Source organism: Salvelinus alpinus, chromosome 23 (genome assembly GCF_045679555.1).
Source record: "Salvelinus alpinus chromosome 23, SLU_Salpinus.1, whole genome shotgun sequence".
Taxonomy (NCBI): Eukaryota; Metazoa; Chordata; class Actinopteri; order Salmoniformes; family Salmonidae; genus Salvelinus; species Salvelinus alpinus.
The window spans coordinates 38918468-39062646 of NC_092108.1; the positions used below are offsets into that span (position 1 = coordinate 38918468).

At 42.7% G+C, this 144179-nt stretch overlaps 4 protein-coding genes and 1 long non-coding RNA gene across 6 annotated transcripts; 2 read left to right on the plus strand and 3 right to left on the minus strand.

Moving 5' to 3' along the window:
• Window positions 1–16325: 16325 nt before the first annotated feature.
• On the minus strand, window positions 16326–22026 carry LOC139550938 (alpha-tocopherol transfer protein-like). 2 transcript variants are annotated; one of them, XM_071362232.1, is made up of 5 exons: window positions 21484–22026; window positions 19920–20073; window positions 17763–17956; window positions 17251–17361; window positions 16326–17009 (listed from the first exon to the last, which is right to left on the minus strand). In XM_071362232.1, the coding sequence occupies exons 1-5, from the start codon at window positions 21700–21702 to the stop codon at window positions 16767–16769; spliced, it is 921 nt and encodes a 306-aa protein (XP_071218333.1). In that variant the 5' UTR covers window positions 21703–22026; the 3' UTR covers window positions 16326–16766. The 2 variants fall into 2 exon arrangements, with proteins under 2 accessions (XP_071218333.1, XP_071218334.1); XM_071362233.1 differs by lacking the exon at window positions 17251–17361 and having other exon boundaries at window positions 21484–21910.
• Window positions 22027–23981: 1955 nt separating this feature from the next.
• LOC139550941 (uncharacterized) lies at window positions 23982–26086 on the plus strand. The gene is made up of 2 exons (XR_011670155.1): window positions 23982–24256; window positions 24417–26086. It is a non-coding gene; the product is annotated as an uncharacterized lncRNA (long non-coding RNA).
• LOC139550939 (xenotropic and polytropic retrovirus receptor 1 homolog) lies at window positions 24958–56174 on the minus strand. The gene is made up of 14 exons (XM_071362234.1): window positions 55690–56174; window positions 48241–48292; window positions 36423–36524; window positions 35845–36065; window positions 34452–34601; window positions 34122–34287; window positions 33817–34004; window positions 33251–33430; window positions 32836–32998; window positions 31999–32193; window positions 31502–31668; window positions 29465–29601; window positions 28995–29216; window positions 24958–28839 (listed from the first exon to the last, which is right to left on the minus strand). The coding sequence occupies exons 1-14, from the start codon at window positions 55756–55758 to the stop codon at window positions 28785–28787; spliced, it is 2067 nt and encodes a 688-aa protein (XP_071218335.1). The 5' UTR covers window positions 55759–56174; the 3' UTR covers window positions 24958–28784.
• Window positions 56175–74689: 18515 nt separating this feature from the next.
• Window positions 74690–93137, plus strand: LOC139550942 (dual specificity protein phosphatase CDC14AB-like). Its single transcript, XM_071362236.1, has 13 exons — window positions 74690–75199; window positions 75691–75781; window positions 77587–77662; window positions 77873–77965; window positions 78057–78136; window positions 78812–78878; window positions 79847–79997; window positions 80375–80605; window positions 81493–81631; window positions 83181–83346; window positions 90286–90371; window positions 90542–90685; window positions 92423–93137. Exons 1-13 carry the CDS (start codon window positions 75154–75156, stop codon window positions 92469–92471), a joined length of 1419 nt encoding a protein of 472 aa, XP_071218337.1. The 5' UTR covers window positions 74690–75153; the 3' UTR covers window positions 92472–93137.
• Window positions 93138–98692: 5555 nt separating this feature from the next.
• LOC139550943 (cytochrome P450 7A1-like) lies at window positions 98693–102761 on the minus strand. The gene is made up of 6 exons (XM_071362237.1): window positions 102528–102761; window positions 101525–101765; window positions 100800–101404; window positions 100001–100131; window positions 99696–99874; window positions 98693–99590 (listed from the first exon to the last, which is right to left on the minus strand). Exons 1-6 carry the CDS (start codon window positions 102608–102610, stop codon window positions 99291–99293), a joined length of 1539 nt encoding a protein of 512 aa, XP_071218338.1. The 5' UTR covers window positions 102611–102761; the 3' UTR covers window positions 98693–99290.
• Window positions 102762–144179: the final 41418 nt, after the last annotated feature.

The window sequence follows — 144179 nt, forward strand, 5'->3', positions numbered from 1 at the left end:
TAAAAATCCATACTGTCCAGTTAAATATTCAATTCTGATGTAGCCTACACGTGCTAGCCTAGTACACTGTGTGTCTGTAGGTTGATGTTCCATACATTGTGCCCCTCCCCCATTTATTCAGTTGTCCACATCATCAAAGACAGTACAGATGGGTCCATTCCAGGCAATGTGAAAATCCTAGACACACTTTGCCTGTATAAAACTACACACAAGTATCCACTATTTTTTATTAATCTAAGGACTTTTAGTTGAAGTCGGAAGTTTACATGCACATCAGCCAAATGCATTTAAACTCAGTTTTTCACAATTCCTGACATTTAATCCAAGTACAAATTCCCTGTTTTAGGTCAGTTAGGATCACCACTTTATTTTAAGAATGTGAAATGTCAGAATAATAGTAGAGAGAATGATTTATTTCATATTTTATTTCTTTCATCACATTAACAGTGGGTCAGAAGTTTACATACCCTCAATTAGCATTTGGTAGCATTGCCTTTAAATTGTTTAACTTGGGTAAAACGTTTTGGGTAACCTTCCACAAGCTTCCCACAATAAGTTGGGTGAATTTTGCCCATTCCTCCTGACAGAGCTGGTGTAACTGAGTCAGGTTTGTAGGCCTCCTTGCTCGCACATGCTTTTTCAGTTCTGCCCACAAATTTTCTATAGGATTGAGGTCAGGGCTTTGTGATGGCCACTCCAATACCTTGACTTTGTTGTCCTTAAGCCGTTTTGCCACAACTTTGGAAGTATGCTTGGAGTCATTGTCCATTTGGAAGACCCATTTGCGACCAAGCTTTAACTTCCTGACTGATGTCTTGAGATGTTGCTTCAATATATCCACATAATTTTCCTCCCTCATGATGCCATCTATTTGTGAAGCGCACCAGTCCCTCCTGCAGCAAAGCACCCCCACAACATGATGCTTCCACCCCTGTGCTTCACGGTTGGGATGGTGTTCAATGGCTTGCAAGCCTCCTCCTTTTTCCTCCAAACATAAAGATGGTCATTATGGCCAAACAGTTCTATTTTTGTTTCATCAGACCAGAGGACATTTCTCCAAAAAGTACGATCTTTGTCCACATGTGCAGTTTCAAACCGTAGTCTGGCTTTTTTTATGGCGGTTTTGGAGCAGTGGCTTCTTCCTTGCTGAGCGGCCTTTCAGGTTATGTCGATATAGGACTCATTTTACTGTGGATATAGATACTTTTGTACCTGTTTCCTCCAGCATCTTCACAAGGTCCTTTGCTGTTGTTCTGTGATTGAGTTGAACTTTTCGCACCAAAGTACGTTCATCTCTAGGAGACAGAATGCGTCTCCAGGAGACAGAATGCGTCTCCTTCCTGAGCAGTATGACGGCTGCGAGGTCCCAGGGTGTTTATACTTGCATACTATTGTTTGTACAGATGAACGTGATACCTTCAGGCGTTTGGAAATTGCTCCCAAGGATGAACCAGACTTGTGGAGGTCTACAATCTTGGCTGATTGGCTTTTGGTCTTGGCTGATTTCTTTTGATTTTCCCATGATGTCAAGCATAGAGGCACTGTTTGAAGGTAAGCCTTGAAATACATCCACAGGTACACCTCCAATTGACTCAAATTATGTCAATTAGCCTATCAGAAGCTTCTAAAGCCATGACATAATTTTTTTGAATTTTCCAAGCTGTTTAAAGGCACAGTCAACTTAGTGTATGTAAACTTCTGACCCACTGGAATTGTATTACAGTGAATTATAAGTGAAATAATCTGTCTGTAAACAATTGTTGGAACAATTACTTGTGTCATGCACAAAGTAGATGTCCTAACCGACTTGCCAAAACTATAGTTTGTTAACAAGAAATTTGTGGAGTGGTTGAAAAACAAGTTTTAATGACTCCAACCTAAGTATATGTAAACTTCCGACTTCTACTGTAGTTTGCCCCCGGTGATGCGTTGTGCAAGTGGCAGGTTCATGCATTTGGTGCATTACTGATGTTAGAATGCTTTTCAGTGAATGTTTTCTTTTACTTTTACATTTTAGTCATTTAGCTGACGTTCTTATCCAGAGTGACTTACAGTTAGTGCATTCATCTTCAGATAGCTAGGTGGGACAACCACATATCACAGTCATTGTAAGTACATTTTGCCTCTATCAGCAAAGTCAGTGCTACTAAGGGGGTGTTATGGTTGTGGTGTAGGGTTTGAGCATAGCCTGAAGGTAAGGAGGGGCAGTTCCTCTTGCTGCTCCGTATTTTATTTTTTATTTTATTTAACCTTTATTTAACTAGGCAAGTCAGTTAAGAACATATTCTTATTTACAATGACGGCTTACCCCGGCCAAACCCTAACCCGGACAACTCTGGGCTAATTGTGCGCCACCCTATGGGACTACCAATCACGGCCGGTTGTGATACAGCCTGGAATCGAACCAGGGTCTGTAGTCTGCCTCTAGTACTGAGATGCAGTGCCTTAGACTGCTGCGCCACTCGGGAGCAAGTACCATGTTCTTGTAGTGGATGCGAGCTTTGACTGTAAGCCAGTGGAGTGTCCTGAGGAGCGTGGTGACATGGAAGAACTTGGCAAGGTTTAACACCAGGCGGGCTGCAGCGTTCTGTATAAATTGCAGGGGTTTGATGGCACAAGCGGGGAGGTAGGGTCGTACTCTACGGATGTTGTAGAGCATGAACCTGCATGTGCGAGTTACTGCTTTGATGTTTGCAGAGAACGACAGGATGTTGTCCAGGGTCACGCCAAGGTTCTTTGCACTTAGGGAGGGGGACACCGTGGAGTTGGCAACCGTGATGGAGAGGTCTTGGAGCGGGCAGTGCAGAGAGCCTCCGTCACATAAAGAAGAGCGGTCACGGTTGAGTGACCCGTCTTGAAGCCTGACTGGTTAGGGTCAAGAAGAATGTTCTGAGAGAGGTAGCGAGAGAGTTGGTCAGAGACAGCACAATCAAGTGTTTTGGAAAGAAAAGAAGCAGGGATGCTGGTCTGTAGTTTTTGACGACAGAGGAGTCAAATGGTCAGGAATGAGTTGATGAGGGTAGTGAAGAATCGGAGAAGGTCTCCAGAGATGGTCTGGAGAACAGAGGATGGGATGGGGGTCGAGCTTGCAGGTTGTCGGGCAGCCAGACCTAACTAGTTGCAGGATTTCATCTGGAGAGAGGGGAGAAAGAGGTCAAGGCGTAGGGTAGTTCAGTGTAAGTGGGACCAGATGGACTCAATAGACAGAGTGAATGAGGAGCAGATGTCCTCAACCATCCAACCTTCTTTTCAAAGTGGCTGACAAAGTCGTCCAAAAAGAGGGGGGGTGGAGGATTAAAGAGGGAGGAGAAGGTGGACCGTTGGGGCAAAAGCTTGAAATTTGGAGTGATAGAAAGTGGCTTCAGAAGTGGATACAGGGGAAGAGACGGGGGTAGTGATCAGAGACCTGGAGAGGGTTACAGTGAGATTAGTAGGCGAGCAGCCTCTAGTAAAGATGAGGTCAAGTGTATTGCCTGCCTTGTGAGTGGGATGGGTCTTGGGAAGGGTGAGGTCAAAAGAGGCAAGGAGGGGAAAGAAAGAGTTGCAGTCTTATCACTCATCTTTTCAATCTTCAAATTATAATTTATTTCTCAACTATTGCAGAAGATGGGATCCCCAAGTGTAACCAGTGAGTAAATATCCAGTCAGTTGTGTGTGTCAGGATTTGGGTTCTGTTGTCAATGTAAACCAAGCCCTGGTGTGAATTAAGCTAGTTGAATGTAATGTATTTTGGCACCTCCATGTCAGTTTTCATAAAGACCCCTAACAAACTATCCCAACAGTAGACCCAGTAGTGAGATTCCGTTTGCTTGCCTGCTTATCCAAACAGTCCCCAGATTCACAGATAATGCTGCCCCAGGCAGTGGCCTGGGTGGAGTGGGGTCGGGGTGCGGAGGACAGGGGAGGGGGTCAGGTACGATGTGGGAGATGGGTCTGGATGGGGGTCTGATATGGTAGTGGGTGTGGGTTTCCCACATACTGTATGAATGACTGAGAGACAACAGGAAGGACAAAAGGCTTTGTTATGACCTGATCACCTCACCCACTTTTGTCTTTTGTCGGGGTGTGGACAGGGTGTTGATGAAAGTGAGAGAGGGATGATCCAATCACCTAGATGGAATGTTGGAGTGGGGGATAGTTGACTATAGTGGGGGCCTCTCTGGCTCTCCCTGCCTGAGTTTTGTAGTCCCATTTCCAACACCCATGGCTAAATACTGTACAAATAGGCCAAGTCTATGTCTATTGCTCCCGAGTGGCACAGCGGTCTAAGGCACTGCATCTCAGTGCTAGAGGCGTCACTGCAGACCCTGGTTTGATTCCAGGCTGTATCACAACCGGCCATGATTGGGAGTCCCAAAGGGCGGCACACAATTGGCCCAGCGTCGTCTGGTTAGGGTTTGGCTGTGGTAGGCCGTCATTGTAAATAAGAATTTGGTTAAATAAATAAAAAATCGAATTGTATGTGTCCTAAGGGTTTTGAGCTGTAAATTAGTATATAGTATCAACATGTGGAGGAGATCTATCAATGGTTTACAGTTGCTGATCAGACTGAAAATGCACTTGACAGATTTACATTCTAAGCATTAGAAGCATTCAAGTTCAATGTCCAATTGACTGTATGGACTGGAATCAGTGCCCAACACTGTCTTTACTAGTATTACTGGAACACAATGCACATCATTGTATCAATGGTTTATTTAATTTGAATATACAGAACCAAAGGTCTAATCTTAATGCTTTTTGTTATCTGAACATAGAAACATCTTTAAACAGGTGTATTAATAAAGATATCCCAGGACCTTCAAAAAGGTAACTCCAGGTATTGTGAAATGGGATTATCAACTTTGTGATACCTAAGTAAATATCTAAAATCACATCATGTCATCTGTGCTGCCAATATTGTATGACTTCATGATGGCAGTTCAACATAGAGCACATGCAGTGTTCCCATATGCAGTAGCCTATATGCTGGTAATGACATAGAGGTGGTGTACATTGTGCATATATGAAGGTGTACATCAGGTGAAACATACTATTTCCATTGACAGGACCCTACTGACTACTAGGTAACGTGTCCTTATACGTATGTAAACATATGTGAACCTACCTGTCTCTTCCTGTCCGAATGGTTGTCTGTCTGGGCCTCCATGTCAATAACAAAACATATTCATCTTTATCCCTCAGAGTTTTGAAATAGTCATTGAAATAAATATTTCTGTCGGTAAAATATTACATTCAATGAAGATGATATCTTGATAGTACATTTATGGAGGTCTGTACAACTCATGGGGTCATGTCTAATAGTAGACCTACGAGTCATTTGACAATGATAATTGATAGTCATAAGTATTTTACAGCACAGTAAAGAATGAATGCAGGATATGGATGAGGGACAATGGGATTTATAAAAATACTGACCCATGCATGTTTGGATTCCTATTTTCCCCACTAGATGGCAACACTTGACCGGTTAAGTGTCCAGTAAAAACAATTCTGTAACTTTTGTGCTTTATGCTTTTTACCCGAGTCATTTTATGAAATTTCATGGAAAACATAATTGAACAGTCACACACCCACATGTCTGTGGACACTAGAGTCTATTCCACTGTCAAAGTTATTCCATATCCAGATTCTTCCACCTTGGAACAAAGAGTAATTCCATTGGAGAAAAAAGGGTTACACTCCATAACTAGTTAAATATATGGTTACTCCTGTTGCTTTTTACCCTACTTCTATGGATTTATATTTATTGGAGCATAGGGCATAGACTGAAATTCAGAAAACCTGGAAGTTAAAACATCATTGGTAAGAACAAGAAAAATGGCAAATTAGGGTAATAATATTATTTTGCAGTTTCTTAAAATAAAATATTCACTTGATACAGTCAAATTACAGGCATTTGGTAAACTTTCAAATAAGTGGATAAGTTGTCTAATTACAGTACTAATAATAGTAGGTACAATAAAACTTTGCCATATGAGGAAGGAAGGAAAGGGGGATATCCAGTCAGTTGTACAACTGAATGCATTCAACTGAATGTGTCTTCCGCATTTAACTCAACCGCTCTGAATCAAAGAGTTGCAGAGGGCTGCTTTCATCGACACCCACGTCGTCTTCCCAGATGACTGTATCAGGAACTACAGAATGACACAAAGTTCCTTGGAATTACTGGTATGTTCGCATTTCCTCAATTCAATGTTATTGGTCATAGAGGTGTAGCAAGCAGTGTGTTCCAAACAAGCCTCAACTAAAACGTCAATAGAAAAACACAAGAGGCACTTCATCAAAATCATTTTGCTCTTATCTTGCTCCCAAACTCCAAACAAACAGACTCAAATAAAACAAATTATTAAATGAATCCATGGTCCAAAAGTGATAGAATCTCCTCAAACATTGACATAGGACTTATGCACTACAGGTGAGGCCAAAATGTACATGTCGGCCGTCCAGTGTTTACTGACCAGTTAGAAAAGGGCCGAAGGTTAAGAAGAGGAGAGTACCCAGGCAAACACAACACAACAGACTGGGAAAGAGTCCAGCCGGGCTCAAAACACTGTTGTGAGAGAACCCAACCAAGCTCAACACACTGCACACTGTCCACCTGGACAGCTGTTCGACCTTTGGACCATTTCACATAAAGACAGGGAATGGACTAGAGCTTCTGTAACAACATACACAGTTCTATTTTGTACTTCTTTTCTCATTTGAGATAGAGATGCTACAATGTGAAAGTTTCTGGGAACAAGTTTCGACAAGTTTCGACTCTCTTTCATAACCCTGTATGAGAAAGAGACGAAACAGCAAAGAACTTAATCAATGTCCTCTGAGTTTTTAACACTGGACAAAGGATATTCAGGCAATTCTGCCACTTTTCATCCTCTTATTATCTCCAGCACCAACCCAGTGTTTACATACTGTAAAGTGCCTGCAGAAACCCCTTGACTTTTCCCACATTGTTGTGTTACAGACAACATTTTAAGTTGATTAAAAGTAGATTTCTTTTGTCACTGGCCTACACACAATACCCCATAATGTCAAAGTAGAATTAGGTTTTTGGAAATGTTTACAAAAATGAAAAGCTGAAATGTCTTGAGTCAATAAGTATTCAACCCCTTTGTTATGGCAAGCCTAAATGATTTCAGTAGTAAAAATGTGCTTAACAAGTCACATGATAAGTTGCATCTCTGTACCCCTCACATACAATTATCTGTAAGGTCCCTCAGTCAAGCAGTGGATTTCAAACACAGATTCAACCACAAAGACCAGGGAGGTTTTCCAATGCCTTGCAAAGAAGGGCACCTATTGGTAGACATTGAATATCCCTTTGAGCATGGTGAAGTAATTCATTACACTTTGGATGTGAAGGAATTGTGCATGTGTCCTGCAGGACATGTCCCGAATGCTCCAGCAGGACTCCCGTAGGAGTACGACTTGTCCAGCAGAAATGTTGAAAATCCTGCACAAACATGACAATTCCTGCAGGAATACTGCAGGACCAAACCCTGCAGGATTTTGATATTCCTACAGGATGTGGCAATACCTGCAGGACAAAGTAGATTGCTGCAGGAATCCTGCAGGACCTAAACCTGCAGGATTTTGATATTCCTGCAGGATGTGGCAATTTCAAGTTAACTACAGGATTTGAGATACAGTATGTTGTGACAACAGAGAAAATATACTTTTGAAATATAGTGCAATGTCAGACATTTCAACTCAGCAGATGAGAAATGTAAAAAATGACAATGTCCACATGCAATAAATATAATGAATGTTATTTTTATTTGATAGATGTCAACACATTTGATAATGGTTTCAGTAGGCCCACAGTTCAGTCAATGTAATAATGTATTTATATACAGAGCATCTGGAAAGTACTCAGACCCTGTCAAGCGCTGACCTTAGAGATCCTTTTTATGTCTCTATTTTGGTTTGGTCAGGGCGTGAGTTGGGGTGGGCATTCTATGTTTTGTGTTCTATGTTTTCTATTTCTGTGTGTTTGGCCGGGTGTGGTTCTCAATCAGAGGCAGCTGTCTATCGTTGTCTCTGATTGAGAACCATAGGTAGCCTTTTCCCACCTGTGTTTTGTGGGTAGTTGTTTTCTGTTTTGTGTTTGCACCAGACAGAACTGTTTCGTTTTGTTCCACTTTGTTATTTTGTTTCAGTGTTCAGTTTGAATAAATAATCATGAACACGTACCACGCTGCGCTTTGGTCCACACCTAATTCAATTGGCTACAACTGCTCACAGGTTCTCCTTCCAAGATAAATTGTGTCTGGTAAGGGAAATCAACCTTTTGCTCAGAGAACAGACCTTGGCTGGAGCGTAGTCGGCTATGGAAACCCATGTATCGACGATGGCGACGCTATTGGAGTGAGTCAACGGGTTATCGTTAGACAGGTGATGCCAAGTCTTCAATCTTCTTCCAACCTCACAAATCAAGTACACTATGTTTGTAGAACACGCGTAAGAGAGGTAATCACAGCACTAGACATTATCAAGATGCTTGAATCCGACTTCAACGAGAGAGCTGCAGAAGAGGACCTCATATCTCAAGAGGATATCCGGTTCCTGACAAAAAGGAAAGCGGGCATCAGACGCAAGGACAATAGACATTACGAGATGCCGCTGCCATTTAAGGAAGAAAGACCCAATCTGCCGAACAATAAAACATGTGTAGTTCACCGTCTCAGGTGCCTGGAAAGGAGGCTAAGGAGAGACAAGCAGTACTACAAGGACTACACAGCATTCATGGAACACTCCATAACTAGTTAAATATATGGTTACTCCTGTTGCTTTTTACCCTACTTCTATGGATTTATATTTATTGGAGCATAGGGCATAGACTGAAATTCAGAAAACCTGGAAGTTAAAACATCATTGGTAAGAACAAGAAAAATGGCAAATTAGGGTAATAATATTATTTTGTAGTTTCTTAAAATAAAATATTCACTTGATACAGTCAAATTACAGGCGTTTAGTAAACTTTCAAATGAGTGGATAAGTTGTCTAATTACAGTACTAATAATAGTAGGTACAATAAAACTTTGCCATATGAGGAAGGAAGGAAAGGGGGATATCTAGTCAGTTGTACAACTGAATGCATTCAACTGAATGTGTCTTCCGCATTTAACTCAACCGCTCTGAATCAAAGAGTTGCGGAGGGCTGCTTTCATCGACACCCACGTCGTCTTCCCAGATGACTGTATCAGGAACTACAGAATGACACAAAGTTCCTTGGAATTACTGGTATGTTCGCATTTCCTCAATTCAATGTTATTGGTCATAGAGGTGTAGCAAGCAGTGTGTTCCAAACAAGCCTCAACTAAAACGTCAATAGAAAAACACAAGAGGCACTTCATCAAAATCATTTTGCTCTTATCTTGCTCCCAAACTCCAAACAAACAGACTCAAATAAAACAAATTATTAAATGAATCCATGGTCCAAAAGTGATAGAATCTCCTCAAACATTGACATAGGACTTATGCACTACAGGTGAGGCCAAAATGTACATGTCGGCCGTCCAGTGTTTACTGACCAGATAGAAAATGGCTGGTAGCTGTATGTAATGTTTTCTGTGCTGAGCGCTGCCCTCAGATAATCGCATGGTTTGCTTTCGCCGTAAAGCCTTTTTGAAATCTGACACAGCGGCTGGATTAACAACAAGTTAAGCTTTGTTTTGATGTATTACACTTGTGATTTCATGAAAGTTAAATATTTATAGTAATTTAATTTGAATTTGGCGCTCTGCAATTTCACCAGATGTTGGCCAGGTGGGACGCTACCGTCCCACACCCCCTAGAGAGGTTAATTGGCTACAACTGCTCACAGGCTCTCCTTCCAAGAGAAATTGTGTCTGGTAAGGGAAATCAACCTTTTGCTCAGAGAACAGACCTTGGCTGGAGCGTAGTCGGCTATGGAAACCCATGTATCAACGATGGCGACGCTATTGGACTGAGTCAACGGGTTATCGTTAGACAGGTGATGCCAAGTCTTCAATCTTCTTCCAACCTCACAAATCAAGTACACTATGTTTGTAGAACACGCGTAAGAGATGTAATCACAGCACTAGACATTATCAAGATGCTTGAATCCGACTTCAACAAGAGAGCTGCAGAAGAGGACCTCATATCTCAAGAGGATATCCGGTTCCTGACAAAAATGAAAGCGGGCATCAGACGCAAGGACAATAGACATTACGAGATGCCGCTGCCTTTTAAGGAAGAAAGACCCAACCTGCCGAACATTAAAACATGTGCAGTTCACCGTCTCAGGTGCCTGAAAAGGAGGCTAAGGAGAGACAAGCAGTACTACAAGGACTACACAGCATTCATGGAAGAGACCATAGCTTGTGGAGATGTTGAGAAAGTCTCCAAGGAGGAAATTAACAAGCATCCAGCATGGTACATCCCGCACCATGGGGTTTATCACCCACAAAAGCCTGGGAAGATACGAGTTGACTGCTCAGCTAAGTTTCGAGAAATGTCCTTGAATGACCATCTCCTTACCGGTCCAGAGTTGACAAACACATTGCTGGGTGTCCTTTGTCGTTTTTGTAAGGGTCCAGTTGCAATCATGTGTGACGTAGAGCGCATGTTCCACCAGTTTCATGTGAAAGCAGAAGACCAAGATTATCTGCGGTTCCTTTGGTGGGAGAACGGAGATCTAGAGTCTCAACCCTCAGTGTATCGTATGAAGGTCCACTTGTTCGGCGCAGTTTCATCTCCTGGTTGTGCCAACTATGGTCTCAAACATCTTGCTGCCGAAGGACGAGGAAGCTTCAGCGAGAAGTCTATCCAGTTCATAGAAAGGAGCTTTTATGTTGATGATGGGTTGACGAGCGTATCGTCTGAAGCTGAAGCGGCCCAGCTGCTGAAAGAAGCAAGAGAGCTTTGCAGCATCGGCAAACTTCGTTTGCACAAGTTTATCTCTAACAGCAAGGAAGTTATAGCCACAATTCCCAAGGAAGAACGTGCCGAGGGTGCCAAAGATCTGGATATGGCTCTGGGTGAACCACACATGGAGAGAGCGCTTGGTGTACTGTGGTGTGTCGCATCAGACGAGTTCCAGTTTAGAGTAGTTGTCAAGGAACGCCCACTCACAAGAAGAGGAGTGTTGTCTACAGTAGCCTCTATATGACCCGCTTGGGTTTATGGCACCCTTTGTCCTGGCAGGGAAGCAGATCTTGCAGCAGATGTGTCGTGACAAGATCGGCTGGGATGACCCCCTTCCAGATGACCTACGTTCCCAGTGGGAATTTTGGCTCCAACGTCTACAAAACTTGTCTGAAGTAAGGATCCAACAAGGCTACTTGCCATCAAGTTTCAAGGAAGTGCAGAGTTATGAGCTCCATCACTTCTCCGACGCTAGTACCTCAGGTTATGGAGAGTGCTCATACCTCAGAACAATCAGCACAGCAGGAGAAGTTCATTGCTCCCTAGTTATGGGGAAGACGAGAGTCGCCCCTTCCAAGGTTACGACCATACCACGACTGGAACTTTCAGCAGCGGTGGTAGCTGTTCGAACAAGTGACATGCTCAAAAGGGAGCTAGAGATACAAGGTCTACAGGAATACTTCTGGACAGACTCGAAGGTAGTTCTTGGCTACATCAACAATGAAGCCAGAAGATTCCACGTCTTTGTAGCTAACCGTATTCAACGCATTAAGCAAAGCACAGATCCCGAACAATGGAGATATGTGACCTCTGAAGAGAATCCTGAGGTCTCACAATAGAACAGCTCATGGCTTCCAACTGGTTTACAGGTCCAGACTTTCTTTGGCAAGAAGAACTTCCCAAAGGACTAGTCAAGGGGGGAGAGTTCTCAGACAATGACCCAGAGCTGCAGAAATCCCTGGTCCATGATACCCAGGCAAAGGAAGAAAGATCGTTACTAGATCACCTTCACAAGTTCTCAGACTGGGCAAGAGTGGTGAAAGCTATTGACAGGCTCAAATGAGGTGTCAAGGAAGCCATAGGTTTAAAATTGAGGCCCAGTGAAGCTACAAGCATAGAAGAAAGGAGAGAGGCAGAGCTCACCATTATAAAGATGGTTCAAGAAGCAGCCTTCTCCCATGAGATACACAACCTTAGGCACCAGAAAGACATCAAGACCAAAGATAAAAGCAAGCAAGTTGCATAAATTGAGTCCATTTCTGGATGAGCAAGGTATCCTCAGGGCGGGAGGTCGCTTGGCTCATGCAACTCTTCATTCCCATGTGAAGCATCCTGCAATCCTGCCAAGAGATAGCCACTTGTCAGTGCTGCTAGTCAAGCAGGAAAGAGTGAAAGAGTACGACACCAAGGACGTGGAATGACGATCAATAAGCTGCGATCCAACGGTATATGGATCCTGGGATGCAGCAATGCAGTTTCCTCTCACATCTACAAATGTGTGAAATGCAGGAAATTCAGAAGATGTACAGAAGAGCAAAGGATGGCAGATCTTCCGAAGGAACGCATGGAGACCACGCCTCCCTTCACATACTGTGGGATGGACTGCTTTGGACCTTTCTATGCCAAGGACGGAAGAAGAGAGTTAAGGCATTATGGGCTCCTACTCACTTGCATGGGCTCTCGAGCAGTTCACATAGAAATGCTTGATGACTTAACCACCGATGCATTGATGACTTAACCACCGATGCCTTCATTCATTGCCATATGTGGTAATGTTTGTCAAATCAGATGTGATCAAGGAAGCAACTACATTGGCGCAAGACGCGAGTTTGTGGACGCCCTGACAGAAATGGATGAAGAACGACTGAAGGAACTTGGATGCGAGTTTACTATGAACACCCCATCTTCAAGTCACATGGGTGGTGTTTGGGAAAGGCAAATCCGCACGATACGAAGTGTCTTAACATCCATTCTTGGTCAGTCAGACGGAAGACTCGACAGCGCTTCTCTGCGTACCTTTCTCTATGAAGTCAAGGATCTGCAGAGAAGAATGGGAGAAACACCCCAAATACAGGTGTGCCAAGCTTGTAGCGTCATACCCAAGAAGACTTGAGGCTGTAATCGCTGCCAAAGGTGCTTCAACAAAGTACTGAGTAAAGGGTCTGAATACTTATGTAAATGTAATATTTCAGTTTTTTGTTTTTTATACATTTGCTAAAATTACTAAGAACCTGTTTTTGCTTTGTTATTATGGGGTATTGTGTGTAGATTGAGGGGGACATTTAAAAAATCAATTTTAGAATGAGAAAAAGTCAAGGGGTCTGAATACTTTCCGAATGCACTGTATATTTTGCAGGATTCCTGCTGGATTGTTTTTGTGAAGGGCTACCTGCATAATTCCTACAGGATCCTACATACAGGAATTGTCTTACAGGAAAGTTGTCCCGAAAACCTTGTGGGATATCCTGCAAGACTTCCCTTAAAAAGAAGTCCTACAGGAATCCTGCACAAACAAATCCTGCAGGATTCCTGTAGGACTTCTTTGTAAGGGTGTAACCACGTTTCCAACCAATGTTTGTTCAAGTAAAGTCATACCATTGAAAGAAAATCACAACGACTATGATGGGAACAAGAAATGTGATGGGATCTTTTTATGTCAGTAAAATAAATTGTGATGGAAATTACTTATTGTGCAATTGTTGATAGAATAACCATCATGTTCAGGTAAATGTGCAGTTACGTGATTCTATGTTGTATGGTCCTCCCACTACGACTTTAAAAAAGCATGCACATTTTATTAAGCTACAGATTAAATAAATTATGATTTTCACAGGATGGTAAGTGCATGGTGATGAGCTTGATGCTCCTTTCCAATAAATATTGAGGGTCTTAATTTGTATAATAGTGACATGATGATCGGTGCTTAGCTGCAAATGAGCAAATAAGAATGATCTTGCTCTTTCTCATCTCATCATATAACCTAACCCCATACTCAACTGGGGGACTGCGATCCGGATAAATAAACACACACACACACACACACAGTCAACAGTTTGGACACACCTACTCATTAGCCAGCTAACTTGCGATTAGCATTAGCAGCTAACAAGAGTTGGGCTCAACTCGCTAAGAAAAGACAAACTAGCTGTTTACAGATGTAAGAAACACAAACTAATGGTGTAATTATAGAATGCTAGTGGATTTATATTAACAAGCACGTTGCATGTGCTGCATTGACCATGTAGACTGAAGGCAAGTGTCTCATGGTCGAGGAACAACAAATGTGCTCCTTGAGTGACGTGGGGCTATGTCTGAGAGCGGAGATAGATGACTCCAGTAGCAAAGTAAACTATTAAAACATTTTATGTTACGCTGTGTGTATCACATTTAACAAACCAAACATTGAAAAACCGTTATAGAAGGTAAAGTAAAAACCCAACCCGGTCCGTGCATCAATGTATGTATGCATGCATGTATGCATGTATGCATACAAACTACCGGTCGGAAGTTTTAGAACACCTACTCATCCAAGGGTTTTTCTTTATTTGTACTATTTTCTACATTGTAGAATAATAGTGAAGACATCAAAACTATGAAATAACACATATGGAATCATGTAGTCGCCAAAAAAGTGTTAAACAGAGATTCTTCAAAGTAGCCACCCGTTGCCTTGACAGCTTTGCACACTCTTTGCATTCTCTCAACAAGCTTAATGAGGGATGCTTTTCCAACCGTCTTGAAAGAGTTCCCACATATGCTGAGCACTCATAGGCTGCTTTTCCTTCACTCTGCGGTCCAACTCCTCCCTAACCGTCTCAATTGGGTTGAGGTCGGGTGATTGTGGAGGCCAGGTCATCTGATGCATTACCATCACTCTCCTTCTTGGTCAATTAGCCCTTACACAGCGTGAAGGTGGGTTTTGGGTCATTGTCCTGTTGAAAAACAAATAATTGTTCCACTAAGCGCAAACCAGATGGGATGGCGTATCGCTGCAGAATGCTGTGGTAGCCATGCTGGTTAAGTGTGCCTTGAATTCTAAATTAATCACTAACCGTGTCACCAGCAAAGCACCCCCACACCTCCTCCATGCTTCAGGGTGGGAACCACACATGCAGAGATCATACGTTCACCTACTCTGCGTCTCACAAAGACACGGCGGTTGGAACCAAAAATCTCCAATTTGGATTCATCAGACCAAAGAACAGATTTCCACCGGTCTAAGGTCCATTGCTCGTGATTCTTGGCCCAAGTCTCTTCTTCTTATTGGTGTCCTTTAGTAGTGGTTTCTTTGCAGCAATTTGACCACGAAGGCCTGATTCACGTAGTCTCCTCTGAACAGTTGATGTTGAGATGTGTCTGTTACATGAACTCTGTGAAGCATTTATTTGGGCTGCAATCTGAGGTAGTTAACTCTAATGAGTGTGCAAAGCTGTCATCAAGGCAAAGGGTGGCTACTTTGAAGAATCTCAAATATAAAATATATTTTAATTTGTGTAACACTGTTTTGGTTACTCAGTGATTCCACGTGTATTTCATAGTTTTGATGTATTCACTATTATTCTACAATGTAGAAAATAGTAAAAATAAAGAAAAACCCTGTAATGAGTAGGTGTGTTGACTGGTACTGTATATATACAGTATATATTTTTTCCTCTGTCGGGTTTCAACCCCTTGTAAGTGGTATCATATACACACACAAGACATGGAAGAAATGTGTACAAGTGCAAGAAATTAGCTTTAAAACAGAAACATTTATTTCCGCCAACAAGAGGGGTGTGAACAGTTTAGGGTCGCATGGGTTGGGAGGTGTTTCACATTTTTTTTTTTTTACTATGCTGATAAATTACATCCATCCAGACCTTTGCCACCTAGGAAATGTGTGTGACCGGACCTGCTCAAATAGTACTTGAGTTCCCCTGACACCCATCCACTTTATCAGCAAACTAGAGAGCATGCGCTTAAACCAGATTGGCATTCATAACAAGTTTGTGACAAAACAAAACCATGCATAGAGTGGAAAATGTAATGCAAATACATTGAATTTGTTTTTTTATCTGATACATGAGATCTTTAGCGCAAAAGTGTTTATGTGCACTACGTCATCACGTACAGCTTTTTTTCTGCAACAAATCTGTTTTGATGGGAAAAAACCTTTGGAAAATGTGCATATTTGTTTAATGTAGATTTTATAATATTTGCATGAACATCTCTTGCAAATTGGATGGAAACCTAGCTTGTGACATCACAGGGTAGAGTAAAAAGTAGTTTTCAAAACTTGTAACATATTTCTACCCACAGTTTTTGAAAAATCACTTACATTTCTTTGATGTCATCGGCTAGAACTTTATATTTTCTTTCTACAAAATGTAGAAATGTGCCGTTTTTTCACATGTAGGCATTGTGCTGAAGATAATGTAAATGAGGTTGAAAAGTGGTGGAATTGACCTTTAATCTTCGTAATTAAAACACCAATTATAGTATAATCATACAAGTCTATAATACAGTAGACATTCACAAAATTGAACAAATAGCTAAAACATACATCTTTAACCTTGGTCTTAGTTATAACACATTATGGTAACAGACAGTTGGCTGTATACTGCTAATATACTTTAAAACCCATAAAACAGGAGATAGAGAAAAGTAGTCTAGGTCTAATTCCAAACACAATGTACTCAACTCTTTTGAGCACTTGGTCCTACCATCATCAACTGACAAACGTAATAACCAGGAAACTGGTAGTAAACTTGCATATAATCTTAGACCTCAAGGGCTGAAGTTGTGCACCCCATCCACTTCAGAAGGATGCTACGAGTTGTGTGGTTGTTGGTTGGTCATTGAGATGCACTCTGGGATGTGTAGTTCATTTGGAGTCAGGAGCTGTAGGCAGACTGGCTGTCAGGGTCAGGTTCTGTCTCGGGGTCTGGGGTGACCTCATCTCCTGCAGGGCAGATGGAGAGCTGGGTGAGGTGTTCCTCAGACTGCAGGATGTGGGAGGTCCACTCCTGACACACCTCCTCCATGGAGGGGCCGCTGCCCCCGTACTCCTGGGGGAGAATGTCTTTGGAGAAGAAGCCACTCAGAGTCTCTTCGAAGTTGCTGCCGTGCATGTGGATCTAGGAGTAAGACAGAAGGGAATTGACATGAATTAGTATCACTGTTGTCATGATCAACATTGTCATTGTTGTCATTATTATCATCAGAGGCAGCATTATCATAATGGGTTATAAGCACCTGCTCTAAACAACATCTGAGGTCACTATCATCATCTCCATCACTCCTGTTGACAATGTATGAAAGAGATGTATCCAGGTGAAGCAAAAGTCATAGTGCAAGAATATGTGAATGGTGACTGACCCGCTGTTTGATCTTATCAGTCAGGAATGGACGGATCATGGTGAAGATGTGTTTGAATAATGTGGGCTCATTGATCAGATGGATCCCTCGCACCTTCAGAGGAAACGAGTCCTGACAAGATCACATTTACACAGAGGCTTATTACAGTATTATTATTACAGGCTTATTCATAGTATAGCTATTGTGTATGTAGCTATATTCTGTAAGAGTAACATGAGATGTCTGCAATACAGACAACTCTGGATCCAGACCTAACCCTAACCTTCAAAAGTATTGATCATTCTAAGATTATTTCTGAAAACAGCGGAGGGGCCCTTTAAAAACAGCAGTACTGGGTTCTGTTCATTAGGCACCAAACTAAAGAAAACGGACTGAAACAGGGAGGGACTACCTGTAATGATTCAATAAGAAATTTTTGTTTTCAGTTGCAAAACTTTAAAAAACATTTTTCATTGGGTGTCCTAATGAACACAACCAAGTTCAACTGATACCAAGTTCAACTGATAGCCTACCGTGAGCACAGAGGACATCCTCTTTGCCAGGGAGGAGTTGATCTGTAGGGCATGAGCGAAGCACCATCCCTGCATGTCGAAGATGGCCTTCAGTCCATTCCTCTGGGTCTCTATCTCCTGGACGATCAGCTCAGATGTAATCAGACTGACACGGAACACCTCGTAAGCTGTGAAGTCTTTAGGATTCCACTGGCCTGAGGAGAACACCAACATTGCAAATGACATCTCAAAATGACAACTTCTCAAATGCCGGGTCTTTCAACCCTGTTCTTGGAGAGCTACCGTCCTGTAAGTTTTCACTCCAACCCTAATCTAGCACACTTGATTCTAACAATTAGCTGGTTGATAAACTGAATAAGGTTAGTTACAACTGGGGTTGGAGCAAACACCTACAGGAGGGTAGCTCTCCAGGAACAGGGTTGGAGAGCCCTGCTGTAGAGTACATCAATTCTAATCTTGACATCGAAGCCAGTTCAACTGCTTTTTATAAATTCTTCCCTTCTATTCAGGGACTGATTTAGACCTGAAACACCAGATGGGTGCAATTAATGATCAGGTAGAACAGAAAACTAGCAGTGCTCTGGATCTCGTAGGGTAAGATTTGAATACACCTACTATAGAGTATATTATATTAAGCCAAATACAGTAGGTATGCCACCTCAGATAATATTTTACACAGCCCTGTGCCATGGGCTGATGTATCAAAATGAATAATGTGTCACGTTCCTGACCTTATTTCCTTTGTTTAGTATGTGTTTAGTTGGTCAGGACGTGAGCTGGGTGGGCATTCTATGTTATGTGTTTCTATGTTGGGTTCATTTTCTATTAGCCTGATATGGTTCTCAATCAGGGGCAGGTGTTTTACGTTTCCTTTGATTGAGAACCATATTAAGGTAGGCTGTTCTCACTGTTTGTTTGTGGGTGATTGTTCCTGTGTCAGTGCCACAAGGGACTGTTTCGTTTCGTTCGTTCGTGTGTTCCTTCCTGTTCGTGCGTTCAAGTGTTTTGTTCTCAAGTACAGGTCTGTTCACGTCGTTTGTTATTTTGTAGTTTGTTCAAGTGTTTTTCGTCTTCGTTTAAATAAACGAGATTATGTCTTCACAATACGCTGCATTTTGGTCCGATCCTTGCTCCTCCTCAGACGAGGAGGAAGACGAGCGTTACATAATGTTCAAAGTACATTTCAAGGTTGCTGCGTTGACATTAGGGGAACATAGCAGGAGTGAAACTTCGGTGCAATTCCATACGATTCAAGAGATTATGTTACCCCAGGATACCCATTGTGGCGGTAACTGTAGATGACAAGGTATCTTTATTCACGTCAGGAGAATTTTGTGAATTAAGGTTGCTTTATTCATGTCATGGGAATTTAGTGAAGTGCAGACTGCAACTCCATACAATTCAAGGTTGCTGCATTCACATCAGGAGAACACAGAAGGGGTGAACTTACGTGCAACACTATACGAAATGATATGTGGCTCTGTTCACGCCAGGGGAGATGAGCAGGAGTTAACGACTTTGGTGAAACTCCACATGATTATTGCATTTTCGTGTTTTACACTTGTGTTCAGTAGCATCTGAGTCACATGATTATGAACCAATGACACAGATTGTTCCTGATGTTGTGAAATTCGCTCTTTACAGAACTGGTGCTGTGATATTAGGATATCAGGATTCAAGGATGCTGTGATATTAGGATTTCGACCTGCTTAAACAGAGCAATTGTAACAGTAGTAGAGCAAAGGATTGCAATATGAGAAAATGAATGACTGCAGTATTGCCGTTATGAGTACATGATGCATGGAATGCTAAGGCATACATGTATGAAAGTGTGTATTCTTATTTTAAATGTATGTACAGTGGGGAGAACAAGTATTTGATACACTGATTGATTTTGCCTGCAAAATCAGCAGTGTATCAAATACTTGTTCTCCCCACTGTAGTTCTGTCCTTCAGCTGTAATTGTCTATTAATGTTATTTATTATGTTATGGTTTGAGTGGAACCCAGGATGAGTGGCTGCTGCTTTAGCAGTAGCTAATGGATATCCTAATAAAATACTACAAGTACTAAATACTATTTTAGGTGGTTTTATGCAGTGGTGCCATTTGCCTTGCCTGACACCACACCATATCAGACCATATAGATGAGGACTAACCGATCCTATAGATGAGCACTCTGCTGCCGTTGAGGTCCCGGTCCCTCAGCACTCCATGGTAGTTATTCTGGAGGAGTCCCAGGACAGAGGACGGGTGCAGGTTGGCACTGATCTCTGGGCACTCTCTCCTCCAACGCTGGTAATTAATTAGTAGCTATAAGGATGGAGGGAAAGAGGAAGCGAGAGAAAAAAAGATGGGAAAGAAAACATATTTTAGATTGCAACAGAAAAACAGCCAGCGGTCAGCCTGTCAAATCATGTCAGGCTATTGAACCAAGCATGACAATGAAAATTACATTCTGAAACGGGAGGATGGAGAACGATCTACACCTTTTACTTTTTTTGAGAGATTGAAATCAAAATAAAGAATAAAAAACAAAATGTATCCGTCTCATCTACATTTTTTAAAAGTCACTAACAACGATTCGGAGGTGAGTTAATATAATATTTTGTCATTTAGAAGAGAAAAAAATAATATATACATACATACACACACACAGCGCCTTTGTTAAGTATTCAGACCCCTTGACTTTATCCACATATTGTTACGTTATATACTTATTCTAAAATTTATTAAATAAACATAAAAAAATCCTTAGCAATCTACACACAATACCCCATAAGGTTTTTTAGAAATGTTTGCAAATGTATAAAAATAAAAAAAAAGATACATTATTTACATAAGTATACAGGCCCTTTGCTATGCGACTCAATTGAGCTCAGGTGCATCCTGTTTCCATTGATCATGCTTGAGATGTTTCTACAACTTGAATGAAGTCCACCTGTGGTAAGTTAAATTGATTGGACATGATTTGGAAAGGCACACCTGTCTATACAAGGTCCCACAGTTGACAGTGAATGTCAGAGCAAAAACCAGGCCATGAGGTCAAAGGAATTGTCCGTGAGCTTCCGAGACAGGATTGTGTTGAGAGCCAGATCTGGGGAAGGGTACTAAAACATGTGTGTTGCATTGAAGGTCCCCATCAGCATTGAAGGTCACCATCATTCTTAAATGGAATAAGTTTGGAACCACCACGACTTCCTAGAGCTGTCCGCCTGGCCAAACTGAGCATTTGGGGGAGAAAGGCCTTGGTCAGGGAGGTGACCAAGAACCCGATGGTCACTGACAGAGCTCTAGAGTTCCTCTGTGGAGATGGGAGAACCTTCCAGAAGGACGACCATCTCTGCAGCACTCCACCAATCAGGCCTTTATGGTTGTATGCCAGACAGATGCCACTCCCCAGTAAAAGACACCCCAGTAGTTACCCCAGTACTTGGGAAAAACGCCTCTTTTCTAAACATTTTAATTAAATAACGTTAACTTAAAAAGTGTTAACTGCGGTCACTTATTTCCCTTCAGACAAACAAACTAAGTGTGACCACATACCTCATATTTACCAAACAGTTTTTTTGTGTAAGCAATTGGACATTGTTCTTGGGGGCATCGACCCAACTTTCCTTCACTGACAGTTTTGATTCCAAGTTCTAAACAACTGCTAAATACATTGAAAACATGTCCTAAATAGTTTAATTTTACAATAGTTAACCCACCGCGGATACCAACCTTCAGTGACAGCTCAACATCAAAGTTTCTCGCTCTCAGAAACTTTATTAGAAAACTGTCCGACCAATTCAACGTGTCCTGCGGGTCGATGATGTCTTTCTGCGCCCTCTGTCTCAGCTGTAATAAATAACGTTGGACAACATTGGAGTCGTCGGGTAAACTATTTAGGTCTCCTTCATAATAATTCTCCTTTACAGACATGTCGGAACTGTATGACATTTCCCGCCCACCACACACAAAAGTAGGCTACTCTATTTACGTCAAGGAGAATAGAGAAACTTCCGTTCATGCAGTCAGAATGCAACTGAAATCATTTCTGCTCTTTAACCCGCATGTGGCTCACCTAGGCTAGGCCCTACTCACCGCTGTGCAACTAAGCAAATAACCGAAGCACGTGTCAACAAAGATGATGACATCAATGCAACTGTACAGCCTATTGGTGGTGAGGGGTAAACCTTTGTTTTCAAGTACTTCTCGACCTAAAGTCTACTTCCATGATACGTTGTAGCAAGGCAAGACAGTGGAAAACGTGAGCAGTGACTTGTGTAATAGGCCAACGAGCTGTTATTCTTATAAATAAATTGTTCTGTTATGCTACAATTCAAACACTTAATAACTCGGGCTAATTAAGCAATAAGGACCGAGGGGGTGTGGTATATTGCCAATATATATTGCCATTTATACCACTGTTAAGGGCTGTTTTAAGCCACGATGCAACACAGAGTGCCTGGATACAGCCCTTAGCCGTTATATATTGGCCATATACCACAAACCCAGTCTTATGAACTGGTTACCAACATAAAATAAAATGTTTAGTCATACCCGTGGTATATTGTCTGATCAGCATTCAGGACTCGAACCACCCAATTTATAATACACAATACAAAAGTATGTGGACAACTGCTCGTTGACCATCTCATTCCAAAATCTTGGGCATTAACATGGAGTTGGTCCCCCTTTCCTGCTATATGCCTCCACTCTTCTGGGAAGGCTTTCCACTAGATGTTGGAACATTGCTGTGGGGACTTGCTTCCATTCAGCCACGAGCATTAGTGGGGTCGGGCACTGATGTTGGACGATTAGGCCTGGCTCACAGTCGTCGTTCCAATTCATCTCAAAGGTGTTCAATGGGGTTGAGTCAGGGCTCTGTGCAGGCCAGTCAAGTTCTTCCACACCGATATCAACAAACTATTTCTATATGAACCCCACTTTGTGCACGGGGGGCATTGTCCTGCTGAAACAGGAAAGGGCCTTCCCCAAACTGTTGCCACAAAGTTGGAAGCACAGAATCGTCTAGAATGTCATTGTGCTGTAGCATTAAGATTTCCCTTCACTGGAACTAAGGGGCCTAGCCCGAACCATAAACAACAGCCCCAGAACATTATTCCTCCTCCACCAAATTTCAGTTGGCACTATGCATTGGGGCAGGTAGCATTCTCCTGGCATCTGCCAAACCCAGATGGTGAAGCGTGATTCCTCACTCCAGAGAATGCGTTTCCACTGCTCCAGAGTCCAATGGCGGCAAGCTTTACACCACTCCAGCCAATGCTTGGCATTGCGCATGGTGATCTTAGGCTTGTGTGTGGCTGCTTGGCCATGGAAACCCATTTCGTGAAGCTCTTGACAAAGTTATTGTGTGGATGTTGCTTCGAGGCAGTTTAGAACTCGGTAGTGAGTGTTGCAACCGAGGACAGACGATTTTTACGTGCTACACGAATCAGCACTCGGCGGTCCTGTTCTGTTAGCCTGTGTGGCCTACCACTTTGCAGCTGAGCCGTTGTTGCTCCTAGACGTTTCCACTTCACAATAACAGTACTTGCAGCTCTTGACGAACTGACTTGTTGGAAAGATGGCGTCCTATGACGGTGCCACGTTGAAAGTCACTGAGGGCTTCAGTAAGGTCATTCTACTGCCAATGTTTGTTTATGGAGATTGCATGGCTTTGTGCTCAATTTTATACACCGATCGGCAATGGGTGCGGCTGAAATAGCCGAATCCACAAATTTGAAGGGGTGTCCACATACTTTTGTGTATATATAGTGTATCTATTTGGTTATGGATCATTCCCCAAACTGAATTAAATACTTCCAGAGAATGAAAAGGCAGAGTGTACCGTTACAAAAGTGTCCATAAAACGTTACTTTGTCTCTACAATCTGTCATATAATTGTATCCTTTGGCATTCCACACATGAGGGCTGTGTCGTGTTGATCCACATTTGCTGTAGCGGACATCCCAAATAGGCATGGGCATGTTTTCTGGTGTCAAATCTGTGGCTGACCTTGGCCTATACAATACATTTTCCATTTATAGGAGAAGCATGGGAGGTTTCAGCTACTACTTTGAGTAGCTATAAGAAGACATTTCATTGACACCTCCCTATGCAAAAGAAACCAAAATGTACAGGAAAATATTCACAACAGTCTACATTATAGAATGCCCTCACGAGGTCATAGAAACAGCAGCACCTGCTGGACAAAGAAATTACGGAAGAGAATGAATAGAGGAAATAAAGAAGTACAGAAGGATGGAAATAAAGAACTACGAGTCCAGTCATTTTTTGTTTGATCTTTTTTTGAAACTCAAAAACAGAATAACAGGTTCAGGGAGACGATCCAGGCGCCTAAGTTAGCAGAGAATGCCAACGAGTACTCATGACGAGTACTCCTTTAAGGTTGTAGTTAGTGACCAGAAGTACAGGGTACGATGACAGTACATAGGGCGAGCATGTCCAAAAACTGGAACATAAAACGCTCGCGGGACACATGGGACATGTAAGTGTCGTCCGTTTCATGTAATCCATACAGGGTCTTTATTAAGTCTTTATAACGTTCTAGGCATAAGGGAAACATGGTTTACGTTTCATAAAACATTCTAAAGAGCTTTGTTTTGGTCCAGGCTTTTGCTACAGTAGATTCCACTCTTCTTCCATAGGAGGATCCATTTGAGTGACAGCTCTGAGAGATTCAGTGATCCAATGAGAAGCGACAGGGGAATGGGTCCAGTGCAACTCTACCCTTAGCATTCTTAGATCAGCTGGATTATACTCCAAGCAAGGTGAGTGTATGTACAGGGTATGCTTGTAAGCAGGGTGTGTGTAAGCACTTCAGAGTGTGTGTATATTTACAATATCTTTGTGTGTGGGCCCTCCATATCACTCTCTCAAGGGTGTGACATTACTTTAGGAATGTAACAAAAGGATAAATATTTGCTTATTCCCCCACCTGGTCCATTGGTTGACCTAGAGAGGTGTAGTCTTCAGACCTGTAGAGACCACAATATCTGAAAATGTAACAACAGATGGCCATCGCCATCTTAACAATGGGCGGGGGACCCAAGGTCGCACAGGGTGTTGACTCGTTACTAGTTGTGCCCAATCTTTTGCGTTTGTCAGGAAAAAAAACAAATGAATCGCTCGCTTCTTCGATGTCTATAATGGTTCTTATAGCAGCTAAAGTGCACAAGTAGGTACACATTTATGGAAAATCCTTTATTTTTGTCAGAAATTGAACAATCGGATGAGGTGGAATCTAGTTAAATATTGACTCATTGATCTACAAAGCACTGAGGCCCAATGAAAATCAACAGTTTGCCCTGAGACACTGGGGTCCCCTCCTCCTTCGGGTACAAACATTGCTTGACACTTATTAAGACTTATTACAGGGATTACGCATGGCCGTTATTGCTCACCAGCTCCATTCAAGTCTATGTGGAGAATCCCATCTGAGCTGGGCAAGGCCGACAGGAGAGCTCAACCATAAAAAGACGGGGCATATCTCAAATGACACCCTATTCCCTATATAGTCCAATATAGCATGCTACTTCTTGTGCACTATATCAGCAATAAGGTGTTACTTGGAACGGTGACACTAATAGATCTCCATGTTGTCTTCTCTTGGTTCTCTCCTTCACCACATTATTTAAGACTAGTTCCCCCAGACCACATTTAAGCTCCATCAGGCTTTCCACAATCACCATTACAGTTGACCTATGAACTACGAAATGCAGCTTGAGAAGTATGGGCCAAATCCTAACCTGAGATATACTTGGGTTAACTCAAACCTTTGAACATCGTGCATTGATATCAATGGGAGATGAGTTATCTGGGCATTTCAAGTTAGGATTCCGCCCTATACGATTGCTTATATCTTTACAGTGTTAGTAAATCTACCTGGTTATACAGAGTGGGGTTAAAACCCTCAGGTGGCTTTTAGGAAGGGAGGGATTCTGGGAAATGGTTCTTACTCAGTAAGAGCAGAACGCTTAAAGCTTTTGCCTTCATTAGAACTGTGAAACGCATTAGATGCATTCTAATATTCAAGTCTCCTTAGGTGAGCCAATGCAGACCCTTCTCTTTGGAGTCTTTATGTGAGAGCATACACATTGCATTTCTTGGCTGGAGTTACTAACAGAATGATACATTCAACAAATCCCCCAAAGTGAGAAGTGTCCGAGCTAAGAACACATCCAAGGCTAGGAATAAAACTTAAAAATAAAAAACTGTCTGGATGGAATGACTTAGATTTCTGCTACAGAGAAATATGCTGTTTTACAGCAGAATTCAACAACTACTAATATTAAGGGCAGGTGAAGAGGCCAACCCCTGCAAATCCCCAGATACACGTGACGCCTCACTCCTAACTGGCATTGGGTGTTCAGCCCTGCGATCTAATGGGATGGCAAGGACCAGGAGTTTTCCAAACTGACACCTGAGCAGGAAAAACGCTGGGCCCCAATTATAACAGAGTCAGGGGAAACTGACCCTACTGATGGAAGAGAGCTGGGCTTTCAGAAGAGACCTGGGCTGTGGTGCTTAGTGGACGCAAAGCAGCACAACATCGCATATAGAACTAGGATGTCTAGAACAGACGTAGGTATCACAGGTGGCTGGTGGCACCGTAGGATGTGATTTTTTCTAGAAAAAACTAATGTCACATGGCCAAGAAAAAGTAAGGGCCCTAATAGTGAAATATCTTTTCTATGGATTTAATTTCTATCTGCTGTGCATTATCAGGAAAAGGTGCTGCAGGATCAATCTGACATCTGCATTGGCCGTGCAGCATCCTACGGTGACACGGCCTCTGAAGAAGTCCGGGCGTTCATACTTCTTGCGGAGCAGCGCAGAGCTGTTGTGAAGGAAGTGAGTTTGTGTGTATGTAGCTATACGGAGCCCTCCGCATTGTTACAAAATTTGGGAGGCTCACGGTGACGCGGTATAGAGCTCAATTTGGCCTCTGCGTGTCTCCGGAGGCTCCGCAATTGCATCACACCCTCCCTACGGAGCCTCTGATCACATTTTCGGATCAAACATAAATGGGCTTTTAGTGAAGCGTTACGCTTTGGAAGCACAGTCCAGCTCTCAATGGAATGTTTCAGATATTTAGCTAGCTCTAAGAGCAATAGTCGTAAATTCTGTCATTCTCACACCTACCACGGCTTACTGAAAAAGACTGTGTTAGCTCACACTAGTAAATAAAAAGACATCCAAGATTTGGCATGAAAGTGAACAATGCTACAGTTAAACCATATTGGTATAGGGGTCGTTCCATGTGATTTCAATCACTTTCTGACTGCACCCCTTTTGATTTGAACAAAACCTTTCATTCATGTTTGCCCATGGTGGAAGTGGTCGGAAAGGGAATTTTTGGACCTGAATGTCAAAGTATTCAGGAGATGGAGGTGCTCAAAGCTGACCCATTTTGCATACCCCAACCTTCCATGAGACGTCCACATCACTGGGGAAAAATAAACGGTTGAGTGTGATATCATTTGAAAGCTTACAAACAGGATTGTCAAATGATATGATTTCAGTTAAGAACATTCTTAGACTTTATAGAGTAAATGAAAATGTATCTAAAATTGTATCTAAAACCAGCGTTCCCAAACTAAAGGGGTCGGCGGGGGGGGACTGTCTAGCTTTCAAATGACTCTTGAATGCGCAAGGTGCAATTTTGAAATTGGGTAGTGATTCATCAGTTTTCCTCTTGTTATGTCAGTCATTGCAGACCTTTAGAGAGCTATTTATCAACTAGTCCATGTCAGCTAACATTTCTTAGCTAGGTCTTTTAGCCCATTGATTTTGTTGTAATGTTTGAGTCACTCAGATATCACATGAACACGCAAAATATGTAGAACTGCAGGAAATTAGCTTTAAAATGGCCAAAAACATCTTCACCCCATGGCAGAATGTGTAGAATTACAGGAAATAAGCTTTAAACCTGAAAAATCCTCTCCGCCAACAAGAGTTTTTGTCATGGAATGTGCTTGTGCCCATAGAAATAGACATGGGGGGGATGTTCCACAATGATGGGAGGCCCCCTCCCTATAAAGGTTCTGAAGACCGGGAAGGGGTGGGCTTGTTTTGAGAGAATTGTCCAATCAGAGCCTCCTGAGGGTTTTTGAACATACAATGTCATTTTAAAGGATGAGATGCCCTGAAGCACTGGTCTCTGATCAGCCTTATATTCAGACCGACCCATACTGAACCATTAGAACAAACTCCTCTCCCCCTTACCAACAAGTTCTTGGAACAGTTCTTATGGGCAACATTAGGCAGACACTTTAGCAGCCATTTCAAATCAGAACCTCCCCCATTTCACTACCAAATGTTTTAGGCATCTCTCCCCTCACATAAATAACAATTTAATTAAACAAAATAAAATAAAAACCAAGGTATTCGTGGAAGAACTTATCACACATGGAAAGGACAGCCACGTCAATACAGTAATCTTCATCATCATGTTCATCAAAAAAGGTCATAAGAAAGTCTTGGACCAGACTGATTGCAGAGGAGTGTCTGATCACTGTTCAGAGTCCAACGCTCTCAGTCTTTTTTATATTACATAATTTCTGATTAGCCATCTTGAAATCAACAGTCCGTTCCCCGTTTGTTCTTCCTGATATTTACATCAACATTTACACAGTCTTGGTGTTTCGTCTATGCCCCATGAAATATAAAAAATAACGGGTGACGTCAACTCAGCACTAAATGGTCCATGAATGTAAAAAAACAAAGTGGCTTAAAAGTAGCTGTTCCAAGGTGTGTGTGTGTGTGTGTGTGTGTGTGTGAGATATTTGTCTCCAATTGTTATCCTCTGTATACGCCTATATTCATGTCTTTGTACTCTGTGTGTTGATGCAGATAGGCAGCTCTGTGATGGACTGATGAGGAGGCGGGTCATCAAATGATCGATCGACTGATTGATGGGGGGGGGGGGGGGGGGGTATATGCCCCTAGGAGGGACGTGGTCCTTTAAAGAGGTTCTGAACCCATGCTATGGATGCAATGGGTCTGGCCTGATGTCAGGTGTCATCGTCTGTGTCCTCCATGAGAACTTTGGTGTCCCGGGTCTTGGTCCTGAGGAGAGAGAGAGTTTAGTAGAGGGGAACACAGCCATACGTTATTACCATACTGGGAAGCGAGGCGCGGTTGTCTCAGGGACATGCTGTAGCTTTGTGTGTGTATGCAGGCATGCCAATATATGTGTGTGTGGAGCTATTGTATAACCGTACTGGGAAGCGAGGCGTGGCCGTCTCAGGGACATGCTGTAGGAGCGTTTCCAGTTCTTCTTGCCCAGGCGGTTCCGGACTCCGTCCTCCTGGTCCATCATCTGCTCCAGCAGAGTTTGGTCGTCAGCGTTCAGCGGAGCCACTGAGATGTCCCTCACCGCTCGGAACTCACCACAGTTATTCAGGTGCTCGTTCTCCAGACGGAAGAAGTTCCACACAAAACGTCTGCAGTGGAGAGGGGGAGGAGGAGAATCAAGTGAAATGTTGTTGAGGTGTTTCACCTGAATTTCATGTATGAAATGCCGTTGAGGGAGGTATTTAGTGGTTAAATGGTTGCCTGTTGAAATCTTCAGGAGAAGGGCTCTACCTAGAGGTTACCACAATAGTAGACATAGACTGAAATGTTAATTCAATGAGAAAGGAAGAGAATGCAAAGAAAATATAGGAGAGAGAATAAAATAATGTAATCTCACCTGAAGACCTCCAGAGGGGCTAGGATGGTAGCCACAATGTCTGCAGCTGACGGTGTACTGGCGGTGCTCAGGGAGAGGGGTATTGTCCAGGCAAAGCGCAGCAGCACATCCTCCAGTATGGCACAGTAGTAGTAGGCCTGAACAAACCCACACACACACACACGTGTATTATCATCACATACACATCTTCTGACATTACATAAAAATAGTAGGCCTGAAAATATTTGAACAATGATTTATTACATTAGCAGACATCCTCTTATGGCTGGGCGATATGGCCTAAAAATCACATCTCCATTTTTTTTCTAACTTCTGGACTATTTACGAAATACGTTTCTAAATAAGCTTTGTTGTACAATTAAAGGTCAAATACACTGCATTTCCAACAGTCAACAGTAATCTAATGAATTCAGGGCTTGTGAAATTACACCTAGGCCTTCCACAACCATTAAACCAACTAATAATTTAATTTTATCAAAATAGTTTAACCTGTTTTTTTGCAATAATCACTGATCTGGCTTTCAGGTTTGTCTACGAAAATATTTTGTTACAAATTTAACCAGAACCATGTATAAAGCACATTCACTAATAATGACTAACCTCTTGTAGCAGGCATTATAAAACAGGTCTCATAATCTCTCTAGCACAAGCCCACGAGCTAGTGAGTAGCCAGCTAATCTTTAGATTTCAAGTTTCAAGGATCTATTTGCTAGTTAACAAGGCAGAACAGTTGAATTGTTATGAACACACCCATCTGTCCGTCTACAACTGTTTAACAGCATGCTAGCCTGTCCACTTTGTTCAGATGTTGAAATCAAGTGGCCGACCTTATTTCTCAGAATGAGAAGGAGTTGCCAATTCCTTATATAAATTGAGTTATGTTTTATTGCACATTTATAAAACACAGATTATAAACTGGGTGGTTCGAGCCCTAAATGCTGACTGGCTGACAGCCGTGGTATATCAGACCGTATACCACGGGTATGAAAAAACGTGTATTTTTACTGCTCTAATTACATTGGTAACCAGTTTATAATAGCAAAAAAGGCACCTCTGGGGTTTGTGGTATATGGCCAATATACCACGGCTAAGGGTTGTGTCCAGGCACTCCGCGATGCATCGTGCATAAGAACAGCCCTTAGCCATGGTATATTGGCCATATACCACACCTCCTCATGCCTTATTGCTTAATTAGACAACTAGTATAACAGTCTGTGGCTAAAATGCTGCTAGCGGTACTGCAATGCCGTGCGCGACACTGAGAATTAATTTTCCAGAATCAACGTTCATTGATACTCCTGTTTTAGTACTGTCTGCTCTGTGTGAACTTTGAGCAGTTGAGGGTATGGTTAGAAAAGTTAACTTGTCCTCTGTTACAGTAAAATAATGTCTCAATGTGTTTGTGTCCATATGACCCATTCTGTTGGACCAAACATCAAATGCAAACAGCAAGTTGAAACTGCTTGTCAGAGAGGAAGAAGTGATCTCTCATCTTTGTTGTGTGAGTGTCAGGGGGAGGGGCTTGATGTGTGTGTGTGTGTGTGTGTCTGTGTGTAAACAGAGGAAGAGGCGAAAACGAGAGGTTTCACAAACAAGCCAAATGCTTTTCTATGGGCTTATTTCGGACCTAAGCTTGTTGACTGCCTTCGCGCCTTTGGGACAACTCCAATTGTTAGGGCGGAGACATGAGCATCTTGTCATTATACTCCGATCGCTGGTGTAAATGGAAAGGTGCACACAGCAGAGAAGGAACGAAGGAGACGAGACCAAAAAGACAACATGAGAACAACGGACATAAACGCTCATGAAAACGAAAAAACTTGATTCTTGCGATACAGGCATTTGGAATATTGCGCAGAAACATACATTCAAATGAGTTACATATCGACCAGCCCTACATCCTCTCTGTTCCTCTTTGAGGCATATGTTTTTCCCGAACAGTGTGTGTGTGTGTGTGTATTTCTGTATATAGACGATTACCTCTACCCAACTTATATTCGTCATTTTGGTCATTATGGCTAAGAGGTGTACACTAACTTTCTGGGGGTAGACGATCTCCTCTCTGAGTATGGTGTTATCTCCTGCATTGCGGTCAAACAGGCCCCAGTCCATCTTCAGGTCCCACACCAGGGTGTAACAGGAACTGACTAATGAACAGCCAATCAGCAGGTAGAAGAAGATCTGGGTGTCCTCATGACGCACAGCTAGGAGGGGAGAGATATAGGGGTCAAGGGTCATATTCAATCACCCAAATCACTGATCAATCAACAAAGCAACCGCTCAATCAATGATTCAAGCATTTGGTCAATCAATCAACGTAGTGCATACGTATAAACTACAAACATTATATTGCAAATACCATTACTGTCCTAATCTCTCCTTGTTAGTTGTTCCATTGTTTGTGGATCCTCTCTCCTCTTATGAGAATCATTGGTATATGCATGTCAACCGGCACAGTGGCCCAAAACAGTTCTGTACTAACGATATGTCATTTAGATCCCAGTCTAAGATGACTCTAAACATTCTCTCCATACCTTTGTGGGTGCTGTAGAGGGCAGCGAAGGTGACCACGAAAAAGGTGGTGGAGTATTTCCCGGCGTTGACCAGGTGTGGGAAGGCCCGTTTGGAGTCGCGGTAACGCCGCAGGCACTGCACAAAGCGGAACCAGGCCGGCAGACACTGGATCACTGCCCGCACGCCGTACGAGTACGAGTGACACACGCCTCCACCTATCAGAATACACATCGATTAGGAATTAACCAATAAAATTCAGCACACGTTATACAAGTTAGTGACAAACACCAGCACTTATCACAAAGCACATTATCAGTCAACCAATAAAATCTGCCAAATATGTTCCATTTAAATTCCTGTCTGTTGGATCAGACATTGAATTTATTTATAGGAATTCAATATACTCATGAGTTTAAGATGGAGTTGACTCCAACACTTAACACCCATGCAAATAATAACATCAACGGGATAAAATGTGCTTGAACAAGGCTAGTTGGTGGTATGTATGTTTATTTGGACTGGATAGTGTTTGGAGTGAGCTGTCTGTGGACTAGGTTATGTTTGTTTGGACTCGAGTTCACTTTGTTTGGACAAAAGTCTTGAGGGTATGTTTAGTGTGGGCTTGTTTTGACTGAGATTTGTATGTTAGGGTAAGGCTGCCTGTTGTGATGAGTGAGAGTGCGAAAGAGAGAGATACAGAGAGAGGAGACGGGGATAAAGGAGAGGAAGAGAGAAATGAAAGTAGCCACCAGAAATGAGAAAAGCTCTGATTGTTGAGCTGAGTGATTGAAAGTCAAACTAGCTTATTTTCCATAGAGCTTGGAGTGTGTTATTGTGTGTGTGTGTCTGTTGCTTACTGTCGCGCAGTAGCCCGTCTTGTTGCTTCCAGTCGAGCTCAAAGCTGTAGAAACAGATGAGGTACTCCAGGTCCATCAGAACCACCCCTAGAGAGTTGAGCTGGTCGGCCAGCCAGAAGTCTGCAAACTCTACCCTGTGGAACGGGGCTGTCACCACACGGAACTGGAGGAGAGGGAGGGATAGGGAGAAAGGTAGAGAGGTGGGGAATGGAGAGAGGGAAGAGAGAGATTGTGAGAGGGATATATATATATATATATATTACTGACTAAGGATGCATAGGACAACAAAGACAGAGCATTTGGCAACATAAAATGGTGCCCTTTCCCCCATCATGATGACAGGCACATGTTCAGACATGTTCAGCGGCCATATAACATTTGACAGTGCACTTCTTCGGCATTCTGAGCGTCTCACCAGCAGTTTGAGGAGCCAGAAGCGTGACTTGTAGTAGAGGGTCTTGAAGGGGTTGATGAGGAAGAGGAAGAAGAAGCCGTAGAGGACCAGCGGGTTGGCCTGCATGGGCACCAGGATGGACTTGGAGAACAGACAGGACAGGATGCTCACACACCACAGCACCCCCAGGAAACCAGCAATCTATGTGGAGGAGAGGAGGGAGAGGCAGGTTAACTGGTGTTGTAATTTGATTGAAAACGCAATCTATTAGTGTTCTACTGCTTAGGCAACAGCTGATTTGCTCCTTTCATGCCAATAAGGCTAGATTCAGTAACACTACACTAAATGTGACCATAAAAAGCCACATAGGTAATATGAACGATATGACTAAAACTCAACCAGTATCCAACAACAAACTTCTGGGACCAGACTAATATATGCGCCATTCATAAGACGCTTTTATCCAAAGTGACTTAGTTATGCGCGCATACATTTTACGTACGAGTGGCCCCGGGAATCGAACCCAAAATCCTGACGTTGCAAGCGCCATGCTCTCCCAACTGAGCCACACGGGACCAAACTCTTACCTCAAAGAGGTGCTGGTGGGAGAGGTTGTTGCGGGGGTTGAGCTCGAAGATGAGCACATGGTTGACCCCCGCCTGGCGCCAGCCGTACGTGTTGATGCCCAGCAGGAAGAGGAACTCGATCAGCAGGAAGCCGCCGCGGTAGATCCTCACCAATGGCCACACGTTGGCATTCTCTATCACAACCACAGCTAGAGGGTAGGACGATTAATAACCCATTAATTAACGTCAGCATTCCGTCAACAACTGAGATGTTAAATCCTGAACTAGAGCACTTAGAAATGGGGAGGGAGGGATGACGGACGTACCTGTGATGACGACGGTGACCATGAGGACGAGGAAGACGCCACAGTACAAGCCGACCCTAAAGGTGGTCCACGCCGGAGCAGGCTGTGCAGCACCCAGTGGGGGCACTCGTAGTCTCTTCATGGCTCTCTGTCTGTCTCCTCCCTCCAACTCTTGTGTTACCAGGGCCTGAGAGAACGGTGGAGACACAGCGAGAAAGGAAGAGATTGTCACAGCTAAAAGTTAAGACAAGATGATAAGCGAATAAAACTGAAATGATTATAGTACATTACTACTAGCCAATGCTTTTCATTGATAAGAGGGGGAAACAAAATGGCTGTCCAGTCCAGTACCTCCGTCTCAGAGATGAGCTGGGTGATCTTCTTGCAGGTGTAGAAGGGGGCCACCTCCACGTGGGCCACGCGCCAGTCGGCTCCCCGCGACGTCTCCAGGATCTTATCATGCTTCTTCAAGATCTTACGGAAACCTGTGAAGTTCAGATTCTGGGGAGAGGAGAAACAGTTGAAGGATTATAATAGGAGTCTCCCGGAGAATTTTTAGGACGTAAAACTTGTTGCAATGGATCAGAAGGTGACACAGGACAACAAGGTTAGGGTTAGCGGTAGTGTCTTGGGTTTGGTGATTAGGAGCTGGTACCTAATTTGGTAGTTCTGCAGCAGGATGAGGCTGAGGTAGTATCCAGAAATAGTGTATAGGGGGGTAGTATCTAGGGGTGGTGTCTACTAGGATTGGTTGGTATACCGTATACCGGGGTATTTTAAAAAACCACAGGAATGTTTTTCGATACCGTCAAAACAATTTCTTTGACGTTTTTCAATATGTTGGAATATTTGTAGCTACCTTTTAATACCTGCAGTCAACATGTGCAATACGTTAGGAGATAAAGCAGATTGCGTTCTTCGTTTCACATGATCTTACATTATGAAGCTTACTGTGGTTCCCCAGAACAGTTTGTTTGTAAATAGCACAATGGGAGAAAGCGAGAGCTGGTGAGTCCATAGCAGTCTATCTATCGACGAGTCTCTGTTGTGCAGCGCACATGAGGTGATGAAGTTACAATTCAATTCACTACTAAATGTTTGCCATCAGATATCTTATAATGTCTTTCTGCCAGAAGTCAAAGAGCTCTGGATGAGTTCTGTACAGCTGCCATTTTTTCCCTTTCTCCCAATTTCTCTCGTTCACATTCGCTTGTAAATGTCCACACTCACCGGAAATTACATTTGGTTGCTACTAGCTATGCTTGTATAGCTTTATGGGCTGGATTTTCCTGTCTTTGCAATTAGTTTGTTCGTTTTCGCACGTTAGCATTTAGCTAACAGCGTCTATGTGATTTCACTATTAGTTTGTGCTACTTTTGTTAGTATTCTGGTAATAGAGGACCAATGGGCTTTTCTTGTGTTTTTAGCACCCCCTTGTAGGCTATGCCAGTAATACCGTAAATCCCGGGATGAGTGAGGCACGGTTTTACAATATGAAAAATCGGATACCGCCCAAGTGTCTAAATTTGTAGTTGTGCAGCAGGATGAGGCAGTGTCTAAGGGGCAAGTGTCTAAGGGGCAAGTGTCTAAGGGGCAAGTGTCTAAGGGGCAAGTGTCTAAGGGGCAAGTGTCTAAGGGGCAAGTGTCTAAGGGGCAAGTGTCTAAGGGGCAAGTGTCTAAGGGGCAAGTGTCTAAGGGGCAAGTGTCTAAGGGGCAAGTGTCTAAGGGGCAAGTGTCTACTAACCTGGTAGTTCTGCAGCAGGATGAGGCTGAGGTAGAACTCTGAGAAGGCCAGTTGCAGGTCTTTGATGTTGCGGTGTTTGCAGCGCTCCTGCTGGGACAGGTGGAAGACGGCCTTGCGGCGGCGACGGAGGCCCTGCATGCTGCTCTCCCGCTGGGCATCCAGTGAAGACTGCAGCTCATTCTGCAGCGTGGCGAAACGGCGCTGGGCCTCGGCTAGCTTTTCTGGAGAGAGAGAGGGAGAGGGGGGAGGAAAGAAGAGAGGGAGAGGCAGGGTCATGGGAAGAAGGGGAGAGTGAGGGAGATTGTGTAAGAGGGAGGCAGTCTGATTCGGTCTCTGTTGCCTAACTATTGGTCTTTGGCAGGAAGATTCAGTACCTAAGGGATTCATGTTTGTCTTCTGACCAGATGGGCCATTAGTGGCCTAGACCTGTGGAGGAGAATGTGACTGTTTGCTAGTAATGCAATGTGAATGTGCTGTTGGTTTTTTGGTACAATCATAGAAATAGGCTAGCTAAGTAGAGAAACAAACTGTGGTTTGGTTATATCAGGTGCATGAAATCGAGCAACATGCACAGTTACCAGAGTAGAATGTGTTGATTTTGGCCAGCTCCTTTTCGCACGTCTGAAAGAACTTCTCCTCAAACTTGGCGTAGTACCTCTTGACTGTGTCCTCGTCGGTGACTGGAAAGACAGGAGAAGATTTGAAGCACAAGGAAAAAACTAGGTGTTATTCATCTTCTCTCTTTTCCAGACAAGCTGATGTTTGCAAATGTCTTTGAGACCTTGCTATTTTTGCCACGTGTGATATTGAGCAGTGATCCTTTCGCCAAAGATAGCCTAAACCCAGTCATTTCACATATTTCATGCATTTAAACACTAGCAGCCCATATTTAACTATCTAGTCAACTTAGAAAGCTTGTTTAGAAGGGAATACATCAAAACATGTGAAAACGACTGGAGTCTTAAGTGGACGTCAAACGTTCATCCTGCTGCACAGTCCCTATGGACGCTCTAGTCTAGAGCGCCTTGTTAAAATTGTGCTTAGGAGCATTTCTAAACTCTCTCCATGGTTAAAGTAGAAAGAAATGGATGTCATTATTGTAAACGTGTGTGAGTATGCTACATTTACTAACATCATATATTGGAGCGGCAGGGTAGCCTAGTGGTTAGAGCATTGGACTTGTAACCGAAAGGTTACCCCTTATTTCGAATGACACAAGCTTGCATTTTCACCACAACATTTAGTGGAATTAAACATCCGTTTTACGTCAGATTGGAGATGTTATTATAAAAAAGTGTATAGTTATCACGCCAACACTAAATGGATTGCTTGAATCAGATGAATATATTTGGTTAGGTACTGTTGGTTTTGTCATACGCGTCTGTCCGTCGCCGGACTTAACGCCATTGTCATTTTCAAACTTAAAATAGCACAGACAATTCGGGGCGCTCTCTGTATAAAAGTCGCTGGCCACAAACTAATACACGGATTTGACAGTCATCACTGAAACGAAAGCAACCCGTCACTATTTAGAACTACATGTGGCGAGACGATTCGTTGAAATTATCCAGTCAAAAGGTTTTTGCGTTTCCTATTTCATATTCATATCTACCATAAACATTTTCCTACATGGAAATTAGTTGATAAAAGCCTACTACAGGTTCTCATCTATCGACAGTTACATGTTGTATACCCAAGTTTGCGCTCTTTTCAAAGAAAAACCACAACAAACTATACCTGTCCCAGTTCCATTGATTTCAATACAATATCGATGCGAGTGACTCATTTGCACGCTCTATTGATTACAGTAGAACGAGCTAATCAATTTCAGTCTAGAGTGACCGATTGGTAAATATTGGTGCGTGAGCAGTTTTTAAAAAGTTACTAATTTTGCAAAATAGAGTAATCTGAACACAAGTGTAACGTGTGTAATTTTTGTCTTCGTCTTCAACATATCACAACATATTGCAGCATATTGATTATTATATTACATTTAAAAACAGTGTTTTGACACGGCTATAATTACAAATCCATGACAACAGGAAGCAGCAACAGTATAATTTTCAACTTATGATTTAGTAATATAAACTGTACCTTTTACATTCTTTTTCAGGATTCTACTTAATCAGGTCAGAACTAATGAACTAGCCCAAAAACATGTTATGATATATTGATTTTGATGATATTAGTGTCTTGCCTACCCCTAAGTCTGCATTGACAGAGGATGTCCTAAGAGATGGTACGGTAGGTTATTGTGAGACTCCGTAGAGAGCAAGGTTTCTGTACATACATTACACACTGTCATTACTTAACCTCTCGAAGTTAGCTTATTCAGCACATTCAGGTGGCCTGACATGGTGGAGATGACACTGACAGTGTTATGACAATAGACAGCAGTTCTAGTACGTTCATAATGCTGAGAGCTCTTCTAGAATGTAGAACAGCTAGCCATGTTTGAGAGTTCACACACAGTAGAGGGTGAGAATGTTTTGATAGAGGTGAAAAGCAGTTTTGCAATGTTTGAAGGAAGAGAGCTAATGTTTCATAGAAGGCTAATATTTTCATGCAGAGAACACAGCAGTGGTAGAACTCTAGACTGCTGCGAGAAGCTGAAACGGTTCCAATTTGTACGGGAAGGAAATATGATGGACATGTACATTGTGTTCTTTGCTCCTGGTCCTCTTGGAGGCCCTGCAGTGTGAGCAGGCTTTTGTCCCAGCTTAGCACTAAAACACCCGATTTCACATTGTGGATTAGTTGAATCAGGTGTTTAAAAGAGTGTTACACTTGAGACTGAAGCCTGTACACATTTCAGCTTTTTAGGAACACTGGTCTAAAGCAGGGGTATTCAACCGGGGGTCTGGAGGTATTGAATGACATACCTACAGTAGAAAACAGGAGAATATCTTATTTCGAATGACGTCAACTTTATTTCTCAACTCCTAATATTGAGCAAATTGGGTGGTTCAACGAAATGAGTGTCTTTTGCATCCCTTTGATATTTTAAGTATAAATTGTGCAACAATATTGAATTTTAAAAGCCTGTTATATTCCATGAAGTGCCCTTTAATATAGACCACATGGAGAATTCAATAAATCAGATTTTTTTTCTGTATATGAATAAAGATTTACTAAATTGTCAAAATTCTGCATTTTGACATGCCCTCCGTGCAACCTCTGACTTGTAGGAAGACTTTAACCAACATTTCTCCAAGTTTTCACCATCACTGTGAAGACCTAGTTATTTTGTTGCTTTGACAGTCATTTCTGAAGATTATTATTTACTTGTGATTCAAAATCTGTACCTCATTTCAAGGTCAACCCTGTTACCTTAAAGTGTGGTGTCAGGAAAATAACCTCACACTCAATGTCAACAAAAGAAAGATGATCGTGGACTTGAGGGAGCAGCCCCCTATCCACATCGACGGGACAGTAGTGGAGGGTGGAAAGTTTTAAGTTCCTCGGCGTACACATCACGGACACACAGAAATGGTCCACCCACACAGACAGCGTGGCTGAGGAAATTCGGCTTGTCACCAAAAACACAAACTTCTACAGATGCACAATCGAGAGCATCTTGTCGGGCTGTATCACTGCCTGGTACGGCAACTGCTCCGCCCATAACCGTAGAGGGTAGTGAGGTCTAAACAACGCATCACCGGGGACAAACTACCTGCCCTCCAGGACACCTACACCACCCGATGTCACAGGAAGGCCAAAAAGATCATCAAGGACAACAACCACCCGAGCCATTGCCTGTTCACCCCGCTATCATCCAGAAGGCGAGGTCAGTACAGGTGCATCAAAGCGGGGACCGAGAGACTGAAAAACAGCTTCTATCTCAAGGCCATCAGACTGTTAAACAGCCATCACTAACATTGAGTGGCTGCTGCCAACATACTGACTCAACTCTAGCCACTTTAATAATGGAAAAATTGATGTAATAAATGTATCACTAGCCACTTTAAACAATGCCACTTGATATAATGTTTATACATTACTCATCTCATATGTAAATACTGTACTCTATACCATCTACTGCATCTTGCCTATGCCGTTCGGCCAACACTCATTCATATATTTTTATGTACACATTCTTATTCATTCCTTTACACTTGGGTGTATAAGGTAGTTGTTGTGAAATTGTTAGGTTAGATTACTTGTTAGATATTACTGCATGGCCGGAACTAGAAGCACAAGCATTTCGCTACACTCGCATTAAAATCTGCTAACCATGTATGTGTATGTGACAAATAAAATTTGATTTGACCTATAGGCAAACAGACTAGATTTAATTTTTTTTTTTTAGCTTGCATTCAACTGCCCCTCTCTGTTGCACACAAGCTTCCATTTTCCCTGTCACAAGGGGATTTATGGCTGATGTTGTCACGATCGTTGGTTGAATTAATAGACCAAGGCGCAGCGTACTTAGAGTTCCAGATGTTTAATAAGTATGAAACTCACCAAAAACAAAACAGAAGAAAACGAAACGTGATGTTCTGGGCTGCTCACAGGCAGCTACACAAAAACAAGATCCCACAAAAACCCAGTGGGAAATGGCTGCCTAAATATGATCCCCAATCAGAGACAACGATAGACAGCTGACTCTGATTGGGAACCATACCAGGCCAACATAGAAATGAAAAAAACTAGACTACCCACCCTAGTCACACTCTGACCTAACCAAAATAGAGAATAAAAAGGGTCTCTAAGGTCAGGGCGTGACAGATGTAAGGTTAAATCTTTAACCCTCTTACTTTATTTGGTACTTATTGTATTTCACCTCGATGGGAACACGTATTTTATTAAAGTTGAACATGTGCTCTTTATGACAGAATGTAAACATTTGAATGCAAACAAAATGCAAACAAATTTTTCACTGTCACACATCTCAAAAGGCACCGAATTCACGGAACGATCCAATTTCACTATCTGGAGTATCTGAAAAAGCGAACAGACTACTATTGTGATATTGCTGCTGGTAAACTTTCTTGACTTGGACATTAATATTTGCCAACACATGACTAACCTCTGTTTAACCAGCTAAACAGCTGCTCTTATCCAAAATGTGTTTTAGAGTTACCCTTCTAGCTAATAGGCTATGTTAGAGTTTACACTTCTACTTCAATTACATTGTGGGGAGGTCAAACTCATGAAAAACAATCTACCAAAGCTATCCATTTTTAAAATGAAAATTCCTTCTCCTTGCCATTTTTCATTCACCTGATGATACGACATGTTAATCTGTATTTTTTGCTAATGTATGATGGGGCTCCCTGGGCCGCCGGTTTGACAGAGGGGGGTCCCTGGTCTAAAGTCATTTAAAGAAAGTTCAGTATGTGCCTCGATACAGTGCTGCCCCACTCCTGTAATACCTCAGAAGGCCAGCAGAAGGAGCCGTTGGCGAGAGGGCAGCAGGTTGGTTCAGAGTAATTCCCAGTGTTACAATATTAGGTTCACTTACAGTAGAGCTATGGGTAGTCCAGACAGGTGCCTCTGACTCAGTGTCTGAGCACTATCTGTGAGTCAGAACAACCAGACTGTGGTCTGGAAAAGACTGGGTGGGTGTCAGGGATATTTCAAGGAGTCTACGTGCTCATGTAGGGTTCCATGTACGTTTTTATCAGGTGCATTTGTGCTTGGATAGATTAGAAACTGGCACATACTGTGGCCCCCCACTGGAGTTAAGGAAAATGGCGACCCCTGTATTACGTCCTCGATGACTTGGATTCCTGAAATCGATTTTTAAACTATGGTACATAATCTCATGTATTTTGTAGGTCCAAAGATGCTGAAATGAACTAGAAATGTGATAGGCTGGGAGGATCTGAGAGGAAAGGATTCATCGCCCTAATCGCCTTTTGCCTTAGATGATAAACGCTGATTCATAACAAAACGCTCATCCTTCCGCTTTCTGCAGAACGAGTCTATCATGAATACATTACACACGCAAGGACACATGCATTCAGATATTTGCAGCAAAAGATAAATCACTGGAAGGGTTTTTTCTGGATCAAAATGGGGCTTAGACAAAGGGTGTGGTCAGCCAGTCAGAGCAGCTGAATTCTGGCCGGTCCCTGGGCAACAACAATTGAGGCCCCCCATCTTGGCGGTGTAGTGTTTTATTTTTTTCAGTTTTAAAGCTAACTTCCTGCAATTCTACACGTTACCATGGAGCTGAGAGAAAAGGTTGCCGTTTCAATGCCAATTTCATGCACTTTGCCATGGCTAATGCAGTGTTCTAATGCTCAAACATAATAACAAGATCAATACTCCTGAATTGGACTTAGGTAGCCCGAAAAAAAAACATGTAGGGAGCCCGTCCAAGGATTTTCAATGCAGAAAAATCCCTGCACTGGTCTGCAACAACAACAAAATGCTATGAGAGAGAGAGAGAGCGAGAGAGCGAGGTCATCGTTAGAGTCTGAATACCACTGGAGGAAGAGAGGATGGGGAGAATGATGGATGAGTGAATGAATATAATAGCTAAAAGATACAACTCAGAACACTCCCTGTAGAACTGTATGCTGAACAGGATGTTAGTCTGTGGTAGTGCCGTTGGCGGGAAAGTCTCCAAATATCCCTTTTACTGGCCTTTCAGGCTCTCTCTGTTTTGCACGTGTCTTCAGTCAAAAGGTCGTAGAGAAATTTAATAGGTCGAAATGTAAACATTTGGAGAGATTTTTAAAATTTATACAAGGGATCTTCACAGTGCTTTCCCCTACTGTCCTCTAAGCTTCGGTGATGTCTCAGTTCACTAAATCTAGCGGATGACAAAAACAAGTTAAAAGTTTTGAGGGAGAAATACATTTTACATAGATGGGTAATGACAAGATTTTAATTTCTTTCTTCACATAAATGTATGTGTTATGACTCCAGTTTCCTGACTCCAGTTTCAATACACAGTGACACATGATGACCAAATCTGAGTGGGGACTATCCAAGAGGGGTTGTTGTGAGTCTGCAGATTAAAGAGAGCTCATTTTATTAAAAGATATGCTATTTTATCTCAGACAGGCATCGACTGTGGCTGAATCATGGACTAAATTGACAGTTTTTCCTCAATGTCCCTTTTCTTGTTTTTCCTTTGTCTTTGGCCATATATATAGATAGATAGATATATATATATATATATATATATATATATAGATCTATATAGATATATCTATATATAGATCTATATATCTATATCGCAACTGGACAAAGGGGCAGAAGATATTGCTTGAATACCAATGGGATCTTAATATTATTGAATTGCTATGAACCGCTCAATAGGCTATGTGCTGCCTCTGCTATATATCACCCAATAAAACCCTTCTCTGGTGTGATGTTGTTTATCAAGTTCAATGTACACAAAGTGTACAAAACATTAAGAACACCTTCCTAATATTGTGTCCGCCCCCGCCCCCCTCCCTTTGCCCTCAGAACAGCCTCGATTCAGTCGGGGCATGGACTCTACAAGGTGTTGAACGCGTTCCAAAGGGACGCTGGCTCATGTTGACTCCAATGCTTCCCACAGTTGTCAAGTTGTCTCGATGTCCTTTGGGTGGTGGACCATTCTTGATACACACGGGAAAACTGTAAAGTGTGGAAAAACCCAGCAGCATTGCAGTTCTTGACACAAACCGGTGCGTCTGGCACCTACTACCATACCCCGCTTAAAGGCACTTAAATCTTTTGTCTTGCCCATTCACCCTCTGAATGGCAAACATAAACAATCAATGTCTCAAGGCTTAAAAACCCTTATTTAACCTGTCTCCCCCCTTCATCTACACTGATTGAAGTGGATTTAACAAGTGACATCAATAAGGGATCATAACTTTCACCTGGTCAGTCTGTCATGGAAAGAACATGGTGTTCATAATGTTTTGAACACTCAGTGTATAGTGTAAGAAGTTGAACTCCTGGGTTGATTACGGTTATCAACTGCCCCAGGGCATGGTAACTGCCCCAGGGCTCAGAGCATGGTAACTGCCCCAGGGCATGGTAACTGCCCCAGGGCATGCCAACAGCCACTGTAGTACTGGTAGCCAGCACCTGTATAACTGGTTTGGGTAACTCTATATACCTCTACAGAACTGGGTCACTGAGGCCGTCTGGGCCCTGAGGAGGGCTGACAAGATTGGAGATACACACCAACCAATCTATACACAGCTGGGTGACACACTGCCAAATCACAGGAGCGCCTGAGTAGTAGGCACACATTGTTGGCCTATTTGGTTGAAGAAAGACCCTTAAAACAATTTTGACACGGTGGGTAAGATGGTGGTGGCAGTGAAGTCAGACTTGTGGGCGTGCTGGTGAAGTGACATCATGATGTCTGTGTGTGAAAATTAACGGGCGAAACCAACCTCACAAGTCTGCAAACCTCAGCTGTTTCCAAGGACCATCATTAACTTTTCAATTACATTCAATTTAGCCTAAAATGGGCCTGTGATTATCGTTAGTCTGCCATGGCAAATAACAGCCATTTACACCCAGTTCTGGCACACACACGTAATGGCACAAAAACAGCAGCCGAGATAATCAACACACACCCACACACATATTCATAAGCAACAGCCATTCATAACTGTCATTTACCACACGTGGGTAGTTCGCATCCTCGCTCCCGTTCTCTCTGACACACTCACACAACACACGGACAAACAGCTGCAGCGATCACAACAATCAATTCACTCATAGTTCTATTGTCATCTGTTGATTGGAAGAAGAAGGGGAAAAAACGATGCCTTTCGGCCTAATTCATGTAGTGAACGCATCTACGGTGTATCATAGTGATGAAAACAAAGACGACTGCAGTCTGCAGTTGAGAGTTTGGAAAGGGTAGGCCTACTGAACAAAGAGCTAAGGGTATTAACAAACATCAAAAACACTTGGTTGGGAGTTTCACAGTGTGCGGACTGCGGTGTCTTCTTGGTTATATAACACCGGTTGGTTACTACATTGCTATTACAGTAAACACACTGAGAGCATAACAGTGTCCCAATACTTTTTTGCCGACGCACTGATGAGTCGAGTTTCAACTTGGGCAACACTCCAGGCCATGTGTCCACTGTCCAGCCATAGCAACGGCACCTACAGACCCAGAGATCGGCTCGCTCCAATCCTATCAGTGGCAGTGATGTTGAACTATGACCTCAGATGAACACAGGAATCTGTGTTTGTTTTTGCGCCGAAGAAACCCAGGGATATACAGTGTCTTCAGAACGTGTTCAACCCCCTTGACGTTTTCCACATGTTGTTGTGTTACAGCCTGAAATGAGATTGTGTCACTGATCTACACAATACCCCATGATGTCAAAGTGGAATTATGTTTTTAAGAAATGTTCACATATTAATCAAACATTAAAAGCTGAAATGTCTTGAGTCAATAAGTATTCAACCCCTTTAGGCTTGCCATAACAAAGTTCAGGAGTAAAAATGCTTAACAAGTCACAAAATAGGTAGGATGGACTCCGTGTGCAATATTAGTGGTTAACATTATTTTTTTTAATGACTAACCCATCTCTAGACCCCACACATACAGATAATTGTAAGGTCCCTCAGTCGAGTAGTGACTTTTAAGCGCATATCCAACCACAAAGACCAAGGAGGTTTTCCAATTCCGTGCAAAAAAGGGCACCTACCTAATGGCACCACCTATCTTTTTATACATCCCTTTGAGCATGGTGAAGTTATTAATTACGCTTTGGATGGTGTATCAATACACCCAGTCACTACAAAGATACAGACGTCTTCCTAACTCAGTTGCTGGAGAGGAAGGAAACCGCTCAGGGATTTCACCATGATGCCAATGGTGATTTTAAATCAGTTACAGAGTTTACCTGGGGCGGCAGGTAGCCTAGTGGTTAGAGCATTGGACTAGTAACCGAAAGGTTGCAAGATAGAATCCCCGAGCTGACAAGGTAAAAAAAACTGTCGTTCTGCCCCTGAACAAGGCAGTCATTGAAAATAGGAATTTGTTCTTACTGACTTGCCTAGTTAAATAAAAAATAATAGCTGTGATGGGAGAAAACTGTGGATGGATCAACAACATTGTAGTTACTCCACAATAGTACTAACCTAAAATATTCCAAAACATGCATCCTGTTTGCAATAAGGCACTAAAGTAAAACTGCAGCTTTGTCCTGAATAGAAAGCGTTACGTTTGGGGCAAATCCAACACATCACATTCCAAATACTTCATATTTTCAAGCATGGTGATGGCTGCATCATGTTATAGGTATGCTTGTCATCGATAAGGACTGAGGAGTTTTTCAGGATAAAATAAACTGAATAGAGCCAATCCTAGAGGACAACCTGATTCAGTCTGCTTTCCAACAGACACTTGGAGACAGCAGGACAATAACCTAAAACAACAGGCAAAATCTACACTGGAGTTACCAAGACGACATTGAATGTTCCTGAGTGGCCTAGTTACAGTTTTGACTTAAATCAACTTGAAAATCTATGGCAAGACTTGAAAATGGCTGTCTAGCAATGATAAACAACCAATTTGACAGAGCTTGAAGAGCTTTAAAAAGAATAATGGCAACTCACTCCCCGTACACTCCCCGTGCGCAAAGTTTTTAAGAGACATACCCGTTAAAACACCCCTAGAGTAATTTGACGTGACTTTGAATATTGAATAGCAATCTGTGTGTTTTATGCTAGAGACATAGTTTCTTTAAGTGGTATTCGTTTTTACCCTGTTATTTAGAACCTGACGGACAACTATAAAAGCTCAAACCAAAAGTGTATTCACCCACTGGCCCAGACAGCTGAACAGACAAAGACATGTTCCCACCAGCACAAGTGTATATACCCCAATTTAGGTGAACTCTCCTCCTTCCCTCTAAACATTACATATTTATTGCTAGGCAGGAAGCTAAGTGATGTGGCTAATAAACTGTTCCTTCTTTCTCCCGTCATGTGACCTGACCTGACCTCATACCCCCATTCCTCACTAATCCACAGCTCTCCACCCTATCAGTGACCGCAAGCATGTGATTGCCTTTCCCTCACACAGTAACATTCCAAGCCCCTGGCTCATATCCAACCTTAATTGACTCCACCATATTCATAACCAATAACTTCTGGTGTAACAACCAGACTGTGGCCCTGGTTGTTATGCGGTATATGGCCAATATACCACGGCTAAGGGCTGTGTCCAGGCACTCGGCGTTGCGTCGTACATAAGAACAGCCCTTAACAGTGGTATATTGGCCATGTACCACACCTCCTCGGGCCCTATTGCTTAAATATACCTACAGGGTTCCTAAAATTCAAAATCAAATAGCTAAATGATCCATGGTATGACCATTTGAAAATATATGTTAGCTTAGTAGATATCGCAAACCAAGGGCTTAGACCTATAGGAGTTATTTTTTATTCCACGTAGACAGAGTATTTTGTGTAGATCATTGATTAAAAAAAATACAATTAAATCAATTTTAATCCCACGGTGAGTGGCTAAAGTATTTGAAATGATTTCAAATAGTATTTGAACCCAGGTCTAACACACAGACATGCACACGTTTGATAGAAAACCATTTCTATCCCTTGAAAGAAGCTACACTGTACAATACTCAACCTACAAGCCTTCTCGGGTCCCCTCAAGCTTTGACTCGCCTAACGCCTCTAACTTCAGGCACATCTCAGGGTTGACAGATACCAACTCTTTTCACCCTAATCAGCTACACTATACAATCCTCCACCTGCATGTGTGTACTGCAGTTCCCTCCAGCTTTGACTGTGTTCCAGACCTCAGGCTCCTACAAAAAGGTGTTGACAGGCGAGTGGAACAAAGTAGCCTCTGTGGCCTGGTCAAACGTAACAAGCTGGATTAAGTCTTCAAGCTCACAATGCCACGCAGACACCACAGGGAACTCTTAACAAAGGACCATGACACGTTGCACTGAGAATCGCGCTGTAGAAATGGATTAGCCGTCCAATAAACTGAGGACAGCTATGATGACGCCAGCGACAATAGAAAAAGTCTGGAGCAAAGCATTCTGTCATTCTCCTTGCTGTTAGACCAAAGACTGATGGACAGAAGCATCGTTTAAAGGAAAGAGGGGTATTTGAGGGATGAAGTTTGCTTATTGTGCACTTTTCTTCCTCTCCCTGGCTCAACGCTCTTCCTCTGCTGTCTTTCCTTCTCTCCATTTTCCACTTTGCCCAGCGCTTTTCTCTCCTGGTCTATCTAATGCAGGTGATTGACTTTGTTCTTGCATTGATATCTTCAGCAGTTTGATACTGAAAGGCCATGGGTTACCTAATAGTGGTGTGTTGGGGGGGACGTGGGGGTCAGGGTTGGGCCCTAATAGTGTTCAATATGCACGTACACTGCATGTGCATGTGCACGTACACACACACACACACACACACACACACACACAGAGCTTATTTTACCTTCGATAGAGGGTGCCTGGTCCTGGGCAGAATACAGCATATCCTTGAAAGCCTGCAGAGCAGAAATAGAAAAACAAGAAAGGGGTAAATAAAATTATAATAAAAATCACTAACCTAACTAATCGGATGACACATAAAAAGGCCTAATGCACTGCAGACATTTTGTTTGAGGCGACATTATTTACGTTTCAACCTGTAAACACTTTAAATGATGCACTTTAGGTGCACACATGTAAGCCTACAGCACAATGTGTTATAACAGCACATGATACAGTGCGACTATTTTACTCGCGTATGCGCCTAAATGGTTTGCTGTGCGACCCAGAATATTTATTTAGGAGCACCAGTGCGCCTAGAAATATGAAGGATTATTACCTCATATTTTTCATTCTCCTCAATGTCTGTGTGTCCCCCTACATTTTTTTGTTTTGTTACTTAGACGCACACGTCCTCCTTGTAAAAAAAGCTCAGCGTAGAGCCCTGTGATGTGCTGTGGTGTATGACTCATGACGCTGCCGCTCCTTAACATGTGGGCAACCAGATTATTCCACCGCTGACTAGCTAAAACAGCCAGAGAATTTCTGCCCAGGAGCAAGCAGGCAGGCAGGCAGGCAGGCACAGAGGTAGACAGACAGAGACCAGAGAGAGAGACCAGAGACAGTACAACCAGCCAGCCAGCCAGCGGAAGCAGCCGAGCTGCGTGATAAAAACGGGTCATGCAAATCTAACAATAGAGAAGAAAGGTGAAAAAGGGGAAGTGTTCTGTCCCAGCTTTCCTTGGCATCAGGATGACAAAGGAAACAGTCAAGGTTATTCTGGTGCATCACGGAACCAATCACACAGAACAGAACGTGCTTTTTCGAAGCCCTAGCCCCCTAGCCAGAGTCCAGACAATGGGTTCAGAATAGACAGTCAGCAGCAGATAGCTACTGCAGTCTTTCTACATCTCTGTGTGTGTGTCCCGGAGTGCAGAGAACAAGAAGCCCCTCGTTATTGTGGAGAAGCCTGTGAGACAGACGACAATACAAGTCCTCGGTGCCAATAGAGCCGCATGGTCAAGGTCACTCAGGCTCTGCTGAATGAGTGGATTCAGTAGATCTACAAACAAGAGCAACAAATGAAGAGAATGAATGGACAAATGATTGGGAAAGAAGTCTAGTTCACTGGAAGACAACCTATTGGTTGTTGTACTGACATGGACAAGTGCAAACAGGAGTTTCAAAGTCGTGCCTGTTTTATTTCTGCCCATGGTGGATAATGAGCATGTGGTGCTGTCTGTGCATGACCTGGGATCAGTCACTGCGCTTTGGGTTCGTTGGCATACTTGTGTTGTGTGGGAGTGTTTGGAGTTTCTGTGTGTGTGTGTGTGTGTGTGTGTGTGTGTGTGTGTGTGTGTGTGTGTGTGTGTGTGTGTGTGTGTGTGTGTGTATTATCTTACAGTGGGAATCGCAAATCAATCATTCCCAATCATTCAGTGTTTGCTGGGTCTTTATCAGGGTTCCATACTGTCACCTTATCCAACTTGTGTGTGTGTGTGTCCAACACTGCCAACCCCCACTGTTCCCAACAACAATGATGTAGGCAGATCCATTCTCACATGCTTGTTTTTTTTCTCTCATCATGTGACTCCTTGGAACAACAGCTTCACCATCAGGCTACAATAGCAAGCATCCTCAGTTCCTCAGTCCAAGAGATGCCTTTTAAAAAGTGTCCAGATAAATGTTACTCCTAGGCAAATAGCCTGGGGTCAGCTTTCGCTGCCTTAAGCCAAGCCTTTAGACACTATTAGAAATAATTTCCTTAAGAGCCTCGACAAGAGATTCGGGGGGGGGGGGGGTAAGTCTCTCCTACCTAGATGGAGGATAAAATGACTTGTACTAGTTTATACCTATTCTCTTAGAACTTGGCTAGATCAGATAGGATCTCAGAAACAGTCAATAGCGAGACAGCGTGAGAATCAACATACTAGGGGCCCATCTGTGTATTCTTCCATCTTAGCTGTGGTCTTCTGTGAGGGGTTGGTTGTGTTCCAGCTCATCTCCACACAGTCGGACCGTACATATCATCAGACTGCTAGCCTATATCATATTAATGTGGTTCCAAAGATGTAAAACACTTCAAGGCATTGTGAAATCTGATCATTTTGCACAGTGCGGCGGGCTGGAACGCGACCAGTGTCTTTCTTACTTTGCCCTGTAGCTGAGCCAGTTGAGGACAGTGATATGACCCCGCCGTGAGCCTGGTCCCTGCTCTGCACCCCACGAAGACGGTCATAGGACTCTCCCTGTGAGAGCGAGGGCTAATATAAAATGGAACAGTCCACCGTTGAACGCTCCAGTAGTTTTATTAGAAACATTCATTTTGACCACACGGGAAGGCCTGAAGAAGACCCCTTTGTGGTAAAATCATTGCTAGTAAGTAAAACCACGGGAACATTTAGCTCCTAGGCTTAACCGTGAGAAGCGTGTCTTCCTCTTTTTCACATGACGTTTTCTACCCTTGTTTTGTACTACTTTCAAACTAGCAGTCCAGTGTTTCCCTAGGGTTGTTCGGTTTTAAAATGGTGACTGTGAGGAACAGATAGATTTTGACTGAGCAGCAAATTGTTTGTGGCACAGATGGTAGGGATGATAACAGCAACAGAGGCAGCGATGGCATGACGTGGTCTGCTTACAAAGCTCCCCAACTGTCATGCGACACTCAGCATATAGCCTTACAAGACAGGGCGCCGTGCTACTTGTGTAGCGAAAGCCCACGCTTTCCCACACTACCCACGGTGTGTGGGTGTGTACGTGACAAAGAGGGCAACTGCCCCTGCTTGAGCCTGTGTCTGTGCAGTAAGTGTATCAGCGGGTGCTAAAGCGTAAGTTTCCTAAAGAAAGCAGAACACTACAGGCAGGCGATTATCCCTTTAGCCCAACCTCCCTCCATCCTCCCTCTTCTCTGACGCTGTACTCCTGTTGGCCATTCACAGGTCTGTGGTATCTTTGCATATGGCTGTACTCACACAGCATAGACCGTAATACAGGCCAAACAACAACACAAGGCCAGCAAAAATCAAAGCAGAGTGGACTGTGGAAGTGTGTGTGTGTATTTGGCTACACCAGGAGGAGTCTAGGAGACAGAGCCTGGTTAGAATGAACAGTCAAGTTGAGTGACTTCTGACTACAACTGACCGCTCACTCTGTCTGCAATCTCACTGCATTAGTCTGCCTAATATGCTACTAAGCTAAAAGAAAACTGATATATATATATATATATATATATTTGGGTGTCACGCTTATAATAGGATTACATCTATTCTATGACGCACAAGCCAAGACACAGGCGTAGGTTGTCTATAAACTATTAACTACTAGTGAGTTAGCCACTGCATCTCCAATGTGAGCTTGTAAACCATAATCAGGGTCATATTCATCAAACAGAAGAAAAAAAATGACTGAAAAAGGAAGGGACTACCTGAACGGGTCCAATAAGAAACTTGTTTTTGTTTTCCGTTGCAAACCGTTTTGCCCTAATGAATACGACCCACCCTTGCTTTCTGCAATGACAACAGCGATAATCATAAACTGTGACTTTAATGGTTCGGTGTAACTCGCATCAGGTGACAGCCAGCAGCCAGAAAATCGGCTGACACCAGCGTTCCACAAGAGCGAAAGAAACAGCAGTGTAGACAACAACAGAGGTCACACAGACAGTACTAAGACTGGCACTTGTTGTTATTCTCAATGACAATCGTAACAACAGTCACACACACATGAATACAGAGAGACATGAATATGGCACGCAAACACATGAATGCACACACAGTCACACAGGGTCAATCTGACGTCTGCATTGGCCGTGCAGCATCCTATGGTGACACGGCCTCTGCAGAAGTCCGGGCGTTCATACTTCTTGCGCTTCGCCGAGCAGCGCAGAGCTGTTGTCAAGGAAGTGAGTTAGTTTATACTGGACCTCCCGCCCTCACCTACCATCAACCAATCATGTCAATGCGGAGCTTTATATGTAACCCTCCGCGTTGTTACAAAATTTGGGCGGCGCACGGCGATGCGGTACAGAGCTCCATTTGGACTGTGCTACCGGAGGCTCCGCAATTGCATCACATTCTTCATACAGGGCCTCCGACCACATTTCAGGTATAAATCGGCTTTAAGCCTCAGCCCGTTTCCCTGCTGAATCTAATTCAGAGGCAGTACAGTGCTCTGCTCATACAGAATGGTGAAGCAGAGGCCAGCTTCCCTCTTGCCCTAAGAGAGAGAGATCAGTGAACAAATACAACACCTATATTCTCAGAGCTGCACATGCATGCACTCACACACATGCACACTCAAACAAACCACACAGCTAGGCAGAATCTAACAAACAGGTTCTCATAAATAGGCAGATTCTCAGAATACACTTCTGAAAACCACTACACACGTGATAATTTGTCCCTGTGTGTTGTGCAACTCTAGCCAACAGCCGGGAGTCTGGAAAGACAAATTGTGTCATCATTGTGTAAAGAACTGACCCCCACAAGAGCCAAAGAGCCATCATTCAGTGTCTGTTCCAGCCCTGCCAATCTCTAATCGGTAGGCTAATCCCACGAAGGAAACCTCGCAGCACTGATGTTTGATGATTAAATTATATGTACTGAAGATGGAGAGTGACATTTTCTGAGGGAGAAAAAAGGGGGGGCTGTGTGTGGTGGACACATAACTACACCACATTTCATACATTTTTAAGAATGACGGCCTGCAGACACGCATTGATCAATATGCCATAAATCTATTTGGTGTGTATGCTTATTTCATAACAAAGAAATGCTTAAGGGACCACTGGTCTGGCCCCATTTTGTTCACACACTGCCCAGCAGACTGTGGGAGAGGGAGAGCAAGCTGACCCTTTACAGAGATGTTTTATTTAAAAAAAAAAATCAGTGCAAGAAGCAGCAATGCATAGATTAGAACTGGAAGCAGCTGTGGCTCAGTCTGACTGAGGACTGCAGCTGTCGTCACCTCCAAATGCAGGTGCTCATTGCAGAGCTACAGTATGTTGCTGCATTCCACACCAGTTCCATAGATTGCAGGTCTTTTCAATCATCCCCATTGAACAGAGGCACTGAGTTTGTTAGTAGCTGTGATGTAGGGTTCAGCTAGAACGTAACAAAATGTGGAAAAAGTCAAGGGGTCTGAATACTTTCCGAAATCTTAGTAAGTCGTTTTATAAATTGATTATACTTATTTAGAAAAAATATAATTATTTTTAAGCCTTATTCATACAGTTTTGTTGAATAGGAAATACATAAAATATTTGTACTGTGTACTTAAGCTTGTATCCTCAAAAGTGACTACACCTCAGCAATTTATCAGTTTTAACCAGAAAGGTTAGATTTGAACCTTTCTTGCAGTATGCAGCATTACTAGTTATTGTTTATTGCACTCATGATAAATAATAACTTGGGGGATTACGTAGATTATATTTTCAATTACATATAGTTACATTTCAGAGGTTAATTCCTCAATCTAAGTTCTGTGCATCCCAGCGTGTGACAAAATCAATGATATAAAACCAAAGATATTGATCTGTTTTAAGCAATCAATCATGTCATTGTGATAACTAACTTTTACACCAATCGGAGGTTAAAAAAAAGGATGTGTAATTCAAATCAATTTTATGGGGTGAAAACGCAAGCTTGTGTAAGGTAGTAACACAAACTGTCCACATTAGGGAAGTTAATGCAACATACAGTAATTTAATATGGCAAAGTAATTCAACTTGTCAATTTAAAAGGTGCAATATGCAGAAATCAATCTGCCATTCCCTGGTTGTTAAAATTCTAATAGTTCGCCTAATTTCAGTTTATGTGACAAAACAAGCAATCTAAACCAGGGTTCCCCAAGCCACGAGTTCGCTACACCCGCAATAACATCTGCTAAACATGTGTTCAGTGTGACAAATACATTTTGATTCGGCCTTCCAACATTTTTTTCTTCTTAATTTTTTATTGTTGGACATGAACTGTAAAAACATCAGGAAATCAGCTATTTTAATTTGAGAAAACTGTTCCCAAGTATTCCCATGCATAAGAGACATTGGTGATTGTATACAAATAATAGATTGGATTTATATAGCACTTTGCTACTAACTGACGGTCCTCAAAGCGCTTTACGTACTCATCTCATCCACCATCAATGTGTAGCACCCACCTCAGTGATGCACAGCGAGCATTTTTGTACCAGAACTCCCACCACACATCAGCTACCAGGTGGAGAGGTGAGGAGTGATATATGCCAATTAGGAATGAGGGGGATGATTAGGTGGCCGTGACAGAATGTGACCAGGTTGGGAATTTATCCATGACACAGCAGTGAACAATTACATATAGTTACATTTCAGAGGTTAACTCTTACAATAAGCACCATGGGATTTTGAATGACCACAGAGTCAGGACACCCGTTTTAATATCCCATCCGAAAGACTGCACCCTATGCAGGTCAATGTCACCAAATGTAATCAAGGTTTGAAACAATTATGTTTTAGTCAACAACAAAAAATAATGATTATTTTCTGGCCCCCCTACCATCCGCTGAATAACAAATTGGCCCACGGCTGATTCTAGTTGATGATCCCTGATCTAAACCCTGTGAAATATGTTGTAATTTCCGCTGTTTGAAGCTGGTGTACAAAACCGAAAGTAAAAGATGCTAAAACTACATTTAAGAAGGGAAGCATAGAAATAGCGCACATCTACCGCTTCTTAGATTTGCTTTCAATAAGAATGCCATTTATAATTCACATTTCTGTGAATTTCGTCGGTTGCCCAAAAAATTACATATTGCAGCTTTAAGATTATAGTACATGTTGCCCACTCACTAACTATTGCAACAATGACATCTATTTCTTAACCATTTAGAGGGTTTAAAAATGCTCTCAAACACAATTTAACCGGTCACTCTAGTCTAGACTAAAGCATCCATAGCGTCTGTGCAGAAACCTGAACGTCTGAAGTCTCTAATCCTAGCCGATTAAACTCAACTCCACGATTTACGATGGAGTTGAGCGGCGGCGAATTTAGTGTGGGCGGACTGGAGCTTCGATGTCTCATTAAATTAAGTTTTTATCCAAAACTGCTGATTTCAGCACCCAAATAGCCTGCAATTACAATTGACATTGTTCTGTGTAATTGCAGGCTATTCATTGGGTGCTGAAATCGGTCGTTTTTCGTAAATCGTGGAGTTGAGTTTAGTCGGCAAGGGTTCAGCCGAAACTATTTGTGATACTGGCGAGGTGGTTAGCGAGATAATTTAGCAAGCTAACCCGATATTACTAGTTGGGTTGGCTATAAAAAAAACGAAGCTCCGTTTAAGAAAACCCCCTTTTTGGTACCTACCGTACCTAGCATAATTTAGCTAGCTGCGCAAGCCAAAAAGCAAGACCGCTAACGTTAGCTAGCTAGCTATTTACCTCATACTGGATGTATTGTTTTCTCCATTCAGGAGTGATGTGCGCCGAAAGGTGCTCCGTGAATTTCATCCTTCCTCAGCGGTTCCCCTCCCGGGGTTTCGACGATGAAATACTAGCTGTCAGATGACTTTCTTTGTGGTGAATGGATATCATACAGCTAGCTTTTTTAATAAAGCCAGCATGGATGATGTGACAGAATCACCACTGAGCAATGTTTGTCATCCAGATTATGACTGTGCTGCTCGGTCCAAGATCCCCTTTTTCTCCGTCTCACATTATGGTCGGAGAACGTTGGCGGGACAACCCCGAAACATAACTGCAAGATGATGCTCCTCTCCTCCTTTATCTTAACTATGTTGTCACTATAATACACTGTTATTTCGCCTTTAGTTGTTACTTTGACAATATTGTTTTTGTGGTAACACGGGTCTAGCCTCTTGTGCTGTAAAATCGTTCAGTCGCCATCATTGGGTAGAAAGTGACGTACTTGTGTCGTCACCACTCATAGAACGCACAAAATCATGCGTGTATTCATTACGCCGATTCTGTTGCAAAACGTTTCGTCTGTTGTAAAACGTATTGCAACAGAAACCATTTACTCCAAAGATATTTTTTTTGCAACAGAAACCGTCTACTACAAACGGAAAACGTTTTGCAACGAAAACGAGAGTTTATATTGGCTAAATTCAGGTAGGTCCGTCCCCGTTTCTGTTCTGCTCTGTTTGCTTCCGTTTGGTTCTATAACGGTCAACGGTTTCATTTGCGAGACGTAATGAATACACCACAGGTGGATTGTTTTCTCCAAACTCTCACCGCTCCCTACATTTGGAATACGTTAAGAACATGTGCAAATTGCCACTTTGCCTTTCCCACAATTTATAGTCTAAACCACTGATTTTGCTGTGAGGTCCAAACCCTTGCCAGATGGTCAGGCATCATACATTTGCGTTGTGAACATCAGTGTCTCCCAGAGCAGTGCTATATTTATCAACAGACTATGAGTCGGAGATTGATTGGCCCCAAGTAGGTCTGGCACCAAGGCGTTATGAACAGAGCTCAGACTGTTCCTTGGTATGCAACCAACAGAATAAGACACATCATGACGTAGTCACTAGATGGCAATGCAATAATAAGGATAAATGTAGAGATTGAGGGAAAGAGTCAGAGTAGGACTTGAACCAGCAATCCTGCACTTCCAGGGCAAATGCACAACTACCTATAAGGTCCAGACTTCTTGGTACAGAGTTGGCTATGCTCACAGTCTCCACTATTCCCGCTCTCACAAAACGCGGCACGTGAGTTTCTTTTGACAACAGCGCCCTCAAGTGTCACTATCAGATATGCCTAGAGCATAATGTCACCAAGCAGTGCCCATAGGTACCGCCAACATTGGTAGGTAAATGAAGATATCCCTTAAAGGCCGTTTACCATAGAACAAATGTTCACAGTTCTGGTCTACTTAAGGGGTGGCTCTCCCAAAGGCACCAAAGCGATAGCAGCTAGTCTAATTAGTTAATTGACTGTAGGCCTATATGAAAGTCTCTGGTACAGCTACCCCTCATATTGCCTAATAAATCAGACTGTGATACCAATTCTTGGTATACAATCTGAAACGAAACACAGCAGAAAATGTTTAATGTTTAATTGTCTGTGCGTTTGGTCCTTCATCTGATCAACATTTTTGGCTTTTTTTTTAATATCCAGAGGAAAGTATTGTTTACCCAACTTTTTAGAGGTCCAGTACTGCCTTTGAAATGTATATTAATTGGCACATGCGCAAAACCATGTAAACGTCTGCAAGACTTCATTTACATTTACATTTAAGTCATTTAGCAGACGCTCTTATCCAGAGCGACTTACAAATTGGTGCATTCACCTTATGATATCCAGTGGAACAACCACTTTACAATAGTGCATCTAACTCTTTTAAGGGGGGGGGGGGGTTAGAAGGATTACTTTATCCTATCCTAGGTATTCCTTAAAGAGGTGGGGTTTCAGGTGTCTCCGGAAGGTGGTGATTGACTCCGCTGACCTGGCGTCGTGAGGGAGTTTGTTCCACCATTGGGGTGCCAGAGCAGCGAACAGTTTTGACTGGGCTGAGCGGGAACTGTACTTCCTCAGAGGTAGGGAGGCGAGCAGGCCAGAGGTGGATGAACGCAGTGCCCTTGTTTGGGTGTAGGGCCTGATCAGAGCCTGAAGGTACGGAGGTGCCGTTCCCCTCACAGCTCCGTAGGCAAGCACCATGGTCTTGTAGCGGATGCGAGCTTCAACTGGAAGCCAGTGGAGAGAGCGGAGGAGCGGGGTGACGTGAGAGAACTTGGGAAAGTTGAACACCAGACGGGCTGCGGCGTTCTGGATGAGTTGTAGGGGTTTAATGGCACAGGCAGGGAGCCCAGCCAACAGCGAGTTGCAGTAATCCAGACGGGAGATGACAAGTGCCTGGATTAGGACCTGCGCCGCTTCCTGCGTGAGGCAGGGTCGTACTCTGCGAATGTTGTAGAGCATGAACCTACAGGAACGGGTCACCGCCTTGATGTTAGTTGAGAACGACAGGGTGTTGTCCAGGATCACGCCAAGGTTCTTAGCACTCTGGGAGGAGGACACAATGGAGTTGTCAACCGTGATGGCGAGATCATGGAACGGGCAGTCCTTCCCCGGGAGGAAGAGCAGCTCCGTCTTGCCGAGGTTCAGCTTGAGGTGGTGATCCGTCATCCACACTGATATGTCTGCCAGACATGCAGAGATGCGATTCACCACCTGGTTATCAGAGGGGGGAAAGGAGAAGATTAATTGTGTGTCGTCTGCATAGCAATGATAGGAGAGACCATGTGAGGATATGACAGAGCCAAGTGACTTGGTGTATAGCGAGAATAGGAGAGGGCCTAGAACAGAGCCCTGGGGGACACCAGTGGTGAGAGCACGTGGTGCGGAGACAGATTCTCGCCACGCCACCTGGTAGGAGCGACCTGTCAGGTAGGACGCAATCCAAGCGTGGACCTTGCCGGAGATGCCCAGCTCGGAGAGGGTGGAGAGGAGGATCTGATGGTTCACAGTATCAAAGGCAGCCGATAGGTCTAGAAGGATGAGAGCAGAGGAGAGAGAGTTAGCTTTAGCAGTGCGGAGCGCCTCCGTGACACAGAGAAGAGCAGTCTCAGTTGAATGACTAGTCTTGAAACCTGACTGATTTGGATCAAGAAGGTCATTCTGAGAGAGATAGCAGGAGAGCTGGCCAAGGACGGCACGTTCAAGAGTTTTGGAGAGAAAAGAAAGAAGGGATACTGGTCTGTAGTTATTGACATCGGAGGGATCGAGTGTAGGTTTTTTCAGAAGGGGTGCAACTCTCGCTCTCTTGAAGACGGAAGGGACGTAGCCAGCGGTCAAGGATGAGTTGATGAGCGAGGTGAGGTAAGGGAGAAGGTCTCCGGAAATGGTCTGGAGAAGAGAGGAGGGGATAGGGTCAAGCGGGCAGGTTGTTGGGCGGCCGGCCGTCACAAGACGCGAGATTTCATCTGGAGAGAGAGGGGAGAAAGAGGTCAAAGCACAGGGTAGGGCAGTGTGAGCAGAACCAGCGGTGTCGTTTGACTTAGCAAACGAGGATCGGATGTCGTCGACCTTCTTTTCAAAATGGTTGACGAAGTCATCCGCAGAGAGGGAGGAGGGGGGAGGAGGGGGAGGAGGATTCAGGAGGGAGGAGAAGGTGGCAAAGAGCTTCCTAGGGTTAGAGGCAGATGCTTGGAATTTAGAGTGGTAGAAATTGGCTTTAGCAGCAGAGACAGAAGAGGAGAATGTAGAGAGGAGGGAGTGAAAGGATGCCAGGTCCGCAGGGAGGCGAGTTTTCCTCCATTTCCGCTCGGCTGCCCGGAGCCCTGTTCTGTGAGCTCGCAATGAGTCGTCGAGCCACGGAGCAGGAGGGGAGGACCGAGCCGGCCTGGAGGATAGGGGACATAGAGAGTCAAAGGATGCAGAAAGGGAGGAGAGGAGGGTTGAGGAGGCAGAATCAGGAGATAGGTTGGAGAAGGTTTGAGCAGAGGGAAGAGATGATAGGATGGAAGAGGAGAGAGTAGCGGGGGAGAGAGAGCGAAGGTTGGGACGGCGCGATACCATCCGAGTAGGGGCAGTGTGGGAAGTGTTGGATGAGAGCGAGAGGGAAAAGGATACAAGGTAGTGGTCGGAGACTTGGAGGGGAGTTGCAATGAGATTAGTAGAAGAACAGCATCTAGTAAAGATGAGGTCAAGCGTATTGCCTGCCTTGTGAGTAGGGGGGGAAGGTGAGAGGGTGAGGTCAAAAGAGGAGAGGAGTGGAAAGAAGGAGGCAGAGAGGAATGAGTCAAAGGTAGACGTGGGGAGGTTAAAGTCACCCAGAACTGTGAGAGGTGAGCCATCCTCAGGAAAGGAACTTATCAGGGCGTCAAGCTCATTGATGAACTCTCCAAGGGAACCTGGAGGGCGATAAATATACTATATTATTATATATTATATTATTATTATTATAACTTCAGTTAGTATGCATTCATCTCGTGCATGTACTTCCGTCTTGTGCACATGCCTTAAGTCATAAGCAAACAGATATTGATTGCCACACACAGAGACCCGCCTTTTGAAGTGGGTTTATTTCCTGTGGATATGTTGTCTCAAATGTTGACCAGCTGAGAGACCTACCCCATTGGGCAATTGGCAGAGTAAGTTCAAACATTATTGCATTCAACATTTGTGACAGACAAAGGACGTTTCGTTTTTTTAATGTAAATGTGCGTGGCTATGCTTTTCAGGCAATGTAAAGCATCGCCACAATCGGGATCTCCCTGGATTCCTCTGGCTGCTTGTAAAGAAGATGAATATCTCAAATAAATTAAAAAAAATATATTCTTTACGGACAGGGATTTTACTCTGTAATTCTCACAAATCATAATTTTTGTGTAAATGTTTAGTTTTTCTAGTAAGAAATCAAAATACTGTTGTGAAAAGGACAGCTAGTACTCACCCCAAAAGAGGGTTGTTTACATGCTAAGTTAACCCTATATTAAAGAGTGACAAGACCCCACAAAGTTAAATCCTCTTGGCAATGAATATGAATGAAAGTTGAATTACTGGAATTTAACTCAGGAAATGAGCTTCGCTGCATGTGTGATGATTTTTGATTGTGTGAATATGCTGCAAAGTCAGCTCCACCTCTGTAGTGTGAAACTAGTTCTGTTATATAACTATTTAGTGCTTGAGTGTGTGCGTGCATGCGTGTGTGCTTGAGTGTGTGTGCGCGTGTGTGTGAGTTTGTGTGTGTGTGTGAGAGAGGGAGAGATCATAAATACCTAAACACAACTCTTTTTTCTCAATAAATCTTTATTAGGCATGAAGTTAAAAAACAGTGATTTTCAAAAAAGAACAGTGGGCCTAACACACCATGCACAATGGAGGACAGCATTTGAGATGGATTACTCTTGCCTTTCAATTACATAAGAGTTGAGTTTGCTTTGTTTTGACGGCAGACTAACAGCATGATGACACTGGCCCCATCGGCCTCTGGTCAAATTCAGCACCATGTATCGTGGACAGCGCCTCTGTGCCGCACCACACCACATAATGCTTGCTTGAAATGGCAAACATGCATGTCTCCCTGCAACGATAACGAAGTGACATCTGTATAGGAAATTATATTTAGTGGTAGAATCACTAATTTAAGCGTTATTGATTAGGCTACAGATGCAATGCTTTTAAGTAAGCCCCCGAGTGGCGCAGCGTTCTAAGGCACTGAATCTCAGTGCTAGAGACGTCACTACAGACCCTGGTTCGATTCCAGGATGTATCACAACCGGTCGTGACTGGGAGTCCCATAGGGCGGGGCACAATTGGCCCAGCGTCGTCCAGGTTTGGCCGGGGTAGGCCGTCATTATAAATATGAATTTGTTCTTAACTGACTTACCTAGTTAAATAAATAAAAAACAGCGTCGCGCAAAATAATGTCGCGTCCATTTAGTGCTGTAGGCCGAGGGCTCGGCTCTTGGCATTCACCGCGTGCCTTAATTGAATGACTTTAAATCAAGGTCCGCTGTGAACACGGAGAGCCGGAGTCCAAATCATGGATGGAGAGAAAAAGGCGTCACCGGTCTCCATTTTAGGCAAGCCTATCCATATTCTCACCAAAAAATAAAACCGGTCCTTGTCCCTTCGGATGGGGGTGCATTCCATATAGTGTAGCCTAATTTCCATATAAGGTGTTGCAGCCAATTGAGGCGGTCAACAACTCAATTGTCTATCCCTAAAACCTGCGTCTCGAATTTGGATAATGTTTGGCCCCTGAAATTTCGTTGACTCAACCTCGGCTATTCATAAGGAGATCACCAATACGCCTACGAGATAATCCACGGCAGCCATTATAAGAAAATCAAATTGGTTAGGGACGGCCGTGCATTTTAGTCCTTGCAGGAAAGGGTATGCATTGCTCTGAGTTTGGAGGTGGTAGGCTATCACAATGAAAACGCCTTAAGGTGAAAAGCGGTGGCACATTTGATGTTCTTACGCGCCTGTCATGCAGCATAAACAAACATGTTATTTACCAAAGTAGTATGACTAGAATAATCCTATAAAAATACCAAGGCCGTTATTCCTCAAACATTCATTCAGAGATGGAGGGGAGATAATCTAGGCCAAACAACAAACACCATAGCCTGCAACACCACTAATCCGACATCGAATGCAAACATTTAACAATTCTGCAACGCCCTAATTCACTGAAAAACGCAAAGAAGAAAAATACAAAATACAGAAATCACCTAAAGGATGACACTTTTAGCCCGTGTCTGGTTGAAGGGCAACAATGATTAGGGTAAATAAAATCATATAAAAATGCTGCCAAATACCAACCGTGCGCACAGGTTGTCTATTATCTAAAGAGAAATAACATAATCTTATTTAAATACAACCCACATAAATAAAACGACACAGGTTTTAACTGCATATAGGCTATTCTGGTCCATGACGCATTCTTTCCTCAGGAATGATCCCCAGTCACATAGCACTTCTTATCACGTCTGAGTTCGTCTCCAGAATTCGAGGGATTTTGATTCGATGCCGGGAAAAAATCGTTTCAAATCTAATCTAATAGCATACATCCTCGTTCGGCATTCTTCTTCGGTGAGAATTGTACTATTATATGTCGTTCCAGACGATAGCAATTTAGCATCCTTTCAGCGCGAGAGGATTACGAGCAGGGTCAGTGACGTCACCATGCAGACAGATGCTCCAAAATCCCTCTCATCCTCATCCAATGCCCTTGAGACTGTTGCTGCGCTTGCAATTTTACCTTCCTTTTCTCAAATAGCTATTTGCAAAAACGTCCATCTATATTTTTTCCACAAGTCAGCAATATTTTCATATGCCGAGTGTGAACATTTGTGTATAGGCTTGGCTTGCACATAACTGTGCATGATGACATGTGAATAAACTAATGAGTCAATTATGTATAAGCCTAATTCTAATTGGCCTACTCTTGTCAGATACTCATGCAGCACACACTTTGGGTCTTTTAGCAACAGGCCTATCAGAATATTAACAAACTATATCAAGATTTACAAGATATAGGAGCCATCCAAATAACTGCATAATTCAGCGATGGACATACCGGTCTGAGTTTGCCACTAGAGAGCAGTAAAGCCACACAAGCACCTTGATGCAAAGTTCAAATGAATTCAGTCACACTGAAAAAGAAGGTTAGATTTGTATTGATTAGTCAGGACTGAGGAGCTCAGTTTACAGATGCCTCTGGCCAGCCATGGATGTGCATGTGTCCAGTCTAAACACATGATTCAATGGCTCTATTCTTCAGATTCAGTAGGTCATTCCATTATAAACCTGTCACCATATTCGGCACATTGTGCACTCTGTTCATCAGAACATCTCGCCATATAACATAGTTGAACAGAAATGCTATGGACAGAGAAAGACATTCCCATGACATTCTGCTTAACCTTTTCCTCTCTTCCTAGTTTGCACTTTCAGTCATTAGTTCCCTATGATGGAACCACATCTGTTCTGCCTTTTAAGCCGGCATCAAACCATGTGACTCTTTGTGGAGCAGCAGGCTATACCACATCCACTTTATCTAGCTGGGCAGTGGCCTTGTGATTTTACCAATGAAAAAGGAAATGAACAAAGGATGAATGCTTTGGCTTACAAAACATACTCCACTTGCTTTAACCCTTGATATTGGGGAAGGGCTGATATTGGATGAAGGTGAAATCCCAGGTTGCATGCAGTCACACACCTTAGTTTTTACACTAGTTAAATCTTGAATAGCTTTATCAGCTGTTACACAGTACAGACACAGTTTCTGGCATTATTTTTTTGTTTACTACTTAACATTACAGTAATCTTGTTTTCCCGAATACATGAGCATTATGACCTAGCCCCTTTTTTCTTAACAGTAGCAGAACAGTATGCTCATCCCTTTCAAGAGATTAAAACAGATCCAGATCTCAGTGCTGTTAATGGGCCTCCGTCTTGTCCTTTATGACTGCTTGAGGCAGAAGTTGCCCTTACACACAGATCTAGGATCAGATTTCTTTGCATACCTGCAATTCTAACATCTGACTCTGCACTGGTGGTTGGGGGCAACTACCTACTCCTATATGACCACTGATACATACAATAACTGGATAGGTGTCCACCATATTGCTCTCAAGTGATCAGTGCTTTCAGATCAGTGTTAGTGAAGGAAAGGATGGAATAAAATGGAAGGAAAATTATAAAGCCTCAGTCAGTGTGCTGAGGTGTCCAGGGATGAAACCAGGCAACCAATTCCTGATAGTGAGATGTGCAATACCTGAAGGTCCTAGCTTTACCTACTGAGTAGTGTCTCATCTCACCTAGTTCCCACCGGCCATGGGATTAGTATCCATGACTGTGTGCGCTGGGCCATGTTTCCATGACCCTGTCTAAGCTCTCGCCTAATTGGTTAATTAGGACAGATGGTTCGGAGATAAGAATAGATGGAACCGTCTACATGTCAGGCATGATATAGGGGAAGTTTAGGGTAACCAGTACACTCCAGGGCATGTTGCACAAGTCTACTTTTAGATTTAGACCTCAGCATATTAAGACTGTAGGGCAAATCATCTCAGTCTCGCTGTGTAAATTACAGTCATCTTGGATCAGGGCCATGTACAGAACATACCTTTCAGGGATCAGGTGCTCAAACTTTTAAAAAAAGGCACCCTGCTTGAAAAAATTAACTATTGTTGATGTTGTTGCATAGTCCTATTTCTGCAACAACACCCTCTCTCATCACAAATTGTAAGCAAGGCAGTTAGTTAGTGCCTCCTAAACACATGATTGACACCAGGAAAATATGGTGGGCTATCAGATGAACATTGATGTTGATGTAGGAAAAATCTGCTAGTTAGCTAAACCGAATTACTTTTACTGAAAGTGCCTTTGAGCAGTCCCAGAAGTACCGATATTTTCACTGTTCATCTGATAGCCCACCATATTTTCCTGATGTCAATCATGTGTTTAGGAGGCACTAACTAACTGCCTTGCTTACAATTTGTTCAAACATGTTGGATTTTCTCGGTACAAAATATGCAATGCTTGTCTAGTGTGAGATGTGCAACAACAAGTTTTGAGGACGGTGATCAGCAATAGCCAATGAGAGCTAGATCACCAGAGAAGAAGCCAGTGAGATGACGTTGTTTCGCATCACCCATAATGACTCGAGCAGGAGCGATGACTAGGCTACTACTAGTATACGTTTGTACTTGCCTTAAACCAAAGCGTCAAATTGTTACAGCTCTAAAGTTCCCAAGCAAAGTTATTCAACTTAAAATGTTGGCTAGATATTTCAATTCTGAATAGCAAGCGTGACTGTATGACTGAACTTTTATGAGGCTGCTTTGAGACACCGCTAGTTCTAGCTACATTAGGGTTTATACAAAAAACAATGCCTGTAGCAAACCTATATTTATACACGTGAATATCGATTTGACCACTTCAGCATTGTTTTGTGGCACAGTTGATGCAATGCAGGGCTATGGGCCAGAAGTTTAAGTGTTCGCTGACCACCACTGAGGAGCTCATTCTCCCTGCCGGTTTCATCTCATTACACTATGATCAGAGCCGGATGCAGACAATGATCAGCTAGGGGGAAATCAGATTATCAACATTTTGATGCTAATGGCGATTTTTAGCATGTGCATCTTGGTGTGGCAAAAGAATTACAAAAAGTGGGATGCATGCCCACAAAGCCACTACACAACACTAAACAATACATTAATTGCACTGTAACGGTGACAAACGGTGCCCACAAACTGTTAGGGCCTACATAAAGCTTTCCCAACAGCAGTTCCAACATTTTACCACTGCTACACCTGGCTATCAGCGGAGCCTTGTCTGGCAGCGAAACAGTTAATTCATCCTCATTTACTGCCTTTAAAAAAAACATAGCTGATATGGATCAATTGCTTAAACAAATGTGGTTTCTAATGACAATTGAGATGCACAAACTATGGCATAAGGGGACGACAAGTGGATAAGAGGCAATCCGTAATTTAGATTAAGATATTAATGAGTGAACTAGGATGGATGTAGTCAATATAATTATTTGTTTAGCACTTTTGAAATGTACAGCGACAGAATTCAGACAATGGGCCGTTCTTACAGTGTTCTCCCTGTATACCAAGTCAGAACCGGAGGATAAATAAAGGGGGCGTATAAGCAGACAATGAAAGCTCTTACAAAATTTGATGATTACATTTCTCTAAAACAGGTTATAGGCTACATGTGCACCACCAAGTCAGAACAGTAGGCAACATTAAGAGGAGTAAATAGAGCAAATTATTAGGTTGAGGCACATGGGCTACTAACAGCTTACTACACAACATACACTTATCTATACTGTAGCTAAGAAAGTAATAATATCTCCCTGGCATATTACATAATTTATGCAGCAGCATACAAGACATTTTTGGACTCACCTTGTTGTGCTGTGCTCACTTGAACAGGAAGGTGGCACGGCGATCCTTCGTGGGCAAATGTTGTCATCAAAGTCTGGCATTCTCTGGATTTATGGTCCTTTCAAGACAACTGGGAACTCGGAAAAAAACAAGGTTGAATCACGATGATGTCATTGATCTTCAGGTCGTAACTCTAGAAAGAGGCCAGAGTTCCCAATTTACAATTCCAAGTTGGATGACCGTTCAAAGCGTATTTCCCAGTTGGTACTATTTTTTCCCAGAATTCCAAGTTGTCTTGAACTCACTGAAGTCAAGGTTTCACAGTTCAGAGTTAACAGTTGTTTTGAGCGCGGCACAAATCATGCTTCATTGACAGCATTGCCAATGTTGAATGTTTATAATTTTAAACTTGAAAAAGAGACACTTAATCCCAGATTTGGCACCACACAGCCACTCCACTGAATAGCAGGCTAGTGATTTCTTTGCAGTGCTTACAGTTAGCCACTGTCACTGATTCCTTCTAAACCACTCATTGTTGAATTTGCGATTTCCAACTTGTTGTGTAATGTTTATGTCCAATGGCTGATGAGCACCGATACATTTTGTCTATAATTTCTCTTCATTATTTCTCTTCATATGACAAGGATTAAAAAGGATTTGCCAGTAGATTGTTGACTTGATTCATGATGACTGCTAGCTAAGATTTTGAAAGTATGATGTTGATCAGTCCAAATAAAGCTACTGTAGATATAACGTGATTTGACATAATTTTATCTGTGGCCAATGACCTTGAGCCTTCGTGGATGAGCACTTCTAATGTAACTCTATGGCACCACCCAAGAGGCTTGAACTTTGGAGGTATACCCTTAGACTTGGCGGTGACGTAGTGTCCCCATGAGTGACAGAACACTGAGCTAATCATGGCGCATCTGGAGAACATTACCAACACCTATGCTCTGTATTTTCCGCTGGCTGCCCCACCACCACAGAAAGCACTGAGCTAGGCTGAAAAACCTGCATTTTGGAGCTGCCTTCCTCAAGAAATTAAAAAAGAGACCATGTTTGTATGTGGCTTTATCAACTCAATGATTTATTTTTTTACATTGTTTTCAAACTGATATATGACATGTATTAATGCCAAAATAACATGTGGGGCTCAAACCCACCTGTCCTGAATGACGGGTTGCCACTGGCTATATTTATAATTATATAAAATATATGTAACAAATTTTCCACCAACAGGTTTCTGTGTCAATGCACCATATACAACCCAAAAGCAATGTATAACTGCATACCGATTACCGACTTCGAGTGCTTCATCATGGTTTGCGTTTTCAACACCAAAATTAAATAGAGTATGTCATTCTCGAACAAACACAAAATACATCCCTTCCTACTCAGTATCGAAGGCTTGGCTTGACAAACTCAGATTGTCATTAAACTTTTTGGTGTTTTGTTTTCTAACAGATGTCTCTTCCCATTCATCGAATGACCGGTGCACAGTTTGGATGCTGGAATAATATCGGAGTGGATGAACATGCACAGGTAGCCTACGGGAGACTTTTGAAATAGCATAATCAGATGAAAACATTGTGACTGGTTGTGTTTATGCCACACATAATAGGTAATACATTTTAAAAGTATGCGCCGGATGTCATTCATTTCAATGGGGAAGTCCACAATGGAGTGAAATCGCAACACCCCCTTGTGGTTGAAGGTTCCGTTGCAAGACTTACGCTACATACTTTGAATTTTCTCAAACTTTCCGTCGTTTTCAGTCCAGCCAGGGTCCATCGAAGAACAGGAAGTGAAGATAAAAATATGTGGTTTTCGGTGATGGCATTATGGGATAGCTAGCAACTTGTAAACAATTGAGTACTATTTTAACAGTAATGTTAAATAATACACATTGTCTGTTAAGCCAACTATATTATGACTGTTGCCTCCCATTTAAGTTTATTGTGATGGTAATGATGTTTGTTTTTGATGATAATTATTAGGTGGAGGTTGCTAGCTACAGTGGTATCTTCGGCGTAATGAAATACGTCACGATGTGTATGGGGCATAGGTTTGAGGTCGAGGAATAGTCGCTCGGATCGGAAAGGAGGCAGAACAGGCATGAAAGGTTACTAAGAGCTTAACTCCATTGATCTACGTGTGTGCGTGCACATGAGTGGAGTGGGATTTTTTAGTAGTGGACACGTTTTGGCAACATGATATCTTTGTCTGTCCCATTCAAAAGGGGACGATAGCAAACATTTTTTTCTCTTTTCAGTTTGTGAAAACAAGGAAGTCGCCTTCCCTTGCTAGTAAGTGCTAGCTGGCAGCTTGGCTAGCTAGCTTTAGCCTGGCAAAAAAACATACCAAGCTAGTTAGCCTTTTTAGTTTCCCACATCTCCATGTGAAATAATCAGATTTATAATTAAAAAAGATTCCCTGGCAAGTACTCTTACATTTGCTTGTGTAACCTAAAACATTTCCCCAGTGTGTTATGGTGCTTGTGTATTCAGTCCCATATCAGTTTTGGTCAGGAAGCTCTTCAGCTGTTGCTGGTCGGTGGGGTTGGGCCAGTCTCGGACAGCCCCCACTCTCTCCTCATGAAATGGCACTTCTCAGGGTGTAGCTTCAGGCCTGCGGCAGCCGCCCTCTCCAGCACACGCTGTAGCACACCCAGGGCTGACTGGAATGAGCTGCCATGGGCCAGGATGTCGTCGATGTATACCAGACACTCCTGTCGGGGGATGCCATCCAGCACCCTGTCTATCAAACGCTCAAAAGTAGCTGGAGCGTTGCACAGGCCGAAGCACAGGACCTTGAACTGCCAGTGTCCTCTGTTAGTGGAGAATGCAGTTTTGGCTCTAGCCTCTGGGGAGAGGGGCACCTGACAGTATCCCTGTGGAGGTCTATTGAGGAGAACCAGGAGGACCCCCTAACCAGGTCCAGCGACTCATTGATGCGTGGTATGGGGGATGAGTCCTTCCTGGTTACCTCATTCAGCCGCCTGTAGTCTGCACAGAACCTCAGCTTGCCCCCCTTAGGAACCATGACAACTGGTACCGCCCAGGGGCTGTCTGAGGGCTCGATGAAGTCTGCCCACTGCATCTCCAACACAGCCTTGTCTGCTGCATCCTGGCATGCCAGCTGGATACAGCATCTTGATGGGCCAAGCATCACCTGTGTTGATCTCATGCTGCACCAGATGAGTCTGACCCACCTCTTCCTCAAACAGAGCAAAGCTGTCTCTGAACTCAAACAGCAACTGCCACAACGGTTCCTGCTGCTCGGTGTCAAGACCAACACAGTTCCTCCCCCATATCTCCCTCACTGCAGACAGTGTCCTCTCCTCTCCCATCTGGGGTAGCTAGGCTGGAGGGACATGGACCGTGCTCACGGAGGGATGTGTCATGGAGGTAGCTGGGGGACTGTAACACACACAGCCATAGGTGACAGAGGGGCTGCCATGAGTCTCTGCTGCTTTAACTGTTGGAGTAAGGGGGTTATTTGATTTTGTGAATGTGACATTAGGGGGGGCCATGGTGACTGCCGGCCCTCCCTGGAAGCTCAGTGTACCCCCATTTAGGTCTAACTGGCAGCCTGTGCTCCTAAGAAAGTCCAACCCCAGGATACAAGGGTCCTGCACAGCCGCCACCCACACAGGATGACGCACAGACCTGTACCCTACTGTCAGAGTCATTATTCCCTTTCATGGGTGCCAGCTCACCTGTAACTGTGCCGAGCTGCAGAGTTGTGGGCTCAAACTGGCACAATATCCGGCCTCACAAGGGTTACTGTGGACCCAGTGTCCTCCAGGGCAGAGCAGGGCACCCACTCCACAGTGACAGGGACATGACAAAAGTCATCACCACAACAGGCTCCATCTGCACTCGTCTTGCTCCCCTGTCCAAGACGAGCCTTGCTCCCCCGTCCGTGCCAGTGGGCTCCTCCTGGCGATGGTGGTGGTTGGGAAAGCGAGCCCGGGGTCCACACTGCCCCGTCTATGCGGACCCCGAGCAGTATCTCTGAGCTCTGGGGGACATGGGGCAATTCCGGCACAGATGGCCTGGCTGGCCAAACCCTCAGCAGACCATGGGACCAGGGCATGTGTTGCCATCCACCTGTGCTAACTCGCTCTGCACAGAGGGGGGCATGTGAGCATATGCCCGCCGCGAGATGCTCCTAATGTCATTAGCTAGCACTCGTAGTGGCTCTCCAGGCTGCCTGCGTCTATTACTCGGAGCGCAGCAGCCCAGGCTGTACACACTGTCCGAAGCGCCTCCTCAGTGCTCCAACGAAACCCCCAAAATCACGTCTGTCCTCGGGGCTAATCAATATCAAACAGGACAGAGCATCATCCGTGAGGCACAAAGCCAACTGCAGTGCCCGATCTTCATTCGACCAGCCTCCAGAATGAGCTAACCGTTCAAACTGAGCATGAAAAGCTTCCCAATCTGCCTTAACAGAGTACTTCGGGGTCTTCACAGATACAGATACAATCGGGGACTGGGCGCCGCCATGTTTGTTTACATCCTGAGCTCCAGCCTCCTCGTCACGCAGCGTCGACCTCACCCCTTCGGTCCGCCGCCCAGAATCCATGCGAAGCACAGTCGCAGAAGTATCCATGCCCGCTTCAGCCGCCATCCTTCTAACGGTCACCCTCAAGCGGCTTCTGTGCTCTGATGCCCTGGTGTTCCCATCGGCCAGAACCTTCGATGTCCTTGCACACGCACCTCCTTAGCCATAATCGTCTCCTGCCTCCTCCTTCACTTTCGGATTCCCTTGAAACATTTTCAACCCCTGTTCTCACGTAACGTTTGCTAGCCATGGTAGTCAGCTAGCTAGCCGACTAACTTTTATCTAAGTTTTTACTTCTGACACCAATGTAATGACCTGGCTAGATCAGAAATTGACATATGTCCAGACAGAGGATTGCGTTTACGAATTCCTGGTTTATTAACCAAACTCAACACAGGATACTGTTTGGCCATAGCCCACGCCAAATAAGCCAAGGAAAACAGTATCAAACAACAGTGACCCATCTCTTGTTAAGACCAGCCGTAAAAGAGGGAGAACAATGGCTAAGCATGGTCTTAAACTTGCGGTGCTCCACCCCCCTTCCAACACCCCCCCCGCTCCCCCCCGCCGCTCCACCAACCACAAGGATGGCCGGCACCAGAACATTGCAGGCATTCCCGTGGTTGGCAGATCGCAGGGTCCGACATGCCAGTCAACCTGCTAACACTGGGTACTGGTAAGTACAATACAACTAAATAACAGCATAACTCATAACACAGAGCTGTCTGTGCGGGTCGCTACACTATCGATGTTACATTGAGCTGGGTGATCGGAATATGAATGACAGTCATCTAATATGCTGTAATAGAAATAAGGCCATGCTCATAAAAAAAAAAAATCCTCCTCCCTCATCTTAAAGGGCACCGATCTCCACTGCTATAGATCAGATCAAGGAACCAAGCGACGACAATGCCTCCATGGCTGCGGAAGGAATGATAAGCGCGTCTCAATTTTCAGGAAGTAAAAAAGAATGTTGAATGCCGGAGCTTATTACAAGGAGATCTCAAGGTGTGATCCCTTTTGTGACGAATAATGACATTGCAACACTCCAGATCTTGCGTCTGCATTGAGCTTGTAGTAAGCTTAAGCTTTGTAAGCTTAAGCTGTCCTGAATAACTGGGCCTGATGAGAGCATAGGCCTAGGACGACTTGGGAGAATAAGGATTGGCAACAGACAGCGCATCAGTATCAGAAGTACAAATACAGCCAGACTGTCCTGTACTGTACCTTTCTAGATCTTACAATCTGTCCAGAGTAGACCCACAACTGATCCAAATGGAATGAGACATTCAAATAACAGGGCTTTTGCACCATTATTTAAATTATATTTGCACTACAGTTTACGTCTAGAATAGAATTGTACTCACTTGAAAACAATAATGCAATATTCATTGCATTGTGGCGTTGTAGGCTAGTCTAGGTAGAGTAATTGTATTGTCCCCAAGGTCATACAAATTTTATTAACTGTATAACGGATACAAAAAAAATAGAAAAGTGAGGTGAGCCAGTGGGGAAAAAAATCATCATAATAAGAAATAAAATAAAAGTTGTAATAATACTAAACAACCTTTGTACAACACCTAGCGGCCTCACCAAGAGGTTTTAGCCTTTTGGTATTCCCACTTCTGACACCAATGTAGTAAACGGCAGGACAAAGAAGTGCAATCGGCTCACTAGTGTGAAAGGTAAACACCCTGTGCAGTTTTAGTCACAGTACATTTGTGTTAGGCTAGCGGTGTTTCTGTACTGCACATGTAATGGCAGAGTATGCAATACAAATTTGATACAAATCATCATGATATCATTCTGCCAGGTAGGCCTACTTTGCAGTCAACATTTAATTGGGAATGTTTATGGGGAAAAACGTTTATAGAGCCGATAGGCTTTATATCTTACCTTTTTAGAAGTGTTTACTTCAGGCTGACTACTAGCATCTATTGAGTTGATATTTCCCCTAAATTCAATGTGCAAATCAACTTAAAGTAGTGTATCTACGAAATGTTTTGCAACGACACAATTCGAAAGGAAGCTTACAGCTAAATTGTTTCCTTTTACTGTTTGCGATTCACAAATGACTATTTTGATGGGCATGATTCGATTCACCAAGACTTAACCTACTACAATGGTGAAGAACATTATTTAGTTAGTGTATAATAATCTTTCAAAAATAATTGATTCATATTAATTAAATATTTTGAGAAATGTGAAGAGGGGAATCCGTTCTACAGTAAATTAAATTTGTATGGCCGAAACAAGATCAACAGCAGAGCTTTTTGAGCTGCGTGTCTCATGTCTTGACTGTTATTTTGTGCGCAGTGACGCATCTGGCCTCTCCACTGCCTATCAGCTATTCAAATCAAATCAAATCGTATTAGTCACATGCGCTGAATACAACAGGTGTAGACCTTACAGTGAAATGCTTACTTACGAGCCCCTAACCAACAATTCAGTTTAAAAAAAATACAGATAAGAATAAGAGATAAAAGTTATAAGTAATTAAAGCGCAGCAGTGAAATAACAATAGTGAGACAATATACAGGGGGGTAATGATACAGAGTCAGTATGCGGGGGCACCGGTTATTTGAGGTAGTACTGTATGTACATGTAGGTAGAGTTATTAAAGTGACTATGCATAGATGACAACAGAGAGTAGCAGTGGTGTAATGAGGGGGGGGGGGGGCACTGCAAATAGTCTGGGTAGCCATTTGACTAGATGTTCAGGAGTCTTATGTCTTGGGGGTAGAAGCTGTTTAGAAGCCTCTTGGAACTAGACTTGGCGCTCCGGTACCGCTTGCCATGCGGTAGCAGAGAGAACAGTCTATGACGAGGGTGGCTGGAGTCTTTGACAATTTTTAAGGCCTTCCTCTGACACCGCCTGGTATAGAGGTCCTGGATGGCAGGAAGCTTGGCCCCAGTGATGTACTGGGGCCAATTAGTGTCGGGGTTTTAAACACTTCAGTGGCACGTCCTGCTATGGAGAGGTAGCAAGGCCTAATGGTAGTCAGGTGGGAAGATATAGTTGGTTAAAGGACTGCATCACATGCCGCAGGGAATGCCAAGCACACACACCAAGATGAGTGTGCCGTTTGTGTTGGTGTCTTGCACCTTACATCACTTCAATGTTAACCACACTGTAAAAGTGACTGTTTTACAGTTTTTACAGACCTACAGTTAGGTCTATGTACTTTTAATACAGACATATCAAAACTAAAACTGACTGAAAAAAGATAGCAAGATGACTATTATAAGACTTAAAGTGGAAAAGTAAACTTAAGAATGTAAAATAACAACTGAAATATGACACACAAATCCACAAAGAACATTCTTGAATCCTTATGCGTAAAAGATGTGACACTAACTGTACTAGGCTAGGCTAGACGAATAAGCATTACTGCGCAGCCCAGACACTTGACAGGGGATTTACTTCTTAGGTCAGAGCCACCTCCTATTAAATGCTGATTGGCCCTGACTCAACTAAACCATAGCGACGTGCCCTGTGTTGAGGTTAGGCATTTAGTTACTTTAGATGCGTCTCGGACAAACTGGATTTTTCAGCCAACTTCAATTGAAACGTTTAGTTGAAGAACAACCTAAATTGGAATATAGAACACAATCCAATCTAAATTCTAGGGAAGAACTTGAAGCCGTGCTGACAAGTGAGGAGAGTTGTCCCAAGTTGGATATGATCACATTTGTTCTTCTCTTCATCCCTTTTGTCTTCGACATTGTTTTCGGATGTGTTGAGAAGAAACATATGTTTTATTGACTCTTCACTAGTTCGTCAATATAAGACAATCAAGAGGAATATTTCGTATTGTGTGTTGTAGTTTAATTCAAAATGGGGCGCGTATAAATAACTTATTTTGCACCAACAATCTGCGCCCTCCATCTCCAATTCATCGGTTGAAGGACCCTATATAATTTTGAGATTTTAACAACGACGAATGAAATGGCAGATGAATATGTACTACTTGGAGCGTCCGAGTTCATCAAAGGTAACAAAAATAGAAGTAGTTGCGCAACTTGGCTTGAATAACAGCCACTTATTGCGCCAGAGTTCGTGGACAGTGTTGGTCAGGCACATCATTAGATTGCTTTCGCCCACAAACGTTTAGAACGTGATTTAACAGCTGTTCAACTAATTTGTATGTGGAATCAATGATTTTCATTCGTGTAGTTAGTTTCTATGAGCATTGTTTGTTCAGTTTCTAGTGACGTTAGTACTTTATTAATCTCCCAGAACGGAAATTTGATTGCACCAGCCAAAACATAGGCCTACATGGACTCACATTTGAATGGAAGAGTAACTTTATATTTTGGGTGTTAATGAATGTTTGATGTTTTGGAAGAAACAAAGAAGGCTAAGCCTCGGGAAATGGAAAGAGTTTAAGAACCACTAATGTGGGTCACTGGGCGTGGGAAATTAAATATTCTTATTGTTGTTATCTCTTTGCCCTTGTTTTACATTGTCTTCATTCTCTTACAGACCGGTTGTATTTTGCAACCCTTAGAACCAAACCGAAAACTACAGCAAACACTCACTACTTCAGCACAGATGATGAATTTCTCTATGAGAAGTAAGTAGGCCTGTTGTATGGACTACCCTCTTCAATTCAAACCACAGGTTTTCAATGGGTATCATGTCCGGAGACAGAGCTGTCCTGGTACTGGATAAAGTTCATGATGCCGTTGACCTTAACAAGAGGTGTGTGTGGCCAATCAGCACTATTTTCATGTAATCTGACCAAAGCACGGGTACCAATCCAATGCCGTTTAGCAATCTCCAGGGGTTTACAGTGCATTCAGAAAGTATTCAGACCCCTTCACTTTTTCCACATTTTGTTACGTTACAGCCTTATTCTAAAATTGATTAAATAAAAAAATTTCCTCATCAATCTACACACAATACCCCATAACGACAAAGCAAAACCAGTTTTTTTTAAATGTTAGCAAATGTATTAAAAATGGAAAAACAGGTATTACAAAAACTTGTATTCAGGTCCTTTACTCCGTACTTTGTTGAAGCACCTTTGTCAGTGATTACAACCTCGAATCTTCTTGGGTATGACGCAACAAGCTTGGCACACCTGTATTTTGGGAGTTTCTACCATTCTTTTCTGCAGATCCTCTCAAGCTCTGTCAGGTTGGATGGGGAGCGTCGTTGGATGGGGAGCGTCGCTGCACCGCTATGTTCAGCTCTCTCCAGAGATGTTCGATTGGGTACAAGTCCGGGCTCTGGCTGGGCCACTAAGGACATTGAGACTTGTCCTGAAGCCACTCTTGCGTTGTCTTGGCTGTGTGCTTAGGGTCATGGTCCTGTTGGAAGGTGAACCTTTGCCCCAGTCTGAGGTCCAGAGCGCTCTGGAGCAAGTTTTCATCAAGGATCTCTCTGTACTTTGCTCCGTTCATCTTTCCATCGATCCTGACTAGTCTCCCAGTCCCTGCCGCTGAAAATCATCCCCACAGCATGATGCTGCCAGCACCATGCTTCACCGTAGGGATGGTGCCAGGTTTCCTCGTGACGCTTGGCATTCAGGCCACAGAGTTCAATCTTGGTTTCTCCAGACCAGAGAATCTTGTTTCCCATGGTCAGAGTCCTTGCCTTGTGGCAAACTCCAAGCGGGCTGTCATGTGCCTTTTACTGAGGAGTGGCTTTCGTCTGGCCACTCTTACCATAAAGGCCTGATTGGTGGAATGCTGCAGAGATGGTTGTCCTTCTGGAAGGTTCTCCCATCTCCACAGACGAACTCTGGAGCTCTGTCAGAGTGACCATCGGGTTCTTGGTCACCTCCCTGATCAAGGCCCTTCTCCCCCGATTGCTGAGTTTGGCCGGGCGACCAGCTCTAGGAAAAGTCTTGGTGGTTCCTAACTTCTTAAATGTTTTATTTGACCTTTTATTTAACTAGGAAAGTCAGTTAAGAACAAATTCTTACCCTGGCCAAACCCTAACCCGGACTACGCTGGGCCAATTCTGCGCTGCCCTTTTGGACTCCCAATCACAGCCAGTTGTGATACAGCCCAGAATCGAACCAGGGTCTGTAGTGATACTTCTAAGCACTGAGATGCAGTGCCTTAGAACGCTGCTTCACTCGGGAGTCACTCAGGACACTGTAGCTCACATAGATAAAACCTGTGTTGCCTCTGGATTTAGGCTAACCAATAATCAGTAGGCCTAGGCCTAATGGCAACCAGTTACCATGTGTAAAATTGGATTTAAAACCTGATTTCTAAATCAAAAAATGTGTATTACATGTACCTTATTCTGTAATTGTTAATTTACAGTATTCAGGCCTACATAATATTACCTTCCACTGAAGAGTAATAGTTATGCTATTACTTTAGATACATCATTTATATTTGCTCTCTCGGGCTTGTGTCTCAGCTTCTATGCTGACTTTGGACCCCTGAATCTGGGCATGCTGTACAGGTACTGCTGTAAACTGAACAAGAAGCTCAAGGTAAGACACAGATACATTACCATTACTCCAAGGGGGTTACCTCAATATGCACTTTACTTTACCCTTTTGATAACCCTTTCCATTAAGTTGCTCCTATTACTGTGTAACTGCAGTGTAATTTTCAACACAATCTTTCCTATAAAACCAAACATAGAAGCCGTTTAACAAACACCTTATGATTTGTAATGTTGACAGTCTGGTTTCTTTCAGTCCTTCACTCATTCCAGAAAGAGGGTGATTCACTACACCAGCTATGACCAGAGGAAGAGGGCCAATGCTGCAGTACTTATTGGTGCCTATTCTGTGAGTGTTCATCTTCTTGTCTTTATTATGTAATTGTCGTAGTCTCTTATTGTCACTAATGCACACGCACGCATGCACACGACTGTTTCAGGTGATCTATTTGAAGAGAAGCCCAGAGGAGGCCTACAGGACCCTCATCTCAGGAAACAATACCGCATATCTGCCTTTCAGGTAAACAAACAAAACACCTCTCCAGTTAACTATTCAGTTACTCTATCGCCCAATCTTAAATTTAGAGGTTGGTAGGCTAATGCTGTGTACATAACACCCTGCGTGAATGGTTCATATACGAATACTGCCAAACTTCATGCCGAATGCCTTTATGCCTAACTGCCTAATGTTTGTCACTGATAATGTTGAAATAGCGTACTGCTGAACAAAGGAGAATATTTGTTTCTTTTCTATAACTGGTATAAATGTGCTCGCATTAGACTCCGATATGCCGCAAATCCCAGTTTAGCCGGGCTGTGCCACTGACAGAAATGACTCTGGCACACACATAAATACTTGCGTGCACATACAGTTAGAAATGAGTTGAGGTGAGAATGTGGATGAATGATGCAAAATCTCTGCAGAACCTTCTAGATTCCTGATGACTCAATGCCACATTGTAACCCCATCATCCTGACATCACAGGATGACCCAACACCATTCCAAATTACACTGTCACCGTTTGGGTGTATGTTGAGTAAATATCGTTGGAAAAGCTTATCATGAGGTTAGCTGTTGAAGTGACAACCATTTCATGTTCAACAGGATGGTTAGGCCATTTCAACTCACTGTGATGCACAGCCAACAATAGTCTCCAAATGTGAAATGAACTCACCATTTGTCCTTCTCTTTTAGGGATGCTGCTCTCGGAGAATGCACATACAATTTGACCATCCTAGACTGTTTACAAGGAATACGCAAGGTAAAAATGCATTGTTTATTTTCATTTGAGCCTTGGGTTGGTATTTACTATAATAAGGATTTATCATTAGACTCTGTCCCTCTTGTCATGGGTATTTGGTGTCTTCCAATACTTGATATTAGTTATAATAACTGTCAGTAATAAGCATGAATACACTTTTTACAAGTAGTACATACGCTTAACAAATGAGTATTCCATCATGTATTAACAGTTACGGCATTTACAATGGTGTAGCATTTAAAAATGTTACAACATATTACCCAGCCTTTTTATGAGTTTGAAAGGACCCATTGACAGGTTAAATGGCCTCAGGAATCCATTTTCTTTCTCAATTTCTCCCTCTTTCCCCCTTCCTCTCTCTGTCTTGTTCGCAGTGTTAATCTTTTAGTCCAATTATGCTCACAGGGGGAGAAACATGGTTAGCATGTATCAACATGGAGGAAGGGTTACATCATGGGTTCACTACAGAATGTTCCGCTCAGATAGAAATATAGTATCTAGAATAGACATGATTCTCAACTATGTAGAATATGGACTCAGCTGAGTTCTCTGCAAAACATTTCTATCTGAGCATTTCAAAATGTTGCTCGCCTGGATGCGATCCTGCTCTGTGCGCTGGTGCTCACCCTAGCCTTTTAGTCAGGGACTCAATTCTTCCCACGCAACCTGGTGTGTGGACTATATCCAGTTAATGGATTGGTTAACCAATCAAGTGCCAGCGAGATGTGAAGACCAGAAGGGTTGTGCAATGGAGTGCGTAATCAATAAGAGAAAAAGAGAAGATGAGGAAGAGTGGCAATTTCTCCTGGCCCCACGTTGACACAGGTCCTTGTGACTGCAAGGATATGTCTATAGTAATGACTCTACAGTGTATGTAAGTGGCTCCTAAGTACTGGTCTTCTTGTGAACAACAATTAACGTCAGGTTTGATTCAATACCACCATGTGTGCTTTTCTTTACATCCGTAGGCCCTGCAATATGGATTCTTCAACTTTGAGATATTTGATGTGGAAGAGTATGAGCATTACGAGCGGGTGGAGAATGGAGACATGAACTGGATTATTCCTGGGAAGATTTTGGCCTTTAGTGGACCTCACCCAAGAAGCAAGATAGAGAATGGTGACTTTTCCTCGCTACATGTTTTTCATAGTTCATGGTTTTAAGAGACAATTACAACGCTTGTCATGTCACAGTAAATGGAATGGCAGTTGATAGTACAGAATACCTACATTTATTTAACTAGGCAAGTCAGGTTAAGAACAAATTCTTATTTTCAATGACGGCCTAGGAACAGTGGGTTAACTGCCTTGTTCAGGGGCAGAATGACAGATTTCTTTACCTTGTCAGCTTGGGGATTTGATCTTGTGACCTTTCGGTTACTAGTCCAACACTCTAACCACTAGGTTATCTGCCGCCCCAAATGACTGTCCTTCATATCAACCTCCACTATAATGGCACTGACCCCAACCCTGTCCCCCCCCCCCCCCCCCTCACAGGATACCCTCTCCATGCTCCAGAGGCCTACTTCCCGTATTTCCAGGAGCATCATGTAACCGCCGTGGTGCGGCTCAACAGGAAGATCTACGACGGACGGCGGTTCACTGACGGCGGCTTCGAGCACCACGACCTGTTCTTCGTGGATGGAACCACGCCCAGTGACCTCATCACACGACGCTTCCTCCACGTGTGTGAGAGCACCGAGGGCGCTGTGGCTGTCCACTGCAAGGGTGAGAGGCTTTGTGTGTGTATTAATGAGTTCATAAAGCCATCATGTACGTCATACTTAGCTCTGCTGTCTGTTCAGTAGCAAATAAGATCATTATTCAGTGTTGGACTCCAGCATGCAGTGAAACAGAGACTCATCATTAGAGGGCAGCAATAGGTTGACATATCAACAGTAGGCTTACTCCTCTCTCACCATTACTGGTCCCGTGTGGCTCAGTTGGTAGAGCATGGCGCTTGCAACGCCAGGGTTGTGGGTTCATTCCCCACGGGGGGACCAGGATGAATATGTATGAACTTTCCAATTTGTAAGTCGCTCTGGATAAGAGCGTCTGCTAAATGACTTAAATGTAAAATGTACTCTCTATGTCAAGGCTCAGGAGAAGACCCAGATGCAGACTGTTTCGAAGTAACAAAAGTTTATTACAAAAACAGGGAGGGCAGGCAAACGACAGCTCAAGGGCAGGCAGAGGTCAGTACTCCAGTGCAGAGTCCGAAAGGTACAGAACGGAAGGCAGGCTCAGGGCAGGCAGAGGTCAGTAATCCAGGGTGGTATGGCAAGGTACAGAACGACAGGCATGCTCAGGGTCAGGGCAGGAAGTATGGTCAAAACCGGGAACGCTAGAAAACAGGAACTAGAGACAGGCAGGAGCACGGGACAAAATGCTGGTAGGCTTGACGAAACAAAACAAACAAACAACAGGTATAAGACAAACGGCAAAAGACAAACGGAGAACACAGGTATAAGTACACTGGGGATAATGGGGAAGATCACCGACACCTGGAGGGTGGTGAAAACAAGCACAAAGATAGGTGTGTGACACTCATAAAGAACTGTCTTTTCTCTTCACTCACTCTTTTCTGCCCACTCTTCCCCTCTGTCCATTCACAGCGGGTCTGGGTCGTACGGGGACTCTGATAGGTTGTTACCTGATGAAGCACTATCGTTTCACAGCGGCTGACGCCATCGCCTGGATCAGGATCTGCAGGCCTGGATCCATCATCGGACCTCAGCAGGACTTTCTAGAAGAGTAAGGAATAAACCCCAATATTTCACACTAAGACCCAGTGAAAGATACAGTGCATTCAGAAAGTATTCAGACCCCTTGACTTTTTCCAAATTTTGTTATGTTACAGCCTTAATCTAAAATGGATTTAATTGTTTTTTTTTCTCATCAATCTACACACAATACCCCATAATGACAAAGCAAAAATGGACATATCACATTTACAAAAGTATTCAGACTCAGTACTTTGTTGAAGCACCTTTGGCAGCAATTACAGCCTTGAGTATTCTTGGGTATGACGCTACAAGCTTGGCACACCTGTATTTGGAGAGTTTCTCCCATTCTTCTCCAGATCCTCTCAAGCCCTGTCAGGTTGGATGGGGAGCTTCGCTGCACAGCTATTTTCAGGTCTCCAGAGATGTTCGATCGGGTTTAAGTCTGGGCCACTCCAGGACATTCAGAGACTTGTCCCGTAGCCACTCCTGCGTAGTCTTGGCTGTGTGCTTAGGGTCGTTGTCCTGTTGGAAGGTGATCCTTCGCCACAGTCTGAGGTCCTGAGCACTCTGGAGAAAGTTTTCATCAAGGATCTCTCTGTGCTTTGCTACGTTCATCTTTTACTCGATCATGACTAGTCTCCCAGTCCCTGCCGCCGAAAAACATTCCCACAGCGTAATGCTGCCACCACCATGCTTCACCGTGGGGATTGTGCCAGGTTTCCTCCAGATGTGACACTTGGCATTCAGTTAAAGGAGTTTAATCTTGGTTTCAACAGAACAGAGAATCTTGTTTCTCATGGTCTGAGAGTCTTTTAGGTGCCTTTTGCCAAACGCAAGCGGGCTGTCATGTGCCTTTTACTGAGGAGTGGCTTCCGTCTGGCCACTCTACCATAAATGCCTGATTGGTGGAGTGCTGCAGAGATGGTTGTCCTTCTGGAGAGTTCTCCCATCCCCACAGAGGAACTCTGTCAGTGACCATCGGGTTCTTGGTCACCTCCCTGACCAAGGCCCTTCTCCCCCGATTGCTCAGTTTGGCCAGGCGGCCAGCTCTAGCAAGAGTCTTGGTGGTTCCAAACTTCTTCTATTTAAGAATTATGGAGACCTTCAATGCTGATGGGGACCTTCAATGCTGTAGACATTTTTTGGTACCCTTCCCCAGATATGTGCCTCGACACAATCCTGTCTCGGAGCTCTATAGACAATTCCTTCAACCTCATGGCTTGACATGCACTGTCAACTGTGGGACCTTATATAGACAGGTGTGTGCCTTTCCAAATCATGTCCAATCAATTGAATTTACCACAGGTGGACTCCAATCAGGTTGTAGAAACATCTCAAAGATGATCAATGGAAACAGGATGCACCTGAGCTCGAGTCTCATAGCAAAGGTTCTGAATACTTATGTAAATAAGGTATTTCTAAAAACCTATTTTCGCTTTGTCATTATGCGGTATTGTGTGTAGATTGAGGAGGAAAACAATTTAATACATTTTTGTTTATAATCTGCCTCTTATATCTGTGGAAGTTTGGTACAGTTGAATATTTTTCTCCTCCTGACTCCTTATCTCTCTCTTTAGTAAGCAGCACAGTATGTGGGTGCAGGGTGACATGCACCGCAGCAAACAGAAGCAGCAGCAGCGTCGCCAGCGGCCAAAGCTGGACCAGGAAGTGACTTGCCTCGTCTCCAGCATGGACGACCTGTCAATCAACACCATTCTTTATAAGTCCTTCAGCCTGGATGAGGTGAGTGACTTTGGCAATAGTTCTTTGTATGCAGGGTTGGGTAGGTTACTTTCTAAATGTGATCCGTTAGTTACCTGTCCAAAATTGTAATCAGTAACGTAATTTTGGGATTACCCAAACTCAGTAACATGATCTGATTACTTTCCCTTTAAGAGCATTTTCGTTATGCATCTTGTCCTGGAGGCAGCTCTGCAGAGTGGTCACTAGATGGCATACAGTAGCCACAAAGTTATACAATCTGATTTTAAACCTAACCTTAACCCTAACATTAACCACACTGCTAACCCCTAGTGCCTAACCCTAACCTTAAATTAAGACCAAATTGTATTTTTGGTTTTCATACATTTTTACAATATAGACAATTTGTGTTCTGCAGCTGGCCCATCTAGTGGAAATCTCTCAGTTCTGCCTCAAGGACAAGACTCATCCCAATAAACGTCAACCTGCTTAAGAGGCATTAGAAGAAGACATAAGTCAATATTACCAATTGAACAGCATCCATTGCAGGATAAATCATTGTTAGAGTTTACATAGCTGGTCATAAATGGATGTTGGATTTTACTTAATGGATTGGTTATGTAGGCTTCTTCTAACCCATTGCTGTCTTTTTGCATGTGAAAAATGTATGCCATATGCTGCATTTGCTATAGAGGCCTATTGTTTACGTTTTTGTTGGTGACACTGATATTTTGATAATTTGCAGCTGTTTGAGTCTATCAAAAGTGTGCGAGTTTGAGAGTTTGAGCATTTGTCCGTTAGGTCTATGTATTGGCAATCGATTGAGCAATAAAATCCCCACTCATGGTCTTATTAAATGAAACTATTTTTTGACAGTACGGAGCACAATACCACAGGGGAGTTTACTGGCTGTCCACTGGGTCATATTAATTATGCCGATTCTGTTACAAAACGAAACAAATCGGGAAGGGACCTACCTGAATTTTCTGATAGAAACTCTTATTTTACTCTGTTTGCTTCAGTTTGGTTCTTAAACGGTAAACATATTTCCTGAGGAATACACCCCTGGTCACAAAAACAATGATTAATAAGCAGCTTAAAATTCTTCAATTCAACCATTATTGTGTTAAAATATACATACAATTGTGAACAGCCATGGATGAAAGTTTACAACGTACAGTTGAAGTCGGAAGTTTACATACACCTTAGCCAAATACATTTAAACTCAGATTTTCACAATTACTGACATTTAGTCCTAGTAAAAATTCACTCTTAGGTCAGTTAGGATCACCACTTTATTTTAAGAATGTGAAATATCAGAATAATATTAGAGAGTGATTTATTTAAGCTTTTATTTCTTTCATCACATTCCCAGTGGGTCAGAAGTTTACATACACTCAATTAGTATTTGGTAGCATTGCCTTTAAATTGTTTAACTTGGGTCAAACGTTTCGGTTAGCCTTCCACAAGCTTTCCACAATAAATTGAGTGCATTTTGGCCCATTCCTCCTGACAGAGTTGGTGTAACTGAGTCAGGTTTGTAGGCCTCCTTGCTCGCACACGCTTTTTCAGTTCTGCCCACAAATGTTCTATGGGATTGAGGTCAGGGCTTTGTGATGGCCACTTCAATACCTTGACTTTGTTGTCCTTAAGCCATTTTGCCACAACTTTGGAAGTATGCTTGGGGTCATTGTTCATTTGGAAAACCCATTTGTGACCAAGCATTAACTTCCTGACTGATGTCTTGAGATGTTGCCTCAATATACCCACATAATTTTCCTCCCTCATGATGCCATCTATTTTGTGAAGTGCACCAGACCCTCCTGCAGCAAAGCACCCCCACAACATGATGCTGCCACCACCGTGCTTCACGGTTGGGATGGTGTTCTTCGGCTTGCAAGCCTCCCACTTTTTCCTCCAAACATAACGATGGTCATTATGGCCAAACAGTTCTATTTTTGTTTCATCAGACCAGAGGACATTTCTCCAAAAAGTACGATCTTTGTCCCCATGTGCAGTTGCAAACCGTAGACTGGCTTTTTTTTATGGCAGTTTTGGAGCAGTAGCTTCTTCCTTGCTGAGCGGCCTTTCAGGTTATGTCGATATAGGACTCGTTTTACTGTGGATATAGATACTTTTGTACCTGTTTTCTCCACCATCTTCACAAGGTCCTTTGCTGTTGTTCTGGGATTGATTTGCACTTTTCGCACCAAAGTACATTCATCTCTAGGAGACAGAACTCGTCTCCTTACTGAGCGGTATGACGGCTGCATGGTCCCATGGTGTTTATACTTGCGTACTATTGTTTGTACAGATGAATGTGGTACCTTCAGACGTTTGGAAATTGCTCCCATGGATGAACCAGACTTGTGGAGGTCTACAATCTTTTTTCTGAGGTCTTGGCTGATTTCTTTTGATTTTCCCATGATGTCAGGCAAAGAGGCACTGAATTTGAAGGTAGGACTTAAAATGCATCCACAGGTACACCTCCAATTGACTCAAATTATGTCATTTAGCCTATCAGAAACTTCTAAAGCCATGACATCATTTTATGGAATTTTCCAAGCTGTTTAAAGGCACAGTCAACTTAGTGTAAAACTTCTGACCCACTGGAATTGTGATACAGTGAGTTATAAGTGAAATAATCTGTCTGTAAACAATTGTTGGAAAAATGACTTGTGTCACACGCAAAGTAGGTGTCCTAACCGACTTGCCAAAACTATAGTTTGTTAAAACTCGTTTTTCAACCAATCTACAAATTTCTTGTTAATGACTCCAACCTAAGTGTATGTAAACCTTCAACTGAATAGGTGCACACAGGTCGAGAGACAAGTTTCTATTGGACAAATTCTGGTAAGTTTATCCCCGTTTTGTTCCGTTTGCTTCCATTTAAGAAGCGTTTTTTCAACAGAATCGGCGGAATGAATAGACACCCTGATCATGAAGAGGACGGAAGCTAGCTGTCCTCCGGCTACACCATGGTGCTACCCTACAGAGTGCTGCTGAGGCTACTGTAGGCCTTCTTTGAAAAATAGTGTGTTTTAATCAGTTATTTGGTGACGTGATTATATTTAGTATAGTTTTATCTAAAAAGGATAACTTAAAAGGATATAATGGGGGGGGTTCGCCTAGGGAGCCATACAAGCTAGAACCGCCACTGCGAGTCACAACCACTCACACTGTAGCCTAAACGTAGTCCAGTTCAAAGTGAATGGCACAGATCTATATATGGCAATGGCTATTTACATAGAGGCCTACTGCAGCTCTGATTGGTTATGGCGCACCGGTCTGTGTAGAGTACAGGCCTGATTCATGCCTGTCAATGCAATATAATCCTACTCCAATGCACTCTACCTACAAGACAATCTCTAGCAAAGTTAATTTAGCATACTATGTCTTCATTGTTTGTTTTGTTACGGTATGTTACATTGAATGTGGCTAATATTGCCACAGTAGAGCGAAACATTGATAGTGTTAACTAAAGGGGAAAACTCTGGAAAGTTGAGTTGAGCGAAGTTCAATCTAGTGCTTCTTTGCGCGGGCTGAGGGGAGCTGAGCGCCCACGCATGTATGCAGCTAAGAGGAACATTGCCATTGAGCATGTTTTGGATGCCCTGGATCGACGTGTATCACAGCGTGTTCCAGGTCCTGCCAATATCCAGCAACTTCACACAGCCATTGAAGAGGCATGGGACAAAAAACATTCCACATACCACAATTAACAGCCTGATCAACTCTATGCAAAGGAGATGTGTTGCGCTGCATGAGGTAAATGGTGTTGACACCAGATACTGACTGGTTTCCGATTCACACCCCTACCATTTTTATAAGGTATCTGTGACCAACAGATGCATAATGTATCTGTATTCCCAGTCATGTGAAATCCATAGATTAGGGCGTAAATTAATTTATTTCAGTTGACTCATTTCCTTATATGAACTCAGTAAAAGCTTTGAGATTTTTGCATGTTGCATTTTATATTTTTGTTCAGTTTAGATAATAAGTGATATCCGAATCGCCCGTAGGCTACAGCACTGCAGTCGTTCTTACCTCCAAGCATTTATTCAAGTTGGATAATCTTTGATTGCCGACAGCAGTCACTCCATTGGAAGACATAGCTTGGACAATAGCCTTCAAAAGCCTATTCCTGCTCTTTTCCCGAGATCCATCAAACGCATTTGGTGTGTCATCATAGTGGTCTCTGACTTGTGGTCAGATTCGCTCAGGCGGAACAAATGTAAACTTGAGTCTTCTTTCAATGCTGATTTGAATGTCATTGAGAAAACAAAAAGGTGTCAAAAAAACGTATGCAAACATCCTTTCTGAATTTTAAAGGAATCCTAGAAGTAATCATCTAGTTTTTCAAAATTATCTGTAATCTGATTACTATATTTTTGCTGGTAATGTAACATATTAGTTCGTTTTTTTGTAATCTGTTACATGTAACGGATTACATCTAATCCGTTACCCCCATCCCTGTTTGTATGTTTTACTTTTTAACTTTATTTATAGACTTTCAGATATAACACCAAAAACAGTACAACCCCAACTCCTCATTCTCCCATCCCTCCCTCCACTTCCTTCCTCCCTCCCTCCACACCCTCCCTCCCTCCTAACCACCCACCAAGGCATCTAACCACCCACCAAGGCATCTATAAAAGTAAGTTAAATAGGACAGAAAAACAGAAACAAACAGTAATAGAAACAAAAACAATGGGAAAAAAAGTTATATAAAAATTCTTATCAGCACAAATGGCCACTAGAACAGACATGACCGCTTACCAAACTATGCAAGTTACAATAAGTAAAATACTTTCCACGTATTGTGTTAATGGGGACCAGGTTAAGTCAAACTATTGTTGGGACCCATGCACAGTGTACCTAACCTTATCCAGAGGCAGAGATGACCTCACCTCCTTAACCCACTGCATAAAGGAGGGTGGCTATCGCATTTGCCTGATGCTTGATAGCATTCTGGTCTAGGGGAAGTACCCCAAAAATGGCAGGGACCGGGTTGGTGCTAACAGTTTTATTACACATATATGAGAATGCCTCTCAAATGGGGTCCCAGAAGCCACTCAAAGATTGGCATGACCAAAACATATGTCCCACAGTCGCTGGACAGGTGGCATCTCAAACACTTGGTCAACATTTGGGTGTATTTTTCCAAATCTGTCATTTGAGTAATGGAGACAGTGCAAAAGCCCATGCCGTATGCAAAATGATGATGTGTGGATACACTCAATACTTTGTTGCCATATATCATCAGGTAGCTCGCCACCTATGTCTTGCTCCCATGCAGATTTTGTATTTGCAAAGGAAGGCAGATTAATGTTCTGTATTATGTCGTATAGTCTGGAGATTGTGCCCTTCAGATAAGGGTTAAGATCTAAGCACCTCTCGACTGGACACTTAGTAGGCTCAAGTGGAAATGAAGGGAATTGTTTTTTGGCAAAGCTGCGAGTTTGTAGGTATCTAAAAAAAAGTGGATATTGGGAACGTTATGGTCAACCCTCAGAGTATCGAATGAGACTAATGTGTTATCAACAAATAGGTCACTAATAAACACCAGACCTGGAATGCCGTGTCAATCTGTGACGCTGGGAAGAGATGATTAGATGTTAATGGAGAGAAGCCACTTGCTTGCTAAAGGCTAAAGTGACTTCGGAATTGGGACCAGATTTTAAGGGAGTTCTTAACAATTGGGTTCAAAACATGGGTGCCAAGGTTCATGGGCATTGGGGAGCACAGGAGCGAGACCGGAGAAGTTGGACGGCTTGACTGTAACTCCATGATGATCCTTGTTTTCAAATGTAGAAACCCAATAAACACATTTAGATATATTTGCTGACCAGTAGTAGTGTAAAAAAGCCTGCCGGCTTAGGTCTCTCTAGATATACCTTTCTCATTCGTGGATTTGACTTATTCCAAATGAAGTTGGAAATGTAGCTGTCCAGTTGTTTGCACATCGACTTTGGCAGAGAAATGGCAATCATTTGGAATATGTACAAAAACCTAGGTAGTACAGTCATCTTAACAGAATTAATGCGACCTGCTAATGAAATGGAAAGAGACGACCACCTTATGAAATCCTGCTTAGTGCGCTCCAGGAGTGCTTTGAAGTTATGTTTAAACAGAGCCTTAAATGAGCGTGTGACCTTTATCCCCAAATAAGTAAAGACCTGATGCTGCACCTTAAATGGGAAATTGGCACACCCAATTCCTTCTGCGAACGGATTAATGGGGAGGAGCACACTTTTTGTTAGGTTTAGCTGATAACCAGAGAATGTCCCAAAATCTTGTAGCATGTCTAAGAGAGCGGGCATAGACTCCACAGGGTTAGAGATTTATAAAAGAAGATTGTCTGCATATAAGGACACCTTGTGAGTTATGTTGCCCCTTAGTATTCCCTTAATCCTCTCCTCCGCCCGCTCGGAAATAGCAAGAGGCTTATACAGATATAAGCAACCTATAAGCAACCCTACCCTATACGGATAAACAGCAACCCTGCCTGGCCCTCTGTGGAGAGGGAAGTAGCTGGAGGTAACATTGTTGGTGCGAACAGAAGCCACTGGGGACGTGTACAAAATCTTAATCCAGGAAAGGAATGACGGACCAAACCCAAATCTCTCTAGTACTGCAAATAGATATTCCCACTCAACCCCCGGTCGAAAGCCTTTTCAGCATAAGAGATGACAACCTCTGGCTGTAGAGTTGAGTGGGCAGAATAAAGAACATTAAATAGGCGGCAAATATTATAGAAAGATTGCCTACCGGATGCGGCCCGTATTTGACACATGTGGTGTTACATATAGAACTGTCTGTCAGGTACAATAATGATTCAGGTCAGTTTTATTCATTGCATTATAATCTGAAATGTTCTTACCCTGTCTAAGTCTCTTGAGGGCTGGTATTTTGCTAGGATGTGAAATGATTGCGACTGCATGTCTTGGTTTGTCGCCCTCTCTCTGTCATCTGCAGAATAACTACAGGGAGTGTCTGACCCAAGGAGATAAACTCAGGGATTTGAAAGGCCGTCGCTCATCCAGGTCTGCCACCACTTCACGGTATGTGCGTGCGGTGTGTGAAAGTGAATGTTAAACATCCATCAATACTTCGTTGACATTGTTTGCATAGTACATCGACAGACATAACCCTGCGTTCATCTTTAGAGCTATACTTTGAATGTATTTTTAAATGGTTATAAAACCTTGTTTGCTTTACCCTCCTTCTCCAGGTTGAATTTGACAAAGACCAGTCAGACCTCTATCACCCCTCCCAAGTGTTCCAAGTTATCTCAGGTCCCTGTCCCCTTCTCCTCCTCCTCTTCTCCCAAGAGGCTGGTGCAAAGCTCCTCATCATCAGCTAGTAACCTTAAGAGGTGAGTTTCTGTGTGTGATGTGTGTGTTTTTGTGCCATCTTCATGTGTTCAGGTATGTACAGTTGAAGTCGGAAGTTTACATACCACTTAGGTTGGAGTCATTAAAACTAGTTTTTCAACCACTCCACAAATTTCTTCTAAACAGACTATAGTTTTGGCAAGTCGGTTAGGACATCTACTTTGTGCATGACACAAGTAATTTTTCCAAAAATTGTTTACAGACAGATTACTTCACTTATAATTCACTGTATCACAATTCCAGTGGGTCAGAAGTTTACACTAAGTTGACTGTGCCTTTAATCAGCTTGGAAAATTCCAGAAAATGATGTCATGGCTTTAGAAGCTTCTGATAGGCTAAATGACATCATTTGAGTCAATTGGAGGTCTACCTGTGGATGTATTTCAAGTCCTACCTTCAAACTCAGTGCCTCTTTGCTTGACATCATGGGAAAATCAAAAGAAATCAGCCATGACATCAGAAAAATAATTGTAGACCTCCACAAGTCTGGGTCATCCGTGGGAGCAATTTCCAAACGCCTGAAGGTACCACGTTCATTTGTACAAACAATAGTACATAAGTATAAACACCATGGGACCACACAGCCGTCATACCGCTCAGGAAGGAGACGCGTTCTGTCTCCTAGAGATTAATGTATTTTGGTGCGAAAAGTGCAAATCAATCCCAGAACAACAGCAAAGGACCTTGTGAAGATGCTGGAGGAAACCGGTACAAAAGTATCTATATCCACAGTAAAACGAGTCCTATATCGACATAACCTGAAAGGCCGCTAAGCAAGGAAGAAGCCACTGCTCCAAAACCGCCATAAAAAAGCCAGACTACAGTTTGCAACTGCACATGGGGACAAAGATTGTACTTTTTGGAGAAATGTCCTCTGGTCTGATGAAACTAAAATAGAACTGTTTGGCTATAATGACCATCGTTATGTTTGGAGGAAAAAGTGGGAGGCTTGCAAGCCGAAGAACACCATCCCAACCGTGAAGTACGGGGGTGGCAGCATCATGTTGTGGGGGCGCTTTGCTGCAGGAGGGACTGGTGCACTTCACAAAATAGATGGCATCATGAGGGAGGAAAATTATGTGGATATATTGAAGCAACATCTCAAGACATCAGTCAGGAAGTTAAAGCTTGGTCGCAAATGGGTCTTCCAAATGGACAATGAACCCAAGCATACTTCCAAAGTTGTGGCAAAATGGCTTAAGGATAACAAAGTCAAGGTATTGGAGTGGCCATCACAAAGCCCTGACCTCAATCCTATAGAAAATTTGTGGGCAGAACTGAAAAAGCATGTGTGAGCAAGGAGGCCTACAAACCTGACTCAGTTACACCAGCTCTGTCAGGAGGAATGTGCCAAAATGCACCCAACTTATTGTGGGAAGCTTGTGGAAGGTTACCTGAAACGTTAGACCCAAGTTAAACAATTTAAAGGCAATGCTACCAAATACTAATTGAGTGTATGTAAACGTCTGACCCACTGGGAATGTGATGAAAGAAATAAAAGCTGAAATAAATCTTTCTCTCTACTATTATTCTGACATTTCACATTCTTAAAATAAAGTGGTGATCCTAACTGACCTAAGACAGTGAATTTTTACTAGGATTAAATGTCAGGACTTGTGAAAAACTGAGTTTAAATGTACTTGCCTAAGGTGTATGTAAACTTCTGACTTCAACTGTATGATCTCTCCCTTTCTCTCTCTCTCTCTCTCTCCTTCTAGTCCCTTTAGCCTGAGTATGTTCAGCTCTAAGGCTACTGCCATTCACTGAGCCCACGTTGATCACTGCCATTTCATCTTTGACCTTCTGACCTTCCAGTTGACCCCAGGAGACAAGAGGTTAACCCCCTCAACCGCTGGAGAAATGTGCACGATTGTCTCTGTTATAAATGCACGTTAAATAACATTTAATAATACAAGAAAAAAATCTAATCCACCCCTGAGACACTCTGTAAAAATCCTCTTTGTAACAATTGGATTTGTAGACATGATCTCGTTTCAATCAATGTAATTGTTTGATTTCAAAATGGGTTTATTATCATTTTAATTGTGTGCAAGGAGATTGTTTATCATGGCTTTCTCTTTCTCTTATGCAGTTATTTAATTGATATCTATTGTTTGATTGACGCTGTAAAAGAGGACATATCCTACTGTACACTTAATTGATTCATGAGTGGCTGTCTTATGAATGTTGTCATTCAGGAGATCCATTTGTTTTATGTGAATACATATTTGGATTGTAACAGAAGTGACTCTGGTTGAGCACTTTTTTTCTGACTTGTTTTTACGACTCTGTTGTTGACAGGGTTGAGACAATTGTTTTGTTTTAAATTACTTTAAGTAGTAGGCCTGTATGGCGTATATGGAGTGTATTTCTGCAAACTTTGCTATTGGTACATTGTCATTTTAATTTGATTAAAAACATTCCTTGTCAAAATAAGTTGTCTTTCTCTGCAAATGTGATTTGGCTCATAAACATGGCAGGTTAAGACACATTTTTCGGCTTATATTAATATCTCCAACTCAATAAAATAGGGACCATGTATAGCAGTTGTAAGGGCAGGAAATCAACAGAATTCAAGGCAGATTGAAGTGCTATCTTTTTAAAATAAAAAAATATTTGCAGATCTTGTGTTTACACAGGCAGCCCAATTCTGATGATTTTTTCCCCACTAATTGGTATTTTATGACCAATCAGATTTCTTCACAAGATGTTTTTCAGAATTTATCTGATTGGTCAAAATACCAATTAGTGAAAAAAAATATCAAAATTGGGATGCTGTGTAAACGCAGCCTTAGTGATCCAATGGTGAATATGCCATAGACCTACTTGGCCTCATACATGACCATACCGTTATCAAATTGTAAACCAATAAACTGGTTCTACAATGTAAAAGGCAATTTACATATCCGTCTTTACTTTGATACATTTGTATATATCCGAAATAACATCACAGTTAATAAATTGAACACTTTCAATACTTTTCTCACAACTCATAGTAACCTCCCTAGGCTAGGACTCCCAAATGAGGAGCGCAGGTCACGTATACTGTATACATATACTTATGACAAATTAGATCAGCTCTTTTGCCAATAATTGGGCAAAATATCAGAATTGGACTGCCTGTGTAAACGCAGCAAGAGGAACTAGACTCATGCACAGATGGAGTGCTCCAAACAAAAATACATAAATGTTATGTAATAAATCAAACTTCTTTCTCACAAGTGTAACGTAGGCCTAGTTTGTGAACACTGCAAACAATGTGTCCACTCCATAGCCGTGGGAAGATGTGGGGGTACTGAGAATTCTTTTGAAAAACTTTTTGTTGCCTGTGCTACAGACGACTATATCAGTCCGTTAATTCAGGACTAGTGAAGGCCCAGTGCATAACTTTCGTGAACTATTTCATTTTTTATGTCACACCGGGAATAAGAACAGAAGTTATAGATGTCGGCTAACCAAACACTTACATTCTAGAACACTGGGTATGACGTGGGTTAACGTAAATTCATTATTGACGATTTATCAGGTAGCCTAAATTGAAATCAAATCACATTTTAGTGATATACATTTAGAGTGCATTCCTGGTGAGAGGAGCCAATTTCATTATCAATAAATATTTATTATATACAATGTGACGAAAGTATTTTTATTTAGACGTGTCATTGTTTGTGAAAATGTGGTGAATTAATAGTTGATTTAGGGGATGGTCCTTGGTTACCCTTAGTCACTTCTTCCTACCCCTCAGAGGGGCACACGCATTAGCCCCCTAGATTGGGCAATTCCATTAAACTCTGTTTGAACTTTAGTCACCCAACAACAAAGGGACCAAATGAATGACCAGCTGTACAGATTTCATTCATAGCATTCTTCATCTTGCCCCAGAGTAACCCCAGTTCCAGTTACATGACCTCACACAGACACTCTCTCCCAACCCGCACTTGTGGCTCAGACCGCAAATCAATGATTGCATCTCTGCTCAAAGGTCACACTTTCAATTGTTTTGAATGGCTCTTGTCTTAGGTTTACTTTAGGCTGGAAGGGTGGGAAAGGTTTGTTTAATCTCAGATCTGTATGTACTTTAAGCCAAACGGTCATGTTGTACATGTCATATCAGAGTAAAGCACATAGCTACAGAACTGGTGCCAGGCTAGGGAAAGTTAAACCAGAGTTATGAAAGTTTCTGGCATTATGGTGACATTTGTAAGAACTAAGACTGCAGTGTATCCCATGAGTCTCTAACATGAAATGATTTGTATAACACCTTGAATAGCCTAAAGTGAAGAAAGACTCAATATTTAAAGTTATCATTAATAAATATGTTATCCTGTCTTTTGTATTTTAAACATAGTTCCGTTATACAGTACCATGGTATTGGTATATGATTGATGGTAGCCCACATTGGCAGATTTGGGTCTGAACTGTGGTAAACTCAACTGTTTAATTTGATGGCCTTTACTAACAGCTCCTGCATCAGCTGGAGATAAGGAAATGTTTGCTCTCTGAAGAGCAAACAAGCAATTCAACAGTAATATTTCAACAGCAAACACTGCAGTACAATTTAATCACAAGTTAGTTTAAACGAGATTCAACCTGGGCACAAGTCAATCTAAGCGTACATGTTCACTTCTGAAGCGTAATTAGCATCAAGGATGTGCTTTTGGGGATAGGTTATATATAACCAGATCAAATTCCAAAGAAATAAAGCTAGATGGGTTCTTCGGTCAGAACACTACAGCGAGAACATCATCTTGGGATTAAATCAAGCACAGATATAAAACAACAAACAGATAAAATAGGATCAAAGTTATTAATTGTGTTGCAGTCATTAAGGCAGCTCAGCCAAGCTGTGCCTCAGGCATGAAATGCTCATCCAATAACTACTTTCACAGACGGTAGTTCACAAATGCACCCGTTGGCCTGTTGGTGAGACAGCTGTGCTGACGGCAGCAGCTGGGGTTACGATGTGCCAGTGACACTGTGCCTACTGGTTCTCTTATCGTCCTGGGGTTGATGTCTTGCCCAACTGGCACACATACAGTCAGGTCCATAATTATTGGCACTCTTGATGAAGATGAGAAAAAAATACTGTATAAAATAAATAATTTCCAGACTGAGGTATTATTTTGATCTCAAAAAAAGGGAAAATTATATTATTTTATACGAATACAATTGCTCAAAGAAATATATTTTATTTAAGAAGTAATAAAAAATATATAAAAACGATAGGGGTTCAAATGATTCCTCTTTTCAGTATTTTAGCACCCTCCTCTGGCGAGGATAACGACACTGCCTTTTTCTAAAATGTTAAATGAGATTGGAGAACACATTGGGAGGGATCTTAGATAATTTCTCCATACAGAATCCTTCCAGATCCTTGATATGATTTGTCTACTCTTATGGACTGTCCTCTTCAATTCAAACCACAGGCTTTCAAGGGGGTTCAAGTCCGGAGACTGAGATGGCCATTGCAAAATGTTGATGTTGTGGTCAAATAACAATTTTTTTGTGGATTTTGATTAGTGCTTGGGGTTATTGTCTTCCTTGAAGACAACCAGGTTTTTGGCTAAAATGTTCTGGTACTTGGTAAAGTTCATGATGCCGTTGACCTTAACAAGGGCCCCAGGACCAGTGGAAGGAAAATAGCCCCATAACGTCAAAGATCCACCACCATATTTTACCGTAGGTATGACGTACTTTTATGCATATGCTTCTGTTTTCAACGCCAAACCCACCACTGGTTGTGTGGCCAAAGAGCTCTATTTTCATGTTATCTGACCATAGCACCTGTTCCAACCCAAGTGCCAATGGCGTTTATCAAACTCCAGGCGGTACTATGGTCAGAAACATGAAAATAGAGCTCTTTGGCCATGCACACTAATTGAAGAGGGCAGTCCATTAAAGCAGACAAAGGACATCATGGATCTGGTAGGATTCTTCATGGAGGAATGGTCTAAACACCCTCCCGGAATGTTCTCCAATCTCATCAAACAAGGCTCAGCTGTTATCCTCCAGTGGTGTGTATTCATGGATGCCGAGGGACGCCAGGCTTTCCCCAAAAATTGCCAACAAGTGACATCAATAAGGGATCATAGCTTTCACCTGGTCAGTCTGTCATGGAAGGAGCAGGTGTCCTTAATGTTTTGTACACTCAGTGTATATGCCTATGTATATGCCTAAGGCCGAGACAATACAATGACACAGTGGCAGAATAAATTAAACCACACCTTTGTTTCATCACAAAACCGGAGAGCAACCTCTGTCCGGTGAAGCCCACAAAGCATATTGCATGTAACAAACAGTTAGTTACATGACCTACAGTATGGTCAAGGAAGTTAATGTTTTCGACATTTTCGGACTACTAAACAACTTTTGATTTAGAACTATGGAGAGTTACTGCAAGTTGCAAAGAAAACAATAGCTGCCTCTACTATGCCAGCATCATTTCAATTTCAACATATCAAAATAATCAAATCACCTATGCTTAGTCTAATACAGTGACAACTAAAAGATACCAAAAACAATTTAGTCCAATCAACGTAAGCTGAATATGATGTCCATGGTTCTGATTTTTGTGTGTGTTTGCGTGCATGCAAGTTGAAAAAACATGTTGACTCCCCCTACTTGTAGAGAAACGCCAATGCCATCCTCCTCTCTTTCATGTTGATGAAACGGTCTATGACTCTGTTATACCGTACACAATTTTTTTTTTTTATGTCCTAGGCTACGTGGCTAAAGTACTTCCTCGCTAGCCTAACTTCCTTTCATGGGAAACGTTAGCTAGTTAACATTGGCCTTCTACATCTAGCTACATATTGAAGTTCCATCCTCTCAGTCCAGGGGCACAATGTAAGAATTTACGGATGGATCAGAATCACCTTTATAATCATTGGCCAGTACGGAGAATTAAGTAAAGCCACAAGTCCAAATCCCTATCTCCATCCATTGCTAATTTAGGAGAGTGCCAATTTTAGCTAGCTACCTAGCCACCGGAGGACGACAACACAATGAGATGCAACAAGTTGTTTCTGTCAATTACGTATTTCTCTCAATGCGATGTAATAGGAGTGAAGCCAAATCCAAACTGGCTTCCCTTGACACATTTTGTTGGTGCGCCAGGACCATTCACAGCTCACTCAGTTTAGCTCAACACTGATTGGCTATTATATTATACTTTTTTTTATCAAGGGAGGCCAAATGCTCACTGGCTTCCCTTGTATTAAATACTATGGGCGGCAACAATGTCACGCTCTTTTTGACCAGACAACATTAGATAGATGGCCTACAAATACAGAGACAGAGGGGCGCTGTTTTGCTCATTCGGATACTTTCTCCGGTGAGATACATTCGGCCTCTTGCGAATTGAAGGAAAATTATGAAACACACAGAGACGAAATACATTTTTTGTATGTTTTTCGATTTTTCTCTTGGTCACGTTTTTGGGGAAGCCTGGCTTCCTTTGGCACCCATGAATACATGTCACTGGATTTATTGTATTACTTCTTTCTCTGTATAAAATAATAGAATTTCCCGTTTCTTACATACAATATAGCTCATTTCATACAGTATTTTTTGCTCATCTTTATCAAGGGTGCCAATAATTATGGACCTGACTGTATCTATGCAACGATCAATGTTTTATGATCTAATGATGACTGGACAAGTTACCGCAGGACATTAGGAGCTGACCAATTGTTCTATAGGTCTACTTACTGAATCTTGTCATAGTCTTGATATCTTCTAAATTATTAATTTCAAGGCTAGTCTTCTAATTAAAACCCAAATAGTACTAACCACAAAGCCCTTATGGACCTGAGATGGGACACCAGCACCTGGTGTACCACATTACCTTCCAATGTAGAAGAGAGAGAGATACCTTATCTGAGGTTTATTGAATTACCTAATACCATGAGAGTGTGGCTTGTCTTTGTGTATGTTTGTGTGAGTAGTGATCAAACTAATGACTGAATGAACAAATGAATGACACAATACACCGTTATAGAAATGTATTGATTTTACACTAGTTTTATAAAGTATTATCAAAGTAAACATTGCATGCATTTTAATACTTGTTTTGTACAGTATATCAAAGTAAACATTAATACAGATGACCAAAATGTATTTCATCCTAGCAGAGGGAATCTTTCAATGGAACTACAATGTACATTACTCTAGCCATTCAACATCACAGTAAATAGTGGCATTTACCAACTAACTAGTGATAGTTAGGGTCGCAAACAGAATTACCACTGAAATGTTGAATGATTTCACAGTTCAAAGATGGAGGTCGACAATAAGGATACAGTTATGATGATTAACTGGAAGATGCAGTAAATATGACTGATAACACTTATATGGAGTTCTACCAATGTCACTTTCGAAACGGGCCTCCTCCTAAAATGGGCTTTTTGCCAGTGCTACCATTCTGAGGCGATCACAAACCACTCGGTGGCTTTTGTTTTGCGTATCAACTTCAAAAAGACATTATAACAATACATTGCAGCCTATGTACATCATTGTGGCTTCAATTCTTAAATATACAATATGTACAATTTACATTGTTAAGAAAGTAGATCAGTGGAGTCCGTCTTACTGAGTTTTCAGTTTGTATCGAAAGTCAACGTCATAGGTGGGCTGCAGGATCCCCAGACCTGCACGTGATTGGTCGAGAGGAGGCACTTTAACGGCTGAGTCTAGGAGCTCCATGTTGAAGTAGGACAGAACCAGCACCAGGAACTGCTTGATCTCATGCACGGCGAAGAAGCGCCCGGGGCACTTGGTCACCCCCGAGCCGAAAGGCATGTAGTAGTACCGCAGCTTGCGTCCCTCCCTGTAGAACGTTGTCTTCTCCTGGCCGTTGTCATCAAGATATCTGTCGTATTTGTAGGTCTGTGGATTGACAGAGAGAGGGGAGTTAGAGGAACGATTGACACACTCCTAACCCTAGTTATATGGCCTTTCATCTTTAAAGGAAAGACACTGAGCATCACTCACCAAGGGATCCTCGTAAATCTTGGGGTCAAAGTGGAGCATCTGGGGGTAGAGGGCGATGACGTCATCTTTGCGGATGCGGTACGACTCCTGGTTATCAAGGTGAAGCAGGAAATCCTCTTTGGCCACTCGGATGTTCATTGATGCGCTCGACAGACGCATGGCCTCCTTGATGATGCTGTCTGCAGGGCAAGAAGACATGGTTCTTTATAATACCATATTCACTGGACAGCTTGACTTTGGTGTCAAACATGATTTTGTAAAAAGATCTACTAAATCAGTTTTGGTATATTGCAGCTTCCCCTTACCTATTACAGGCATGTTGTCCAGGTCCTCCCGGGAGAGAGTGAGTTGTGGTTTGTTAGGGTTGACACGCTGACCTGAACTCTCCAGAATATTCTTCACCTCCTCATTGGCTGCTTTCATAGCCTCTGGACTCCTGAAGAGGCAAGACAAGATGGAGGGTAAGTCAAACCATCAAGTTCAGACTATACAGATCATGTATCACAATATTCCCAACATGCACTTTGGACAAGGTTGTTCTCTGCAGCTCTATGACATAAAGGAAATGCTATGTTTCTCCAATGAGTGGTTCTTGACACCTCTGTTATCGCAGGAGTTACTGTGAGCTAGCACTAAGTCGCAGTCAGTAGATGAGAATGCCAATTTACTGTACAGGACTGTTACAAAATACATTACTCAGCCCTTATCTCCACCCTAATGAGCACAGCATCTATGTTCAGCTGTTTGAGACTCGGACAGTCTCGCTTGGCCAAACTTACCCAGACTTCTGACACAAGTCTATGGTGGATACACTAAGGATGGGAATGAGACTAAGCCCTGCTGTACAGATGTAGGATCTTAATTTGATCACTATTTTGTTGCTGAGAATTTCCTGCAATGCAGGAAATGCAAACTTGTATTGTATTTGAGTTTTAAAAAGGATTGACATTTCAGACTTGTTTTGCCCTAACGAAAAATGTATCAACCCCTATAGAAATGTCCATGTATTATAATCCACATAATATTTAAAATGTCCTGTTGCTGCAGGACACTTTTCCTGCTGTAGCAAGCTGGCTCAAATTAAGATCCGGCATCTGTACATACCTAATCATGTAGAGCAGGCTCCAGAAGGCAGTGGGGAGCGTGTTGGCCTGCGAGGCCCACAGCAGAGCCACGTGGGTGCGGGCCTTGCTCAGGTCATTGAAGGTCGACAGGGTGTCATTCAGCAGCATGCGCAGTGAGATCAGGTCCGATACATTCTCGCGTTTGCTCAAGTTCTCAGCCAGCATGGTCTTAGCCAGGTTCTCCCTTGCAGAGTGGGCACTCTTGAACACATGGATGGGCAACCCAGCCACCAACGCCGGGAAGATCTTATCGAACTCCTTGAAGTTCTCCAGAGTGTTGAGGACCAAAGCCTTCTGGGCCTCCTGGCGCGCAGCATTCTTGTCGTTACCCAGATCCTTGCCGAAGAGTGTCAGGTAGCTCGACTCGAACATGACCTTGTAGCAGAAGGCGAAAATGCCATCCACGTCCCAGCGATCCTTGCTCGGGCTGAGGGTGTCTGACTGCAGCATGACCGACTGCAGGTTCTCCATCATGGTCTCGATGAGCGAAGGGAGGGCTTCACCCTGCAAGGTCTTCATGAAGGTCTGGTGGAGGTTCTCTGTGGTGTAACCGTGTCTGGGGTCCATGCTGTCATGGCCGAAAGCCTGGGTGGAGACAAAGAGAGGTTTAATTTAATACTCTTGAAAGCCTGTATTGACAGATATGGATAGATTAACTCATCATCATTTAGTTGAACAACACTTCTTAGTTAGGCATGTCTTTACCTTGACCGAGGTAGAGAAGTGAAACTTCTTCCAGTCCAGATGCCTCCCTTGGCGGATGACGGCGTGGTAGGAGAAAGGGTCGCACAGGAAGTGAAAGTACTTGCCAGCAATCTTGCAAGTGAAGATGTGCCCATATTTATTCTGTCGGCTCCGGAGAAATTCCAGGGGGTTGGCTCCAAACTGGACGGCACAGCCGAGGTATGGGATCAAACCATTTTCCACTGGTGGTTCACCTGGTTTTCTTGAAGAGCAACAACAATCATTTAGCATCATAACAATGATAAAGCAATGCCCAAGCAAGCCATCGGAAATACTTGAACATAGGAAACACAAAGGTGATGTTTAGACATGAGATGTATAAAATACGTGAGTTAAGCAACATCCAAAGGACACTTAAAGATGTCCAATGAATCCATACTTGTATCTGAACCCAATTTAAATGTTGTCTTATAAACCCAAAGCAAACAACAACAAGGTAATGTCAGAATAACTCTAGTGATGTGCAAAAAATATGTACTCAAATTACAAAACTTTGGAAAGTTGTAAGTCACATCCAGCAGAACAAAACCCAATGCCACTGCAGCAATCTCAGAATAACACTACCACTTATACATAACTATCAGGTTTGTACAACATAATAAAGAACTGCATGTCACGAAATTACCGCTGGCTTTTTTGGCAAGTAGACATCACTAAAGTCTCCATAAAAATGAATAACCTTTTGCAACATGGAACTCATTTATATTTTAAGAGCAATACAGGTGACACAAATAAAACCATATAACATCAACGAAAGAAAACAATAAAAGGGTTAGCTGTAAATATTTTGTTGTACAATTTAAAAGGAATACCACACCCAAGCCTTCACATTATCAGCCACGTGTTCCATTCCACAATGTTATGCTGAGTTCTTCATTCGATTGTTGACCATCAAACATTGAATTCCATTTAACATTTTGCATGTAGGGACATTTTACTATAAAATGCGTGGGTCTCTGCTTACCTCTTACGGATCCCCAGAGCAAGCCACAGACAGCAGCAAAAGCTGATCACCACAACCCAAATCAAAGAGACAGTGATGATCATGGTTGCTTAAGATGCTAGTGGCAAATACCTGTGTGGAGAATAGACCAAAAGGTGCCTGGTGCTAGAGAGGGCAAATGGTCAGGTTTAGTGTAACTCCCTGGCAGAGAGAATTCAGCTAGATGACAGTGGAGGTTCTGGAAACTGTGCTCGTGGCATCCTAAGCTCTGATTCAGGTTTTTTATATGGTGCTCCACACAAGCCATGGGGAGGGACATGAAGCGAAAGAGCAGTGGGGATGACTGATTGGCAAGTGCAGCCAAGACACCGCCCTCCTGTTACATGTTTGCCAGTGTTACCTATTACACTAGATGTCTCTAGGAAATCCATGGAGGTGTGTGTGTGAGTTGTACAATGGCCTTGACTGTAGTCCATGGACAACTCCACCTGAAGGACAGCAGACTGTACCTGATAGCACCGCTGGGTGGGCAAATAGATTTCAAGGTCTTTGATGCTTTTTGTGTGTCTCTCTCGCACTGTGTGTGTGTGTGTGTGTGTGTGTGTGTGTGTGTGTGTGTGTGTGTGTGTGTGTGTGTGTGTGTGTGTGTGTGTGTGTGTGTGTGTGTGTGTGTGTGTGTGTGTGTGTGTGTGCGTGCGCGCGCTTGTTTTGACCTGTTAAGACCAGTAACTAGATGGAGGAGGCAAAGTATTATTTTTCAGCTACTCTTAGAACATAAATATCAAAACAATTCATATTTTTGCACTCAAGAGGTAATTATCTTGAACAATAACTGTTTCCCCATACCTCATGAACCCTCAGTACAGAACAGTTACATGCAGTACATTATTATTACCCTCTAGTGCATTTACAGCCTTTTATAGAGAACAGCAGCTCTTGTATCTACAGCTTAGGAGATTAGTCAGATATGTGGAACCTAGTATATAACTAGAGAGAAGTGAAAGAGCCTCCAATGTCTCAACAGTATGTTATGTTCAGATGATGTAAGCTTTTTGGAAAGAGCCTCTCTACATGGTTGTTTTGGACAAGTGACTATGTCCACGCAGTAGCTGTGAGTCACACACACATGCTTGAACAATAGGTAACCTGTCATGTCAGGATCTTTGTGGTTGAACAATACGTGTAATTTCATCAGTAAAGACTATGTAGTGCTGGCACTGAGTGACACTGCTCTTAAAATAGGGTTTCAATCTCAAGATTAATTCATATTCAAAAGTGTGACAATTTGACCTCAGAGTGTATGGATTTTCAGGATCTAAGTAAGAGGATTATTGCATCTTTCCTCATACATTGTTACAAATATTAATTTCCCCTATATTCTCCAAACCACATGATGATGCTCTGATAAAAATAAGTAACTAAGATATTCATTTATGTTCATTCATGTCTGCCTGACTACCTACCAACGAAGGACTATACTTATTTTCTTCCCATCTCACCAAATGCAGTCCCTATGCACACACAGCAGACAGTTCAAGATGAAATCATGAGATTGATTAAAGAGGAAAAGTTGGAATGAGCCAGTGAAGATGTGAACAGGATGGGACTTGTCCACCTGATGGAACACTGAAATACCTGTGATGGTGTGTGTGTGTGTGTTTCAACATTAAGTTAGCTGTTCACGAAAGAGATGACATGTATTTCACCTCACCGACAGTTTGAAAAGACTTGCTGACACAGGTTTTGTCCTTATCCCTGGCGTCATGCCAACTGATAGTTTCAAGGTTAAAGTATTGTTCATTGTTTGTATTATGTCCCTTGCAGTCTCAGATGGAAAGGAGTTTTGCTAATTTTTTATTGTAAACTTCACAATGTGAAACTTTTAAAACATTCCCTAATAGATGTACAAAAAAAAGACACTCAAATCAGTTGATCAGATGAATCCATGAAAAATTCTACAAAATTCTGCACTTGTGTGTGTACACAAAACCATACCAAACCCCTCTTTCTTTCTTTCTTTCTTTCTTTCTTTCTTTCTTTCTTACTTTCTTTCTTTCTTTCCTTCTTTCCTTCTTTCTTTCCTTCTTTCTTTCACTAACTCCCTACATTACATAACTTCAGATTTACTACAAATGTGAGTCATCAACCAAAAGCCCCTTCTGTCCAGTGATGTGGTGGGATTGCATCACCACTTTCCTGCCCGCCTGCCCTTTGAGTTTAGACTGTAGTAACCTAAATCCATCCGCCTCCACACAGGTCACTCCTGGATAAAAGGTTACTCCCGTACCATGGTTGTGGCAACCTGTGGCTGACGGCTCTCATATCATTCAGTTAACAGTCAGGAAGGTCAATCATTCCTTAATTTGAGCTATCACCTAATGCAGGGATTGGCAACTTTGATGGGGGTGGGGGCCACAACAAATCTGAACTCGCAGTGGTTTGGAGGTCTGTGTACCCACATCTGCAGTCAGAGCCAGCCCTAGCCTTTTGGGAGACCCTAAGCAAAATGTTGTGTACTTTACTATTCTTACTCTCAACAGTAAGTTGAGACCCCGACTGAGTCTACCATTTTTGAGAATGGGTATGTTGGTGGTTGTGAATCCTGTTAATGTGTTAGGTTGGTGTCACAATTTGTGACAGAAGGTATTTATACACTACTCTGTCAGGCAACTAGAGTGCCTTCAGAATGTATCTACACCCCTTTACCTTTTCCACGTTTTGTTGTGTTACAATTTCGGGTTAAAATGGATCAACACAAAATACTCAAAGTGGAAGAAAAATTATATATTTTTTAAAAGACGAATGAAAAATAAAACACTAATAGTGTATCTTGAATAGATAAGCATTCAATCCCCTAAATCGATGCGTTAGAATCACCTTTGGCAGCGATTACAGATGTGAGTCTCTAAGAGCTTTATTTAACTAGGCAAGTAAGTTAAGAACAAATTATTATTTACAATGACGGCCTACCAAAAGGCAAAAGGCCTCCTACGGGGACGGGGGCTGGGGTTAAAAATAAAATACAAACATAGGACAAAACACACATCACGACAAGAGAGACACCGCAACACTACATAAAGAGAGTCTGAGCTCCTTTAGTGATAGCCTGCAGGGGGAAACTTTGTAGCGGGCAGGGGAAAAGGAGGGAGGCGCATTGGGGATAGTCGTGTTAGGGGTAAGAGAGGAGGAAATGTTGGACGGGCAAGGAGGCATGGCTGAGTCAAATAGGAATCCTGACTTAAAGAGCTCAGCCATGTGCTCCTTGTCAGTAACAACCACATCATCAACATTAAGGGGCATGGGCAGCTGTGAGGAGGAAGATTTATTCTCCAGGTCTTTAACCGTTTCCAGAATTTCTTGGGGTTAGACCCACTGAGAGAGAACTGCTCCTTAAAGTAACTAACTTTGGCCTTCCGGATAGCCTGAGTGCACTTATTTCTCATTTCCCTGAACAATAGCCAGTCAGCCTGAGTATGCGTGTGCCGAGCCTTTCGCCAAATGGAATTCTTGAGGTGGAGTAACTGCCAGATCACGATCGAACCAGGTGCTGAACCTGGTTTAAATTCTTATTTTCTTTATGGGGGCGTGTTTAGGGCGTGTTTGTTAACAATACCACTGAAAATATCAAAAAAGAAGGTCCAAGCGTCTTCGACAGAGAGGATCAAGCTGATTCTATACCAATTTACAGGAAGGCTTGCTCATTAAAGTTTTTTAGCAAGCGTCTATGACAATTCAGGACAGGTCGTTTCACTGAACAGCCATTACAAACACAGGCTGTAAAACAGTGATCACTAAGGTCATTACAGAAAACACCAGACTGATACCGATCAGGATTATTTGTGAGGATAACATCAAGGATAGTAGCCATTTCTGGGTGCTTGGAGTCATACCTTGTGAGATTGTTAATAATCTGAGAAATATTCAGGAAGTCTCATTGCTTTAGGACTTGGTCAGGAGGTTTAAGTATGTCCCAGTTTATGTCACCTAGCAGGACAAATTCAGACTTAGTGTAAGGGGCCAGGAGAGAGCTTAGGGCAGGTAAGGTGCAGGCCGGTGCTGATGGTGGATGATAACACCTAGCAACAGTTTAACGCTTAAAACCAGCAAAACAAACTGTTTGGGGACAGACTTGGTGGAGACAACCGAGCACTGAAGGTGTTCCTTGGTAAAGATTGCCACTCCACCACCTTTGGAAGATCTGTCTTGCTGAAAAAGGTTATAACAGAAAGGTTAATATCAGTGTTCAAAACACTCTTTCTTAACGACGTGGCTGAATGACGACATGGATAACATACAGCTGGCTGGGTTTTTGGTCCATCGGCAAGATAGAACAGCTGCCTCCGGTAAGACAAGGGGTGGCGGTCTGTGTCTATTTGTAAATAACAGCTGGTGCACGAAATCTAACATTAAGGAGTCTCAAGGTTTCGCTAGCCTGAGGTAGAGTATCTCATGACAAGCTGTAGACCACAATATTTACCAAGAGAGTTTTCATCTATATTTTTCTTCTAGTAGCCGGGGACTTTAATGCAGGGAAATGTACATCCGTTTTACCTCATTTCTACCAGCATGTTACATGTGCAACCAGAGAAAAACAATCTCTAGACCACCTACACTCTACACACAGAGACGTGTACAAAGCTCTCCCTCACCCTCCATTTGACAAATCTGACCATAACTCTATCCTCCTGATTCCTGCATACAAGCAAAAACTAAAACAGGAAATACCAGTCACTCGCTCAATACGGAAGTGGTCAGATGACGCAGATGCTAAGCTACAGGACTGTTTTGCTAGCACAGACTGGAATATGTTCCGGGATTCTTCCGATAGCATTGAGGAGTACACCACATCAGTCACTGGCTTCATCAATAAGTGCATCGATGAGGTCCTCCGCACAGTGACTGTATGTACATACCCCAACCAGAAGCCATGGATTACAGGCAACATCCGCACTGAGCTAAAGGGTAGAGCTGCTGCATTCAAGGAGCTGGACTCTAACCCGGACGCCTAAAGAAATACACCTATGCCCTCCGACGAACCATCAAACAGGCAAAGCGTCAATACAGGACTAAGATTGAATCGTACTACACTGGCACCGACGCTCGTCGGATGTGGCAGGGCTTGCAAACTATTACGGACTACAAAGGGAAGCACAGCCGCAAGCTGCCCAGTGACACGAGCCTACCAGATGAACTAAATCCCTTCTATGCTCGCTTCGAGTCAAGCAACACTGAAGCATGCAAGAGAGCATCAGCTGTTCCGGACAACTGTATGAATATGCTCTCCGCAGCCGATGTGAGTAAGACCTTTAAACAGGTCATAATTCACAAGACCGCAGGGCCAGATTGATTACCAGGACGTGAACTCAGAGCATGACCTGACCAACTGGCAAGTATCTTCACTGACATTTTCAACCTGTCCCTCCTTTCTGTAATACCAACATGTTTTAAGCAGAAAACCATAGTCCCTGTGCCTAAGAAAACTAAGGTAACCTGTCTAAATGACTACCAACCCGTAGTGCTCACGTCTGCAGCCATGAAGTGCTTTGAAAGGCTGGTCATGGCTCACATCAACACCATTATCCCAGAATCCCTAGGCCCACTCCAATTTGCATACTGGAACAGTGGACTGTAACTGGAACAGAAACAATAATGCCTAGGGAAAGAACCAATGGGAGTGACATATATAGGGAAGGTAATCAGGCAGGTGATGGAGTCCAGGTGAGTCTGATGAGGCGTTGGTGCGTGTAATGATGGTGACAGGTGTGTGTAATAATGAACAGCCTGGTGACCTCGAGCGTTGGAGAGGGAGTACACATGACATGATCATTGACTACAGCTCAGTGTTAAACACCATAGTGCCCTCAAATCTCATCACTAAGCTAAGGACTCTGGGACTAAACACCTCCCTCTGTAACTAGATCCTGGACTTCCTGACGCCCCCCCCCCCCCCCCCCCCCCAGGTGGTAAGGGTAGGTAACAACACATCTGCCACGCTGATCCTCAACACAGGGGCACCTCAGGAGTGTATGCTTAGTCCAATCCTGTACTCCCTGTTCACCCATGACTGCATGGCCAGGCACAACTCCAACACCATCATTAAGTTTGCTGATGACACAACAGTGGTAAGCCTGATCACCGACAACAATGAGACAACCTATAGGGAGGAGGTCAGAGACAACCTCTCCCTCAACATGATCAAGACAAAGGAGATGATTGTGGACTACAGGAAAAGGAGGACCGAGCAAGCCCGCATTCTCATCCACGGGGCTGTAGTGGAGCAGGTTGAGAGCTTCAAATTCTTAGGTGTCCACATCACCAATTAACTATCATGGTCCAAACACACCAAGACAGTCGTGAAGAGGGCACAACAATGCCTATTTCCCCTCAGGAGACAAAAAAGATTTGTCATGGGTCCACAGATCCTCAAAAAGTTCTACAGTTGCACCATTGAGAGCATCCTGACTGGTTGCATCAACGACTTGTATGGCAACTGCTCAGCCTCTGACCACAAGGCACTCCAGCGGGTATTGCGTACAGCCCAGTACATCACTGGGGCCAAGGTTCCTACCATCCAGGACCTCTATACCAGGCGGTGTCAGAGGAAGGACTGATTTCTCTGCTATCGCACGGCAAGTGGTACCGGAGCGCAAAGTCTAGGTCCAAAAGGTTTCTTAACAGCTTCTACCCCCAAGCCATAAGACTCCTGAACAGCTTATCAAATGGCTACCTGAACTATTTGCCCCTTTTTCTTAAAACGCCATTGTTGGTTAAGGGCTTCAAAGTAAGCATTTCACTGTTTGGTCTACTACACCGGTTGTATTCGGCACGTGTGATAAATAACATTTGATTTATTAACGTGCAGAAAACCCAGGCTTTTACGAAAGCAGAAATCAGTGAAGCAGATATCAGAGCACAAGTCAGAATTGGGGCTAGCAACAGTAGATGGGCCAGGGTGTACATGCACATTTCCAGATATCATCAGCAGTAATACAATCAGGGCACAGCAGAGGACAGGGAGAGCTCTGCAGTGTTGATTTTTTATGGCATTTGAATGTGAATCAGAAGGTAACAAGATCATATTGTACAGAAATTTCATCAGGTAACATGAATACAAAGCCGGCGAGAGGTTGTTAGAATAGGATGGGAGGCCAAGAGTCCATGTAACCAATAGAGAGTTAGAGTCGTGAGTGTGGGAACAAACATTGTCTGTCCCACGGTCGTGTAAACAATCACGTTTAAAGCACGCAGGAGTCATGGGGCAAATAGCATAGAATAGAACAGAATAGAATAAAACCTTATTGTCCATCCAGGATGGACAATTTTCTTTGGTGTCACCTTCCGTTAAAGGGATCACATACACATACATTCTCACATCATACACATTTAAACCAGTCAGTCCATCATGTTGCATACTAACAACATAGAGGACATTAATACATTCACTCACAAATGACCACTGTCCCAACTGCACTAGAAAGATAAGTAAATATACCGATAAAATGTACTTTGCATTTAGTAGTCCAGCAGCACAAGAAACAAATGAATGTTTGAACGCATTCTGAAGCGAAGGCCAGAGGGAAGCCTCTCAAACTGAGGGTGTAGAGGGTGGGAGGGGTCGCCAACGACAGCCAGTGGCTTCCTTTTGGTTGCCTTGTGGAACAGAATGCTCAAATGTGCCTGTGGTCGACCAATTACTTTGCTGGCTGTGTTTACTATTCTGGCCAGTTTGCTTTTGCTCCTCACGCTCAGATTACCAGACTGTCATATTGAACGCGAGGATGCTCTCCACCATGCTGCTGTAACCCTCTCCAGAACATGCTGGTTGACCCCAAACCCCTTTAATTTCCTGATTAAGAACAGGCGTTGGCTTGCTTTAAAAATAATACACTGCATTCTCTGTAAAAAGCCTGTTATCAATTTGTGTCCCTAGGTATTTAAAAACACTCAACCACCTCCACTGGTTGGTCGTTCAGAGAGAGGTGTTGTTCATCAGAGAGGGCCCCATTCATAATGGGCGTGGGCATTCAATTAAATAAATAAAGCACAAGAAAAAACTTGGGTCTTGAGGCTAGCCATTGTAAGATCAAAGGGTCACTCGCCCCAACAAGATAACTTTGCACACCTGGATTGTACGATATTTTCTCATTATTATTTTTCAAGCTCTGTCAAGTTGGTTGTTGATCATTACTAGACAGCCATTTTCAAGCCGATTTGAATAAAAACTGTAACTAGGCAACTCAGGAACATTCAATGAAGTCATGTGGTGATGCGCAAGTTGATTTATAACCCACCCGCGGTGCGGGCGGATTTAGGGTAATTAAATATTGTGTGGATGGATTGCAATTGGGTGGCGAGTGGGTTGAATAAAGAGAAAACAATACCTCAAAAATCCCTTAAATGTATCATTCTTGTGCAATTTATATCTATAGGCTACATTGATGTTTTTCTTTCATAATTTTAGGCTAACTGACATTACTGCATAAGCCTAAACATTAGGGTCTAACTGTGTGCGAGCCAAATAACCTATAAGCCAATTGTCAATCGCCAAATGCTTTTGGAACGGGCAGAAAAAGTTTATCTCAATCCGTGGAGACAAAAATGACAATGTCCGAGTTTAATTCAATAAGAGAAAAGCTGCGGAATGGAGAGTTGAAAATAGAGATGGGAGGGCCAGAACAGTAATGTTTTGGAAAGATTTGGTGAAGTGGTAAAAGAGGATGATAGCAGTGTCCGCTACGTTATGTGTGATGATTGTGAGGCACTATGCAAATTCGACAGTCATGAGATGGGGATGTCAAATAGAGAAGTTCAAGGGAACTGTAGCCTACTGTTCAGATGGATTAAATGGAAACTGAAATCTGGACACAGACTGTATGTCTGGAACCTCTCACATAGTCTTAATATGAATTCCTGCAGAATTAAGCACTTGCAGTAAAATTATACACCAAATGTAGGCAACATTTTGACTAGGGAACAGGAGTGGAGAAATATGTCTTCTTTCTTAGAATGCTAATGCTCAGTTACATACCATCTGTGAGAGGTGTTATCTTTATCAGCATCATAAAAGCTGATAGTATTTCAACCATATAAAATATGCATCCAAGCCAAACTGAAATCTTATCAGGTACATATTGGGTCGTTTTGACATCTTTCTATTTCCTTACAACCAGTCAAACTGTTGTAATTTGGACATTTGGCACTGAAAATGTTTGCATTTTCTCCGCGGTCCCTAAACGTATTTGCTCCGCATAAGATGACAGAGAAAATTACAGATGTCAACTAGATTAAAGCATTCATTATATCAATTTATGACACTATTCTGGTGACCAATGTTTTTTTTGTCTTCTAGGGCAACATATAATGACAGAAGAGAAGCTGCATGTATCTAATTATAGACAAGTTGACTGACAAATAGCCTATCAAAATGTTGGAAATTATAAAGAGAAACATATCTAAAACAGGCAACAAAAAATCCTGTAACCCCTTTCAAAAACCGTTCTGCAGTATTTGACTGTAGCCTACAGCACATTTTCTATATTAGCGCGTTAGGGTTGGGTGCAGGCCTCAGATTTTCACTTTATCACATAGGCCTAGTTGGGTGGTTGCGGATGGGTTATTAGCAATTGCGAGCGGGTACATGTGAACAAACAGCTGACCCCTGCACCACTATCATCTTGGTAAGCAACTCCAGTGTATATTTGGCCTTGAGTTTTAGGTTATTGTCCTGCTGAAATGTGAATTTGTCTCCAAATGTCTGTGGAAAGCACCTCTACACTAAATAATTTTCTCTGGGTGTGCGCCAGCTCATGCTTTTTATTGAAAAGCAGAATGAACCAGGTTTTCGTCTAGGATTTTGCCTGTGCTTAGCTCTATTCTGTTTTTTATTTTTAGAGCAAAAAAAACTCCCTAGTCCTTGCCGATGACATGATGCAGCCACCACAATGCTTGAAAATATAAAGATTGGTACAGTAGGCTACTCAGTGATGTGTTGTGTTGGATTTTCCCCAAACATAATTCTTTGTATTCAAAACAAAAAGTTAATTTCTTTGCCACATTTTTCTGCAGTATTTCTTTAGTGTCTTATTGCAAATAGGATGCATGTTTTTGAATAGTTTTATTCTGCACAGACTTCCTTCTTTTCACTGTCATTTAGGTTAGTATTGTGGAGTAACTACAATGTTGTTGATCCATCCTCAGTTTTCTCCTATGACAACCATTAAACTCTATAACTGAGTTAGGAAGGAGGCCTGTATCTACAGTACCAGTCAAAAATTTGGACACACCTACTCATTCAAGGGTTTTTCTTCATTTTATTATTTTCTACATTGTAGAATAATAGTGAAGACATAGAATGGAATAACACATTTACATAATTATCTACATAAAACTATGAAATAACACATATGGAATCATGTTGTAACCAAAAAAGTGTTAAACAAATCAAAATATATTTGATATTTGATATTTTTCAAAGTAGCCATCCTTTTCCTAGATGACAGGTTTGCCCACTCTTGGCATATGCGCTATTTCATACTTTCGATGTCTTAACTTAATATTCTACAATGTAGAAAATTGTAAAAGTAGAGAAAAACCATGGAATGAGCATGTGTCCAAACTTTTCACTGGTACTGTATGTAGTGACTGGGTGTAGTGATACATAATTAATGACTTCACCATGCTCAAAAAGATATTCAGTGTCTTTTTTTTACAATTCTCCTTTTTTTAGAAAACCTCCCTGGTTTTTGTGGGTCAATCTGTGCTTGAAATTCTCTACTCGACTGAGAGACCTTACAGATAATTGCATTTGTGGGGTACTAAGCTAACATATGGAATTGTTTTAAGACGGTCATACCATGGATCATTTAGCTATTTCATTTTGAATTTTAGAACCCCTCAATATTGAATTTGGCCCTTACTACTATAACCCATAGAATATATAAGAAAGGTAAGGAAATATTTAGCCCCTTTTTTTGGACGCTGATTCCTAAGGTTGCAAGTTCAAATACAGTGTTTTAAGCTATCCCAAACCTTAACCCTTACCTTAACCATTTGGAGTTAATGCCTAACCTTAAGATGTCAGAGTTAATGCCTGAACTTAACCCTAACCTTAAAAATTTGTTTGCAACAACTTTGACATGTGACGTTTGAGAAACATAGATGAACGTCTAATTCTGACATGAGACTGTGAGAGCTAGTTGCCACCTGATCAATGGAACAAAAAAACTCAAGGCAAATGTTTTATTACACTACTAGGTACAATTTCTGAATTGCCAGACATTTATTAGCCTGATGATTTCTGGTGAGGTTCAATAAAGATATGAAAACAATTTGCCAGTCCGATCTGATGTGTCCCTTGTCAAGCTGCCATGGAGCTTTGGTTCAGACTGCTGGTTGGATAGAGAGAGATAACCCACTGCACCCTACTCCCCGACCAACAGTCATAGCGATTAGCAAGCAGTCCAGGGGACTGTTGTAAAATGGAGATACTTTAAAAAGTGAAAGGAATGCAAAAGGGAAGAGAGAGAGGAGCCCTCAGGGCAATTAATATTGACAAAGTTATTGCAATCTTGTGCTGTCTTGTGCTCCTGAAGATGAAGCATACATTACACTTGAGGGAATTATTTCAGTGGTATTATCCTGTATTTTGTTTTACTAGACAAGGATGACTTGAAACAGTTTTGACGTGGATACTTTATCCAATCATATTGAAGTTCAAGTTTACAGTAAATCTGTAACTGTTACATACCCAATATTTGTTCAAAGATTACATGATAACAACATGATAGACGACTTTTTTGAACTTCAAGTAAGTAAGTACTGTAAGTATAAGTAATTTAATAAACAGTAATTATGTCATTCAAATAGATTAAACAGCAAGTAAGTAATTAAACAAACATATTGTTGTGTATCAGTGAAACTAGAAGAAACCAAAATGATTTGTTTGGTTATAATAACATTGCAGTTACTTTTACAGTGCACCGTACCTTTAGCATATTGTAAAGAGTAAGTGACATTAAGGGGACAAGAGAGCTGATGTCCACAATCAGTGCTGCTCCACTATCTATGACTCACAGACTTATGGGTGTAGTAGGGTTATCATAGGTCTTGGATGTGTTCACCTTGAACTAGCAAACAATAGGACTGGATAGAAAAGGAGGTGGGATTAGCGTTGATACAGTTGGGCTTATTATGGAATTACTTTGACACTATGTTGTTTTTGTTATGTGATCATTTATGATTACATTAAATAATCATTTTCATACTTTCAGCAAGTTTGATGTAATGGAAGACCTACACTGTCCCATCGAACAACCTCTATTTTGACGCTCTGACCCACGCACGCACGCACGCACGCCCCCCCACCCTCCCTCCCTCCCTCCCCCCACCCTCCCTCCCTCCCCCCCACCCCCCCACCCCACACACACACACACACACACACACACAGCTGCACCTTGACACAGACAACAGATGATAGCTGTGGATAATTAGCCTTGACAGTAATGCTGTGTGGAGGATAATTGACCTTGACCGTAATGCTGTTTGACAGATATGAAGCTGTAGAGTTATCTGCCAACTAGATATCCTCTGAAATACAGTAGTACTGTAAAGCAGGCAAAGGTCTGGATAAGAAGAGTGAACGCCTCATGTAATGGTGATCCACAACCTCATATAGATCTCGTCCTGAATTCTGCTATTCAGATTTAGACCTGGAAGACCTGTGGACTACCTAGCTAATCAACGACCTTGATCAGTTACAGTTGAAGTCGGAAGTTTACATACACCTCAGCCAAATGCATTTAAACTCAGTTTTTCCCATTTCCTGACATTTAATCCTAGTAAAAATTCCCTGTCTTAGGTCAGTTAGGATCACCACTTTATTTTAAGAATGTGAAATGTCAGAATAATAGTAGAGAGAATGATTTATTTCAGCTTTTATTTCTTTCATCACATTCCCAGTGGGTCAGATGTTTACATACACTCAATTAGTATTTGGTAGCATTGCCTTTAAATTGTTTAACTTGGGTCAAATGTTTCAGGTAGCCTTCCACAAGCTTCCCACAATAAATTGGGTGCATTTTGGCCCATTCCTTTTGACAGAGTTGGTGTAACTGAGTCAGGTTTGTAGGCCTCCTTGCTCGCACACGTTTTTTCAGCTCTGCTAACAAATGTTCTATAGGATTGAGGTCAGGGCTTTGTGATGGCCACTCCAATACCATGACTCTGTTATCTCTTGTCACTCTTGTTATCTCGCAGAGTACGACCCTGCCTCACGCAGGAAGCGGCGCAGGTCCTAATCCAGGCACTTGTCATCTCCCGTCTGGATTACTGCAACTCGCTGTTGGCTGGGCTCCCTGCCTGTGCCATTAAACCCCTACAACTCATCCAGAACGCCGCAGCCCGTCTGGTGTTCAACTTTCCCAAGTTCTCTCACGTCACCCCGCTCCTCCGCTCTCTCCACTGGCTTCCAGTTGAAGCTCGCATCCGCTACAAGACCATGGTGCTTGCCTACGGAGCTGTGAGGGGAACGGCACCTCCGTACCTTCAGGCTCTGATCAGGCCCTACACCCAAACAAGGGCACTGCGTTCATCCACCTCTGGCCTGCTCGCCTCCCTACCTCTGAGGAAGTACAGTTCCCGCTCAGCCCAGTCAAAACTGTTCGCTGCTCTGGCACCCCAATGGTGGAACAAACTCCCTCACGACGCCAGGTCAGCGGAGTCAATCACCACCTTCCGGAGACACCTGAAACCCCACCTCTTTAAGGAATACCTAGGATAGGATAAAGTAATCCTTCTAACCCCCCCCCCCCCTTAAAATAGTTAGATGCACTATTGTAAAGTGGTTGTTCCACTGGATATCATAAGGTGAATGCACCAATTTGTAAGTCGCTCTGGATAAGAGCGTCTGCTAAATGACTTAAATGTAAATGGAAATGTAATGTAAATGTAAATTTTGACACAACTTTGGAAGTATGCTTGGGGTCATTGTCCATTTGGAAGACCCATTTGCGTCCAAGCTTTAACTTCCTGTCTAATGTCTTGAGATGTTGCTTCAATATATCCACATAATTTTCCTCCCTCATGATGCCATCTATTTTGTGAAGTGCACCTGTCCCTCCTGCAGCAAAGCACCCTCACAACATGATGCTGCCACCCCCGTGCTTCACAGCTGGGATGGTGTTCTTCGGCTTGCAAGCGTTCCCCTTTTTCCTCCAAACATAACGATGGTCATTATGGCCAAACAGTTCTATTTTTGTTTCATCAGACCAGAGGACATTTCTCCAAAAAGTATAATCTTTGTCCCAATGTGCAGTTGCACACCGTAGTCTGGCTTTTTTATGGCGGTGCACTTTGGAGCAGTGGCTTCTTCCTTGCTGAGCGGCCTTTCAGGTTATGTCGATATAAGACTCGTTTTACTGTGGATATAGATACTTTTGTACCTGTTTCCTCCAGCATCTTCACAAGGTCATTTGCTGTTGTTCTGGGATTGATTTGCACTTTTCGCACCAAAGTACGTTCATCTCTAGGAGACAGAACGCTTCTCCTTCCTGAACGGTATGACGGCTGTGTGGTCCCATGGTGTTTATACTTGCGTACTATTGTTTGTACAGATGAATGTGGTACCTTCAGGCGTTTAGAAATTGCTCCCAAGGATGAACCAGACTTGTGGAGGTGTTCAATTTTTTTCTGATGTCTTGGCTGATTTCTTTTGATTTTCCAATGATGTCAAGCAAAGAGGCACTGAGTTTGAAGGTAGGCCTTGAAATACATCCACAGGTACACCTCCAAATTATGTCATTTAGCCAATCAGAAGCTTCTAAAGCCATGACATCATGTTCTGGAATTTTCCAAGCTGTTTAAAGGTACAGTCCAACTTAATGTATGTAAACTTCTGACCCACTGGAATTGTGATACAGTGAATTATAAGTGAAGTAATCTGTCTGTAAACAATTGTTGGAAAAATTACTTGTGTCATGCACAAAGTAGATGTCCTAACCGACTTGCCAAAACTATAGTTTGTTAACAAGAAATTTGTGGAGTGGTTGAAAAACAAGTTTTAATGACTCCCACCTAAGTGTATGTAAACTTCCTACTTCAACTGTACATGCAAGGGAGGAAGGGAAACACATAGACTAGAGTTGAACAGTGTGAGCTATGAGATGCCTCATATACAGTGGGGAGAACAAGTATTTGACACACTGCCGATTTTGCAGGTTTTCCTACTTACACAGCATGTAGAGGTCTGTAATTTTTATCATAGGTACACTTCAACTGTGAGAGACGGAATCTAAAACAAAAATCCAGAAAATCACATTGTATGATTTTTAAGTAATTAATTTGCATTTTATTGCATGACATAAGTATTTGATACATCAGAAAAGCAGAACTTAATATTTGGTACAGAAACCTTTGTTTGCAATTACAGAGATCATACGTTTCCTGTAGTTCTTGACCAGGTTTGCACACACTGCAGCAGGGATTTTGGCCCACTCCTCCATACAGACCTTCTCCAGATCCTTCAGGTTTCGGGGCTGTCGCTGGGCAATACGGACTTTCAGCTCCCTCCAAAGATTTTTTATTGGGTTCAGGTCTGGAGACTGGCTAGGCCACTCCAGGACCTTGAGATGCTTCTTACGGAGCCACTCCTTAGTTGCCCTGGCTGTGTGTTTCGGGTCGTTGTCATGCTGGAAGACCCAGCCACGACCCATCTTCAATGCTCTTACTGAGGGAAGGAGGTTGTTGGCCAAGATCTCGCCATACATGGCCCCATCCATCCTCCCCTCAATACGATGCAGTCGTCCTGTCCCCTTTGAAGAAAAGCATCCCCAAAGAATGATGTTTCCACCTCCATGCTTCACGGTTGGGATGGTGTTCTTGGGGTTGTACTCATCCTTCTTCTTCCTCCAAACACGGCGAGTGGAGTTTAGACCAAAAAGCTCTATTTTTGTCTCATCAGACCACATGACCTTCTCCCATTCCTCCTCTGGATCATCCAGATGGTCATTGGCAAACTTCAGACGGGCCTGGACATGCGCTGGCTTGAGCAGGTGGACCTTGCGTGTGCTGCAGGATTTTAATCCATGACGGCGTAGTGTGTTACTAATGGTTTTCTTTGAGACTGTGGTCCCAGCTCTCTTCAGGTCATTGACCAGGTCCTGCCGTGTAGTTCTGGGCTGATCCCTCACCTTCCTCATGATCATTGATGCCCCACGAGGTGAGATCTTGCATGGAGCCCCAGACCGAGGGTGATTGACCGTCATCTTGAACTTCTTCCATTTTCGAATAATTGCGCCAACAGTTGTTGCCTTCTCACCAAGCTGCTTGCCTATTGTCCTGTAGCCCATCCCAGCCTTGTGCAGGTCTACAATTTTTTCCCTGATGTCCTTACACTGCTCTCTGGTCTTGGCCATTGTGGAGAGGTTGGAGTCTGTTTGATTGAGTGTGTGGACAGGTGTCTTTTATACAGGTAACGAGTTCAAACAGGTGCAGTTAATACAGGTAATGAGTGGAGAACAGGAGGGCTTCTTAAAGAAAAACTAACAGGTCTGTGAGAGCCGGAATTCTTACTGGTTGGTAGGTGATCAAATACTTATGTCATGCAATAAAATGCAAATGAATTACTTAAAAATCATACAATGTGATTTTCTGGATTTTTGTTTTAGATTCCGTCTCTCACAGTTGAAGTGTACCTATGAGAAAAATTACAGACCTCTACATGCTTTGTAAGTAGGAAAACCTGCAAAATCGTCAGTGTATCAAATACTTGTTCTCCCCACTGTAGGTTGTGAACTATTGTTCTTCATTCCTGATCCTTGGGACCCATAGAGCGTTCAGGCGATTGTTCTATATGAATTCTAACACATCCTCAAGCCCTTGATTAGTTGAATCAAGTGTCTTACTACAAGGTAATGTATAGGTCATGTATAGTTTACCCATCTCCTTATTTTGGAAAATCTCTCTGGTTTTTGTAGTTGAATCTGTGCTTGAAATTCACTACTCGACTGAAGGACCTTACAGATAATTGTATTTGTGGGGTAGTAAACTAACATGTGGAATTGTTTTAAGACGGTCATACCATGGATCTATAGCTATTTCATTTTGAATTTAGGACCCCTTTAGGTATCCCCCAAAAATATTGATCTTGGCCTTTACTACTATAGCCCATTGAAACGCATTGAATAACACATTCATAAATGGCAAAAAAGACAGTCAAAAAATAAATAATAAGGAATATTGTTTTGAAGTGTCTATTCTATATCTAGGATATATAAGAAAGTTCAGGAAATATTATTTTTTAAATTGACACACATTTACCCCCCTTTTTTTGTTGCCACAAAACTACCTTCATACTTCAAATTGTTTGTATGGGTTGCCTTCAGACGAGACACTTGTGGGGCTCGGATTTTGATGGGGATTATTTTATTGTGTTACTTCATACACCACCGTGATATACAATAAGGCCGTGACAATAGTCACACAGTGGTGGAATAAATGATTTAGAACCACAGAGTTAGCGCAAGTCAGCACAAAGACAACAGGAGCACTGCCTCCGCTATTCAAGCACCATTTCAACTTAAACATTTAAACATCATCAAATCAACAAGGCTATATATGCTTAATAACCCCTAGAGTTGATTGATGCACCGGTGCGGCAATCTAAGTAACCTAATAAAAAATCCCCATCAAAATCCGTCAATTAAATTTTTTTTCCATTTGGATGCGTCTCAATCCACTACATCCGCCTATGTCACACTTCCGTATCTGGGGTGAAAGGTGACAGAGCTAGAGCAGTGTTTTTCACACCATGAGACATCCCGAAAATCGGTCTTCTCAGTCTGTAGCTTCTGAATGGTTTGACCTACAAACTATTACAAACTGACCCCTCTATGGAGAGGGGATGCTCTCACAAACACGATGGTGTTATCTTTTGCTCTAGGACTCGTCTGGTGACCGGTACCGTTTTTAAAAAAGTTATGGAAGTATGAAGGTAGTTTTGTGCCTACCTAAAGAAAAGGGGTTAAATATGTGTAATATATATATATATTTCCTGAGCTTTCTTATATCTCCTAGATATAGGACAGACCCTTATTATGTATTTTTTGCCATTTATTAATGTTTTATTCAATGTGTTTCTCTGGGCTTTAGTAGTAAAAGCCTAATTCTATATTTTTTCTATATATTTTTTCAATTTTTTTGATACCCCCCCAACGGCTTAGATTTACAGTGGTTTTAATACACTGTAAGCAAGCTTAAAGATACCAACAACAATTTAGTCCAATCAATGTTGCTAAAAATCATGTGGCTGTCCATGGCACTGATTTCTGTCTGTGTGGGCATGTGTGCTTGCGTGTGCAAGTAAAAAAATAAAATAATACTCACCCTCCTTGTAGACTAGTTAAATGCCAATGCCATCCTCCTCTCTTTCATGTTGTCAAAGCGGTCTATGGCTCTGTCATACAGTACACTTTTAGTTTTTGTTTCATAGGCTACCTAGCTAAAATGCTTGCTAGACTAACTTCCTCTCATGGGCAACAATGAACCAGCTATGTTAGCTAGCTATACTGAATAAAAATATAAACGCAACATGTAAAGTGTTGGTCCCATGTTTCATGAACTGAAATAAAGAAAATTTTTAAATAATCCATACGCACAAAAAGCTTATTTTTTGTGCACACATTTGGACGCTGTTAGTTTGGACGCTGTTAGTTTGGACACACATTTGGACGCTGTTTGTTCACGTCCCTGTTAGTGAGCATTTCTCCTTTGCCAAGATAATCTGACAGGTGTCATATCAAGAAGCTGATTAAACAGCATGATCATTACACATGTGCACCTTGTACTGGGAACAATAAAAGGCCACTAAATTGTGCAGTTTTGCCACACAACACAATACCACAGATGTTTCAAGTTTTGAGGGAGTGTGCAACTGGCATGCTGACTGCTGGAATGTCCACCAGAGCTGTTTCCAGAGAATGGAATGTTTATTTCTCTAAAATAAGCTGCCTCCAACCATAAGCCGCCTGGCTCCCAAGTGCTTCTCCCAGTCCCTGCTGCTGAAAAACATTCCCACAGCATTATGCTGCCACCACCATGCGTCACCATAGGGATGCTCTCAGGCCCACCCATGGATGCACCCTTGTCCAATCATGTGATTAGGGCCTCATTCATTTATTTAAATTGACTGATTTCCTTATATGAACTGTAACTCAGTAAAATCTTTCAAATTGTTGCATGTTGGGTTTAGATTTTTGTTCAGCATAGTTAACGTGAGCCTACTAGGCTACATCTAGGCTACATATTGAACTTCAATCTTCTCACGCCAGTGGCACAATATATGCATTTATGGTTAGATCAGAATTGCCGTTATGATCATTGGCCTGTACAGAGAATTAAGTCAAAACCACAAGTCCAAATCCCCATCTACAACCATGGTTTAGGAAAGGGCCGATTTAGCAAGCTAACTACTGAAAGACATCAACACAAGCAGACTAGAAACAGACAACATTTTCTGATAATGATGACGTTTCGCTTAGGATGTGATTCGCCAGGACAATACACAGTTGAGTTTTGCTTAGCGCTGATTGGTTAATTCTTTAATAAAAATGACACTGCATTTTATGTATAGTAGCCTATTTCTATAATTCATTAACTTTGTCGTTAGATCTCTTTATCAAAACATCTTTCAACTTTGTTAGACTACTTTGCAATATTATTTGCAAAATTCTTTCAATATGTAAAATGTGTCAAAATGTTATTCTAAAACAGATATTTGGGAATTGTACCAATGGCAGTATCGAAAGCCTGGATTAGCACATTCATTCACTGTAATGGACCACCTGTTTCACGGCCAATTCGATGATATTCCCTGTAGCTGCTGATGTGAAGTCAGTATCGCATTTCCTTCCCTAACGATTAAGGTTCAAATTTGGGGAAAATAAGCTTATCCTACATCAGTGCCTAAAAGCAACCACAATCGGCAGCGTGTAGAAAACTCTGGGTTGGATTGTCATGTTACAAACTTGTTTTTCTTTGTGTGTGTGTGTGCTGCCCCCTTCTGTTGAAACAGTACAGTACTAGTAATAGCTTACATCCAATAGGTATCAGGTATAACAGATAAGAGCACAGCAGTGAACCCCCTGATGATATCTGATTCTGTGTGCAAAACCAACATCTCTGTGCTCTAAACATTGCTAAACAGTCCCAATGTTGTGTTTGTCCATCAGTGTGTCGTCATACAGTCATCATGACCTTCAATGAACAAAATAATTTAAAGAACATAATGTCAAGGTATTGTTGCCTACTTGTTTTTTTACTTACTAAATAAACAATAGAAAAAATAACTAGCTTGCTTGTAGATTATTAGTCTCCTATTAATACATTTATTGCATAGACCCATTGCTCATAGCTGTTATGCCCAAAATGACACTTTGTCAACTCAACATGTTGTCAAACTGAGGATGTCAAACTAATACACCATTTCGGTGCTAAAGGGCTTGCAGAGTAGGGGTTGGATTCTGGACTCTGGACTGGAAAGAAAGCTTTTTAGGTCAATTATACCCTGCATCTGCCCCTCCAGGATTCAGAAACCTTGGACACACAACCGTGTCAAATCTCATTGATTCCTACCCAGTCTGTCTGAGAAACATACAATTTACCAAGCTAAAATGGATAAAATTGAGAAAAGTACATAAAATATGAATAATACTTAATGTGTTAAGAATCTAATGATTCTGGCTTTTTTAGGCTCTTTGGAATTATAGATTTATGTTTGAATGTGAGGTAGAGTTAAAAAATAATACATTTTCAAAAACAAACTCTGTATCATTGGTGGTCCTGATTAAACACACCATGTTTGAATCAAAACACAGATACATCAATTCCACTACAGAATTACCCATGAACCCATCTCCTGTCACCCACTGACATCCTAAACAGGGCTGTGGTCAGTGGTTACATTCTCCTAACAGCCACTAAATAACAGTAACTGTATTTATCTCTCAGTGTGTTTACAAATGTAATCTGCAGCAGTAGCGGTTGACTGTGTATCAACTAGTCATTTCAGAATGATCAGGCCATTTCCTCAGAAACAGCATCTAACAGTCCGTAATTCCGATGTACCTTCATGTAGTATTCCAGAGCATCGTGGGAATTCTTTGGAATTCTAGAACATTTGTGGGAATCCTGTTTCTTGGAAAGCATGGTCCCAGAAGTATAGTCTGAAACCACATTGTATTGTTTCTTTATATATCCCAATTTCGATTACTGAAATTCACCCAACAGTCATTTGATTTAATGCAATTCATTATTTTACATAAACCATAATCATATGCCGGTAGTCATAACGGATTTACAGCATCTGCATCCAACCTAAAATATAGAGACAAACACTCATATTACATAATCTGTATTAACATGTATATCACATCTATATACCGTATTTAATCATCTATATGTTTATTTTTTAAATCACATGGATTATCTCAATCATGTGATGTGACTATCTAACATCATGGTAGTCTTAGCCATGCAGTTATTATTGTGCTGTTTCTATCTCCATGTAGTCCTTGCTGGATAAAAGTGTGTCACAGTAACCACGGCGATGTCACATTAAACTTGAGTTTATCCCTCTGGTGACATAAACACTTACAGCAGAGCCGACATGACACATAGGGGCTGCCATCTCCACAGCTTCACCCTTCAACAGCATTGGAGACAAACGGCTTTTGATGAATCCAATAGTTTATTCCCCTCCCTGCAATGTTTACAGCAACAGTTCAATACTTCACTCCATTAGGAAAGTTTCACACCATATTGGATCTGATCAACTGATTTATAGACCCATTGTGTGATATGGCATTGTCAGTGGTGAGGCCCGCAAACCTGTCTGTGTGTCTGTCTGTCTGTCCGTCCATCGGTTTTGCAGGAACAACACAAAGGAGGCGTGCTGTTGAGTGAAATATCTGCTGAGGCTTTTGCATAGCGACGGAAGATCTATAGCACTCATCTGTTAAAGTAATTTAGCCTTTTTGAGGTTAACCTTTCTCCTTCAGAATGGAGTTGCTGATGGATAAACGAGCAGACAGACAATATTGAATGACTTTTAACTGAAAAGCAAGCTGAAACTATCAATTGATACGATGGCCAACTGTGATTATTACAAATCATCGTACAAATCTGAACAAAACCCCTAATTTCCCAATGCAATGAGGTAAAGGCCTATATGTAAATCATGTTGCAAAATGGCTACTAATATTCATCAGCAAAGGAGCAAATAGATTCGCTTACTTATGCAGACACACTTACAGTACAGTATACAGAAACCAAGACAAACAAAAATAATCTGTTGAATGATCACAACAATTACATACAGTACAGTGTATGTTTAGAGGAAAGTATCCAGACCCCTTGACTTTTTCCACATTTTGTTACGTTACAGCCTTATTCTAAAATTGATTAAATAAAGCAATTTCCTCATCAATCTAAACACAATAACCCATAATGACAAAGCGAAAACTGTTTTTTAGAAATGTTTGCAAATTTATACAAATACAAACAGAATACCTTATTTACATAAGTATTCAGACTCTTTGCTATGAGACTTGAAATCGAGCTCAGGTGCATCCTGTTTCCATTGGTCATCTACAACTTGATTTGAGTCCACCTGTGGTAAATTCAATTGATTGGACATGATTTGTAAAGGCAAACACCTGTCTATATAAGGTCCCACAGTTGACAGTGCATGTCAGAGCAAAAACCAAGCTATGAGGATGAAAGAATTGTCCTTAGAGCTCCGAGACAGGATTGTGTCGAGGCACAGATCTAGGAAAGGGTACCAAAAAATGTCTGCAGCATTGAAGGTCCACAATAACACTGTGGCCTCCATCATTCTTAAATGGAAGAAGTTTGAAACCACCAAGACTCTTCCTAGAGCTGGCCGCCGGGCCAAACTGAGCAATCAGGGGAGAAGAGCCTTGGTCAGGGAGCTGACCAAGAACCTGATGGTCACTCTGGCAGAGCTCCAGAATTCCTCTGTGGAGATGGGAGAACCTTCCAGAAGGACAACCATCTCTGTAGCACTCCAACAATCAGGCCTTTATGGTAGAGTGGCCAGACGAAAGCCACTTCTCAGTAAAAGGCACATGACAGCCCGCTCGGAGTTTAGCAAAAGGCACCTAAAGGACTCTCAGACCGTGAGAAACCAGATTCTCTGGTCTGATGAAACCAAGATTGAACTCTTTGGCCTGAATGCCAAGCATCACATCTGGAGGAAACCTTGCACCATACCTACGGTGAACCTCTATTTTGGCTTGGTCAGGGTGTGATTTGGGTGGGCATTCTATGTTCCTTTTTCTATGATTTGTATTTCTGTGTGTTTGGCCGGGTGTGGTTCTCAATCAGAGGCAGCTGTCTATCGTTGTCTCTGATTGAGAACCATACTTAGGTTGCCCTTTCCCACCTGTAAGTGTGGGTAGTTGTCTCTGTGTAGTTGCCTGTCAGCACTCATTTTTGTATAGCTTCACGGTTCGTTAGTTATTTTGTTAGTTTGTTTAGTGTTTGTTTTTTGAAATAAAGAAGAATGTACGCATCCCACGCTGCTCCTTGGTCTCCTCCCTTTGACGGCCGTGACAGGTGAAGCATTGTGGTGGCAGCATCATGCTGTGGGGATGTTTTTCAGCGGCAGGGATTGGGAGACTAGTCAGGATCGACGGAAAGATGAACAGATCAAAGTACAGAGAGATCCTTGATGAAAACCTGCTCCAGAGCACTCAGGACCTCAGACTGGGGCAAAGGTTCACCTTCCAACCAGACAACGACCCTAAGCACACAGCCAAGACAACGCAGGAGTGGCTTCGGGACAAGTCTCTGAATGTCCTTGAGTGGCCCAGCCAGAGACTTGAACCCGATCGAACTCTCTGGAGAGACCTGAAAACAGCTGTGCAGCGACATCATCCAACCTGACAGAGCTTGAGAGGATCTGCAGAAGAATGGGAGAAACTACCCAAATACAGGTGTGCCAAGCTTGTAGCGTCATACCCAAGAAGACTCGAGGCTGTAATCACTGCCAAAGGTGCTTCAGCAAAGTACTGAGCAAAGGGTCTGAAAACTTATGTAAATATGATATTTCAGTTTTTTATTTGTAATGCATCTGCAAAAAAATTTTTTTAACAGTTTTTGTTTTGTCATTATGGGGTATCGTGTCTAGATTGATAAGGGGAAAAAACTATTTAATCTATTTTAGAATAAGGCTGTAACGTAACAAAATGTGGAAAAAGTCAAGGGGTCTGAATACTTTCCAAATACACAGTGTGTGTGTGTATATATATACATACATACATACATACATACATAATACTTTCTGAATACTTTCCGAATGCAGTGTATATGGTCATGTTAAGTAGCCCTAACCTCCTGCAGAATAAAGTCCTTTCCACTCTTCATAGCATTCCTATGTTATTAGACTGGTTGTACTGGGGTCTGTGTGGATCTGCCTGGTCCTGGATGAGCCCTGATCCTGGTGATACTGACCAGGGAACAAGCCCTACTGTAGAGGGGAGATTACGCTAAATCATTCTGAATAGTGTTTTTGCTGTTGGACTACCTACATTCATCATTAACGTAATTACAATCCTCTCTCTTGGATTGGCACTGACTGACTGTACTGTACCGTGCTCTTCTCCTCTGTGGAAAATGCTGTGAAAGTTTTTGAGTGAGGCAGAAATCTGTCAGGGTCTCACAACTCATCATCACTAATGATCTCCATATGGGGGGACTGCAGCTCCATGCTTTACTCACTTCCTGTTCTGACTAACTATAGGGAGTAACACCAGTGAAAAAATTCCTGAACTTCTGGTGTAGAAGAAACTAATACACAGATTTGTTTCTGACCATGTGATTTGACAAGGTTGAACTCCATGCCCACAGAGCAGTGTTTTCCCAAACTAGGGCGTGACACCGCTTGATTTGAAAATGGGATCGCAAGAGAAACTCAGATTTTCTCTAAAATGTGCCACTTGGTTAATAGATATCATCTAAATGCGGTTGGGACAAACACAGAGTGTTCTGTTATCTTCCTACAAATGTGGCTCTAACTTTTGAATGGTTAGAGCTATAAGCCAGGGGTACTCAAGTACTATTTGAGAAGGTCCAGTCACACAAATTTCCTAGGTGGCTAAGGTCTGGATGGATATTGTCATTTATCGACGTAGTAACAAACCCCCACCTCACAACCCATGCGACCCCAAACTGTTCAAACCCTTCTTGTTGGCAGAGAGAACATTTTGCAGTTTTCAAACTAATTGCCTGTAATTCTACATGTTTTGCCATGGGGCAGGGAGAAAATGTTGCAGTTTGAAAGGTAATTTCCAGCAATTCTACATGTTTTGTCTTATGTGGGCTTATATGACACCAGTGGTTGAGGCCCGACTGAGCCCCTCCCCAAAAAAACAAAAAAAATTGAATAAACAACCGGCGGTCTGTATCATCAAGCACTATGATGAAACTGTCTCTCATGAGAACCGCCACAGGAAAGGAAGACCCAGAGTTACCTCTGCTGCAGAGGATAAGTTCATTAGAGTTACCAGCCTCAGAAATTGCATCCCAAATAAATGCTTCACAGAGTTCAAGAAACAGACACATCTCAACATCAACTGTTTAGAGGAAACTGTGTGAATCAGGCCTTCATGGTCGAATTGTTGCAAATAAACCACTACGGATGACCTCCGCATGTTTATTTCCCACCGCAAAGATGGAGTAGGAGGTGTGATGGTGTGGGGGTGCTTTGCTGGTGACACCGTCTGTGATTTATTTAGAATTCAAGACACACTTAACCAGATTGGCTACCACAGCATTCTGCAGCAACACGGTATCCCATCTGGTTTGGGCTTAGTGGAACTAAACTTGTTTTTCAACAGAACAATGACCCAACACACCTCCAGGCTGTGTAAGGGCTATTTTACCAAGAAGGAGAGTGATGGAGTGCTGCATCAGATGACCTGGTGTCATGTCCGTCGTCTAGGTTGAAATGACCGAACCAAGGTGCAGCGTTGTGAGCGTACATTTTCTTTTATTAGAATGTCGCCAACAAAAAAAGAAACAAAGAAACGACCGTGAAGCTTACTAGGGCTATAGTGCCACTAACAAAGTCAACTACCCACTTTAGAAAAACAGGCTCCCTAAGTATGATTCCCAATCAGAGACAACGATAGACAGCTGTACCTGATTGAGAACCATACCCGGCCAAAACATAGAAACAGAGAACATAGAAATAAAGAAACTAGAATGCCCACCCTAGTCACACCCTGGCCTAACCAAAATAGAGAATAAAAGCCTCTCTATGGCCAGGGCGTGACACCTGGCCTCCACAATCCCCCGACCTCAACTAAATTAAGATGGTTTGGGATGAGTCGAACCGCAGAGTGAAGGAAAAGCAGCCAACAAGTGCTCAGCATATGTGGGAACTCCTTCAAGACCGTTGGGAAAGCATTCCAGGTGAAGCTGGTTGAGATAATGCCAAGTGTGCAATCTGTCATGAAGGCAAAGGGTGGCTATTTGAAGAATCTCAAATATAAAATATATTTTGATTTATTTAACACTTTTTTGGTTACTACATGATTCCATATTTGTTATTTCATAGTTTTGATGTCTTCACTATTATTCTACAATGTAGATAATAACAAAAATAAAGAAAAACCCTTGAATGAGTAGATGTTCTAAAACGTTTGACCGGTAGTGTTTTTTTTACCAGGTGATCAAAATAGGGTCACGGACCAAAAAAGTTTGGGAACCCCTGCCATAGGGCCTACGACTAACCTGCTCTCAGAGTTTTTCTTGTCAGAAAAGAACTGGCCCCAAAAAATGCCCTCTGTCTCTCACATAAACACATTTTCACTTAGCTACCTTTTACCACAGTGTAAATACCAAATATATACTTTATTGGAGGGCAAGACAAATAGCGTGCAATGAATAAAAGAGTGAAAAGGACTAGAGTGCCGCTAAAAGCAAACCTTTGGTGAGTGCATCGCGGGCGGTTTATGCAATTTTCAGCCACAATACTGTTTTGATATCAATCTTTCATGATTCAATACACTCTGTCTCTCTCTTCCCAGAATGTCCTCTGGATGTACTCTCTGACCCCTCTTTATAAACTCATCATCTCTGCTGAACTGAGGGAGAAGGCACGGTACAGTTCCTCATGTTGGCCACGCAGTTTAGCACCCCCAACCACCCTTTTCCTTTTTTACTGTAATTCTAACCTTTAACCCAACTCTATGACCTTTGTCCTAGTTGGTTCAGTTATTTTAGACAGACTGATAGAGATGCTTAACTTGGTCAAGTAAAAATTAAAACCCTGTAAGAAGCCAATATAATAGTTTTCAGACCAAAACAAAACAGATTCTGACTGTAGTTCATTCATTTAGTTTTATTCCAAATGAGATTAACATGAATACAATCTAGATTACTTCGATAAATCTTGTGTATCACTGTAACATGCATGCCTCCTGTGCGCGCTCTCTCTCTCTCTCTCTCTCTCTCTCTCTCTCTCTCTCTCTCTCTCTCTCTCTCTCTCTCTCTCTCTCTCTCTCTCTCTCTCTCTCTCTCTCTCTCTCTCTCTCTCTCTCTCTCTCTCTCTCTCTCTCTCTCTCTCTCTCTCTCTCTCTCTCTCTCTCTCTCTCTCTCTCTCTCTCTCTCTCTCTCTCTCTCACACACACACACACTCCCTCCCTCTCTCTCTCTCTCTTATCTCTCTCTCCCAGCGTTCTTTCCCTCTCGCCCTCCTCCCTCTCTCTCTCTCCTGGTGCTAGTTCAGCAGACGCTTCCTTCCTGAATGAGCACTTCCTCCTCGGGGCCCTGTGATCAGTGGGGCGGCTGTTATGAGGAATGTGGAAAGGAGAGCATCAGCACAATGATCACTCTCTCTCTCGCTCCCTTTCACTCTCCCCTCTCTCATTGTTTTCCCTCTCCTTTTCACCTCATCACTCTATATAATCCCTCTACCCTCCCTTTCCTCTCTTGCTCTCTCCTTTTCTTTACATCACATGCTACTCTGATCTTATGAACTGCATGGTCAGGACACTGTGGATATTAACATGGCTTTGAACTACTCTAACCACCTGGTATTTCTGGTATAGCACTGCACAAAGGCACCATATCTTTGCATTGTGCATTCATACCCTCCTACAATAGCGTGTCAGTGAGTTTTTCTAAAAACAACATCCAAGCAGGGATATGATGAGCAACCTCAAATGTTCTCCACCGGTCTCGAGCAATACCCAAGGTTATGAATAATACATCATAAATGCTCCAGACTTACAAATCATTCGTTTACTGTGACCTTAGAGAACATCTCTACTTTATGAGTACCAGACAGAGCCCAGCACCGGCCCTGATTGGTGGATGCGTGAGTTTCTGTGAGTGGGGTCCGTTCAGTACCGTTGTCTTGCCAGTTCTCTGGGAGAAGAGAGTGTGGGAACATGACCTACATTATACTGGGGATTGGTTGCAGATGCAGCCTCTGTGCCGTTGTAGCAGGGAGCTGCTATTGAATCAGCAAAAACCCAGGCTTCTTCTGAGGTTTGCCCCCAAGCACGAGCTCTCTCCCTGGGAGGAGGTGTTGTGCATCTCTTTATGGGTACTCTGTCTTACTGTGCACGGGATATGAGGAGGGAGAGAGGCAGAGAGGGACATAGAGGGAGGGGGAGAATGCGGCGAGACGAATCAAATCACATTTTATCCGCTCAATGCATTGTAAACAACAGGTGAGAGAGAGATAGATAGAGAGAGAGCTTCCATCATATTATATTTCACCGCTGCGGGAAATGCCCTCACACTGATATCTGTCTAATACACAAGACACTTGTAATTTCATCCATTTGATATGAGGTCGTTCATTGAAATATATACAGTCAAATCTAATGTTATTTGTCACATGCTTCGTAAACAACAGGTGTAGACTAACAGTGAAATGCTTACTTACGGGTCTTTTTCCAACAATGCAGAGTTAAAGATATATACTGTATATATATATATATAGTCTCACGAGGAATAAATACACAGTGAATAACAAATAACAATAATGAGTAAAAATAACATGGCTATGTGCAGTGGTACGATGTGCAAGGGTACGAGGTAATTGAGGTTAGCTATGTACATATACTGTAGTTAGGGGTAAAGTTACTAGGCAACAGGATAGATAATAAATAGACTGAGCTGTAGCATATGTGGAGCAGTAGCTGCAGTGCATGGGGTGAGTGTGAAAGTGTGTGTGAGGGTGTGTAGCATCAGTATGCATGTGTGTGCATGTTATGTGTGTGTGGGCGTATGTAGTGTGTGTGTGTTTTTATTTTTTTTAATGTAACCTTTATTTAACTAGGCAAGTCAGTTGAGAACAAATTCTTATTCACAATGACGGCCTACCCAGGCCAAACCCGGACGACACTGGGTCAATTGTGCGCCGCTCTATGGGACTCCCAATCATGGCCGGATGTGATCTAACCAGGGACTGTAGTGACGCACTGAGATGCAGTGCCTTAGACCTCTGTGCCACTCGGGAGCCCATGTATGTTGTATGTCAGTTTAAGTACTGCATTTGTGAGTTTGTGTGCATAGTCAGTGCAAGAGAGGTAGTTCAAAAAAGGGTTGATGCAGGTAGTTCAGGTAGACATTTGATTAGCTATTTAGCAGGCTTATGGCTTGGGGTAGAAGCTGTTCAAGAGCCTGTTGGTTCCACACTTTGTGCACTGGCACCGCTTGCTGTGCGGTAGCAGAGGGAACAATCTATGGCTTGGGTGACTAGTCTATGGAAAATGGTTGCGCCTTCCTCTGAAACCGCTTGTTATAGAGGACTTGGATGGCAGGGAGCTGGGCTCAGTGATGTACTTGACCGTACTCACCACCCTATGTAGCTCCTTGTGGTCGGGTGCCTTGCAGTTGCAAGCGGTGATGTAGCCAGTCAAGATGCTCTCAATGTTGCAGCTGTAAAACCTTTTGAGGATCTGAGGGCCCATGACAAATCTTATAATCTTTTTAGGGAGGGAAGAGCCGCTGTCGTGCCGTCTTACCACGTCGTGTCGTCAGCAAATTTGATGGTGGTGTTGGAGTCGTGCGCAGTCACACAGTCTTGGGTGAAATCAAATCAAATCAATTTATATAGTCCTTCTTACATCAGCTGATATATCAAAGTGCTGTACAGAAACCCAGCCTAAAACCCCAAACAGCAAGCAATGCAGGTGTAGAAGCACGGTGGCTAGGAAAAACTCCCTAGAAAGGTTAAAACCTAGGAAGAAACCTAGAGAGGAACCAGGCTATGAGGGGTGGCCAGTCCTCTTCTGGCTGTGCCGGGTGGAGATTATAACAGAACATGGCCAAGATGATCAAATGGTCATAAATGACCAGCATGGTCAAATAATAATAATCACAGTATTTGTCGAGGGTGCAGCAAGTCAGCACCTCAGGAGTAAATGTCAGTTGGCTTTTCATAGCCGATCATTAAGAGTATCTATACCGCTCCTGCTGTCTCTAGAGAGTTGAAAACAGCAGGTCTGGGACAGGTAGCACGTCCGGTGAACAGGTCAGGGTTCCATAGCCGCAGGCAGAACAGTTGAAACTGGATCAGCAGCACGGCCAGGTGGACTGGGGACAGCAAGGAGTCATCATGCCAGGTAGTCCTGAGGCATGGTCCTAGGGCTCAGGTCCTCCGAGAGAGAGAAAGAAAGAGAGAATTAGAGAGAGCATACTTAAATTCACACAGGACACCGGATAAGACAGGAGAAACACTCCAGATATAACAAACTGACTCTAGCCCCCCGACACATAAACTACTGCAGCATAAATACTGGAGGCCGAGACAGGAGGGGTCAGGAGACACTGTGGCCCCATCTGATGATACCCCCGGACAGGGTCAAACAGGCAGGATATAACCACACCCACTTTGCCAAAGCACAGCCCCCACACCACTAGAGGGATATCTTCAACCACCAACTTACCATCCTGAGACAAGGCCGAGTATGGCCCACAAAGATCTCCGCCACGGCACAACCCACGGCACAACCCAAGGGGGGGCGCCAACCCAGACAGGAAGACCACGTCAGCGACTCAACCCACTCAAGTGACGCACCCCTCCTAGGGACGGCACAGGGAATACAGGAGGGGACTAAGCTCACACTCCTGAGGGGCCCCCGTGTTGATGGTCAGCGTGGCGGATCTGTTGCTGCCTATCCTCACTGCCTGTGAGCGGCCTGCCATAAAGTCCAGGATCCAGTTGCATAGGAAGGTGTTCAGTCCCAGGGTCCTGAGCCTGGTGATGAGCTTAGAGGGGACTATGGTGTTGAATGCTGAGCTGTAGTCAGTGAACAGCCTTCTTACATAGGTATTCCTTTTCTCCAGGTGGGTGAGGGAAGTGTGGAGGGCAATTTTATGGCTATAGATGTGAGTGTTGAAGGCAAAAGGCATTTAGGCAGGTTACCTTGGCATTCTTGGGCACAGGGACTATGGTGGTCTGCTTGGTATTACAGACCAGGTCAGGATTAGGTTGAAAATGTCAGTGAAGACACTCATCAGCTGGTCAGTGAAAGCTCTGAGTACACGTCCTGGTATTCTGTCTGGCCCCGCGTTCTTGTGAATGTTAACCTGTTTAAAGGCCTTACTCACATTGGCTATGGAGAGTGAGATCACACAGTCATCCAGAACATCTGATGCTCCCATGCATGGTTCAGCATTGCTTGCCTCGAAGGGAGCTGTGGCAAAGAAGGGGGTCGAGTGATAAATGGCAGATATGTGAGAGCAGAACTAATAAAGGGGCTCTGCCCGATCACTAAAATGGCCACCCCGATCAGAACTACAGATCACAAAATGTCTGACTGCCAAAACTACAATTCCCAGGAGCAAGGGAAACCCTCAGAAGGTGGGGCTGACCCACAAATAAAGGGTCAAGACAAACCAGGAAGAGACAGAGAGGGCTGGAAGGATCTGTGAACCATAGAGAAAGAGACAATGTATATTGGCTGGATTTACTGTGCATGAGCTGGACTGTTTTGGACTTACCTGTTGGTGTTTGGACCTACCGAGATCCCGATTCGTGTACCGAACCCTGCTATCCTTGACCTTGCCTGGAGCCTGGGTGGACCCGGATGGAGAAACAAACACACAGGTACTGTCCTGTTCGAAAGAACTCTCATTCTGGGGTGATTTTGGTGACAGTTTCCCACTTAATTTGTGACAAACGCTCCTAACCTTGAAGAGGTTTGCCACAGAGCGTAGAAGGCATTTAGCTCGTTTGGTAGGCTCACGTCGCTGGGCAGCTTGTGGCTGGGTTTTCCTTCGTAATCCATGATAGTTTGCAAGCCCTGCCACATCTGTCAAGCATCAGAGGATTCAATCTTAGTCCTGTATTGACCTTTTGCCTGTTTGATGGCTTGTCGGAGGTATAACGGATTTCTTATAAGCGTCCGGATTAGTGTCCCGTTACTTGAAGGCGGCAGCTCTAGCCTTTAGCTCAGTGTGTATGTTGCTTGTAATCCATGGCTTCTGGTTTGGGTATGTACGTACAGTCACTGTGGGGACGTTGTCGTCGATGCACTTATTAACTACTAAAGCCGGTGATCATGTGATACTCTTCAATGTTATCGAATGAATCCTGGAACATTTTCCATGCTGTGCTAGATAAACAGTACTGTAGTTTAGCATCCTCTTCATCGGACCACTTCCGTATTGAGCGTGTAACTGGTACTTCCTGTTTGAGTTTTTGCTTCTAAGCAGGAAGCAGGAGGATAGAGTTAAGGACTGATTTGCCAAAGGGAGGACAAGGGAGGACCTTGTATGCGTTTCTGTGTGTGGAGTAAAGTTGATCAAGATTTGTCGCCTCTAGTTGCACAGGTGACATTCTGGGAAAAATGTGGTAAAACGGATTTCAGTTTCCTTGCATTAAAATTACCGGCCACGACAAATGTATCCGCCTCTGAATGTACATTTTCTTGTTTGCTTATGGCCCAATACAGCTAGTTGAGTGGAATCTTAGTGCCGGCATCGGTTGTGGTGGTAAATAAACAGCTACGAAAAAAATATAGATTAAAACTCTCTTGGTAAATAGTATGGTCTGCAGCTTATTGTGAGGTATTCTAACTGAGCAAAAATGTGAGACCTCCCTAACATTAGAGAACGCACACCAGCTGTTGTTAACAAAGAGACACACCCCTCCTTCCTTCGTCTTACCTGAGTCTGCCGTCCGGTCTTGACAATGTCATTTTCAGGTTATGGGAATTTGTTTCATTAGGTTAGTTATTTTGATTTAAATTATTTTGAGGGGATACCACTTCCTCCAACCAACATAACATGTGGTCATAATGCTTGTGTCCATAAAGACAACATCTCAATTTATACAACAGGTGGGTCCAATCCTGGATGCTGACTGGCTAAGCTAGCAAGCAAGGGTTAAGAACGTTGCCAGCCATCATGGCAACAGAACATTTAGAACAAACGACTGGGTCGCGTCCATGGATTTAGAACAAAAAAACTTAACGACTGGGTCGTGTCTCTGGCAACCGAACCAATAGATCGAACGACCAGCTGGCTTGGGTAGGAGTCCTACATCTGTTGCGGGTCTATATCTCATGGAAGTATGAAATGATATGAATAAATTCATCAAAATAACGTTTTTAAGGAAAATATGTCAATATTCTCGGGCCTAACAACACCTGTGCTTATATATCCTCCAAACACTGTCTTCTCGGGCATTATCACAAATAAACCTCCTCCATCCAACTCATGTGAGACTGAGTGAGACATCTCCTCAAAAATAGACAGTAAAAAACAACTTCTTCACAGTTTTTGCAACAACATAAACAGCTTATTGTAGAGATGACGGTGACATAATTTATCATGCGTTGTTTACATGTTTCGGATGAAAACGGACCTCATTTAACCTGTACCTCTTTTCTCCCAAGCACAGCCTTTTCAACAAGGTTTGCCATTGAGTTCAATTATCCGCTGGCAAAACGAACCAGGGCCCGTCTTCCATGGAAAAGGACTTAACGGATTGTGAATGGGGCCCAGAATGTACCACACACTGTAGTTTAATCTACTGTAGTACGACGGTTGACAGCTAATGGTGGTGCTGTCACTGCTATCTATAATTGCTCCTGTAACCACCGTAGTTTCAGGGTTTTTAAACACATTCAGACTGCACTGATGAACTGCTTTGCCAGGGAAAACTGAAACAACATCTCCCATAAGGAGCACACCATTCACAACATACAGTAAACCCCACACACCTGGATGAAGTGATGTCACTCAATAACATTTCCAGGTTTTAAAAAACAAGATTGAGGTTCCTAACTAACTAAGGTTTATGCGTCGGTTTAAAGGGTGTCTGGTATTGTTTTTGTTGTATATCTCACTGCATTCCTGAATGCAGAATTCATTTGACAATGCCTGCTCTCCATATTAGCGTTCAATGAACCAACAACATGTGCTTTGGGCCAATCGATATGGGAAAACTCACTCAACCGTGTTGATCTACATTCACACCCCTCGGCTCTGACGTTTAGAATAGATTCATCCTGATATCAATAGGGTCACTGACCAACTTCAATTAGTTGAATTAATTATTTGTTGTGTAAGCCTCAATGGAGTATCATTGGAAATGGATCCTCTTCATTTGAACCTGTCAATTATTCTCAAGTGTCTTTCATGTCCCCCTAACACCCATGTTACATATTTCTAACATCATGTGACATGTTTTTTTTTCTTGATCAGAATAATGTTTTATCCTTTTTTGTGTATGTGTCTCTCAAATCAAAACAAAATGTATTTGTCCCATGCTTCGTAAACAACAGGTGTAGACTAACAGTAAAATAAAATGATTACTTATGGGCCTTTTCCAACAATGCAGAGAGGAACATTTAAAAAAAGTAACAATGTCATGACAATAATTCTGGTGTTCCAGCCTGGTTGTGTCATTGCTAAGTAACAGTGTATAGGGTGGAAAACAGCCCTCCCTTTCAGCCCAGCGCATGTACTTACTGTAATGAATCTCGACACATTCCCCATTCCTTTATATCTCCCTTGCCAAAATGAATAGACAGGGCCCTACACTGAATGGCTACGAGGGGAAATCTAAATTAAATTAGATATTGTGTTGATACTATTGGACTTCCTGGCTGTACAGTATATTGTCTGCTTTCACAACATCCAATAACACAGTGGGTCATTCTACGATATTAGAAGATAAGGAATTTAGATCTGTAGCTGCTACAGTATGTCTATTGTTTGAATAAATATTAATTTAATCGATATTGTGATCTCTCTTTATTAAGTCCGCTTATAGGCACTGGGAGAACATGATTTGTGAGAGCCATACTATGCAGTGAATGTGATCTGACACCCAAACCACAAGCACAAGACGAGGCCACAAGTTCAGAATCCTAGATGTCGCCATTCCTTGGGCTCAACTGCAGTCTATAGGTTCAATGAGGCATTTGTCTTGGTGATGTAAACCAAGACAAATGCATATCTATTTCCTTTCAGTTTATGCAACATTTTAGACCCTCTCTGTGATTTGTCTAAAAGAGATGAGATCACCCGCCTTTCCCCAAATACCCTGCTGTCTAATCAAGTCTGTAGACAGACAATAGGCTGCCTGACTTAGCCGTTATTAGATAAAAAGCGTTAATAGACTGTAACTGCAGCCATCTCTCTCTCTCTCATCCATCCATCCCTTTCTCAATGAAGTACAATTTCAATTTAAGGGCTTTATTGGCATGGGAAACATATGTAGATAATAAACAAACGTGAAATAAACAATAAAAATGTACTGTAAACATTGCACCCAAAAGTTCCAAAATAATTTAAAAAAATCAAATGTCATTATGTGTAAATAGTACAAAAGGGAAAATAAATAAACAGAAATATGGGTTGTATTTACAGTGGTGTTTGTTCTTCACTGGTTGCCCTTTTCTCATGGCAACAGGTCACAAATCTTGCTGCTGTGATGGCACACTGTGGTATTTCACCCAATAGATATGGGAGTTAATCAAAATTGGGTTTGTTTTCAAATTCTTTGTGGGTCTGTGTAATCTGAGGGAAATATATGTCTCTAATATGGTCATACATTTGGCAGGAGGTTAGGAAGTGCAGCTCAGTTTCCACCTCATTTTGTGGGCAGTGTGCACATAGCCTGTTTTCTCTTGAGAACCAGGTCTGCTTACGGCGGCCTTTCTCAATAGCAAGGCTATGCTCACTGAGTCTACATAGTCACTGAGTCTACATAGTCAAAGCCTATTTTAAGTTTGGGTCAGTGACAGTGGACTGGTATTCTCTGTCCAGTGTCTGTGTTCTTTTGCCCATCTTAATATTTTATTTTTATTGGCCAGTCTGAGATATGGCTTTTTCTTTGCAACTCTGCCTAGAAGGCCAGCACCCCGGAGTCGCCTCTTCACTGTTGACGTTGAGACCGGTGTTTTGCGGGTACTATTTAATGAAGTGCCAGTTGAGGACTTGTGAGGTGTCTGTTTCTCAAACTAGACACTCTAATATGGGGCGGCAGGTAGCCTAGTGGTTAGAGTGTTGAGCCAGTAACCGAAAGGTTGCTAGATCAAATCCCCGAGCTGACAAGGTATAAATCTGTCATTCTGCCCCTGAACAAGGCAGTTAACCCACTGTTTCTAGGCCGTCATTGAACAAATTAATTTGTTCTTAACTGACTTGCCTAGTTAAACAAAGGTTAAATTAAATATATATATATATATATATATATATATATATATATATATATATATACTTGTCCTCTTGCTCAGTTGTGCACCGGGGCCTCCCACTCCTCTTTCTATTCTGGTTAGAGCCAGTTTGCGCTGTTCTGTGAAGGGAGTAGTTCACAGCGTTGTACAAGATCTTTCAGTTTCTTGGCAATTTCTCACACATCTTCATTTCTCAGAACAAGAATAGACTGACGAGTTTCAGAAGAAAGTTCTTTGTTTCTGGCCATTTTGAGCCTGTAATCGAACCCACAAATGCTGATGCTCCAGATACTCAACTAGTCTAAAGAAGGCCAGTTTTATTGCTTCTTTAATCAGAACAAAAGTTTTCAGCCGTGCTAACATAATTGCAAATGGGGTTTCTAATGATCAATTATAAAATGATAAACTTGGATTCGCTAACACAACGTGCCATTGGCACGGTTGCTGATGGTTGCTGATAATGGGCCTCTGTACGCCTATTTAGATATTCCAATAAGAAGCAGCTGTTTCCAGCTACAATAGTCATTTACTACATTAACAATGTCTACACTGTATTTCTGATCAATTTGATGTTATTTTAATGGATACAATTTTTTTGCTTTTCTTTCAAAAACAAGGACATTTCTAAGTGACCGCAAACTTTTGAACGGTAGTGTATGTATAATTTTTTTTGTGCTCTAGGGCAACAGTGTCTAGATGTAATTTGTATTTGTGGTCCTGGCAACTGGACCTTTTTTGGAACACCATTATTTTTGTTTCACTGAGATTTACTGTCAATGCCCACATCTGACAGAATCTGTGCAGAAGATCTAGGTGCTGCTCTAGGCCCTCCTTGGTTGGGGACAGAAGCACCATATCATCAGCAGACAGTAGATTTGACTTCAGATTCTAGTAGGGTGAGGATGGGTGCTGCAGACTGTTCTAGTGCCGTCGCCAATTTGTTGATATATGTTGAAGAGGGTGGGGCTTAAGCTGTATCACTGTCTCACACCACAGCCCCATGGAAAGAAATGTGTATGTTCTTTTGCCAATTTTAACAAACTTGTTGTTAGTGTACATGGATTTTATAATGTCTTATGTTTTTCCCTCAACACCACTTTCCATCAATTTGTATAGCTGACCCTCATGCCAAATTGAGTCAAAGCTTTTTTGAAATCAACAAAGCATGAGAAGACTTTGCCTTTTTTTGGTTTGTTTGTTTGTCAATTAGGGTGTGCAGGATGAATATGTGGTCTGTCGTACAGTACTTTGGTAAAAAGCCAATTTGACATTTGCTCAGTACATTGTTTTCACTGAGGAAATGTACTAGTCTGCTGTTAGTGATAATGCAGAGGATTTCCCCAAGGTTGCTGTTGACACATATCCCACATATTATTGGGGTCAAATTTGTCTCCACTTTTTTGGTCCTAGGTTCCAAATATTGGGGAAGATACCAGAGATAAAGATAATGTTAAAGAGTTTAAGTATAGCCACTTGGAATTTGTGGTCTGTATATTTTATCATTTCATTGAGGATACCATCAACACAACAGGCCTTTTTCGGTTGGAGGGTTTGTATTTCTGTCCTGTAGTTCATTCAATGTAATTGGAGAAACCCCCACCACCCATTTCTCTCTTCTTTCGCTCGCTCGCTCTTTCGCTCGCTCGCTCTTTCGCTCGCTCGCTCTTTCTTTCTCTCGCTCTTTCTTTTTTTCTTTCTCTCGCTCTTTCTTTCTTTCTTTCTTTCTCTCTTTCTTTCTCTCTTTCGCTCGCTCTTTCTTTTTTTCTTTCTCTCGCTTGCTCGCTCTTTCTTTCTCTCTCTCTTTTGCTCTTTCTTTTGCTCTTTCTTTCTTTTTTTTGCTCTTTCTTTCGCTCGCTCGCTCTTTCTTTCGCTCGCTCGCTCGCTCGCTCTTTCTTTCGTTCCTTTCTTTCGTTCTCGCTCTTTCTTTCGCTCTCGCTCGCTCGCTCGCTCTTTCTTTCTTTCGCTCGCTCGCTCGCTCTTTATTTCGCTCCCTCTTTCTTTCTTTCTCTCGCTCTTTCTTTCTTTCTTTCTCTCGCTCTTTCCTTCTTTCACTCGCTCTTTCGCTCGCTCGCTCGCTCTTTCTTTCTCTCGCTCTTTCTTTCTCTCTCTCTTTTGCTCTTTCTTTTGCTCTTTCTTTCTTTTTTTTGCTCTTTCGCTCGCTCGCTCTTTCTTTCGCTCGCTCGCTCTTTCTTTCGTTCCTTTCTTTCGTTCTCGCTCTTTCTTTCGCTCGCTCGCTCGCTCGCTCTTTCTTTCTTTCTTTCTTTCGCTCGCTCGCTCTTTATTTCGCTCGCTCTTTCTTTCTTTCGCTCTTTCTCTCGCTCCCTCTTTCTTTCTTTCTCTCGCTCTTTCTTTCTTTCTTTCTCTCGCTCTTTCCTTCTTTCACTCGCTCTTTCGCTCGCTCGCTCGCTCTTTCTTTCTCTCTCTCTTTTGCTCTTTCTTTTGCTCTTTCTTTCTTTTTTTTGCTCTTTCGCTCGCTCGCTCTTTCTTTCGCTCGCTCGCTCTTTCTTTCGTTCCTTTCTTTCGTTCTCGCTCTTTCTTTCGCTCGCTCGCTCGCTCGCTCTTTCTTTCTTTCGCTCTTTCGCTCGCTCGCTCGCTCTTTATTTCGCTCGCTCTTTCTTTCTTTCGCTCTTTCTCTCGCTCCCTCCTTTCTTTCTTTCTCTCGCTCTTTCTTTCTTTCTTTCTCTCGCTCTTTCCTTCTTTCACTCGCTCTTTCGCTCGCTCGCTCGCTCTTTCTTTCTCTCGCTCTCTTTCTTTCTTTCTTTCTCTCGCTCTTTCTTTCTTTCTCTCGCTCTTTCTCTCGCTCGCTCGCTCGCTCTTTCTTTCTCTCGTTCTTTCTTTCTTTCTCTCGCTCTTTCTTTCTTTCTCTCGCTCTTTCTTTCTTTCTCTCTTTCTTTCTCTCTTTCGCTCGCTCGCTCTTTCTTTTTTTCTTTCTCTCGCTCGCTCGCTCTTTCTTTCTCTCTCTCTTTTGCTCTTTTGCTCTTTCTTTCTTTCTTTTGCTCTTTCTTTCTTTCTTTCTTTCTTTTGCTCTTTCGCTCGCTCGCTCTTTCGCTCGCTCGCTCTTTCTTTCTCTCGCTCTTTCTTTCTCTCGCTCTTTCTTTCTTTCGCTCTTTCTTTCGCTCGCTCGCTCGCTCTCTTTCGCTCCTTTCTTTCGCTCGCTCGCTCTTTCGCTCGCTCTTTCGCTCGCTCTTTCGCTCGCTCCCTCTTTCTTTCTTTCTCTCGCGCTTTCTTTCTTTCTTTCTTTCTCTCGCTCTTTCTTTCTTTCTTTCTCTCGCTCTTTCTTTCTCTCGCTCTTTCTTTCGCTCGCTCGCTCGCTCTCTTTCTTTCTTTTCTCTCGCTCTTTCGCTCGCTCTTTCTTTATTTCGCTCGCTCTTTATTTCGCTCGCTCGCTCTTTATTTCTCTCGCTCGCTCTTTATTTCTCTCGCTCGCTCTTTATTTCTCTCGCTCGCTCTTTATTTCTCTCGCTCTTTCTTTCTTTTTCTCGCTCTCTCGCTCTTTCTTTCTCTCATCACAGTCATGGGCTAGGCATGGCAGCGGGATTGATTTTCAAGACCCTCCTCCTGACAAGGAGGACAATGAGACCAACGGGGTGGTTGTGCGGGGGCTCACTTCTTATTAAATTCCACACAATCTTTGACTTTTCCTCCGAGGGTTCCACTCCCCCACACGTACCCGTCCACCCCCTCTTTATCCCACACAGCAGCTGGTCACAATGATTACAATAACACCCTGGGTGCTTTGTGACAAAGCCTAGGTCAGACCTGATAATGCCAGCAGTCACATGTGAGGGAGGTGAGATAGTAGCATAGCAGGGTGATCTCACTGTCTGGCCTCTGAGGTGTTGTTGTATTGAAGGGATGTGATACCAGGCACACTGTTGATGCTTGACGTATTAAAGGTCCTTTCACATCCAATTTATGATCTCTTTATGATTGATTCATTATTTTTTGAGTGCAAACCCTTGACATTATACCGGACATCATACTGGACATTATACTGTATGTCTGAGAGAAGCAGTTATTGTCAATGCCTTGCTCTCTTGCTGTGTTTTGTGGGAGAATCAGTGGTGTTATGGTACCATCTTAAATGTCCTGACTCTTTGTCATGCACCTGTAAGTCATCAGATGTGGTTGGCCCACTTCCTGTTGATCTATTGTTCCCATTACTCCAGATGGAAATCAAATCTCACAACACCTTGTTGCCCAAATAATTCAATAGAGAGCTCTAATGTCACTCTGGTCAAAAGTAGTGAACTGTGATGAGATACTCAATGAGATACTATTCTCTCATTGAGATGCAGAATGAGAGAATAGTATCTGACACCCTTTTCCATTATATTAGATATTCAATACCAAAAGCCTCAATGTCTGTCCTGAGATGTCCTCTATCAGAGAAGCATCTAAGGATATCCCTGTCAAAGGAACGGCTCATTGAGTCTGAAAATCCAGTAAGATTCTTTTGTTGATTTCAGTCCTAGCATTGTTTTTAATACATTTCAATTTTCATTGTTCCTCACTCTGACAGTCTCCCAGCAATTTCCCCGCCCCCCATGCAGTCATGGCAACCCCTGGAGTGTCTGTGCCCATGGTACCCATCCCCCTCAGCTCAGAGGGAGCTGATGCCATTGTAGGACAAGCCTGGCACTGGTAGGGTTCCACCAGGCCTGGCATGGGACACACAGGGTAGGGCGTCCTATATGGTTATTTGTGTGCCAGTGGAACAGAGCTTAGCGCCATGTGTTTCTGAAGATCCCTTTAGTGAGAGGGGGAATAAAGGAGCTGTAATCCTGTTGCATCTCCATAAATCCTGCAGCAATTAACATCAAAGAGGCTGGTGAAAAGGCAGATGGGATGTTTACTGAGGCCCCCGAGACAAAAATAGGTAATTTGTACCAATCTGTGATTGGCATGTCTAAATGACAAGGAAACCAGACTCTTAAGAGTTTTCAAA

Bases quoted from the DNA above. Each gene is read 5' to 3' on its own strand.
- LOC139550939 (XM_071362234.1), bottom strand. From the start codon at position 55,758: ATGAAATTCACGGAGCACCTTTCGGCGCACATCACTCCTGAATGGAGA. The intron at 34,005-34,121 runs GTACGTCCGTCA...CCTACCCTCTAG, and splicing joins GGTCACCGTCGTCATCACAG to CTGTGGTTGTGATAGAGAAT. The intron at 33,431-33,816 runs GTAAGAGTTTGG...TCCTCCACATAG, and splicing joins CCCACCAGCACCTCTTTGAG to ATTGCTGGTTTCCTGGGGGT.
- LOC139550942 (XM_071362236.1), top strand. From the start codon at position 75,154: ATGGCAGATGAATATGTACTACTTGGAGCGTCCGAGTTCATCAAAG. The intron at 75,782-77,586 runs GTAAGTAGGCCT...CTTGTGTCTCAG, and splicing joins GATGAATTTCTCTATGAGAA to CTTCTATGCTGACTTTGGAC. The intron at 81,632-83,180 runs GTAAGGAATAAA...CTCTCTCTTTAG, and splicing joins CAGCAGGACTTTCTAGAAGA to TAAGCAGCACAGTATGTGGG.
- LOC139550938 (XM_071362232.1), bottom strand. From the start codon at position 21,702: ATGTCATACAGTTCCGACATGTCTGTAAAGGAGAATTATTATGAAGGA. The intron at 17,362-17,762 runs GTAGGCTATCAG...TGATCTTGTCAG, and splicing joins GGATGTCCTCTGTGCTCACG to GACTCGTTTCCTCTGAAGGT. The intron at 17,010-17,250 runs GTCAGTCACCAT...TCTTACTCCTAG, and splicing joins CTGATAAGATCAAACAGCGG to ATCCACATGCACGGCAGCAA.
- LOC139550943 (XM_071362237.1), bottom strand. From the start codon at position 102,610: ATGATCATCACTGTCTCTTTGATTTGGGTTGTGGTGATCAGCTTTTGC. The intron at 101,405-101,524 runs GTAAAGACATGC...GTCTCCACCCAG, and splicing joins ACTTCTCTACCTCGGTCAAG to GCTTTCGGCCATGACAGCAT. The intron at 100,132-100,799 runs GTATGTACAGAT...TTGCCTCTTCAG, and splicing joins AGCCTGCTCTACATGATTAG to GAGTCCAGAGGCTATGAAAG.